Consider the following 144,179-nt stretch of genomic DNA (forward strand, 5'->3'; position numbering starts at 1 on the left):
CGACCCTGGGATTCTCCAGGCAAGAACACTGGAGTGGGTTGCCATTTCCTTCTCTACTGCATGAAAGTGAAAAGTGAAAGTGAAGTCGCTCAGTCGTATCTGACTCTTAGCGACCCCATGGACTGCAGCCTACCAGGCTCCTCCGTCCATGGGATTTTCCAGGCAAGAGTACTGGAGTGGTTTGACATCTTACGAGCTCCCATTACTTCCTGCGGCAGAACTGGTCCTTTTCAGTCAAGTCTCCCGAGCAGGGCCGCGACTGGAGGAATGTTGGACTACATTTCCCAGAGTTCCAAGGGATCTCGCGCAGGCGCTCTTGGAAAACTACGGCGTCCCTCTCCTCAGAAGCTGGCAGGTCGCTACCAGCCTGCCCTCGCCACTCCCTCAGTCTTACCTGCCTCGCAGTCTAAACTCCACTCTGCACTACTTCTGCTAGTGTGTGTGTGTGCCGCTGCAGACTAGACTTATGGCCTCGACGTTGAGGTTCAACGGGAGGGTGGTACTGGTTACCGGCGCCGGGGGAGGTGAGTACGTGAAGGCTGGAGGGCGGGTGTCCAGCTCACTGTCCTTCTGGGAAACCCCCCCACCCCCGTCCCCACTTTTTTTTTTTTCTTTTACCCTCTTTGGTCTGGGTTACGCACGCAGCTGTAGCTGCGGTCCCAGCATCTGGGCTGCGGGCCGCGGTGACTAGGCGGCTTGGGGAGCCGGCGATTGGACTCGGGGGGTGGGGGCGGGGGGGCGGGGGGAGTGGGAGGATGGACAATGACTATTCTCGGGTCGCCAAATCTCCTGAGGGTGGAGAGGTGGGGCTGGCCAGCCTTGAGTGGGGACCCAGAAACTCCTGGTGCAGCTCTCCTCACCTCCTCCCACCCCCTCCCCGCGCCCCCTGGTCCCTCAGGGCTTTGGATCTGGGGAGGACAGAGGCCGGGCTGGGCTGCGGGTTGCAAAACTAGGTGAAAATTCATTCCAGCGCTCATCTGTGCATATAAATGGCAACCCTTCCTGTCAATAGACTCTCTAGGCCTCTGTCAAGTCTTTTAAACATGGCAGAAAAGCCATCTGGTGATTGGAATCACTCCCCACCCCTTGCCCCCAGTAGTAGAGATGTCAGCCCCTTGTCTTTGAAAAGTCAGTTGCCATTTCCTCTGACTTTTAAGCTCTTGAGAGGGCCTTCTTTTTAAAAAAGGCATCTGGTAAGAGTTCTCCTTTTGCTTATCAAGCCAAGCACAGTACTGTCAAGTCCACTGGAGTCTTGGCATGGAGTTGTAAACTCTAGCGGCTGCTGGACTCAGGCAGGCCATAGAGGAGTAAAGTGAGTGTGGGGTGGGGCATTAGGAACTGGAGAGCCGAGGTCTTTCTGAAGTGGGCCCAACCTCCCTGTATTTCAGAAGCAACGTGAAGATTTGTTATGTGAAATAACTCCTATTTTTAAAGGACAAAAATTAAAACAAACTACTCATACCTACATGGATGCTTTGCAGTGAGATTTTACACTATTCCAAGTGTAAAGGTCCGTCCAGTCAAAGCTATGGTTTTTCCAGTAGTCATGTATGGATGTGAGAATTGGACTATAAAAAAAGCTGAGTGCTGAAGGATTGATGCTTTTGAACTGTGGTGTTGGAGAAGACTCTTAAGAGTCCCTTGGACTGCATGGTGATCCAGCCAGTGAATCCTAAAGGAAATCAGTCCTGAATGTTCTTTGGAGACTGATGCTGAAGCTGAAACTCTAATACTTTGGCCACCTTATGCAAACTGATTAATTGGAAAAGACCCTGATACTGGGAAAGATTGAAAGTGGGAGGAGAAGGGGATGACAGAGGATGAGATGGTTGGATGGCATCACCGACTCAATGGACATGAGTTTGAGTAAACTCCAGGAGTTGGTGAGGGACAGGGAAGCCTGTCGTGCTGCAGTTCATGGGGTCTCAAAGAGTCTGACACAACTGAGTGACTGAATTGAAGTGAACTGAAGTGTAAGAGGCCCATACACTTTGATTATACCCACTGGTAGTGTTTTGGTACAAGACTTGTCTTGGTATAAGACTTGGTATAAGGGTTGGTATAAAGCCCAACTTGACGTTATGGGGCTTTGATTACCCACTGGTAGTGTCTTATACCAAGAATGGACCTAATGCAGAATTAATTTAAATTATATATCAAAAGTCACAATGGAGTTCTGACAGTTGAAGTGAAGTCAGTCGCTCAGACATGTCCAACTCTTTGGGACCCTATGAACCAGGGCTTGCCAGGCTACTCTGTCCATGGGATTTCCCAAGCAAGAATACTGGAGTGGGTTTCCATTTCCTTCTCCGGGATATCTTCCCCACTCAGGGATTAAAGCTGGGTCTCCTGCCTTGCAGGCAGACTCTTTACGCTCTGAGCCACTAGGGTTAAATCATACATATTTTCATATTTTCATTTATGAAATGGATTCTCATGCTTCCTTTTAGAAAATGTTTTTAGTATTAATTAGTGGCCAAATATTTTATATCCATAGCTATTTTCATTCTGAAATGATCATATGTTTTTGGGGAAAACATTTTATTTACAGTTAGTTTTTGTTGAAAATAAGTAATATACTCATGTTTTAAGCCATTTTTTGACAGTGAGTGATTCACAGTATGAAATAACCATTGTATGCCAATACCCAGTATACACACACAAACACATACACACACACACAATCTGTATTTGAAACATAGTATATGCAGTGCACTTTGAACTTTTCTATTCTATTTCATTAAGTAAATGCAGATTACAACTCACTAAATTGATTTCATGAAGTATTAATGAGTTGTTCACATGGACCACAGCCTTGTCTAATTCAGTGAAACTGTGAGCCATACCATGTAGGGCCACCCAAGACGAACGGGTCATGGTGGAGAATTTTGATGAAACGTGGTCCACTGGAGAAGGCAATGGCAAACCACTTCAGTATTCTTGCCTTGAGAACCCTATGAACAGTATGAAAAGGCAAAAAGATATGACACTGAAAGATGAATTCCCCAGGTTGGTAGGTGTCCAGTATGTTACTGGAGAAGAGTGGAGAAATCACCGACTCGGTGGACATGAGTCTGAGCAAGCTCCTGGAGTTGGTGATGGACAGGGAAGCCTGGTGTGCTGAGTCCATGGGTCGCAGAGTCAGACACAACTGAGAGACCGAACTGAACTGAGTTGTTATTAGACAATGGTGGATTTAGCGCCTCTCGTTAATAAACTGATACATATTTTAAAGAACCTGGATTATGTTACAGTTATTAGCCGTTAAATTTGAATACTGATCTGGAGCAAATACATGTGGGAAAGTTGAGAGTTACATTTGGGTGTCATTAGAAAAGGAAGACTGAGATCTGATTGCAGTCCCGTAACACAGACTGTTGCCCTTGAGGCCTTGGCGTTCTCCTTTAAGGATATGTATCTGTAGAACGGTGTCACTGCTGAACATCCCAGGAGGGTGGCTGTGAATGCTTGCCAGGCCTGTGTCTGGGAATTTGTCTGACTCCAACTCACTCGTATTCTGAAATGAAAAGAAATATCTTAGCACTATTCAGGTGTTGTTGTTTAGCTTGGAATATTGAAGAGTTTATTGAGTGACTTGGAAGAAGTTTCAGAATTATCTGCTGCTGCTGCTGCTAGTTGCTTCAGTCATGTCCAACTCTGTGTGACCCCATAGACGGCAGCCCACCAGGCTCCCCCGTCCCTGGGATTCTCCAGGCAAGAACACTGGGATGGGTTGCTATTTCCTTCTCCGATGCATGAAAGTGAAAAGTGCAAGTGAAGTCGCTCAGTCGTGTCCGACTCTTAGCAACCCCATGGACTGTGGCCTACCAGGCGTCTCTGTCCATAGGATTTTCCAGGCAAGGGTACTAGAGTGGGATGCCATTGCCTTCTCTGTCAGAATTGTCTAGCCAGTAAACAATTTTGCCACGATGGGTGGTGTAATAAGAAGTTGTATTTGTTAGCAGATGGTAGTAGCGGTTGCTGGGGATGGAAATGTGAGAGTGGTGGAACTGGGCAGTGGGAGAGGGAGTCTGGCCATTGTGAATTTGAGATGGTTATAAAATAGCAAACTGTAGGCCTGGAGATAGTAAGAAGTGTGTGAGTAGTTGGAAATTCTGAAGTCAGGAGGGACTTTGAAGTTGTTTGACTTCCTTTGGGTAAACCTAGAAAGTGAAATAGTCCAGGAAGCTAGTCTCAGAGACTGTTAACTTGAAGGACAGGGCAGTCAAACCCATTGGGAAGAGCACTGAGCAAGCACTGTGCAAAAAGATCAACTGATTTTTGACAGTGTGGAAGAAGTTAAGGTCAGAAGAGATGGGGAAGAGAGGATGGTTGACAGTGAATTTAGGTGCAGGAGAAAGTTAAGACAGGCTTTGAAAGAGGATTAAGAGAAAAATAGAGGCTCTTGAATTTAATTTTTTTGTGCATTTTGACTCTACAGTTGTGCTGGCCATTGCGGGAAATGCAAAAGAATGACATAAATCTCATCCTTTAAGAACCTTCTAGTTTATTTGTGGAGACAGACTAACACATAAAGTATCTAAATGATGTTTATATAAGCATAGACACACAGACATGGGAGGACACAGTGAATCTGTGAATGGACTAGCGGTGGTGTTAGAAACAAGAGAGAGAATTTCACTTTTAACTTGATGTACAGATTTGTGTACAGTTTGCTTGGGCCATTATGATAAAAGTAGATTATTCACATACCTTTTCAGAGAACTGTATAGCTTGGTTTTGAGATAATACTCTGATTAACTGAGATCAATCGCTACTAGAGATGTGTCCCGTTCCTTTCATCTGATGATTTTCTACTTTGTTACCATTTTTTGCATTCTGGTCATGAGTATTGATTTCGTTGAAAACCTCATGTTTAAATCTAGTGCTTCAACCTTGATCTGATAAAATATGAAGCGGCTTGATTTACTGTATTGGCTGGGTTCTTGCTCATCCATTTAGAGTAGATTAAATTTTAAAGTAAATTATTTGCTGATCTTTTAGTTTTGGAAAAAATTTATAATTTGGGTTCTTTATAGAAGAGCTTGATAATTTAGCTGTCTCCTCTTGTTATCTATTTACTTATTTATGAATTAATTTAAATTCAGCTCAGTTCAGTTGCTCAGTCGTGTCTGACTCTTTGCAACCCCATGAACTGCAGCACGCCAAGCCTCCCTGTCCATCACCAACTCCCGGAGTTTATCCAAACTCATGTTCACTGAGTCAGTGATGCCATCCACCCATCTCATGCTCTGTTGTCCCCTTCTCCTCCTGCTCTCAATCTTTCCCAGCATCAGGATCTTTTCAAATGAGTCAGTTCTTTACATCAGGTGGCCAAAATACTGGAGTTTCAGCTTCAATATCAGTCCTTCCAATGAACACCCAGGACTGATCTCCTTTAGGATGGACTGGTTGAATCTCCATGCAGTTCAAGGGACTCTCAAGAGTCTTCTCTAAACCACAGTTTAAAAGCATCAATTCTTTAGCGCTTAGCTTTCTTTATAGTGCAACTCTCACATCCATACATGACTACTGGAAAAACCATAGCCTTGACTAAGCGGGCTTTTGTTGACAAAAGTAATGTCTCTGCTTTTTAATATGCTGTCTGGATCGGTCATAACTTTCCTTCCAAGGAGTAAGCGTCTTTTAATTTCATGGCTGCAGTCACCATCTGCAGTGATTTTAGAGCCCCCCAAAATAAACTCTGACACTGTTTCCCATCTATTTGCCTTGAAGTGATGGTACTGGATGCCATGATCTTCGTTTTCTGAATGTTGAGGTTTAAGCTAGCTTTTCTACTCTCCTCTTTCAATTTCATCAAGAGGCTCTTTAGTTCTTCACTTTCTGCCATAAGGGTGGTGTCATCTGCATATCTGAGGTTATTGATTATTTCTCACAGCAATCTTGATTCCAGCTTGTGCTTCTTCCAGCCCAGTGATTCTCATGATGTACTCTGCAAATAAGTTAAATAAGCAGGGTGACAATATACAGCCTTGACGTATTCTTTTTCTTATTTGGAACCAGTCTGTTGCTCCATGTCCAGTTCTAACTGTTGCTTCCTGACTTGCATACAAATTTTTCAAGAGGCAGGTCAGGTGGTCTGGTATTCCCATCTCTTTCAGAATTTTCCACAGTTTATTGTTATCCACACAGTCAAAGGCTTTGACATGGTCAATAAAGCAGAAATAGATGTTTTTCTGGAACTGTTTTGTTTTTCCATGATCCAGCGGATGTTGGCAATTTGATCTCTGGTTCCTCTGCCTTTTCTAAAACCAGCTTGAACATCTGGAAATTCATGGTTCACATATTGCTGAAGCCTGGCTTGGAAAATTTTGAGCATTACTTTACTAGTCTGTGAGATGAGTGCAGTTGTGCCATAGTTTGAGCATTCTTTGGCATTGCCTTTCTTTGGGATTGGAAAGAACTGACCTTTTCCAGTCCTGTGGCCACTGTTGAATTTTCCAAATTTGTTGGCATATTGAGTGCAGTACTTTCACAGCATCATCCTTCAGGATTTGAAATAGCTCACCTGGAATTCCATCACTCTACTAGCTTTGTAGTGATGCTTCCTAAGGCCCACTTGACTTCACATTCCAGGATATCTGGCTCTAGATGAGTGATCACACCATCATGATTATCTGGGTCATGAAGACCTTTTTTGTACAGTTCTTCTGTGTATTCTTGCCACATCTTAATATCTTCTGCTTCTGTTAGGTCCATACCATTTCTGTCCTTTATCGAGCCCATCTTTGCATGAAATGTTCCCTTGGTATCTCTAATTTTCTTGAAAAGACCTCTAGTCTTTCCCATTCTGTTGTTTTCCTCTATTTCTTAGCATTGATCACTGAAGAAGGCTTTCTTACCTCTTGTTGCTATTCTTTGGAACTCTGCATTCAGATGCTTATATCTTTCCTTTTCTCCTTTGCTTTTTGCCTCTCTTCTTTTCACAGCTATTTGTAAGGCCTCCCCAGACAGCCATTTTGCCCTTTTGCATTTCTTTTCCATGGGGATGGTCTTGATCCATGTTTCCTGTACAATGTCCTGAACCTTTGTCCATAGTTCATCAGGCACTCTGTCTATCAGATCTAGGCCCTTAAATCTATTTCTCACTTCCACTGTATAATCATAAAGGATTTGATTTAGGTCATACCTGAATGTTCTAGTGGTTTTCCCCACTTTTCTTTAATATAAGGCTGAATTTGGCAATGAGGAATTCATGATCTTAACTGCAGTCAGTTCCCGGTCTTGTTTTTGCTGACTGTATAGAGCTTCTTCATCTTTGGCTGCAAAGAATATAATCAATCTGATTTCAGTGTTGACCATCTGGTGATGTCCATGTGTAGAGTCTTCTCTGGTGTTGTTGGAAGAGGGTGTTTGCTATGATAAGTGTGTTCTCTTGGCAAAACTCTATTAGACTTTGCCCTGCTTCATTCTGTACTCCAAGGCCAAATTTGCCTGTTACTCCAGGTGTTTCTTGACTTCCTACTTTTGCATTCCAGTCCCCTATAATGAAAAGGACATCTTTTTTGGGTGTTAGTTCTAAAAAATCTTATAGGTCTTCACAGAACTGTTCAACTTCAGCTTCTTCAGTGTTACTGGTTGGGGCATAGACTTGGATTGCTGTGATATTGAATAGTTTGTCTTGGAAACAAACAGAGATCATTCTTCGTTTTTGAGATTGCATCCAAGTACTGCGTTTTGGACTCTTTTGTTGACCATAATGGCTACTGCATTTCTTCTAACAGATTCCTGCCCACAGTAGTAGATATAATGGTCATCTGAGTTAAATTCACCCATTCCAGTCCATTTTAGTTCGCTGATTCCTAGAATGTCGACGTTCACTTTTGCCATCTCCTGTTTGACCACTTCCAATTTGCCTTGATTCATGGACCTAACATTCCAGGTTCCTATGCAATATTGCTCTTTACAGCATTGGACCTTGCTTCTGTCACCAGTCACATCCACAACTGGGTGTTGCTTTTGCTTTGGCTCCATCTCTTCATCCTTTCTGGAGTTATTTCTCCACTGATCTCCAGTAGCATATTGGGCACCTACCGACCTGGAGAGTTCATCTTTCAGTGTCCTGTCTTTTTGCCTTTTCATACTGTTCATGGGGTTCTCAAGGCAAGATAAACTACCAGTAAGTTTATCAGTTCAGTTTTTAAAAATGTGTACATGTTTAAATGATTTAAAAAATACATAAGTAAGCTTTCCACTCCTTGTTGCTAATCACACAATTCTGGTTCTCAGAGGTGAACCACTAATTCCCAGTTTCTTATAGTCTTCCAAAGATATTCTCTGCCTATAAAGGTTACATAGGTATGTATCCATTTTTGGATGTATAAATTTATACCCCATAGCTTTGAATCTGAATTAAGTATTTTGTGTGTGTATGTGGTGATTATATAGTCAAGGATCAAAGCAAAATGTAGAAACTGTTAGATTTTTGAAACAGGAAAGGACTCAGTAGAAGCAGTTGGCTTTTGTAAAACTGCTCCATTAGTGGAGCCACTATCTCTGAGGCTGCCCTTGGAATTGCCACCACCCAAATAGTCACTGGTCTAGGAACCTAGAGAATGGAAGTTGCCATCCAGAGGTTAGGGAGCTTGATCTAGAAGCTGCCAGTATATCCAGTTAATACCTAGGAAGCTTCAAGAAATTGGCTTCCTAACCAGCAGCACTGGCCAACTGTCACAGTACAGTGACTTCTGCCTAATTTCCTCCTTCCAAATTTCATTTCACATGTGTTTTCGTGCACATGCATTTAATGGTGGAACACAGATTGCATCTAGCATCCTAGAAGCTAGGTAGAATGTAGGAAATGGTAGGTAGAATGTAGGAAATGGTAGGTAAAATGAGTATAAAGTATAGTTTTAAGTTTTCTCACTCCTAAAATTAGAAATAGGTACAGTAGAGGCTGATAGTACCAGTGAAGCCTACTCTTGTAATTAATTGCACATCAGTTACTTTTATAGGGTTTGGATTGAGTAGACCAAAAAAATTATTCTAACATTTGCTCAACTTTATGATTTTTTTTTCTTTTTCTTCAATAGGATTGGGCCGAGCCTATGCCCTGGCTTTTGCAGAAAGAGGTGCATCAGTTGTTGGTAAGTTGATAGATTTTTCTTTTCATTAATACCTAGGAACTAAAATACAGTCTTCACAAGACAGACACCTTTGTATTTACATCAAATAATTTGTCAAGGTCAAAGTTTATCACCAATTTTTTTTCTTCTGCCAGCAAAATCTTTTCCCCATTGAGGCTGATTTTGTAACTTACTTTTTATTTATTTTTTTGTAACTTACTTTTTAAAGTAAACTAAAATTTGCAACTCAGTAGAATTGAGAAAGATAAGCAGGCGTTCACTATTAAATTCTTGAATTTGGTATATTGTGGGCTGTAATTTTTTCTTGCAGCAGACTGGTAGAAGATGAATCCCTATAAGTGTAAATATATTGGTAAGGAAAGAAATAGTGCATTTTCATAACTGGAAGTTTGAAATCAGGAAATCCAAAATATGTTTTTTTTTGTTTGTTTTTTAATTTCTTTCATCAAAATTTTTCAAATGGGAGCTTTTATAACAGTTTAAAAAATTTTAATTGAAGGGGTATTTACATGAGTTTTACTGTGGGGATTCAGCTGGAGGATGGGGTATTTGAGAACACACTAAATGTGGGGGGTTTTAGTAATCTCAGTGGTTTGCCTGGTGTGCTTGGCAGTTGGTGTGGACGTAGGAGTGGGTTTGTCTACAGCCATGTCTTTGTGGGGAGTAACTAAATGGATCTTCGCTGCCAGGTAGGTATGTAGGGCAGTTGTATGCCCCAATATTTATTAATATCTTTCCTGGGCTTTGGCCTCCCAATCACAGTTTTCCTACATCTTACTAGGGAATACAGAGAGAGAAATTTCTCCCAATTTGTTTATGGAGACGTGTAACAGACTTAACAAGCAGCCAGGTTTTCTAAACCAAGAAGACCTAAGTGGGATATTGAATATACTTTTCTCCCTCAGTGTGTATGTGTAGTTTATCTTTATGGAAGGTACACAGAGATCTTGGATGTTGTTTAAGGTCATAACCACAGTGTGTTAATCCAGTCTGCTTCTTGTGGCAAGAAGAACACAATGTCAACACATTTTGACATTGTGATATTTTGTCAGGGGTGTATCGTTCAGACCTTTTTTTTTTTTTTTTTTGCCAGATTGTCCCAAGAATGTGTCATGTCAGGGCCTGTTTTTCTTTACTTTCTTTAGAAAGATATTGCTATTAATTTATTAATATTTTTACTCATAACTTTTTATTTACATCTTTGCACTCAGTTCCATAAATGCTAGGGTCTCTTTTTATCTTTTGTATCTCCTAAAGGACCTAGAATATTGCCTTTTATAAAGAAAGGACTTTATTCATTGGTTCTTTTACTGTTGTAGCCGTTTTTGGGGGATGGGGTGGGGTGAGGAGTGGTTGGTGTGACTTTGAGATTGGTTGAGTAAATTTCCACTTTTTTGTTTGTGGCTGAGTTATAATCTTAGTTTATAAATTTGTTTTGTAAAACCTTTTGCAGCAATGTGTGTGTGTGTGTGTGTGTGGATCAGAATTCCTATATTTATTACTTTTGAATTTGTTGAACTCAGGTTGGACTTTTTCAGTTCTAAGGAAATGATAAACAGGGATGGTGTGTCTCTTGTCATTGACCCAGGGATGGTATTGCAGCAGGTGCTTGTTAAAGTCCAAAAAGGTAGAAAGTTCGTGTTTTTGGAAAATTATTTACCAAACTTGGCTGGAGAACCAGATATAGTTTAGTTTGTGTGAAAGTGCAGAACTTTTCTACCACTTGTTGGCCTGTGAGCTGGCTGTGGATTCTCTAGGCTACCAATGGTTTTCGTTCTTCTAAGCACCACTACCCTGTGCTTTAACTTTTTAAAACATAGATGCCCTGCTTCCAGATTGTTTTATGTGCACTGCCATTTCTCCTGAGTTAATTTTGTTCTGCTCAGCACAAAATTCCTCTGTGTACCTTACCCGAGGAAGCAAAAAAAAGGAAACAGGAGTAAGCACATTTAGGATTTATGACAGAGTAGCTTGTTTGTGGTAAGATTACTGATCAGTTAATCTTATGACTAGCTCAGAGGCCAGTAAAAAGTAAAACCATAGGACATGGAGTAGCTTATTTCTCATGTGAGAGAGCTTTTGCTTGGTTATGCTGAGTTAACAAACAAATCTCATTGATTTATCATAATAAAGCATAGTTTCACACTTACCTGATGGTTCACCTCTGGTCAGTTGTCTCTCTGCTCTGTGTGTCTTACTAATTTCAGGATCTCAGCTGAAGAAGTGACTCTCATCATGGCTGTTCCCCATGGTGGTGCTTAAAGCTTCTGTTTAGAAGTGGCATGGCACTTCTACTCACATTTCACTGGCCAAAGGAAATCACCTGGCCAAGCCCAAAGTTAAGGTTAAATTCTGAATATATTTGGAAGGTAGGTATGGCAGGATTTGGTTATTTGCTGATGTGGGTTGAAAAGGAGAGAGAATAGAGTGAGACAGAAAAGACTGGAGGAGGGCCAGATTCCCAGAGAGGGGACATTCCTGTAGACTTTCAGATGAGGCTAGTAAGTAGGCAGTGGGACATAGGACTCTATAGCTGGGGGAACATTGAAGCTATATAAATCTATTTTCAGTTCCCAGGTGGTATTTAAAGCCAGGAGACTAGATCAGATGACCCAGGTGGTGAGTGCAGATAGACAGGAGATGGAGTCCCAGGAGGACTCAGTCGTTCACTTTCAATTTCTTCTTCCTTTAAAGAGACCCTTGGTGCCATCTGGTTGAGACAGATTCAGTCCCTTAAATTAAGGGGACCTCATTTAAGATACTGCTTTCTAAACTGTTACCACATTTTGGAGGCCTTCAAATTTTTAGATACATTTATGGCCATGGGAACTGAACTGATGTAGCTCAGTCAGTAAAGGAGACCCGGGTTCGATCCCTGGATTGGGAAAATCCCCTGGAGAAGGAAATGGCAGCCCACTCGAGTATCCTTGGCTGGAAATCTCATGGACAGAGAAGCCTGGTGGGCTGCAGTCCATGGGTCGCAGAGTCGGACACGACTGAGCGACTAATGCTTAATGCTAATGGCCATGGGAAATAGATGGGGAAACAGTGGAAACAGTGTCAGACTTTATATTTTGGGGCTCCAAAATCACTGCAGATGGTGACTGCAGCCATGAAATTAAAAGATGTTTATTCCTTGGAAGAAAAGTTATGACCAACCTAGATAGCATATTTAAAAGCAGAGACGTTACTTTGCCAACAAAGGTCTGTCTAGTCAAGCCTATGGTTTTTCCAGTAGTCATGTATGAGAGTTGGACTGTGAAGAAAGCTGAGTGCTGAAGAATTGATGCTTTTGAATTGTGGTGTTGGAGAGGACTCTTGAGAGTCCCTTGGACTGCAAGGAGATCCAACCAGTCCATTCTGAAGGAGGTCAGCCCTGGGATTTCTTTGGAAGTAATGATGCTAAAGCTGAAACTCCAGGGCTTTGGCCACCTCATGCAGAGTTGACTCATTGGAAAAGACTCTGATGCTGGGAGGGATTGGGGGCAGGAGAAGAAGGGGATGACAGAGAATGAGATGTCTGGATGGCATCACGGACTCGATGGACTTGAGTCTGAGTGAACTCCTGGAGTTGGTGATGGACAGGGAGTCCTAGCATGCTGCAATTCATGGGGTTGCAAAGAGTAGGACACGACTGAGCAACTGAACTGAACTGAGCTGATGGCCATTCTGGAAAAGACTCCTGATAAACTAGGGTGATGGTATCTTTCTGCCAAACGATGAAAATATAATGGCAACTCTGTGTTTTGCACTTTTTCTTTGACTGTCCGGAAGCTTAAGGGTAAACCTGACACTGTCCTCAGCTAGGTAACCACCATTAGCCCATGCTTTGAGTAGGCTTCTCTTTCTCTGATGTGACATCTTCTTAATTTTTCCATTTTTTAATAGTCCTTGCATGTGCCTTTTATATTTAGGCACTTTAAATACTTTCTGGTAGCAATCAAGACATAAACAGAATACAGGAGGAAATCCCCATTGGGCCCACTGTATCAATGAAATGATTCTTAATGCTGTTGTTTACTATCAGAAACTTTTCAGAACGGGAGGAAAGGCATCAACATAGAAAACAGAAATGCCTGGAAGGACATCTGAAAAATGGTTAATAGCAGTTACCTCTGGAATAGGACACAGGTTAGAAGGGGCTTTTTGAATTTGTAGGGTTTGAATTTCTTAAAAGCATTAAAATAAATAACCTCTCCAAAAAATAAGTACACTTGTAGTATAATATTGCCCTTGTCATCTTTTTATACATTTCTCAGATTACTCATTGTAAAGCATGTCATGTGCAAAATCAATGCATATAAAAATTATTTCGATTTTGTAGATTTGGAAGCACCATTTTACTTTGGAAATAAAAGTAGTTTATAGATACGTCACTGGTCATAGATATGACTTAGCTGGTGTCAAATCCTTGGATTGAATAAATATATGAACAGGAATATGTGTAAGCACGGTTATGGAGCACTCTTCAGATACAAAGCATTGTAACATTATTACTCTTGATAATTCAGTGGGAACTTAGAAATTGCTATATAAGCAATTTCCCAGAGAGGAGGAACTGCTTATAGTAAAGTGAAACAGTAAAGTGTGGTCAGACTTTAAGGGATCTTGAAAGTTAGGCAGTGAATGATAGGATTCTACTGCAGATTTTCAGTGGGGGAATGACTTAGTTTAAGGCTGTTATAGGGCCATTACCCAGCAACTGGCTGCTAGCAGCCTGGAGTGATTAAGATTGGAGGGAAAAGGCCACTGGGGAGGCACTTATAGTAGTCTGGGCATGAAATGATAGAACAGGAAAGACATGGCAATAATTGGTTCCTCAGAAGAACTGGAAACTCCTCAGCACACAGCTGGCTGCAGAGTGTGAACAGAGTGACTATTTGAAGAATCCTAATGAAATGGATGTCAAGCCTTGATAGCTTTGTGGAGTGTACTGTTCAGAAATGGGAGAAAAGAGAGAATACCTGGGAAATGACTTAGCCAGCAAAGTGCTGCTGAGGGGGTGGGACAGTTTGCCGAAGATGATGATAAGTTTGATTTGCATTTTTTTTTTTCCCCAACACACTAAAAGTGATATATATTGCCTCAGCTGGTTTAGCAGTCCTGATATCAGGAGACCCAAAACATGTTTCTTGCTCTAGTCTTTGAGGCCAGTAGTCACGGCTGAAGTACAGCATAAGAGAACGGGAAAACCAACTTCTGAGAGCCAAGCCCTGTACACAGATAGGATTGCTAAAGACAAATCCAGATTTCTCAATCTGGTTTATGTAACAATATGTCAAAAAACAATGTACGTAATGCTATCAAATAATATTAATGCTCTGCTGTTTCTCTTTCAACATTTCAATAAAAGAATTTATAATTTGTAACATATATGATAAAAAATTAAAATCTTTTATAAATAAGTGACATGTACATGGGGCTTCCCCGGTGGCTCAGAATTTACCTGCTATGCAGAAGACACAGGAGACCAGGGTTTGATGCCTGGGTTGGGAAGATCCCCTGCAGGAGGGCATGGCAACCCACTCCAGTATTCTTGCCTGGAGACTCCCATGGACAGAGGAGCCTGGTGGGCTGCAGTCCATTGGGTTCAGTAGAGTCGGACGTGACTGAAGTGACGAGCATGCATGCATGCAACAGGTACACATCTGCACGAAAAATAGGCACCTCAAATGAAATGCTGTTTAAGCAGACAAAACGGTAAACAGAAATATAAATGACAAGCCTATGAAAATAGTGTGACTTTACTAGTGCTAAAATAGTGGGCTACAATTTATAATCATTTAATTGTTATACGGAAGAGAATGATAATGTCTGGTGTTGGGAGGATATGGGAAAACAGCCATTCTCACAAACCTGGTTCTGTTTTCAGGCTTTGTTAGCTGATAACTCAGTACTTTGTGTTTAGGTATCCATTTTCCTATTTATAGGGTACTTTTATAGGCTCCAAGTGTGTTTATAATTTTCTGGATCCTTATGTCCCTACTCTAGTTGTTAGTGTATAGTAAGTAGGTGTTTAATAAAAACTCAGAGTGGATTTTTAATTAAAAAAAACTTACATAGTCTTTAATAGACTATCCAAGTCATTGATTTATTTAAAATGATGGAAATAGGCAAAAGATTTTACATCTTAAAAAAACAAAACAAAAAACTCTTCAGAGCTATAAGCTGGATTTTATATGGAGGATTTACAAATATACCACTTTGGGGGGTATTTTGATGGTTTTAGCTGAAAAGACTAACTATCATAATCTTACCAATAGGTAGTAAAAATACTGTGTATTTTGAAGCTGTTTGAGTGTGGCTGATTTATTGTTTCTTCTGTATTCTCTCCAAGCAAACATGACTTATTTTTTAAAGTGGAAATAATTAGGATAAAAGAAACTTGTTCACAGCTTTAGAGGAGGAGAGTGGTATTGTGGTGGGTCCAGGTTCTTGTATGAATTTTGCTATTTCATACAGCCTTGGAGCCTGAACAAGTTACCTAACTTTTCCTAAACTCTTTCTTCTTCTGTAAAAATAGGAGCAACTGTTCCTGCCAAATTCCTAGAAAACTGTATGGAGCTCAAATGCAGCAATGTACAAAGTTGTGTCTGTGGTGGTAGGGATATTTTAAATTTTTGTTATAATTGGAATATTCAGTCAGTTCAGTTCAGTCGCTCAGTTGTGTCCAACTCTTTGCGACCCCATGAATTGCAGCACGCCAGGCCTCCTTGTCCATCACCAACTCCCAGAGTTTACTCAAACTCATGTCTATTGAGTCAGTGATGTCATCCACCATCTCATCCTCTGTCGTCCCCTTCTCCTCCAGATGTATCTTTAACAGTAAGTGGTAGGGATATTTTCAAATATTGTTATAATTGGAATATTCAGTTCAGTTCAGTTCAGTATCTCAGTCGTGTCTGACTCTTTGCGACCCCATGAATCGCAGCACGCCAGGCCTCCCTGTCCATCACCGACTCCCAGAGTTTACTCAAACTCAAGTCCATTGAGTCAGTGATGCTATCCAGCCATCTCATCCTCTGTCATCCCCTTCTCCTCCTATCCCAATCCCTTCCAGCATCAGAGTCTTTTCCAATGAGTCAACTCTTTGCATGAGGTGGCCAAAGGATTGGAGTTTCAGCTTTAGCATCAGTCCTTCCAATGAACACCCAGGACTGATCTCCTTTAGGATGAACTGGTTGGATCTCCATGCAGTTCAAGGGACTCTCAAGAGTCTTCTCCAACACCACAGTTCAAAAGCAGCAATTCTTCGGCGCTCAGCTTTCTTCACAGTCCAACTCTCACATCCATACATGACCACTGGAAAAACCATAGGCTTGACTAGACGGACCTTTGTTGGCAAGGTAATGTCTCTGCTTTTTAATATGCTATCTAGGTTGGCCATAACTTTTCTTCCAAGGAGTAAGCGTCTTTTAATTTCATGGCTGCAGTCACCATCTGCAGGGATTTTGGAGCACATAAAAATAAAGTCTGACACTGTTTCCACTGTTTCCCCACCTATTTCCCATGAAGTGATGGGACCAGATGCCATGATCTTAGTTTTCTGATTGTTGAGCTTTAAGCCAACTTTTTCACTGGAATATTAGTCATATATATATAAGTGATGACAGGGTCACATAGTATAAGTACATTTCTCTTTGTTTACAAACAATCTTTTAATGTTGCTGCTGACTAAGCCCTTCAGTGTGTAATCAGTGCTTTCCTAGTTAAGGCTGTAATCCCTGTGAATTAGCTTTGGTAGGGTAACTGAGTAGGGTCAGTGTTAAATTTGTCCTCTCTGAAGTGCATACTTGTCTTCATAAATCTATTTTGATACTGTTTCACTGCATTGATCATTGATCTCAGTAATTATTTATTCAGGCTTTAATGTTTACCTTTGATTGCACTTGGAATAGTTTGCACTTGGGGATAGTGTTTCATTTCACAATTGAACATTTCTTTCTTTACTTCAATATTGTTTTCGTCAATTTGCTTTTGAACTTTTCCTTGCTTGGGTAAAAAGGGTCTTAGAAGACTTTTAGTTATATATTTCAAAATCTTGATTTTTTTAAATTGTTTATTTCCTGTTATTTAAGTAACTGTACTCAAATAATGAATAGTTAATAGGAATTTAGTCTTGAGAATCTTAAAATTTTAATAAAATTCTCTGAGGGATAATGTAAGCCTTTCCCCCATTATTTTTTGTCTTTGTAGCTTTTTAAATTTGCAATAAGACTGATAAGACTATATGGTTAGAAAAAATATACCTCAGTCCACATTTTGAAAAACTAATTTCCTTTAAGCACAAAAACACATTTGAATAGTTTTTCTCTGAGTCATCCCTTTATCTCCTTTTACTGCACTACTCCAGTTGCAACCCTCACCCAATTCCCCCCCTAAGAGAGTTATACTTCAAAAGAAGTAAAGATTTTGTGCACTTTTTTCCAGGTATGATAATCATCAATTTGATCATATTACGAGAGTTTAAATTTTAGCCTATATCTCTATGCCATTATTAATTAGTAATTTTTAAATTATTATATTCCTCATGGTTTATGCAATAACCCTACAAAAATGATCACTTTGCAATGCAAGTTAATTCTTTGTCCCCAGTATTTGTCTTAAGATGTTTGGCATTGACCTATTGTGGCTCAGATGGTACGGAATCTGCCTGCAGTGCAGGAGACCCAGGTTCTATCCCTGGGTCAGGAAGAAGCCCTGGAGAAGGGAATGGGAACCCACTCCAGTATTCTTGGCTGGAGAATTCCATGGACAGAGGAGCCTGGTGGGCTACAGTCCATGGAGTCGCAAAGAGTTGGACGTGACTGAGTGACTGACACATTATTCGTCTTTTCATTTGTTTTTGCATGTTATTTTGTAAATTCAACTTTGAATGATTGTGTAAATTACTTTTGTTATCATATTATTTAGTTATGTTGCCTTTATATACTTATGATACAATTAATGCATTAGTATAGTTACCACATACTTAACTTTCAGTACATTATAAACTCTTTGAGGATAGGCACCATTCTTATACATCTGTAGATTTCCTTGCAAATAGTAAATGTTCAGTTAATGTTTGTGTCTGTATATACAGGAATATGTAAAAATGTAATGAAAGTCACTCAATTGTATCCAACTCTTCGTGACTCCATGGACTGTAGCTGGCTAGGTTCCTCTGTCCAAGAAATTTTCCAGGCAAGAATACTGGAGTGGGTAGCCCTTCCCTTCTCCAGGGGATCTTTCCAACCCAGGGATCAAAACTATTCTCCTGCATTGTAGGCAGATTCTGTACCTTCTGAGCTACTAGGGAAACATATAAATTACATATATGGTATAAATTAGTGACTGAACACATGTTAGTTGTGTGTGTAGTTTTTGACCTTTTTCAATCAATAGTTTTATTTCTTTTTTGGTAGACCGTGACACATTGTGTTTTATAAAAATTCACCAGTGTGAATTTAATATGCTTGTTCTTTATCACCATTGCTGTAAATGGCTTTCTTGACATGGAGAATATATGTCACATTATGTATTTAACCTTTCTTTTCTTTTTTTCAGTCGTGATAAGAACTCTTAATATGAGATCTACCCTTTTAAGAAAATTTTAAGTGTACAATAGAGTATTATTAACTACAGGCATTATGTTGTACAGCAGATAAGATCTTTAGAACATTTTCATTTTGCATTATCGAAATTTTATGCCCGCTGATTAGCAACTCCCCATTTTCTCCTCCTGCTAATCTCTGCAACCACTATTCTACTGTCTGATTCTGTGAGTTTGACCATTTTAGATACAATCATGCAGTATTGGCCTTCTGTGACTGGGTTGCCTTGTTATCTTCAAAGTTTATCCATGTTGTTACATACTGAAAAATTTCCTTCTCTTTTTTTAGAGGCTAAATAATAGTACATTGTATGTATGTGCCACTTCTTCTTTATCCATTTTGTCTGTCAATTGATATTTAGATTGCTTGCACATCTTGGCTATTGTGAATAATGCTGCGTTGAACACTGGAGTTCTGTTATCTCTTCAGTTCCTGATTTCAATTCTTTTGAATAAATACCTGGAAGTGGGATTGCTGGATCATATGGCAGTTCTATTTTTAGTTTTTTTTTTTAAAGGATGTCCATACTGTTTTCCTCTGTGTTTACTCTTAAAAGCGATCTTTTTTTCTTTTCCTAAAAATAGGTTGAATCAGTCTTTTGCTTTCCAAAAGAGAAGCATTGAACAGTTAAAGATTTCATGGCGTGAACCTGTGTTTAAATATTTTCACTGCCTCATATCTATATTTAAAAACAAAGAGACATGTTTTGAAAGTACATATATCATGGTGTCTTCAGTAGGATGAAAATACAGTAGGAGGGAATTAGGAAGATGACTGAAAACATTTGCTAATAATATAATTTCATTCCACCTCGTATTATTTAATGTCTAGAACTGAATTCTTATTTGTTTATTTTTGCATTGCAGTGAATGACCTAGGAGGGGACTTCACAGGAGTTGGCAAAGGCTCCCTAGCTGCTGATAAGGTTGTTGAAGAAATAAGAAGGAAAGGTGGAAAAGCAGTGGCTAACTATGGTACGGTATTTAAGAGAATTATACTGTTTCTTTTATTTTTCCTCAACTGATGCTATTTCTCATGTTAACAAATCACTGAGCAAATATCTCAGCATTCCAGTGTAATTATGAAATTAGATTTTATCTAAGTTCTGCCAAAGATGTTTAGCAACAGATTTTATATGTGAAATTTTTTTGATGTAGATTATTTCATAAGTCTAAATTTTATTCAGTTGTTTACTTAGTGTTTTTAGTAGTGAGCATGTGATATAACCAGTACATTATTGTAAATGTGGATATGAATATGCTCTGTGACTGCAGTGGGTCTTAGTTGCAGCTTGTGGGATCTCGTTTCCTGACTAGGGATTGAACCTGGGCCTTCTGCATTGGGAGCTCAGAGTCTTAGCCACTGGAAGTCCTTACTCTTGTTCTTAAAAGCTAAAATATCTCTTATATTTCTGTAGAATTACATTAAATTCTTAAAGAAATTTCTTTTATATTTCTTAAAGTAATATAGTGTAAGAAGTGAAATGCCCCAATTCTGTACCCAGCTTTCATATTCCATTCTGCATAGGAAATCATTGCTATATGTAACTTTCTTATCTTTATAAAAACTTAAGAGTCAAAAGTAGGCATTAAGAATAAATAAAAAATCATGAAAAACAGCAAATACAGCTTTTATGTTTGATACATTGATTCTAATAGTATTTATTTTGTTTTGTTTTAAATTAATTAATTTATTTTAATTGCAGGCTAATTTCTTTAAAATATTGTAGTGGTTTTTGCCATACATTGACATGAATCAACCATGGGTGTACATGTGTTCCCCATCCTGAACCCCTCTCCCACCTCACTCCCCTTCCCATCCCTCAGGGTCATCCCAGTGCACCATGCATCGAACCTGAACTGGCAATCTGTTTCACATATGATAATATACATGTTTCAATGCTATTCTCTCAAATCCTCCCACTCTCGCCTTTTCCCACAGAGTCCAAAAGACTTTATTATACATCTGTGTCTCTTTTGCTGGCTCGCATATAGGGTCATTGTTACCATCTTTCTAAATTCCATATATATGTGTTAGTATACTGTATTGGTGTTTTTCTTTCTGACTTAGTTCACTCTGTATAATAGGCTCCAGTTCCATCCACCTCACTAGAACTGATTCAAATGCATTCTTTTTAATAGTTGAGTAATACTCCATTGTGTATATGTACAATATACATTGTATATACATTTCTTATCCATTCATCTGCTGATGGACATCTAGGTTGCTTCCATGTCCTCGCTATTGTAAACAGTGCTGCGATGAACATTGGGGTACACGTGTCTCTTTCAGTTCTGGTCTCCTCGGTGTGAATGCCCATCAGTGGGATTGCTGGGTCATATGGCAGTTCTATTTCCAGTTTTGTAAAGAATTTCCACACTGTTCTCCATAGTGGCTGTACTAGTTTGCATTCCCACCAACAGTGTAAGAGGGTTCCCTTTTCTCCACACTCTCTCCAGCATTTATTGTCTGTAGACTTTTTGACAGTAGCCATTTTGACTGGTGTGAGATGGTACCTCATTGTGGTTTTGATTTGCATTTCTCTGATAATGAGTGATGTTGAGCATTTTTTCATGTGTTTGTTAGCCATCTATATGTCTTCTTTGGAGAAATATCTGTTTAGTTCTTTGGCCCATTTTTTGATTGGGTTGTTTGTTTTTCTGGTATTGAGCTGCATGAGCTGCTTGTATATTTTTTAGATTAATTCTTTGTCCGTTGGTTTGTTTGCTATTATTTTCTCCCATTGCTTATAGTTTCCTGCATTGTGCAAAGCTTTTAAGTTTAATTAGTTCCCATTTGTTTATTTTTGCTTTTATTTCCAGTATTCTGGGAGGTGGGTCATAGAGGACCCTGCTGTGATTTATGGCAGAGAGTGTTTTGCCTATGTTTTCATCTAGGAGTTTTATAGTTTCTGGTCTTGCATTTAAATCTTTAATCCATTTTGAGTTTATTTTTGTGTATGGTGTTAGGAAGTGTTCTAGTTTCATTCTTTTACAAGTGGTTGACTAGTTTTCCCAGCACCACTTGTTAAAGAGATTGTCTTTTCTCCATTGTATATTTTTGCCTCCTTTGACAAAGATAAAGTGTCCATAGGTGTGTGGATTTATCCCTGGGCTTTCTATTTTGTTCCACTGAGATATATTTCTGTCTTTGTGGCAGTACCATACTGTCTTGATGACTGTAGCTTTGTAGTATAGTCTGAAGTTAGGCAGGTTGATTCCACCAATTCCATTCTTCTTTCTCAAGATTGCTTTGGCTATTCAAGGATTTTTGTATTTCCATACAAATTGTGAAATTGTTTGTTCTAGTTCTCTGAAAAATACCATTGGTAGTTTGATAGGGATTGCATTGAATCTATAGATTGCTTTGGGTAGTATACTCATTTTCACTATATTGATTCTTCAGATCCATGAACTTGGTGTATTTCTCCATCTATTAGTGTCCTCTTTGATTTCTTTCACCAGTGTTTTATGGTTTTCTATATATAGGTCTTTTGTTTCTTTAGGTAGATATATTCCTAAGTATTTTATTCTTTTCGTTGCAATGGTGAATGAAATTGTTTCCTTAATTTCTCTTTCTGTTTTCTCATTGTTAGTGTATAGGAATGCAAGGGATTTCTGTGTATTAATTTTATATCCTGAAACCTTACTATATTCACTGATTAGCTCTAGTAATTTTCTGGTGGAGTCTTTAAAGTTTTCTATGTAGAGGATCATGTCATCTGCAAACAGTGAGAGTTTTACTTCTTTTCCAATTTGGATTCCTTTTATTTCTTTTTCTTCTCGGATTGCTGTGGCTAAAACTTCCAAAACTATGTTGAATAGTAGTGGTGAGAGTGGGCACCCTTGTCTTGTTCCTGACTTTAGGGGAAATGCTTTCAATTTTTCAACATTGAGGATAATGTTTGCTCTGGGTTTATCATATATGGCTCTTATTATGTTGAGGCATGTTTCTTCTAATCCTGCTTTATCATAAATGGATGTTGAATTTTGTGAAAAGCTTTCTCTGCATCTATTGAGATAATCATATGGTTTTTATCTTTCAGTTTTTTAATGTGGTGTATCACATTGATTGATTTGCAGATATTAGAGAATCCTTGCATCCCTGGGATAAAGCCCACTTGGTCATGGTGTATGATCTTTTTAATATGTTGTTGGATTCCATTTGCTAGAATTTTGTTAAGGATTTTTGCATCTATCTTCATCAGTGATATTGGCCTGTAGTTTTCTTTGTTTGTGGCATCTTTGTCTGGTTTTGGTATTAGGGTGATGGTGGCCTCATAGAATGAGTTTGGAAGTTTACCTTCCTCTGCAGTTTTCTGGAAGACTTTGAGTAGGATAGGTGTTAGCTCTTCTCTAAATTTTTGTTAGAAATCAGCTGTGAAGCCGTCTAGTCCTGAGCTTTTGTTTGCTGGAAGATTTCTGATTACAGTTTTGATTTCCATGCTTGTGATGTATCTGTTAAGATTTTCTATTTCTTCCTGGTTCAGTTTTAGAAAGTTATAGTTTTCTAAGAATTTGTCCATTTCTTCCAAGTTGTCCATTTTATTGGCATATAATTGCTGATAGTAGTCTCTTATGATCCTTTGTATTTCTGTGTTGTCCGTTGTGATTTCTCCATTTTCATTTCTAATTTTGTTGATTTTAATTCTTCTTCCTTTTTTTCTTGATGAGTCTGGCTAATGGTTTGTCTATTTTATTTATCTTCTCAAAGAACCAGCTGTTAGCTTTGTTGATTTTTGCTATGGTTATGTTTCTTTTTCATTTATATCTTCCCTAAGTTTTATGATTTCTTTCCTTCTACTAGCCCTGGGGTTCTTCATTTTTTCCTTTTCTAGTTGCTTTAGGTGTAGAGTTAGGTTATTTATTTGATTTTTCTCTTGTTTCTTGAGATAAGCTTGTATTGTTATGAACCTTCCCCTTAGCACTGCTTTTACTGAGTCCCATAGGTTTTGGGTTGTTGTGTTTTCATTTTCATGCATTTCTATGCATATTTTGATTTCTTCTATGATTTGTTGGTTATTCAGAATTGTGTTGTTTAGCCTCCATATGTTGGTATTTTTAATAGTTTTTTTCCTGTAGTTGACAGCTAATCTTAATGCATTGCGATCAGAAAAGATGCTTGGAATGATTTCAATTTTTTTGAATTTACCAGTGCTCAATTTATGTGATCTATCCTGGAGAATGTTCTGTGTGCACTTGAGAAAAAGGTGAAATTCATTGTTTTGGGGTGAAATGTCCTATAGATGTCAATTAGGTCTAACTGGTCCATTGTATCATTTAAAGTTTGTGTTTCCTTTCTAATTTTCTGTTTAGTTGATCTATCCATAGGAGTGAGTGGGGTATTAAAGTCTCCCACTATTATTGTGTTACTGTTAATTTCCCCTTTCATACTTGTTAGCATTTGCCTTACATATTGCGGTGCTCCTATGTTGGGTGCATATATATCTATAATTGTTATATCTTCTTCTTGGATTGGTGCTTTGATCATTATGTAGTGTCCTTCTTTGTCTCTTTTCACAGCTTTTATTTCAAAGTCTATTTTATCTGATATGAGTATTGCTACTCCTGCTTTCTTTTGGTCTCCATTTGAGTGAAATATCTTTTTTCAGCCCTTCCCTTTCAGTCTGTATGTGTCCCTTGTTTTGAGGTGGGTCTCTTGTAGGCAGCATATATAGGAGTCTTGTTTTTGTGTCCATTCAGCCAGTGTTTGTCTTTTGGTTGGGGCATTCAACCCATTTACATTTAAGGTAATTATTGATAAGTATGATCCCGTTGCCATTTACTTTGTTGTTTTGGGTTTGAGTTTATACATTTTTTCTGTGTTTCCTGTCTAGAGAAGATCCTTTAGCATTTGTTGGAGAGCTGGTTTGGTGTTGCTGAATTCTCTGAGCTTTCGCTTGTCTGTAATGCTTTTGATTTCTCCTTCATATTTGAATGAGATCCTTGCTGGGTACAGTAATCTGGGTTGTAGGTTTTTCTCTTTCATCACTTTAAGTATGTCCTGCCATTCCCTTCTTGCCTGAAGAGTTTCTGTGGAAAGATCAGCTGTTATTCTTATGGGAATCCCCTTGTGTGTTATTTGTTGTTTTTCCCTTGCTGCTTTTAATATTTGTTCTTTGTGTTTGATCTTTGTTAATTTGATTAACAAATTGTCTTGTTTTTTTTTTTTTGCCTTGGGTTTATCCTGTTTGAGACTCTCCAAGTTTCTTGGACTTGGATGGTTATTTCATTCCCCATTTTCGGGAAGTTTTCAACTATTATCTCCTCAAGTATTTTCTCATGGCTTTTCTTTTTGTCTTCTTCTGGGACTCCTGTGATTCAAATGTTGGGGCATTTGACATTGTCCTAGAGGTCTCTGAGCTTGTCCTCGTTTCTTTTAATGCTTTTTTCTTTTTTCCCTCTCTGCTTCATTTATTTCCACCATTCTATCTTCCACCTCACTTATCCTATCCTCTGCCTCAGTTATTCTACTGTTGGTTCCCTCTAGAGTGTTTTTGATCTGTTATTGCATTATACACTATTGATTGACTCTTTTTTTATTTCTCCTAGGTCCTTGTTAAACATTTTTTGCATCTTCTCGATCCTTGTCTCCAGACTATTTATCTGTAACTCCATTTTGTTTTCAAGATTTTGGATCATTTTTACTATCATTATTCTGAATTCTTTTTCAGGTAGACTCCCTGTCTCCTCCTCTTTTGTTTGGTTTGGTGGACATTTATCATGTTCCTTTACCTGCTGAGTGTTTCTGTGCCTTTTCATCTTGTTTAGATTGCTGTGTTTGGGGTGGCCTTTCTGTATGCTGGAAGTTTGTGATTCCTCTTTATTGTGAAGGTTCCTCCCTGTGGGTGGGGTTGGACGAGTAGGTTGTCTAGGTTTCCTGGTTAGGGAAGCTTCTTTTGGTGTTCTGGTGGGTGGAGCTGGATATCCTCTCTGGAGTGCAGTGAAGTGTCCAGTAGTGAGTTTTGAGGTGTCTGTGGGTTTGGTGTGACTTTGGGCAGCCTGTATATTAAAGCTCAGGGCTATGTTCCTGTTTTGCTGGAGAATTAGTGTTGTGTCTTGGTCTGGAACTTGGTTCTTGGGTGGGGCTTGGTTTCAGTGCAGATGTGGAGGCTTTTGGATGAGCTCTTATTGATTAATGTTCCCTGGAGTCAGGAGTTTTCTGGTGTTCTCAGGTTTTGGACTTATGCCTCCTGCCTCTGGTTTTCAGTCTTATTCTTACAGTAGTCTCAAGACTTCTCCATCCATACAGTTCCGATGATAAAACATCTAAGTTAATGGAGAAAAGATTCTCCACAGCGAGGGACACCCAGAGAGGTTCTCAGAGTTACATGGAGAAGAGAAGAGGGAGGAGGGTGATAAAGGTGACCAGGAGAAGAGGGGGAATCAAAAAGGGAGAGAGCAGTCTAGGCAGTAATCAAATCCCTGTGTGCTCTCCACAGCTTGGAACACCCAGAAAGGTTCATGGAGTTCCATAGAGAAGAGAAGAGGGAGGAAGGAGATAGAGGTGACTAGGAGAAGAGGAGGGGGAGTCAAAAGGAGAGAGACAGATCTAGCCAGTAATCAGTTCCCTAAGTGTTCTCCACAGCCCAGAATACCCAAAGAGATTCACAGAGTTGGGTAGAGAAGAGAAGGGGGGTGAGGAGACAGAGGTGACCTGGGGGAGAAAAAGGAGAGTCAAAGGGGGAGAGGGCAATCAAGCCAGTAATCACACTCCTAAGTGAAAATGCAGAGAAAGCAATGGCAACCCACTCCAGTACTCTTGCCTGGAAAACCCCATGGGCAGAGGAGCCTGGTAGGCTGCAGTCCATGGGGTCGCTAAGAGTCGGACATGACTAAGTGACTTCAGTTTCACTTTTCACTTTCATGCATTGGAGAAGGAAATGGCACCCCACTCCAGTGTTCTTGCCTGGAGAATTCTAGGGACGGAGGAGCCTGGTGGGCTGCCATCTGTGGGGTCGCACAGAGTCGGACATGATTGAAGCGACTTAGCAGCAGCAGCAGCAGCAGCAGCAGCATTTTCATAAGACAAAGTTCTATTAGACAGTGCTGTCTTTGATATTGTCAAATGCTTGTTATTTACCCAGCTCCTTTTTTTTTTTGGTAGGTTAAAGAATTGTCTTAGGGACTAAATTTCTTTTGTAATGTAAATCATCTATATTGTAGTTTGTTACGTGCCTGCAATATAAATGTATTTTTCCTGGAAATGAATTCTATTGAATGAATTGTATCTGTCATGTACTCTGATCCACAGAATTTAGAAGCCATTTGTGAAGATTATTACTGAAGTTTTGTCCTAATTTCCCTTTCCTTCAGATTCAGTGGAAGAAGGAGAGAAGATTGTGAAGACAGCACTGGATGCTTTTGGAAGAATAGGTGATGTTTCTTTACATTTATGGTACTCACAGAGCAGCTTCTACCTTTCTAATGAATTATTTTTATTTTACTTTTGTTTGCTAAAAACTCTTTCTTGGTAATCAAATTTTTAGATTTGTTTTAAAATTTAATTTTTTAACATACCCTAATCTTATTCCACAAAGGGCTTGAGGTGACAGTTTGTATGCATGTATGTGTTGAATTGGTTGTTTGTTTTTTGTATTTTAAGGGCCTTTAGAAAAACTTAAAAGCATTCTCTAAGTTTCTTTTTATAGTAATTTTATCATATCCCTGATATATAAAAATACATATATAATATACAATAATTTACATGATTATATAATTAATAACTATTAAAGATATTATAATAATTTAATCATACCTCCAATATTGGGGGTATGATTATATATGTATATCAGAAAGAAAGAAAGAAAGAACAAAAGAGAAGTCGCTCAGTTGTGTCCAACTCTTTGTGACCCCATGGACTGTAGCCTACCAGGCTCCTCCATCCATGGGATTTTCCAGGCATGTATATCAGCTGCTAAGTCACTTCAGTCGTGTCCGACTCTGTGCGACTCCATAGACGGCAGCCCACCAGGCTCCTCTGTCCCTGGGATTCTCCAGGCGAGAACAATGGAGTGGGTTGCCATTTCCTTCTCCAGTTCATGAAAGTGAAAAGTGAAAGTGAAGTCGCTTAGTCGTGTCTGACTCTTAGCGACCCCATGGATTGCAGCCCACCAGGCTCCTCCGTCCATGGGATTTTCCAGGCAAGAGTACTGGAGTGGGTTGCCCTTTCCTTCTCCATGTATATCAGAGGTATGATTAAATTATTATAATGCTTATTTAATAGTTACTAAGTAATTATAGGGGCTTCCCTGGTGGCTCAGATGGTAAAGCATCTGCCTGCAATATGGGAGACCTGGAATCGATCCCTAGGTTGGGAAGATCCCCTGGAGAAGGAAATGGCAACCCACTCCAGTACTCTTGCCTGGAGTGATTCTGTATCTTGCAAATTAAGATGAATTATATAAAAGTTCATTTTTAAGAAGTATTTCAATGTATTGTTTAATCTTTCTAATTTAATCCCATACATTGTAAAAGGTTATTGAATTACTGGAGGAACCACCCAACATGTTTCTAGTCTGAAAAATGTTGATTTTTATAGTTTGAATGTGTTCACCTTCCCTTTTTTTTGGTCTACCATGTATATTTTTTCTAGCTATGTTTGGTTGAGTTTGTGCGAGACATGTTCATGTATTGTCTGACACAGGGATAGAAGCCCTAAGGGTTTGAAGTCATAAAATGAAGATAGCCACAAGATGGTGGTTGAACCTTAAAAAACAATCCCTTTCTTTTTATAGTGAGGATGCAATTGTGTATCCATATAGGCTGTCAGTTTCTAATTCTAATAGTTTCACTTTTGACTTCATTGGCAAAGAAAATTTTTTTAAACTTTTAACTTTCCCTGTGAATTTTGAAGTTGCTTGAGGGATGGCTTATGATTACTGCTGAGTTCTATGAACTTAAGTTATGTGGCTGCTAATTCTGTAAATAAGTTCATAGAATTTTGGCAGAAAGTAGAGATGGAAAAATCTAAAAAATGTTTAGATATGTAGGTTTGAAAGGAAAGCACTAATGTAATGTGATTCTTATGCTTTTGTGAATCAGATTTTTTTTGCTATAGGTATAAAATTTTGTTTTGCTAACACTTGTTGCTTATTATATCTACTTAACCCATGGGGAGAAAAACACTTTTGAAAGAAATGTGAGTTTTAAGCAAATGCAAATTAATATGCTTGCTTTTATATATGTGACTTGGACATTTTTATATTGTAGATATTGTGATCAACAATGCTGGGTGAGTATTTCTTTTTTCATTTCCAATAAAGTAATGTATTTGCAAAGTTTTTTTTTTTTTTAGTGTTTACTTTCTAATCTCAACAAACATAATATCAATTTTTAGGATTCTGAGGGACCGTTCATTTAGTAGAATAAGTGATGAAGACTGGGGTAAGATGTTTTAATATTCTCTATGGAATATACTTATCCATTTAGCTGTTTAATACTTGATGCACTTACACACTTAAGGAAAATCTTGCTTCTTCCAATTCTTCCTTCTACTAATGTAAGTGATTATTTCAGCTTTATGATGAAAAATGATGAACATTTGGGAGTAACCTATTTTTAAACATTTGAAAAATTTTAAAAAATTAAAATCTGTTGGCAAAAGTTATCTAAAAGGTTTTGTGCTTTTCATCTTTTTTTTTTAATCTCTGAGAGATTGTCAGCATTTTCTTGCAGTATTGTTGTTTTTAACAGCTTTTTATGTTTTTGTCTGGCTGTATAATTGTTATTTCAAGCAAGAGAAGGCTGTGGAAGAGTGAGGCACTAAAAATGATGGAAATCTGAGAACTGGGTGGGAAAAGTCTAGATATAATTTTGAAACTTCTAATAAGTAGGAAATTTTTTCACTAGGAATGTCATGTTGGAAAAATTGAGTTTAGATAGTGAACAGTCACTGTTATGAAAATGTTTTTCCATATTTTCTCTTTTTTGTCCTTACTTTCATTAGCTGCCAGGACTAAAACAATCTGAGACAGTGGCAGACGTAGTAACTGAGGTGAATTATGTCTTTGTTTATAGAGCGTGTTTCTGGGAAAGATTGCCAGAAGTCCTTTTGGAAGAAGCAAGCCATCTCTGTGATGTAGAATTAAACAAAGACGGGCTTTTAGTTTTCCTTTCCCTTGTAATAACTGAGTAAAAGAGAAGCTGAGAAAGATAAGTTTTGTTGGCAAAGGAGACTTACCTTGGTGCTTTGCTTTGAGCTCTGATGGGGCTGCAGTGGTTTCATCAGGATAAAATTAAATCTAGAGTTGTCTAACTGAGTCATCCTCCAAGTTTTCTGTTCATTAGATTGCCATTTCTAAAAGCAGGCGTCTCTTTCTCTCTTTTTCCCTCTTTGCCTCCCCCTATTTCCTCCATCTCTTCCACTCCTCCCCCCAACTCGTAACTCATTTAGTAAACCCTGGTAAAAATAGGGATTAAGGGATATTATGAATATTTTATAAACATTTCTTGATGATAAAGTAGATGATTTTTGATTATGCTTTAATTGATGTTTGTGTTGAGTCCTAATTTACATATGTAGATTTCTTGGGTATTTGTATTAATTAATTTTTATATAAAATAGGCATATATTAAAGATGACATTGTATTTAGATGGGTGTACAGGCATCATATTTAGATGGCATTGTATTTGTGATAAAGTTGCAATAATCTAATCATAATTTATAAGCAAAATAGATATGAATTATTGATTAGATATATAATTGAGACTAAAGCAAAAATGATTACTCAGAGTACAATGTGATAGTAGCTGATTTTGAATGCTAGGTATAAAAAAGAATATCTTTGTATAAGTAAATCATTGCTAATGTTGATTCTGAAATAGGTCTATCTAATTTTTGACAACATTCATGATAAAAATTTCTCGTTTTAGACATCATCCAGAGAGTTCATTTGCGGGGCTCATTCTTGGTGACCCGGGCAGCATGGGATCACATGAAGAAACAGAACTTTGGAAGGTAGAGTTGTATGTGGGTGTCAAGGGAGATTGGAGATGTTGTATGGGTTCTTGTGTATAGAGGAAAAGAATTGTTTTGATATTGAAAAATGTACCTCCAGATATGCACAGGCTTTTTAAGTATAGTTTTGGCACATACTTCCCCATTAAATTGGCATCAGTCACGGATCAGCTGAGCTGGACAACTTTTGTATTTCTTTTTACCTCCTACTTTTCATTATTAATGATTTTCCTGCCATTTTCTGATGTTTTAGCAGTACAAACATGGAGGATTCAGCTGTGATTTATTCTCTAACCAAAATATCATTTTGTGTGTCCAGTGACGAACTGGGGAGAGATGAGTAGTTGTTTTCTACCAACTGGCACTGCTCAGACATGAGTTAGCCTTTATTGACCAGGAATGGTAGGACTCTTACAGTTGCATCTGTGTGACTCAGATGGGACAGACCTAGTAAGTGGCTCCATACTCTCTAATGTAAAGGCTATTCTTATTTTCTTTAAGGCTGTTCTTATTAACTTAGAGTTCACATACATCTACTAGAAGTAAATTGCTTGTGATGTATTTTCTTATTGGAAACTTCTGGTGTATCCTGATATTAGCAGTTTCTGAAAGTAGATGATATGATTTACTTCGCTTGTTCTACTAAGTAGTATAAGTAAGATTAGGTCAGATTTTCAGATGATATTGTTTTAATATGAGGCATTTAATATTATCCAGACAGGGAAAGGAGCAAAGTGATGAGGACTAAAGAATTAGGATTTCATGATCTAATATTTCTTACTAAGATTTTGACTTATCAATTGGCAGTTTATTTTTTGTTTGTAAATAATTGTTGTTGTTTTCAGTAGATAATGAATATATATTCTTACACTTGAATTCATTTGTTCCTGACCAGGGATCCCTTTTTTTTTTTTCTTTTTCAGAGGTTCTTTTAAAACAATAAAATCTTATAGTTGAATTTTGAGAGATTACTTTTGTTATTAATTTAGGTGTATTAATCGTGACTTTAAGAACCCAATGCCAGTATACAGAGTTTCTTTTGACAGGTATAATAGTAATGAAAAAGAAAAAAAAGTGCTTAGACTTGCAACATTATTAAAACATAGAAAAGATGATGTTGAGAGATTGATTTTTCTTTTTAGAATTATCATGACTTCATCAGCTTCAGGAATATATGGCAACTTTGGCCAAGCAAATTATTGTGCTGCGAAACTGGGTCTTCTGGGTCTTTCAAACTGTCTTGCAGTGGAAGGCAAGAAAAACAACATTCATTGTAACACTATTGCCCCTACTGCTGGATCACGGATGACCCAAACCGTTTTGCCTGAAGGTAAGTTTAAATTTTTCAGTGCTGTTCTCCATATATCTGTGTGGAGTGAACTTTGCCAAAGTATTTAATTTTTTGAGTAACTAAAAAATTTCCTTACAATTTAAAAAAGCATGATGTGTAATTTACATTCATTATATAAAATTTAGGAAAGCACAAACAGGAAAAATAAAAAAATGACCCATAATTTTAACACACTGAGGTAAGCTTTCTCTTTGTCTAGGTAGACATACATATTTTTTTAACAGAATGAAGTAATAGCATTCTTACTGTTTCGTAATAATTATTTTTAAAAATTTATGTGAAAATTAATAGATTGTTTTTTAAAATGATTTATAGAAGAATTGATCAGATAGTAAAGAAAGTGCTCATGTACTCCTTCTCCCACACAATTACCCATATTTTTATCATCCTATGTCTGTGCGCTACATTTGTTAAAACTGGTGAACCAGTACTGATCCCTTCTTACTGGGTTGGCCAAAAAGTTTGTTTTGGTTTTTCCATACCATCTGATGGAGAAACCAGAGTGAACTTCTTGGCCAACTCAATATTACCTACAGTTTACTTTAGGGCTCATTCTTTAGGTTGTCCAGTCACATAGGTTTTCACAAATGTGTAATGTTCTGTACCCACCATCACAGATCATACAGAATGGTTTCACTTTCTGGAAAATCTCCTGTGTTCTGTCTCTTCATGCCTCTCCTCTTTCTCCCAAATGTCTGAGAGGATTGAAGCTAGTTTCTTTTTATACTGAATAATATTACATGTTATGGAGGTGCCCCAGTTTGTTTATTCATTCACCTACCAAGGAATATTTTGATTATTTCCAGTTTTTGACAGTTATGAATAAAGCTTCTGTGAACATTTGTGTGCAGGTTTTTGTGTGGGTGAAGTTTTCATCTCATTTTGTTGAATATTAGGAGGATAATTGCTGGATTGTATGGTAACACTAGCTTAGTAAGAAATTTCCAACTGTCTTCCAAAATGACTGTATCATGCTTCATTGCCACTGGCTGTCTGTGAGAGTTCTTATTGCTCCACATCTTGGCCAGCATTTATTATTGTTAAGTCTTTTGCATTTTAGTTCTTCTAATAGGTATGTATGGTATTTCACTGTTTTAATTTTCAGTTCCTTAATGACACATGATGTATATTTTTTCCTGTGCTTCTTTGCCATTTATTTGTCTTTTATGGTGATGTATCTGTTCATATCTTTTGATCATTTTTAAATTGGACTCTTTGTTTTCTTATTGTTGAGTGGTAAGAGTTCCCTGCAGATTTTAGAAACAAGTTCTTAATCAGATAAGTGTTTTGCAAAATATTTTTTCCCCATGTATAACAAGTTTTTAAAATTCTCTTAATCTCTTTCACTTTTGAAGCATAATTTCACTGCTACAGAATTCTGGGTTTATAATTTTTTTCTTTCAGCCCTTGAAATATTTCACTCCACTCTTCTATTGCTAACATGGTTTTTGAAGGAGAGTTTGACATAATTCTTTGCTTGTTTCTTTATGCATAAGGTATGTTTTTTTCCCTCTGTATTCCTCCAACATTTTCTCCTTGTTTTTATGCAGTTTGAATATAGTATGCATAATAATAGATGTAGATTTTTGCTATATGCTACTTGATATCCTCTGAGCTTCCTGGATCTATGGTTGGTATTTGTCATTAACTTTGGAAAATTCTCAGCCATCAGTGCTTCAACTATTTCTTGTTCCTTTTTCTTTTTTCCTTCTGTTTCTGGTATCCCATTATTTGCCTATTTATCTTTTATAGTTACACAATACCACAGTTCTTTTTTTCCTTCTTTTTTCTCTTTGTATTTCATTTCAGTTTGGGAAGTTCCTGGTAACATATATTCAGGCTTACTGATTCTTTTTTTCATTTCAGAATGTTACGTTGTTTTTTAGCAGTTCCTTTTGATTTTTTTTTCCAAAGCATTTCCTTCTGTCTGCTTATAGTAGTCATCTGTTCTTATAAATTGTCCACTTTTTCCCCTTAGAGCCCTCAGCATGTTAATTACAGTTATTTTAAATTCCAGATTTGATAATTCCAAAATCTCTGCTATATTTGAGGCTATATCTCTGGTTTGAGGTTCTGTTTTGTTTTTTGGCTGCACTGTGTGGCATGTGGGATCTTGGTTCCCTAATCAGGGACTGAACTCATGCCTTCTGTAGTGAAAGTGCAGAATCTTAACCACTGAACTGCCAGGGAAGTCTGTTGAGGCTGGTTCTCATGCTTGCTTTGTCTCTTCAGCCTGTACTTTTCTTGTCTTTTAGCAGGCTTTGAAATTGTTGAAAATGGAACATGATGTTTGAGGGAGTAGATAGAAAGTGTGGTACATTGAACTTTATTGTGAGGTTTTATGTTTGTCTGGCCAGGAGTTAGATTGTGTTTATTGGTTGCTGTAGCTGTTGGTGTCAGAAACTACATTTTCCTCTTTGTCCTTGTTTTTGTGTACCCTGTTGTCTTTGGGTTTCCTTAGATACCCTTTATTAAAGAGTGTGTATGTTTGCAGTTCTCTCAGTTGTAGTCTGCTGCTGTTATACTGGAGCCCTGTTGAAGTGACTGTAAGTTAATGGGAGGGGGTGTGTTCTCTAATCTTATAATTACATGTCCATTTTTTTAGAAGATCAAAGTCCCTTTACACTGACTTTTAGAAGAGTTTCTTAGCCTTCCCCCCTCACCTCCTTTATTTGAGACAGGAGACTAGAGGGGCTTCACTAGTCTAATTGAAGCTCTGATAGTTTCCCTTAAGGATAGGCCTTTGTTAAGGAGAACAGAATGCTCTGGGCATATTTCAAAATGATTTTATTTTATTGACTTATTTTGTTACCCTCTCCCGTTTTCTCTGTGATATTTCAAAGCAAATCTCAGGCATTACTTGTCACCTAATATATACTTGGAAATGTGTCTCTCTATCAGATACGGACATTATAACCACAATGCCAGTATCACACTAAAATAATAATTCATTAACATTGTCTAATACTAAGTTTATATTAAAGCTTCTTGGTTACCTAAAAAGTATCTTTTTAGAGTTAGTTCATTCTACAAGGGTCTAAACAAAACCACAGGCATTTTGTTACTGTGCGTGTGTATGTGTGTGTGTGTGTGCGTGTGCGCTCAATCACTCAGTCATGTCTGACCCTTTGCGACCCCATGGACTGTAGCCCACCAGGCTTCTCTGTCCATGGAATTTTCTAGGCAAGAGTTCTGGAGTGGGTTGCTATTTCCTACTCCAGGGAATCTTTCTGACCCAGGGATAGAGCCCACATCTCTTGTGTCTCTAGCATTGGCAGGTAGATCTTTCTAGAGTTGGTTTATTCCCCAAGGATCTAAACAGAGCTCATAGGCATTTTGTTATTGTTTCTCTTCAGTTTCATTAACATGTAATAGTTCATTCTCCTTTTAAAAAAAGTGCCAATTATTTGCTGAAGGAACTACCAGTTCACCTATTCTATAGACTGTTCCTCATTCTTGATTTGAATTGCCCTTGCTCTTCTCTCGAAAATCAGCTGATCACACATGTGTAAGTCTATTTCTGAATTCTCTGTTCTGCTGTATTGATCTATGGGCCTGTCCTTTTACTAATACCATGATGTTTTGATTACTATAGAGTAAGTCTTGAAATCAGGTAGTGGGAGTCTGCCAACTTTATTTTTTGAAAACATGAAACTTAAATTTTTAAATTAAAAAATTTAAATGTATGATTGAAAGCCAATGCTGATTTCAGTCAGTTCTGTTCAGTCACTCAGTCGTGTCCAACTCTTTGCGACTCCATGAACTGCAGCACACCAGATATCCCTGTCCATCATCAACTCCTGGAGTTTACTTAGGCTCATGTCCATTGAGTCAGTGATGCCATCCACCTTCAATCTTTCCCACCTTTAATCTTCCCACTTCCCGCCTTCAATCTTCAATAAATGCTGATTTATTTGGTTATATAATAAATAGAATACTTGACTGGTGTAAAACTGTGTATAGTTTCTGATACTTCTGGCTTTAACATATGATTTAAAAAGAAAGTATCTATAATACTTTAAAAGTAGCTTTTGTGAAACAGTAAAAAACAATTGATGAGTGAAATTATTTTAAAATTAGCTGCTTCATGGAATGAAAGTGAAAGTGGCTCAGTCATGTCTGACTCTTTGAGACCCCATGGGCTATACAGTCCATGGAATTCTCCAGGCCAGAATACTGAAGTGGGTAGCCTTTCCCTTCTCCAGGGCATCTTCCCAACCCAGGGTTCGAACCCAGGTCTCCTGCATTGCAGGTGGATACTTTACCAGCTGAGCCATAAGGGAAGCCCAAGAATACTGGAGTGGGTAGCCTATCCTTTCATGGAATACAAGTGCTTATTCACAGTACCATTTTACCTTCTGCATTTGAGCTACCATTCATTTTAGAACTCGCTGGCTTTTTCTAAGAGCTGTGCCTAACCAGTTTGTTTTAGTGTTGAATAGTTATTTGTACCTGAGATCTAATTTTTTTCCTTTTCCTTGTCAACATGGCCATTTAAAAAAGCCTTATTTAAAAACTCTCTATATTCTCATATCTTACTGAAGGAATTCTTGTTACAGAACTAGATTATATGATGAAGAGATACAATTCACTTTTTTCTCCCTTTTAAGCATATATATATACACACACACACACACACACACAACAGCTACATACATATATATGCACAACAGCTTAGGTTACTGGTAAGAAATAAAGCATCAAAATGTAATCACAGTCATGAACTTGCTGCTCAACCCAAGAACTGAAACATTACTTGCATCTAACTTTATACCTTCTATTCCTCTGCTTCATGCCAAGAGATAACCACTGTTGAGATTTTTATGCTTATCATTTCTTTGCTAGATTTCTACCTTAGTCACTTTTTGCCATCAACTGTAGACTTTCTTGGGAAAGCAGCAAGTCTTCAAGAAAATATTGAAAACTATAGCTTTTAAATTCGCTTTCCTTAGAGAATGTAATTTCCATTAGTTTGGACATGTCTGTACCTCTAGAGAGGAGAAGGCAATGGCAACCCACTCCAGTACTCTTGCTTGGAAAATCCCATGGATGGAGGAGCCTGGTGGACTGCAGTCCATGGGGTCGCAAAGAGTCGGACACGACTGAGCAACTTCACTTTCACTTTTCACTTTCATGCATTGGAGAAGGAAATGGCAACCCACTCCAGTGTCCTTGCCTGGAGAATCTCAGGGACAAGGGAGCCTGGTGGGCTGCCATCAATGGGGTCGCACAGAGTTGGACACGACTGAAGTGACTTAGCAGTACCTCTAGAGAAGTTAAGTCAGTGTTTAATGTAGTGTCTTTATGTCCACCAAACTCTACTGAAAGATATTGGGAGAATAAGATCTATTTTAGACAAGTAGCTTAATCTTTCTAGACCTGTTTTCTCTTCTGTAAAAGAAGAGAATTATTGTAGGTCAGTTTATTTTTTCATTTATTTATTTATATATCTTTTTGAGATTTTATTTTTATTTATTTATTTATTTATTTACTTTACAATATTGTATTGGTTTTGCCATACATCAGCATGAATCCGCCACAGGTATACATGTGTTCCCCATCCTGAACCCCCCTCCCATATCCCTTCCCATGCCATCCCTCTGGGTCACCCCAGTGCACCAGCCCCAAGCATCCTGTATCCTGCACCGAACCTAGACTGGTGATTTGTTTCTTATATGATATTATACATGTTTCAATGCCATTCTCCCAAATCATCCCACCCTCTCCCTCTCCCACAGAGTCCAAAAGACTGTTCTATACTTCTGTGTCTCTTTTGCTGTCTCACATACAGGGTTATCGTTACCATCTGTCTAAATTCCATATATATGTGTTAATATACTGTATTGGTGTTTTTCTTTCTGGCTTACTTCACTCTGTATAGTCGGCTCCAGTTTCATCCACCTCATTAGAACTGATTCAAATGTATTCTTTTTAATGGCTGAATAATACTCCATTGTGTATATGTACCACAGCTTTCTTTTCTTTTTTTTTTTTTGTACCACAGCTTTCTTATCCATTAGTCTGCTGATGGACATCTAGGTTGCTTCCATGTCCTGGCTATTATAAACAGTGCTGCGATGAACACTGGGGTACAAGTCTCTTTCAGTTCTGGTTTCCTTGGTGTGTATGCCCAGCAGTGGGATTGCTGCATCATAAAGCAGTTCTATTTCCAGTTTTCTAAGGAATCTCCACACTGTTCTCCATAGTGGCTGTACTAGTTTGCATTACCACCAACAGTGTAAGAGGGTTCCTTTTTCTCCACACCCTCTCCAGCATTTATTGCTTGTAGACTTTTGGATCACAGCCATTCTGACTGGCATGAAATGGTATCTCATTGTGGTTTTGATTTGCATTTCTCTGACAATGAGTGATGTTGAGCATCTTTTCATGTGTTTGTTAGCCATCTGTATGTCTTCTTTGGAGAAATGTCTATTTAGTTCTTTGGCCCAATTTTGATTGGGTCATTTATTTTTCTGGAATTGAGCTGCAGAAATTGCTTGTATATTTTTGAGATTAGTTGTTTGTCAGTTGCTTCATTTGCTATTATTTTCTCCCATTCCAAAGGTTGTCTTTTCACCTTGCTTATAGTTTCCTTTGTTGTGCAGAAGCTTTTAATTTTAATTAGGTCCCATTTGTTTATTTTTGCTTTATTTCCATTATTCTGGGAGGTGGGTCATAGAGGATCCTGCTGTGATTTATGTTGGAGAGTGTTTTGCCTGTGTTCTCCTCTAGGAGTTTTATAGTTTCTGGTCTTACATTTAGATCTTTAATCCATTTTGAGTTTATTTTTGTGTATGGTGTTAGAAAGTGTTCTAGTTTCATTCTTTTACAAGTGGTTGATCAGTTTTCTCAGCACCACTTGTTAAAGAGATTGTCTTTAATCCATTATATATTCTTGCCTCCTTTGTTGAAGATAAGGGAAGTTTTGGCCACGGCAGTCAGAGTAGAAAAAGAAATAAAAGGAATTCAGATTGGAAAAGAAGAAGAAAAACTCTCACTGTTTGCAGATGACATGATCCTCTACATAGAAAACCCTAAAGACTCCACCAGAAAATTACTAGAGCTAATCAATGAATATAGTAAAGTTGCAGGATATAAAATCAACACACAGAAATCCCTTGCATTCCTATACACTAATAATGAGAAAATAGAAAAAGAAATTAAGGAAACAATTCCATTCACCATTGCAATGAAAAGAGTAAAGTACTTTGGAATATAGCTACCTAAAGAAACTAAAGACTTATATATAGAAAACTATAAAACACTGGTGAAAGAAATCAAAGAGGACACTAATAGATGGAGAAATATACCATGTTCATGGATCTGAAGAATCAATATGGTGAAAATGAGTATACTACCCAAAGCAATCTATAGATTCAATGCAATCCCTATCAAGCTACCAGCGGTATTTTTCACAGAGCTAGAACAAATAATTTCACAATTTGTATGGAAATACAAAAAGCCTTGAATAGCCAAAGCAATCTTGAGAAAGAAGAATGGAACTGGAGGAATCAACCTGCCTAACTTAAGGCTCTACTACAGAGCCACAGTTATCAAGACAGTATGATACTGGCACAAAGACAGAAATATAGATCAGTGGAACAAAATAGAAAGCCCAGAGATAAATCCACACACATGTAGGTCATTTTAAAAATATGCTTTAGATTCTAACTTTTTCTTATTTTAAAGTTTGATATTATTACTTTTTTATAGTTTAGAGAAAGCCAAAAATTTATTTTGCCTCAGTGTTTTTCTTCTCTTCTTCTGAAATATTCACTTACAGTCTGTCAAAGGAATTATTTGTTAAAGAAACAGATGTTCTGAGTAATGTGTGGAAACATCTGTAATTTCATTTTCCCCTTTGAAATATATTTGATCAATGGAAAGTCATATATGTAGCTTACATGTTTGTTACATGAAATGAGATATAATCTTAGGATGAATACCAATGAACTTCCCAAGTTGTATTAGTTATTTACTGCTTTGTAATACATTGCTTCAAATTTTGTGGATTAAAACAAGTATATAGTATCTCACAGTTTCTGGGGTCAGGAATACCATAAAGTAAAAGGTTTTTAGAGCTGCTCTTTCATTTACAGGGACTGTAAATGTCATCTTTGTCACTTCAAAATGTAAAAATGTATTTTGTCATTTCACAATTAAATTTACATTTATTTGATTCTTTAAAGTTTATAAGCTGTGTTAACAAATTACCTCTCTTTTGAACCTTGGAACAACTTGGTAGAATGGGCAGGTAAAGCATTTTGACCACCATCTTACAGATGCAGACACATGCCCTTGAGAGTTAAGTGATGTTCTCAGTGCCCTAAGTTGCCTATGTGGCAGGGCCGGCAGTAAAATACAGGTGTTCATGCTCTTTGTATAGCACCTTTCTGCCTGTTAAGTTGCTCACAGCAGCTATGCAACAGGAAGAAATTTCCTACCCTTTGTGACTCATCAGTAATGGCTGCATGGTCCATTTTACATCATTATCTTACTGTCATTACACTTGTCAGGGCTCTTTTATAGTTTTCTAGCTCCTGGGAGAGCAAAATAGTTTTGTGAATAGCTGGTATCTAAGTTCCTTATGCTGTGTATGCCCTTGCTCACCAGTCTTCGCTGAGACAGCTTTAACTTGTCTACTAAACAGAACGTTACTGACCTTGGAAGGGTATGTCTGATGCTTTCTGTGTTAAAAACCTGAAAGTCTCCATTAGGATGAAAAGATTCTTCTAAAAGCCTTGGATGTTAATACTAATTCGTTTTGTATATTTGATTTTTTTTCTTATTTAAAAAGTCTCTGAATCTATAATTTATAAGTAAGGAATTTTTAGAAAGTAAAGTGATTGATGGAATATGTATATATTCTTGTTTGTAAGGATTTTTTTGCTATTTATTTCAGATCTTCTGGAAGCCCTAAAGCCGGATTACGTGGCACCCCTGGTCCTTTGGCTTTGCCATGAGAGTTGTGAAGAAAATGGTGGCTTGTTTGAGGTATTCTGCACCTTTCTACTTTTTCCCAAAGCAATATTTGTATAATAAAATATAAAAAAAAGATTCAAAAATTCATATTTTTCAATTGTTTATGCCTGTAAAAGTCTATATCAGTTGATATCACTTAGGTGTTTTTTAAATATTATGTCTATGTTATAATTAAGGAACAAATATGACTGATATCCTTTTTTGAGAAAGTAACAGCAACTTGTAAATTCTGTTTTTCCCTAGTTATTTTTTTCTGATGTTATTGTCAGATGAAAGATTGTGATTGGTATGATGCATTTAGTCATACAGAAAATCTTATTTTTTTGATATTGAGATATTGAATAATTTTGATATTAAGATATTGAGTAATAAAGTGAAAGGGTAGAACTGATGGTTTAAAGTCAGCCAGGTTGTATTTTGATTTCTTGCTCTGGTAATTGCTGAGTCTCTGGAGTAATATACAGATTAATCTCCCTGAGTTCAGTTTTCTTGGGGTTTTGCTATGAGAACTGGAAATCATATTTTTAAACTCTTAGTTTACATAGCAGTCACCCTTTAATTTTAACTATTATATCAGTATAGCAAGAATTCAGTCTGGGTATGATAGATCAGTAAACATAAATTATTCAGTTGTATTGCCTTTAAAAAGAAACTTTTTTATTTTTCCCTGTTGCAAAGCTTTATAAATGTTATAAAAATAAAAATCACACATAATCACACCATCCAGTGAGATACACACACACACACACACGCACGCACGCACGCACGCACGCACGCACGCACGCACTTTGTCTGTGCCTGCAGCGTATAAGATCTTAGTTCCCTGACCAGCCACAGGCCTGCCATAAAAGTCCCTGTATTTCTGAGTCCTCATTTGAGTTTGATCTTTTTTTCTTTTCTAGCATGAGCTGTTATGTTTTAGATCATCCTCCTTTGTTCGATTCTCTGTGGTAATATAATAATAAACCTATTGTATGTGGAAATACATGACTCCAAAACTATTTCTTGGTAGCAAAATAACCTGGCTCAGTTTGAAATTAATGATATATTAGTCTGATTTATTTGAATAAAAAGCTGTTTAGTAAGTGAAAAGCAGTCTATACAGGTCTAAGCAGAGGTAGATACCTCCACTGTCTTAATCACAGTCACAATTGATTGTGAATTGTGAAAATTAAAGGTGGAAAGAACTTTATGATCTAGGTTTATAGAAGATAAGATTTAATAATATGAAGCCATGTGGAGCTCTAAATTTGGCCTGCATGTCTTGTCATCTTATTAAGGGAGTTTTAAAAATCTATTTGTCTTTTATGTTTATATTTGTTAGTAATTCTGTGAACAAAAATAACATATGCCTTTTTTTAGAAAACTTCAGATATGCAGGGGAATATGTAGAAGAAAATAAAATCATCCACATTACCACTATCCAGAGATTATTCCTATTCATATTTTTATGTATATTCTCTCCCAGTCTTTTATTAGATGTGCATTTTACATGGGTAGTCTCTTTTTTTAGATATGCATTTTACACACACACTCATCCATACACAGATAATTAGGATAATGCTGAGTGAAGTTTTTTGTGTTATTGCTTTATTTTACTACATCGTGGACATTTTTAGCAAGGGACACTGGGTATGCAAAATTGAGTACAAAATACGTAAGAGAGGTGTGTAATATCCTGACTTAAACCTCGAATGTAAGTTGCCACTTTGCAAAGTTTTGATGCATATCTAGAATGGCAGAGATGTTTTGGGTTAATTGGAGGTATTGTTTCTTAGCACCTGAGGCGAGTTTGCAGCTTGTGGCTTCACTCCCCAAATATGTTAAAAGATGATGTTTTTCTTGCCTCTTATCAGTGCCATGCCACCGACAGCATCAAGGCTGATTGGCCTATTAATATGTATAAAGGAAAGGGTGATTAGAAGCCACACTCTTGAACCTAGAGCCACTGAGAAGTGTGTTGTTTGCTGATAATATCTTCTCTTATACGTATTGGAACACTGTGGTTGTGGTGTTTGAAGATAGCACAAAAAGGTTTTCTTCCATCAGATATTTTCTTCTGAGGATTTCCTTGAATGACTTTTGGAAAAAAATATCATCTTTCTGCATGGTGATTAATGTATTTGGTCATTTGCCTTATCTATATATAAAGGTGTTTCATTAAAATGACTATGTAGTTTATAAGTCAAATGCTGCTTTTGTTTTTGTTAACTTTTTATTTCTTTATTTTTATTCATTAAGTCTTTGTAGAGGGACATGTATTTCAAGTGATGCGCTGGGCACATTTGGTATTTATATTGTTTAGCCTTCATGGTTACCTCATGGAGAGTGTATTATTATCCTGATTTTACATAAGTGGAATCTTGGGTAGAGGGAAGTCAAATAGTTTGACCAGGATCGCACAGCTAGTCAATAGAACTGGTATCACACCTTGCAGAGTCATGCTTACTACCTATGTTTCTACTGTAGCTGCTGCTTAAGTTTTCTACTTTGATAGCATAAATAGTGCAGTCATGTGGGCCAGTGGGCTTTAGTAGATTTGTAGGTTCAGTAGATTTAGCTTTTTTAGTAGATTTAGCATGTTTTTTCATCCATTGTCATCTGGCATTCTGATACTCTTAAATAGCTGTCTGTTTTTTTTTAAGTTTGAAAATTCTATTAGTAGTTCCACATTAGATGGTATAACTTTGTCCCCCTCTTTTTGTAGGTTGGAGCAGGATGGATTGGAAAATGTAAGTGTCTTTTGATTTTTGGTTTGCTGTACATTATTTCCATATTTTTAAACCTGTGTATACAGTTAGAGCTGTCAAGTGTCTGACCATAGGATCTAGTGCACGCATAATCAAACTCAAACATTGTTATAGCAAACCCGTCTTCTAAATGAAGGAAGTTGTCCTGCATGCCTGTACCATTTTCAGGGATCTTTTCAGTTTTTTTCCTGTTGGCAGTCCTTATTCAGTATGTCTTCTTCAGAGCTGGCTGTTTCTTCAGACAGCACAGTTTCTGTATTGATGTTTGTCTTTCCATGTCTCTGACACACCCCACATGATTGTTCAGCAGAGGAGTGAGTGGGAGGGAGAGCATTTTTTGAAAAGATGGGAGAAGCTGTGTCCTAGATGGCTCAGCTGGCAGGTTCTCTACTTCTCTCATTGACTCTTTCCTTCCTTGGAGCTAGTCTTCTTCAGCCCAGTAGTAAATTCATCTGGTTTCAATCCTTTCTTCCCCCAGTTTTTAAATGCTGTGAGCTCCAAACTGGGTAATTACTTTATGGCATTAAAAAAAAAGTTGTGAATATCCCAGTATCCCAATTCAAGTTTTCAGTTGGATGTTGGTATTGGAATTAATTGAATTATTTAATAGTCTGCCATTAGTGGATGACATGGTTACAGTAGAGTATTATTAATGATCTATCCAGTTATGAAATAACTTATATTATTCAAACATTTTTAAGTATCTTGTGATATCTTAAAGAAAGAAAGGTTAGGTATTGCAATAAAAGCCATATGTGGAACTTTATCAGTAGGAAATCTCTAGAGGCTTCTGTCATTCCCCAAGACAAATCTTCAATTTAGTCATCATCAAAATCTGACCATTATGTTTAAATAAGGTTACTAGTGATTATTTATTTCTGAGGCCTTTTAAAAAAGAAACAATGTTAAAAATCGTAGAACTTATGCAGCAATGATGATTTTTGTGAATCTGGACAATCAAGTTGACTTCCCCTGGATAGAGAGGAAGAGCAAAAGGAGGAAAAGATAATTATTTGGGGCTGTCTGATACATTAATTTGATTATATGGAGTCTCTGACCTGTTATCATTTGAGTTTGCTATCCAGCAATGCTCTATTCTGTTCTGTTACCTTGAAGTGTAGTATCTAAGTGATCTGTGGTGATGAAGTCAGTCTTTTTGTGTGATTATATGTAATTTAACTTTTCTGATTCAGTAATTCATCCTACCTTTAGTAGTGTCTGGCATAGTCAGAAGAAAAAGAGGTTTTTTGCTTTAGCTTTAAATATTAAAAAAAAGAAATTTAATGCTGTCTTAGTGGGTTTGTTATTTTAAGAATAAAATGCCATTTAAGGCTTGTAGTAAAAGTCTTTAGAAGTTAGAATCTTCTTTCCAAATTCCATCTTTCTTGAAGTTAAAAAAAAAAAATTCATCAGACTCATGAATTCTGCTTTCTGTCTATGTGTTCAGCATCTCAGTTTTGTTTCTATAACCAGTACGATGGGAGCGAAGCCTTGGAGCCCTTGTGAGACAGAGGACTCAGCCAATGACTCCTGAGGCAGTGAAGGCTAACTGGACGAAGATCTGTGATTTCGATAATGCCACCAAGCCTCAGAGTATTAAAGGTAAAGAAGTGAGTTCAGTCCTGCCTGGGGAATTAGAGGCAATAAAGCATTCTCTTCCCTTATGGAACTATCTTCTTAACTGTGCTAACTTAGGTGCTCGAATCATCCATAGGACATTTTCTGCTCCAGTAACTAGAACTCTCCAACTTCAGATGTGTATGTTACTCCCACTGTCAGTTTATCAATTTTCTTTTTTTTTTGTCCTGTTACATTTTTTTCAAGCCTCTTTTTATTTTTATTAATTTTAAAAATATGAGCATCCAGTGGTCTTTTTATTTATTTATTTTTTGTTTTGTTTTGTTTTTTTAATTTTTAATTTTTACTTTATTTTACTTTACAATACTGTATTGGTTTTGCCATACATTGACATGAATCCACCACAGGTGTACATGTGTTCCCAAACATGAACCCCTCTCCCACCTCCCTCCCCATAACATCTCTCTGGGTCATCCCCGTGTACCAGCCCCAAGCGTGCTGTATCCTGCATTGGACATAGACTGGCGATTCGATTCTTACATGATAGTATACATGTTTCAATGCCATTCTCCCAAATCATCCCACCCTCTCCCTCTCCCTGATGACCCTGTATGCAAGACAGCAAAAAAGACACAGATGTGTATAGCGGACTTTTATTTATTTATAATTGTGCTGGATCTTCATTGCTTTTGCATGGGCTTTCTCTAGCTGCAGAGAGTAGGGACTGGCTACTCTTTGTTGCAGTGCCGGGGCTTCTCATTGCAGTGGCTTCTTTTGTTTCAGAACACAGGTTCTAGAGCAGGTGGGGTTCAGTAGTTGCAGCACACAGGCTCAGTAGTTGTGGCTTGTGGACCCTAGAGCACAAGGGCTTCAGTAGTAGTGGCATGCGAGCTTAGTTGCCCCTTTGTATGTGGAATCTTCCTGGATCAAGTATCAAACCTGTGTCACCTGCATTAGCTGGCAGATTCTTATCAGCTGTGCCACTAGGGAAGTCTAGTTTTTCCAGTTTTCTTATGATCCTAGTTTTTCAGTACATGTGTGATTGAGGGATGGTAGAAAGTGTTTACCCATTTGTGCTCAATGCGTCTGTTCCCCATCTGATGGTTGATTTCAGTCTTGCCATATCTAATCACATGCTCCTTATCTGACTTGATTTTTTTTTTAATTTCCTCAAAAGTTTAAGTCTAGTTTGTTTAGGCTTAGGGCTTTTCTATCTAGTGAATAGATTTTGCTTTGTTTTAGCACTTTGTCCTTGTTACTGTTTCTCTGCCTTTCTAAGATGTTCCTTACTCCTTTTATCACCTCTGCTAATCTCAGTGCTTCTTCAGAAAAACTGAAGCCCTAGATGTTCAACAAAATTTTCCCAGATATTCTGGCTTTCATGGATCTCTCTCTTAGTTGAGCTGTTCCAATTGAGCATCTAATCACAACTGCTTTCCACTGTTTTTTTTTTTTTTTTTTCATAAGTATGTGGTTTCTTAACTGGAGAGTTCCTTTGGAGGCAGAGACTATATCTTGTGTGTCCTTCTTTTGTATTTGGTGCTAGGGTAGTGCTGAACTCATAGAAAGCATTTAGTAAATGCTTGTTATCTTGAGTTACTGAATCGTCTATGGTATGCCACAGGAAATGACCAATAAAAATTATATTGTTTTTGCTAGTATAACTCATGTATGTATATAGTATATGAAGTTTAAAGGGCCCAACTAGGAAAGATCATGAATTGGAATTCTTTACAGGAAAATTATTTTTCCCCCAGCATTATATTTAATATTCAACAGAAGAATATATCTGAAAAATGACTAGCCTGTTATTTTTCTTTTTATCCTAATGATGCTTCCCTGTCTGCTGGTACACTTGCTGAAATTTTCGTTACGCTTTTCTCAATCAGAGTATGATTGTTATGTCATTAGCAGTATCATTTTCTGTATTCTTTTTTTTAGTATTTGAGGTAAATTTAGTCTATGAATAGCAATCACCTATCAATGAAAATGAGGAAAAGGAAAAAAGGAAGAAATATCTTAAAAACTTTTCTCTGATGTCAGAATTCCACTTTATTGCCTTAAAAATATTAGACTAATTCTTTGTCAGTTGTTTTGTTTGCTATTATTTTCTCCCACTCTGAAGGCTGTCTTTTCACCTTGCTTATAGTTTTCTTCATTGTCAAATGTTTTTTAAGTTTAATTAGGTCCCATTTGTTTATTTTTGCTTTTATTTCCATTACTCTGGGAGGTGGGTCATAGAGGATCTTGCTGTGACTTATGTCAGAGAGTGTTTTGCCTATGTTTTCCTCTATGAGTTTTATAGTTAATCTCAAAAATATACAAACAACTCCTGCAGCTCAATACCAGAAAAATAAACAACCCAATCAAAAATGGGCGAAAGAACTAAACAGACATTTCTCCAAAGAAGACATACAGATGGCTAACAAACACATGAAAAAATGCTCAACATCGCTCATTATCAGAGAAATGCAAATCAAAACCACAATGAGGTACCATCTCACGCCAGTCAGAATGGCTGCTATCCAAAAGTCTACAAGCAATAAATTCTGGAGAGGGTGTGGAGAAAAGGGAACCCTCTTACAGTATTGGTGGGAATGCAAACTAGTACAGCCACTATGGAGAACAGTGTAGAGATTCCTTAAAAAACTGGAAATAGAACTGCCTTATGACGCAGCAATCCCACTGCTGGGCATTCACACTGAGTAGACCAGAATTGAAAGAGACACGTGTACCCCAGTGTTCATTGCAGCACTGTTTATAATAGCCAGGACATGGAAGCAACCTGGATGTCCATCAGCAGATGAATGGATAAGAAAGCTGTGGTACATATACACAATGGAGTATTATTCAGCTATTAAAAAGAACACGTTTGAATCAGTTCTAATGAGGTAGATGAAACTGGATCTTATTATACAGAGTGAAGTAAGCCAGAAAGAAAAACACCAATACAGTATATTAACACATATATATGGAGTTTAGGAAGATGGTAATGACAACTCTATATGTGAGACAACAAAAGAGACAAAGATATAAAGAACAGACTTTTGGACTCGGTGGGAGAAGGTGAGGGTGGGATCATTTGACAGAATAGCAATGAAACAGTATATTACCATGTGTGAAATAGATGACCAGTCTAAGTTTGATGCATGAAACAGGGCACTCAAAGCCAGTGCACTGGGACAACCCAGAGGGATGGGATGGGGAGGGAGGTGAGGGGGGGGTTCGGGAGGGGGGACACATGTACACCTGTGGCTGATTCATGTCAATGTATGGCAAAAACCACTATGGTATTGTAAAGTAATTAGCCTCCAATTAAAATAGATAAATTAATTTTAAAAAGTATTAGACTAATATAAAGAAAAAGCTAACTAATGAATTATATACTTATAAATGAAAAGATACCCCTAGTATTTGAAGTACAGTGAGAAAAACCTTACGTTGTTTATAAAATCGAGACTTTCCAAGCACCCATATCAGTGTTCTCATTTTACAGATGATGGAACTAAATTTCAGAAAAGTTGAATAAGGTGGGCCTCACTTTCTCAGTGTTTGAGCCAAGAGTTAATTCAGGTGGTCTGTTTGTGAGTTCAGTACTGTCAGTCTGTACCAAGGTTGTTGTTTAGTCATGGAGTTGTGTCCGGCTCCAGGAGAGGCTCCTCTGTCCATGGGATTTCCCAGGCAAGAATACTGAAGTGTGTTGCCATTTCCTTCTCCAGGGGAATCTTCCTGACTCAGGGACTATACCTGCGTCTCCTGCCTTGGCAGGCGGGTTCTTTACTACTGTGCCACCAGGGAAGCTGTGACGCTTCCTGGCCTCCTATCTAGGCAGCAACCTAAATGGGGTGGTAAGAGAAGCATTAGTAGGCAAGAAACTTCTCCACTAGCTTCACCAGGAATGGCAGAAACCCTTGGTCATCTCTGTAGTCTAGGTACCATTCTTGTCTGAGTTTAGGAGGAGGCCCATGTTTCTAAGGTTTGTTGGGAAGGTCCCTGAGCGTTTGGAATCTTAATGCACGTGTGGATGCTCCATGAGTCTCTTTAGTTAACCTTTTACATCTCGGCCTAGCAGCTTCTGATCTCTCTCTGGAGTCACTGGTCATAATGGGTGGTTTTCTGTGGAAGAATTTTCAGTAATATTTTCTGAGATTACCTGTATAGAGACCTGGGGGGTAATCTTGACATTGTTGCATCCTGGAGGAGGGGTGATGGTGGGGAAAGAAGGGAAATTAGTTTTCCCTCCACCAGCTTGGAATTATATGCCTGTGGACAAGGGTCCCACTTTACAGAATTGTAAAATTGCTCAAGAGACTTTGCAAAACTCTGAGCCTCCTTAGAATCATAACCTGAAGAGAGTATGGAAACACCCAGTTATCTTGTCTGCTCAGTCTTTCACATTTTTTTCCTGTAATAAGAGCCTGACATCATATAGTCAGTTCATGAACACAAGTGAAGTTTCTGTAGTAGGTTTGCTGGATATTACAGGCGTGATTGTCTAAAGCATTGTAGTTTTTCTTAGTCACATCTGTAACAAAAGCTTTTTTTTTTTTTTTTTTTTTTTGTAGAAAACATTTATTTGGATTTCACCAGGGGAACATTAGCTCTTTATGACTCTTGAAAGGTGATGCTTTTGTGATCTTTAGGTAATAGGTTTACCAAAGCACTCTGTCTTATTTAAATTCCAGTATCCTAAAGAGAAAATTCAGTTTGTGCATCTTTAGTTATCCTACAGTTGAGGGACTTGAATTTCATGACTGAATGAAATATAGTTCTATATAAGAAAAATCTGGAAGTTTGTTATGTATGTCACTTTTTTTTTTTTTGGTATACCACTATTTAAATGGTGGTGTGCAATAATTGGCTAGATGTTTCACATATGCAAATATTTTTCCCATACCTTAGTGGGAGGGATATTTTTAAATTTATTTTTAATTGGAGGACAATTGCTTTATAATGTTGTACTGGTTTCTGCTATACAACAACATGAATCAGCTCTAAGTATACATATATCCCCTCCCTCTTGAGCCTCTCTTCCACCTTCCCTCTCCCCTGGACCCCATCCCTCCCTGTCATCACAGAGAAGCAAGCTGAGTTCCTTGTGCTATATAGAAGCTTCCCACTAACTATCTGTTTTACACATGGCTAATTGGGCTTCTGTCTATGGGGTCGCACAGAGTTGGACGTGACTGACGCGACTTAGCAGCAGCAGCAGCAGCAGCAGCAGTGTATATATCGGAGAAGGCAATGGCAACCCACTCCAGTACTCTTGCCTGGAAAATCCCATGGGCGGAGGAGCCTGGTAGGCTGCAGTCCATGGGGTTGCAAAGAGTCAGACACAACTGAGCGACTTCACTTTCACTTTTCACTTTCATGGGTTGGAGAAGGAAATGGCAACCCACTCCATTGTTCTTGCCTGGAGAATCCCGGGGACGGCAGATTCTGATGGGCTGCCATCTCTGGGGTCGCACAGAGTCTGACACGACTTAAGCGACTCAGCAGCAGCAGCGTATAGATGTCGATGCTACTGTCTCATTTTGTCACCTGCCCTTCCCCTGCTGTGTCCACAAGTCCATTTTATATGTCTACATCTCTATTCTGTCCTGCAAATTGGTTCATCAGTACTGTTTTCCTAGATTCCATATATATGCATTAATATATGATATTTGGGCTTCCCAGGTGGCACTAGTGGTAAAGAACCTGTCTGCCAGTGCAGGAGATGTAAGAGATGTGGGTTTGATCCCTGAGTTGGGAAGATCCCCTGGAGGAGGCCATGGCAAACCTCTTCAGTACTCTTGCTTGGAGAATCCCATGGATTGAAAAGCCTGGTGGGCTACAGTTCATAGGGTCGCAAAGAGTCAGACATAATTGAAGCAACGTAGCACATCGCATATGATATTTACTTTTCTCTTTCTGACTGACTTCACTCTGTATAACAGGCTCTGGGTTCATCGACCTTGGAGTGATTTTTTAAAATTAATTTTTATTGGAGTATAGTTGATTTACAGTGTTGTGTTAGTTTCTGTTGTACAGCAAAGTGAATCGGTTATACATGTATCCACTCTTTTTTGGATTCGTTTCCCATTTAGTCATTATGGAGTACTGAGTAGAATTCCCTGTGCTATACAGTAGGTACTTATTAGATACATGTTTTATGTGTAGTCGTGTATATACATCAATTACAATTTCCCAGTTTATCCCTTCCCCTCTCCTCTTCTCCCTTGGTAACCACTGGTTTGTTTTATACACCTGTAACTCTGTTTAATAAGTAAGTTCGTTTGTATTATTTTTTTTTAGATTCTATATATAAGTGATATCACAGGTATTTGTCTTTCTCTTTCTGACTTACTTCACTCAGTATGACAATCTCTGGGTCCACTGATGTCTTTATTTAACATTATTTCAGTTCTTTTTATGGCTGAGTAATATTCCATTATATATATATACGACATTGTTACCCATTCATCCATTGATGGATAAAAAGCATTATTATTATTATTTATTATCCTTTTTGTTTTCTTTTTAGAGTCCATTGGCAGTATAGTTGAAGCTCTAAATAAAATAAATTCAGGTGGAGAAGTTTCAGCAAATCCTACCAGTCGTGCAACATCAGCAGCCGCATCTGAATTTGTAAGTGGAGGAGAAAACCCAAAACTGTACCTTCTCTAAAGATTTCTTCTTTTCTTTCCTTTTTTTCTTTCTCTTTTCTTTCATGCAAAAAGTGGTTTTCCAAGCTATTAATTTATTGTTAAATAGGAAATATAAGTGACCATAAAACTTTATAAAACATGTACTAAATATGTATGAAATTTGAATGGAATTAAGGTTAAAATATTAAATGTAACTTTTACTTACTCTTCTTCAGTGTGTCTTTTGTTATTTTGGAGCATTTTGATAATCATACTTTCATCACTTTCTAACTTTTTAGAAAAGGATATTTAGTTTAGTGCTTCTTTAGAGTCATGTCTTTTAAGAGAAAGCATTGACAGATTGTATTTTGGAAATATGTCAACATGGCTGCAAGTAAAAAGTCTCCACTGTGTCAGAAAGTCTAATAGAAGTCTGGTTATAGCTCTTGGGAAGTTTACTGATTAACTATCTCTGGTGCATCTTCTTTTTTTTTTTAATCGTAGTGCATAAGAAATAAATAATTTGACACATTCAGTTGTGGTATTCTGTGACTCATGGCAGACATAGTGATAAAATAAACAATCTAATTTTAACTCTGAGAATATGATCAGTTTATAAATATGACTTTACTCTGTTGGCCCACTTTTTGGTTAAAGGCCAGATAGTAAATATTTTAGGCTAGATGGACCATACACGGTTTCTGACACATAATCTTATTTTTCTTTTCTTAGACCACTCTTAAAAGATGTAAAAAATCATTCTTAAGTCTTGGCTGTTGTTTGTTGACTCCTGCTTAGAATGAAAGTGATCAAAAATTGGACATCATTCTTTTATAACCTAATATGCTTCACAAATTAGCTAGGCAGGTCATCACTAAGTAGAAAAATACAATATCCAGTTAGATAAAGAACAGTCCTGGGTAACAACTTAAGGTAAAAATCTAATTTTAAATCCACCCATTATGAAGGAGTCTAATTTATAATAAGCACTAAGCAGTGTTTTGCTCTACTGTTTATACTGACTTTCATATAATAGAGTTTACAGAGCTGTTCACTATTCCCATTTAAAATAAAATTATTTTTTATAATTTTGAGTAGCTAACAATCACTGAATTAATAGGGTTTTTCATTGTCAGAGACAGGAAGTTGGAATGAGATATCCTATCTGTTAGCAAGAAGCAGGCAATAAAAAAGTCAATCAGTCAGTTCAGTTCAGTTGCTTAGTCGTGTCCAACTCTTTGCGACCCCATGAATTGCAGCATGCCTCCCTGTCCATCACCAATATCCGGAGTTCACTCAGATTCACATCCATCGAGTCGGTGATGCCATCCAGCCATCTCATCCTCTGTCATCCCCTTCTCCTCCTGCCCTCAGTCCCTCCCAGCATCAGAGTCTTTTCCAATGAGTCAACTCTTCGCATGAGGCGGCCAAAGTATTGGAGTTTCAGCTTTAGCATCATTCCTTCCAAAGAAATTCCAAGGTTGATCTCCTTCAGAATGGACTGGTTGGATTTCCTTGCAGTCCAAGGGACTCTCAAGAGTCTTCTCCAACACCACAGTTCAAAAGCATCAATTCTTCGGCGCTCAGCTTTCTTCACAGTCCAACTCTCACATCCATACATGACCACAGGAAAAACCATAGCGTTGACTAGATGGACCTTTGTTGGCAAAGTAATGTCTCTGCTTTTAAACATGCTGTCTAGGTTGGTCATAACTTTTCTTCCAAGGAGTAAGTGTCTCTTAATTTCATGGCTGCAGTCGCCATCTGCAGTGATTTAGGAGCCCCCCAAATCTAAAGTCTGACACTGTTTCCACTGTTTCCCCATCTATTTGCCATGAAGTGATGGGACCGGATGCCATGATCTTCGTTTTCTGAGTGTTGAGCTTTAAGCCAACTTTTTCACTCTCCTCTTTCACTTTCATCAAGAGGCTTTTTAGTTCCTCTTCACTTTCTGCCATATAAGGGTGGTGTCATCTGCATATCTGAGGTTGTTATTTCTCCTGGCAATCTTGATTCCAGCTTGTGCTTCTTCCAGCCCAGTGTTTCTCATGATGTACTCTGCATAGAAATTAAATAAGCAGGGTGACAATATACAGCCTTGATGTACTCCTTTGCCTATTTGGAACCAGTCTGTTGTTCCATGTCCAGCTCTAACTGTTGCTTCTTGACCTGCATACAGATTTCTCAAGAAGCAGGTCAGGTGGTCTGATATTCCCATCTCTCTCAGAATTTTCCACAGTTAATAGTGAACCACACAGTCAAAGTCTTTGGCATAGTCAATAAAGCAGAAATAGATGTTTTTCTAGAACTCTCTTTCTTTTTCGATGATCCAGCGGATTTTGGCAATTTGATCTCTGGTTCCTCTGCCTTTTCTAAAACCAGCTTGAACATCTGGAAGTTCATGGTTCATGTATTGCTGAAGCCTGGCTTGGAAAATTTTGAGCATTACTTTACTAGCATGTGAAATGAGTGTAATTGTGCAGTAGTTTGAGCATTCTTTGGCATTGCCTTTCTTTGAGATTGGAATGAAAACTGACGTTTTCCAGTCCTGTGGCCACTGCTGAGTTTTCCAAATTTACTGACATATTGAGTGCAGCACTTTGACAGCATCATCTATCAGGATTTGAAATAGCTCCACTGGAATTCCATCACCTCTACTAGCTTTGTTCCTAGTGATGCTTTCTAAGGCCCACTTGACTTCACATTCCAAGATGTCTGGCTCTAGGTGAGTGATCACACCATCGCGATTATCTGTGTCATGAAGATCTTTTTTGTACAGTTCTTCTGTGTATTCTTGCCACCTCTTCTTATTGTCTTCTGCTTCTGTTAGGTCTATACCATTTCTGTCCTTTATTGAGCCCATCTTTGCATGAAATGTTCCCTTGGTATCTCTCATTTTCTTGAAGAGATCTCTAGTCTTTCCCATTCTGTTGTTTTCCTCTATTTCTTTGCATTGATCACTGAGGAAGGCTTTCTTATCTCTCCTTTTGTATTCTTTGGAACTCTGCATTCAGATGCTTATATCTTTCCTTTTTTCCTTTGCTTTTCGCCTCTCTTCTTTTCACAGCTATTTGTAAGGCCTCCTCAGACAGCCATTTTGCCTTTTTGCATTTCTTTTCCATGGGGATGGTCTTGATCCCTGTCTCCTGTACAGTGTCATGAACCTCAGTCCATAATTCATCAGGCACTCTATCTATCAGATCTAGTCCCTTAAATCTATTTCTCACTTCCATTGTGTAATCATAAGGGATTTGATTTAGGTCATACCTGAATGGTCTAGTGGTTTTCCATACTTTCTTCAATTTCAGTCTGAATTTGGCGCTAAGGGGTTCATGATCTGAGCCACAGTCAGCTCCTGGTCTTGTTTTTGTTGACTGTATAGACCTTCTCCATCTTTGGCTGCAAAGAATATAATCAATCTGATTTCGATGTTGACCATCTGGTGATGTCCATGTGTAGAGTCTTTTCTTGTGTTGTTGGAAAAGGGTGTTTGCTAAGACCAGTGCATTTTCTTGGCAAAACTCTATTAGCCTTTGCCCTGCTTCATTCTGTATTCCAAGGCCAAATTTGCCTGTTATTCCAGGTGTTTCTTGACTTCCTACTTTTGCATTCCAGTCCCCTATAATGAAAAGAATATCATTTTGGGGTGTTAGTTCTAAAAGGTCTTGTAGGTCTTCATATAACCGTTCAACTTCAGCTTCTTCAGCGTTACTGCTTGAGGCATAGACTTGGATTACTGTGATATTAAATGGTTTGCCTTGGAAACGAACAGAGATCATTCTGTCATTTTTGAGATTGCATCCAAGTACTGCGTTTCAGACTCTTTCGTTGACCATGATGGCTACTCCATTTCTTCTAAGGGATTCCTGCCCACAGTAGTAGATATACTGGTCATCTGAGTTAAATTCACCCATTCCAGTCCATTTTAGTTCACTGATTCCTAGAATGTCGACATTCACTCTCGCCATCTCCTGTGTGACCAGTTCCAGTTTGCCTTGATTCATGGACCTGACATTCCAGGTTCCTATGCAATATTGCTCTTTACAGCATTGGACCTTGCTTCTATCACCAGTCACATCCACAACTGGGTATTGTTTTTGCTTTGGTTCCGTCTCTTCATTCTTTCTGGAGTTATTTCTCCACTGATCTCCAGTAGCATATTGGGCACCTACTGATCTGGGAGTTCCTCTTTCAGTATCCTATCATTTTGCCTTTTCATACTGTTCATTGGGTTCTCAAGGCAAGAATACTGAAGTGGCTTGCCATTCCCTTCTCCAGTGGACGACATTCTGTCAGACCTCTTCACCATGACCCGCCCATCTTGGGTGGCCCCATGGGCATGGGTTAGTTTCATTGAGTTAGACAAGGCTGTGGTCCTAGTGTGATTAGATTGGCTAGTTTTCTGTGAGTATGGTTTCAGTGTGTCTGCCCTCTGATGCCCTCTTGCAACACCTACTGTCTTACTTGGGTTTCTTTACCTTGGACGTGGGTTATAAAAAAGTACTTATTTGTAAATGAAGTCTTTTTCCACATGTTTTTAATTGTTTTTATTAAAAAATGAAATGCAATGAAACATATTCCATCACATTAACTAATATACCATTCTATTTACAAAACTATGTAACAGTTAATAGTTTTGAGAAGTTAAAATTTGATAAGAATATCAGTGAAAAATGATTTTCTACAATTGATCCACAGGCTGGAGCTATTGGTCATAAACTTCCTCCATTTTATTCTTCTTATGCGGAGCTGGACACTATTATGTATGCCCTTGGAGTGGGAGCATCAATCAAGGAGCCAAAAGACATGAAATTTATTTATGAAGGGAGTTCTGATTTCTCCTGTTTGCCAACCTTTGGAGTTATTCTTGCTCAGAAATCTATAATGAATGGAGGATTAGCAGCGATTCCTGGGCTTTCAATCAACTTAGCAAAGGTATGCATAATAAGAAATCTTTATTTTGTTTTTCTGTTTCTTGTAATATGATTGATAAATGTCACATTTATCAATGTGTGTGTGTGTGTGTGTGATGCATTAATGCAATAGTATGTAGTGGTTGATTCAAGAATAAAGATTTAACATGTCTTTTGATTTTTCTTTTTAAGAACAGAAGGGTAGGCAGTTGAAAAGGCAAGCAAAAAGAAGAAAACAACAATTATGTACAGTCCTGCAACCTTGGCATAATGTTATTAATTCTCTCTCTGTCATTAGTTGCTATTTGACCAAGAGTAAATAGGTTCTCTAAGCTTCAGTTTCCTTATGTATAAGTTCTGTATGATAATTATTACCTGATCATAGTGATGAAGGAGCAAGAGGAAAGAGTATATGAAACAGAGAGAAGAGGTGAAAAAGGCCCAAGGCAGGCACATACTTAGCTTATTTTTGGAACAGCAAGGAGGTCAGTACAGCTGTAAATGAGCAAGGGGGCAGTGATAGGAGAAGAGGGCCTTGTAGTCACTTGAGAATTTCAGCTCATACTCTGGTTAATATGAGAGGCCATTTGTAGTGCTTTGAACAGAGGAGTGATATGATCCAGCTATGTTCACTCACAGGCTCATTTTTGCTCCTCTGTAGAGAATAGATTATATGGGGGCCAAGTATGGAAGCAGAGAAACCAGTTTGGAGTTTATTATAGTAATTCTAGCACAAGGCTTGATGTGCATGGAAAGAAAGAGGAGTCAAGGATGAAGGTTTTTGGTCTGGTTAACTGGGATGATGTATATGCATATATATCTATGTATGCTGCTGCTGCTGCTGCTAAGTCACTTTAGTTGTGTTCGACTCTTAGTGACCCCATGGACTACAGCCCACCAGGCTCCTCTGTTCATGAGATTTTCCAGGCAAGAGTACTGGAGTGGGTTGCCATTGCCTTCTCCTATCTATGTATGATTTATAATTAATTATATACAATATATTTAATATGTATGGTAGTTACATATGACATATTACTATGCATAATAAAATAGATGTGTACAGTTACTTAAAGGTGGGGATGATCAGGAGTTGGTTTTAGTGGAGATCAAAAGTGGGCAGTTGAATATATGAGTTTAGAGGTTGGGGGATGGTCCTCCTGGGATTCTTAGCATTTAAGTAAGATTTAAAGACATGAAACTAGGTGAAATCACTAGTGTATGAATATAGGTAGCGAAAATCCTGAGTTTGGGGATCCTATGATGAATTCAGGTTGACAAGATGAGGAGGAGTTAACAAGAGAGACTGGGAAGGAATGAGATGGAAGGAATGAATGAAAAGGAAGGAATGGGAGGAATGAGACTGGGAAGAAGGAGACTGAGTGAGGTATGAGGAATGTCAGGAGAATGTGGTATTTGAGAAGCAGATACCTTCCTTCTTGCTCCTTTCAAGAAGGAAGGAGCAAACAATTGTGAGAAGGTTTCTGAGGTAGCATATATTTTATTTCTTGAAGTAAGGTTCAGGTCATAAACCCAGTTGATAACTGTTGAATCGTAGACCCTTAAACTGATTTCTGTGAGTTTGATTGATTGGAGAACCCATTTAACTAGAGAATCATTAGTTCATTGCTTCTCTGAGTCCATGAGAATCTACACTTATTTTATTAATTGATGAAGTTGGGAGGGAGGCAAGAAATATATGCCAAGCAGTTTGTTGTTTCTGTCACTCTCCCATGGCATTTGTTGCATACAGTTCTCCTGTTTGGATAATGTCCTTGTGAACAATTAAAGCCGATATTTCAGAATTCTTCCTTGGAGTTGAAAGGAATTGGACATCACGAATGGTATTCAAAGTCTGTGACTGGAAATGATAGCCATCTTGGGATTTGAATCCCAGTCTTCCCAGCCTTGAGCTTCCAGACATGATATTGAGGCTATCCTTCATTTGTCCTCTCATCACTATCCTCCTCCCCATTCTGTTTCCTTTCTGGGTTCTGAGGAAGACTGGGAATTAAACTGTCCCATAGCAGTGGAGTGTGGTCATTTGAATATGTGGTCGGGTTTTTTTTTTTTTTTTTCTTCTTTTTTTGTTCACTTGTTTTCCTGTATTACATTCTTATATTCTTGTTTTGGTAAATTGAGGTTAATGTGGCTGTTAAATTACACAGGGTCTTTAGTATTTACTCTTAGTAGGTAATTTGTAAGACATAACACTAAGGAAATGTTGACATTGATAGTGCTTTTACTGTAACCATGGCTTTAATATTTATCTTTGTCTTTTGGTCGAGTCTTTTGTATTTGCCAGGTATCACCTGAAATTGCTAGTATTGACCAGTTTGTTTATTTTTATTCAGTAGATATGTAGTGGATAACCAGTATGTTCCAAACACAGTGATGAGCCCTGGGAATATACTGAGTTTAGTGTCTCCGTGGCAAATAATCCACGATTATCACTCAGCAAGGATTAAGAATGTCAGGAAAGAAGACAGTATATCTTCTCTGTTCCAGAGAGCCAGTAGTCTTTAAATTGGGGGACTGATGATTTCTGAATAATATAGTTAAGGAATAAGAGCCAAACTGAGATAGATAGTTTGAGGGAAGTAGTCATGTGAACAAGTGGGCAGTAAAATGCCTTAGGATTAGCAGTATTCATAGAAGAGCCTATGGAGTAAGGAAGTCTACTGACAAAATTTTGCTTACCTTAATGTAGATTCTTCATGGGGAACAGTACTTGGAGTTATATAAACCAATTCCCAGAACAGGTGAGTTCTTGATCATACCATAATTTTATGTTCTGACTACCCTTCCAAACTGTGTCAATGTGTTAAACTGGCAGAGAAGTGACTAAATAAATTCCATTGTAAGTTATTTGTGCGCATGTCAACCATTAGTGTATATTGATGTTGTTTTTTGTTTAGTCACTAAAATCATGTCTAATTCTTTGCAACCACAAGGACTTTAGCCCGCCAGGCTCCTGGGTCCATGGGATTTCCCAGGCAAGCATACTGCAGTGGGTTGCCATTTCCTTCTCCAGGGGACCTTCCTGACCCAGGGACTGAACCTGCGTCTCCTGCATTAGCAGGTGGATTCTCTCCTGCTGAGCCACCAGGAATCCCCATATCAATGTTAACTAGTACTTATTTTGGTTACTTAAATATCCTATTTGAATAGTTTTATTTAATAAATTACTTCAAAAAACTGCTTAAAATCTGATCAGCAACTGAAAGGACCATTTTCTTTTTATATCTTAAACTTAGTGTTTGTGTATAATCAGTCATGGATGTGTATAATCAGTCCCATGGATTCTTTGTTCTTTTCTCAGGTATTTGTGTTGGTACTGATTTTCGTAAAGTAAAGAATGTTAAAAGATACAGGATGTTTTGTAATTAACTTTTTCATATTTCCTTTTAGAGTAAGTAAAATCAAGTCTATCTTAATAATCAGTTTATTTTTCTCAGTTATATCTTACTTGTTCAGTAGAGCTTCTCATTTTTTCACCTTAATTTGATGTATTTGTTTTGTGTTGCTACTCTGATGTCAGAATATTCATATGCTGACTGTATAAGGTGGTGAAACACAAAAAGTCTATCATTTCGTATTATGTAATGTAGAGGTTAGCAAATAGCTAGAATTGTACTTTAATTTTTTTCTAAATCTTTTTATTTTATTTTGGAGAAGGAAATGGCAACCCACTCCAATATTCTTGCCTGTAGAATCCCATGGACAGAAGAGCCTGGTAGACTATAGTTCACGGGTTCACACAGAGTTGAACGTGACTTAGCTACTAAACAACTTTATTTTATTAAAAATTATAAGATTCTAATTGCTTAAGGCTGAATAGTTCTATTTCAGTGTTAGTGTTACTTGTTTCTGGTTGTCCTTGTAGTCTTCCCTGTTTTTTTTTTTTTTCCTTTTAAGTTTCTTCCTTTGTGGTTTTATGCTTTTCTTTTGCTTGTGTTCCTTTTTCTTTTGTTTTCGGGTATCTGTTGTAGGTTTTTGATTTGCAGTTACCATGGAATTCATATACATTGATCTATAGCTATATTTGTTTTAAACCAATCCTTTAAGTTCAGACACATTCTAAAAGAGCTGCAGTTTTTACTCCCTTCCCCCACACTTCGTGTTTTTGATGTCATAGTTTACATCTTCATGTTTATCTCTTTACTTATTGTTGTAGTCATACTTGATTTTACAGGTTTTTGTTTCTTAGACTTTGTACTAGCTTATGTAAGTATTTGAGCCTCTGTCTTTCCTATATATTTGCCTTTACTAGTGGGATTTTTTCCTTTTCTATACTTAATTCTTGTTATATCCTTTCCTTTTCTATTTAGAGAAGACCCTTTAACATTTATTTTAGGGTTGGTTTAGTATTGATGAACTCTTGATTTTTGCTTATCCAAAAAGTTTTTTATATCTCCTTCAATTCTGAAGGATAATCATGCTGAGAAGAGTAGCCCAGGTTGTAGGTTTCCCTTTTGGCACTGTAAATATATCACTCCTTTCTGGCCTGCAAAGTTTCTGCAGAAAAATCAGCTGATAGCCTTATGGGGATTCTTTTGTATATGACCCTCTCTTTTTCTTTTTGCTACCTTTATAATTCTCCCTTTAGCTTTTTCCATTTTAATTATGGCATGTCTTGGTGTGGGTCTGTCTGGATTTATCTTCTTTAGGGTCTTCTGTACTTCCTGTACCTAGACATCTATTTCCTTCTTCAGGCTTAAGAAGTTTTCAGCCAAATTTCATCAAATAAATTTTTACTCTTCTTCTGGGACCCCTATAATGTAATGTTGGTATGCATGATATTACCCAAAGATCCCTTAAAATGTTCTCTGCTTTTTACTTTTCACTGTTCTGATTGAGTGAGTTCCAATATTCTATCTTCTAGATCACATATGTGTTCTTCTGTATCACCTCAGTTCAGTTCCCTTCAGTCGCTCAGTCATGTCTGACTCTTTGCGACCCCAGGGACTGTAGCACGCCAGGCCTCCCTGTCCATCACCAACTCCCAGAGCTTGCCTGGACTCATGTCCATCAAGTTGGTGATGCCATCCAGCCATCTCATCCTCTGTCCCTTTCTCCTCCTGCTCTCAATCTTTCCCAGCATCAGGGTCTCTTCCAGTGAGTCAGTTCTTCACATCAGGTGGCCAAAGTATTGGAGTTTCAGCTTCAGCATCAGTCCTTCCAATGAATATTCAGGACTAATTTCCTTTAAGATGGACTGGTTGGATCTCCTTGCAGTCCAACGGTCTTTCAAGAGTCTTCTCCAACACCACAGCTCAAAAGCATCAATTCTTTGGTGCTCAGCTTTCTTTATAGTCCAACTCTCACATCCATACATGACTACTGGAAGAATCATAGCTTTGACTAGGTGGACCTTTTGTTGGCAAAGTGATGTCTCTGCTTTTTAGTATGCTGTCTAGGTTTGTTATAGCTTTTCTTCCAAGGAGTAAGCATCTTTTAATTTCATGGCTGTACTTACCATTTGTAGTGATTTTGGAGACCAGAAAAATAAAGTCTGTCACTGTTTCCGTTGTTTCCCCATTTATTTGCCATGAAGTGATGTGACCAGATGCCATGATGTTAGTTTTCTACATGTTGAATTTTAAGCCAACTTTTTCACTGTCTTCTTTCACTTTCATCAAGAGGCTCTTTACTTCTTCACTTTCTGCCATAAGGGTGGTATGCTGTTAGTTCCTTTTAGTGCATTTTTGTTTTCAGTTAGTCTATTCTTCAGCTCTGATTGGTTCTTTTAAAAAATTTCTAGTTCCTTGTTAAAACTCTCATTGTATTTGTCTATTCTCTTTCCTAATTCAGTTAGCATTCTTATTACAAATGCTTTGAATTCTTTGTCTAGTAAATTATTTATTTCTGTTTTGTTTGTTGTTTTTTTCAGGAATTTTCTCTTGCTCTTTCAATTGAAACAGACTCCTCTGTATTTTCATTTTGCTTATCTATTTCTTTATCTATTGAAATTAGGTGAAACAATTACTTACAATTTTTCTTTTGTGGGTGTGCCCCTATACAGTCTGCAGGTGCCCAGTGGCTGTGATGGGAGAGCTGGATTTGATGTGAGCACAATTTAGGTCTTTCCTCAGGGTGTGCTGACAGTTATCACCTTTGTAGGGGGTGGGGCTGGAGATGGAAGAGTAGAGTCAGATGTTAGGTGGGGCTTCACCTTAACTTAGTTGCTGTCCCCCCACTCCCGTTAGTGGCAGGGGCAGATCTCTAATTGCTGGAGCAGAAGCCCTGAGGGTTGGGTCTGAGCTGGTTCAGTTCTCTATAAGTGTGTGCTCCTCCCACTTCAAGCACTGACACCCTTGCCCCAGAGAGGTTCAGTAGAGGAGCAGGAGTGGCTGGTATGGGTATTTCAGTGAGTGCTGGAGCATGAGCTTTGTTGGCCTGGCCACTATTAGAGATCTGGGCCCCCTGTGCATTCACCAGTAGTGGCTGCCCCCTCCCTGTTCAGGGTTTGGATGTCCTTGGCATCTTATAGCTGAGCCTTTTCCTTGATCATGGCAGCCTAGACTGTGGAGCTGTGATGTGATGTGAGTGGTGCTGGAGTGTTCCCTTGGCTCAGGCTGGGAACCAGAGCAGTTGTAGAAAACCAGTCAGCCACCCAGGTGGTTTCAGTATGCCCTCTCTGCCCTGCCTTGAGAATAAGTAAGTGTTCACTCACTCCTGGAGTCCAGGCTTCCCATAACTCTCTTGTCCCAGTGGCCTTCCAGCCAGCCATGGGGGCTTGTCTTCCTCTTGTTGGACACCCAATATATGGCTTAAATTTCTCAGTCCCCCAGGAAGGTCTCTCCCTATACCATCTCCCTTTTCCTTTGAGTCCTCTCCCACAGTCCTTACCTGATTGTTTTTCTTCACTTCCTACCTGATTACCTGTGGGTCTTTCTTATAGTCTTGGTTATATAGGAGTCTTTCTGTTAGTCTCCACTTAATTTTCAGTGAAGGTGTATTTTTGATGAGTTTATGTGGGAGGTGAATTCTGTGTCTTCCTACTCTACCGTCTCAGTTCGAGTCTTCAGTTTGGTATTACACCCTGTTTTTACACAGTTCCTTTTATCTGAGGCATTGTGCAGTGTGTGGTTATGTGAGGAAGTTTGGCGTTTATTTTAAAGACAATAGATAACCACTGAAGGACTGTAAGGAGAGATATGATCAAATGTGGATTTTAGAAAGCATCAACTCTGGCTCCTGTTTGTAGTGCTTGGATTGCTAAGGGAATGAGATAGAGGAAAGGAGGTTTTGTAAGAGACCTTTGTAATAATCTAGGTTGGAGAATGTGGTTGATTGAAAAGGATTGTAGGCATCAATAGGGATATAAGTGGAGAAACTGTAGGGATATGAAAGGAGTAGGCTTGGTATTGTTTAAATGTGGAATTGATTATCTCGGGATATCATCTGCAGTTTGACAGTTATTTATCAGTTGCTTCCTAACATCTAGGCTTTCTGTTAGGGTTATGAATAAATGGAAAATGAAACAAATCTAGACTGTGCCCGTTTGGAGCATATAACCTAGTTGTTGGGGAGGGCAGCCTATAATAATAATAAAAAAAAAGCACACAAATAAATGTATAATTACAACTGTATGTGATAAACAGTACAGATGAAACATACTTGATACCATTAGAACTTAAAATAGAAGGGTTTGGCATAATCAGGTTGACTCTGGGAAAAAAATAGCTTCAGACATAATATGGAGCATGTGTTAAAGTTGGTCAGAGTGAATGTGCAGGTAACTAGTTAGAAGTCTGTTGTGGTAGTTGAAATAAAATGATGGTAGCTTAGGCGAAGGTGGTGGAGAGATAGAAGTGGAAGAATCAGAAGCAACTTAGGAGATGAAAGCGACAGGAACCTAGTTAACCTCAGCATTATTTTATTTTTTTTTTAAATCATCTTTCATACCCAGGCAGGTACCAAGATCTTTGATTTTCTCCCTTCAGTGCATTTAGGATCCTATTTCTGTCTACCTCATTTCAATCACCATTATCTTTCATTTTCCAAGTGTTCTCTCTGCCTCCATTCTTGCTCCCCTCAGATCTGTTCATCTCACTGTAGCCAGAATATTATTTCTGAAATGTAAGTATATTTGTCACTTCCCTAGTAAAAAGCCCAGATGGCTATTCGTAGACTTCAGGATGAAGTAAAAAACTTTTTATATCTTCTGACTTCTCTCGATGTCTGCCTACTCAAGTCTTGTCACATATTTAGACACTAATTTATGAGGCAGGTGTCATGCTTAAGTTTCTGCCATGGCAGTTGGGTGGATAGTACCATTCTTTCATGTAGGGAACAAAAGAGAGAAACAGGTTGGAAAAAAAGATTATGGTTTCACTCTCAAACAAGGATAATACATCAAGAGGTCACCAATTAAATGATGGAAAGAAGAGTCCATGAAAGAACAAAGTGGTTAGCAGGAAACGTCTCATTGAAGCCAATAGAGGTTCAATAAGGAATGGAGTAAATGGTGTTGACTGTTTGCTTAACAAATGTTCATTGAATGATTGAAAACTGTTACTTTTTACCACCTAATTTGTCAGAATTACTAATATTTCAAATTGCTCACTCAGGCATTATGATTGCTTTTAATGTTTATGACTCAGAATCATATTGAAAATTGTTGTAAACCATGCATTTTTTTAGTTTTACTGAACTTCCAGTGGAAGTTATGTTTAAATTCTCTTGTCTTCATATAATATATTATTTATGGCTTTTAAAACAGTCTCATTTATTTATTATACATTTATTATTTTTACTTTCCATTTTAGGAAAATTTAGATGTGAAACAATTGTTGCTGATATCCTGGATAAAGGATCCGGTTTAGTAATTCTTGTGGATGGTAACTAATTTCCAGTTCTTATAATAATAATGTTAAATTGATAGCCTTTGTGTGCAGTATACTTTACCATAGAAGTTGACAAATAAGTTTCTATTTATCTTCCAATTTGTGAGAAAGCAAAATTAACATTCTAAAAATTTATAAACTCTTTTAGAAAATAAGAGGTTAGGAGAGTGGGACATTTCAGGGGATTTGTGACAACATAACCAAAGCAGAGATGAGAAATGTGGCTGGTCTAGTGAACACAGTGGGGAATTCTGCTTTTGGAGTATGTTTTAGCAGGAATGAATACAGAGACAACCCTCAATTGATAATTAGGCTGTGTTATAAATATTCTTTCGCATGTTAGCTCTTTGGAACTGGGAACCTATTTGACCCCTGAATCATTCTTATAAATGGTAGTTAGGTTTTTAACCTTGCACATTCAGACGTATTGAATGTGGTTCAAACACCATAGCCACATTTTATTTGCGGTGGAAGAAAAGATTATAGTAGTTTAATAAATATTGAAATACTAGTAATTAAACATAAGCCAAAGACACCTCGCTTAAAATTTATCTTTTAAAGTTTAAGAACAAAAACAAGAAAGATTATCAAAAATTTTGGTAATGGCAGTGGAAAGTTTAATATTAATCTGGTATTTGGAATATAGGTTTTATCATTTTGTTCTAATACATACCTAAGAGGTTTTACTGAATATGTTGTGAAGAGGAACAGCTATCTTTCATTTCTTACTTATTCACTAACGTGCTCACTCGTGTCATTTGTTCATTGATTCATTAATTAATACATATTTATTAGGGGCTTTTCCTGTCCCTGGTACTATTCTAATTGCTGGGAGTAGATATGAGCAGAAGAGTCATGATCCTGCCTTCCAGAAGCTTATACCTTCATTCTTGCTACTTCCTCTTTTATATTTCAGGCTCTATTGAGGGCTTCAGCAGAATGTTTGAAAATTTTAGAGTATGGTTATCTGCATTTTATTTTTTAATCTTACTGAATTTTAGTGGATTTACAATGTTGTGTTAATTTCTCTTGTACAGCAAAGTGATTCAGTTATACATATATACATTCTTTTTTGTATTTTCCATTATGGTTTATCACAGGATATTGAATATGGTTCCCTGTGCTATACAGTATGACCTTGTTTATCCATCCTGTATATAGGATGCATCTGCTAATCCAAACTCCCAATCCATCCCTTCACCACCTCCTCTCTCCCTAGGCAACCACAAAGTCTGTTCTCTGTATCTCTGAATCTGTTTCTGTTTTGTAGATACATTCATTTGTTTTGTATTTCACATTCCACATATAAGTGATATCATATGACAGTTGTCTCTCTCTCTCTGACTTAACTTTGCTTGGTATGATAATCTCTAGGTGCATCTGTGTTGCTCAAAAGGCATTATTTCATTCTTTGTTATGGCTATGTAGCATTCCATTTTGTGTGTACACACACATTTTGTATGTGTGTGTGTGTGTGTGTATCTCACATCTTCTAAATCCGTTTATCTGTTGGTGGACATTTAGGTTGTTTCCATATCTTGGCTGTTGTAAATAGTGCTGCTATGAACATTAGGGGTGCATGTATGTTTTTGAATTATAGTTTTGTCTGGATATATGCCCGGGAGTGGGATTGCTGGATAATACGGCAATTCTATTTTTAGTTTTTTGAGGAACCTCTATACTGTTTTCCATAGTGGCTGTACCAGTTTACATTCCCACCAGCAGTGTAGGAGGGTTCCCCTTTCTCCGCTCTCAGTCTAGCATTTATTTGTAGACTTTTTAGTGATGGCCGTTTTGACCAGTATAAGGTACTTCCTCATAGTTTTGATTTGCATTTCTTTAATAATTAGTAGTGATAAAAAATCTTTTCAGGTGTGTTAGTCTGCTTTTTATAGTGGAATTGTCTGAAAAGTTTGAGAAGGAGAGAACTGAAGTATGAAGGGCAGTTGGGGAGTTTTAGAAGAAGGTAGAGGAACTGCTGTTTCATAGATAAGAAAGGATTTGTCAAGATCTTCCTTTCTTTGCCTTCTAGAGACTGGTAGTGTGTACGGTTAAAATGAGTGTTCTGTAACCCAAACTTGGGTGTCTTTAAGTTGCGAAACCTTTTAGTAATTGAATTTCGTTTCTGAAACATTTACAGGGATTGCTGATCATGTATTGGTTAACTGGTTATACCTTTTGATAGTAACTTCTTTTCTTTCTTCTTTCATTTACTTTTCAGTCTACACTTACTCTGGGGAGGAACTTATATGTTATAATCAGTTCTCCATCTTTGTTGTTGGTTCTGGAGGCTTCAGTGGAAAACGGACATCAGACAAAGCCAAGGTAGGCTACAACTTCATAAATGACATACGTGTTGTCATTAAGGATGCTTATCTGTATTTTGAACTTACTGTATGTATAATTTCATAGAGTAGGGCTTTAGTAATCTATACTTCCTTGAATCAGAATATGTTCTTGGATTTGAAGTGCTGACATGAGATAATTACTGGAGTATCTTTACTTGTGCAAACTTTGCCTGTACCCAGAGCTCTTTAGAAAAACCTAACATGTACAAGAGATCCTGGTATAAATGAAAATCTTCACTCATTAAATGTCTAGAATATTTCTTACGAGTAAAACAATTCAAATTATTGTTGAGTTCTCAAAATCTGCCCCAAACCATATTTTTCCCAAAAATATTTCGTAATTTGGATTTTACTCCAGTTTAACCTGGCCTTCACCTCTGCCCTCAGCTCTCAGAATAGGGCCACACTATCTTCCTAGGTAGAGCAGGCCACTCATTTTTCTTATTCCCCACTCCTGCCTTCCCTAACTTATGAAGCAGAAGCTCTATTACAGGTAAAAGTGGTCGAGAGTTATGGGGTTCTCTTCCTCCACCCAGCCCCCACTTGTACTGTAGAGAGTTGTTCTACGATGGCATGTTAAGAATACTAGGGCTCTGATAACTCTTGCCCCAGCCTGCTCATGGGATGAGGGTTCCCTGCTGCTAGAGGCAAGCTGAGAAGACCAGAAGCTCCTACTCCTGCTCAGTCCCCTTCTTGTAAAGTGAGGATGTCACTTGGAGAGAAGTGGGCCACTGTCCTTGCCCTCATCTCTGTTGCAGTGGCACAGATGTTTTGCCTGGGGGCCAAGGCAGGCTCTAAAAATAGAGCTCTGAAGCTCTTCCCAAGGAAACTGACTCATTTTGGAACCAAATAATTGGAACCAAAAGTAAGGATGGTTTCAAAAACAAAGTTACTTTAGTGATAATCAAGAGGAGTCTGGTAGCTCCATGGAAGCAGTAAGTAAACTAGTCCAACTAGAAGTTTGCTAGAGAACCATGCCAGGAGACAGCTAAGAAGAGTTGTCATGGCATCATTTTTGTTGTTCATTTGTTAAGTCATGTCTGACTCTTGGCAGTTCCATGAACTGCAGGATGCCAGGCTCCTCTGTCCTACACTATCTCTTGGAGCTCAAATTCACGTTCACTGAGTTGGTCAAACCTCAAAGACTGATCTAAAAGACCTCCCCTGGAAAGAAGTATTCTTTTCCATTGGGAAGAGTCCCTATGTTTGTTGCCTAGAGAATGGACCTGGTTATATAATTCCTTTCATTATACAGAGTCATTTCAGGGAAATCACAATGTAGACGAAGCTCACAGTTACAGAATTTTAAAAGTCATTATGTGCTGAATGTATTAAAAAAATCTGCTTTTTATCCAGCTTACAGATTTCATTACAATCAGCCCTCCATATCCACAGGTTCCACATCCGCAGGTTTTGCATCTGCAGATTAAACCAACCGTGGATCAAAAATATCCAGAAAAAAAATTTCTAGAAAATTCTCAGACTATTTACACAGTATTTACATTATAGTAGGTATTACAAGTAATCTTGAGATGATTTAAAGTGTATGGGAGGATGTGCATAGGTTATATGCAAATACTGCCCCATTTTGTATAAGGGACTTGAGCATCTGCAAATTTTGGTGTCCTGGAAACCGAGAAACAATTGTACATTGAAACATGGTTGTTTGTCAAATACCAGTTTCGGTAAAGAGACTAACAATTATTTTGTTAACTGTTTAACATGTCATTTTTTAAAAAATTAATTTCAGGCAGCTGTAGCCATACCTGATAGACCTCCTGATGCTGTACTTACAGATACCACCTCACTTAATCAGGTAACATGGTGTTTTTGAAAAATGGTAAAGCCACCTGGCTCCTGGCACTTAACTTGTAACTCTTGATACCCTGTAAATCCTATGAATTCAAAAGTAGTCCTAAGAACTCAAAAGAATTCTACATAATAGAGATAATGGCATATTTCTGTAGTTGAAATTCATTCTTTGTGAATTTTTACTTAGCGGTTGTTTTTCTCCATTAGCTATCAAAAGAAAATAAAAAGTGGTTTTCACAAGTCAGTTGAGAAAGCATCATGTTTTGTTGGTATGGATTGCTTGCCTTAAAGAGATTGCCTCGCTTTGCGAAGAATTTCGTTAAAACTTTAGAGAACAGGATAAAATAAAGGGCAGATTTCAGTTATCCTCTCTTCTGTTGGAAAAGAAAGCTGAGCTGCACTGTGTAGAGACAGATTATTTTATGCCAACTTTAGTGGACAGATACAATAAAGCATCTTAGAAGGATTAGGTGATTTAATCTGTTCTGTTTGGCATGAATAGTATGTTTTCTGATGAAGGAGATAAAATACCCTGTCAGTTAACAGATACTGTAAGCATGCAAAGATTTATTTAATAAACAAAAGGTGACCTTGAAGATGAAAACAGCAACTTTGTTTTTGAGAGTTATGAAGGTTCTTCTTTAAGATGGCCAGAATATTAATCATGCAGATATAGAACAGAATACATAAAGCTCTGAAGTAGTGCAGGTAATGACAGCAGATTATTTATAAAATTCACTTACTTTTGGATACTAATTTTGACATGTTGATATGAGAACTTCTGTAGGATTTATGTTTGCTAACAAATAGAAATATAATTTCATGAGCTAGAAAGAATTAAGTTTGAAATGTAGTAATTGTGTTTTTTTTAAACACTATATAATTGGGTGATAGAATAATACTTTTTATCTCAGATTAGTTTTTGCCTTTAAATATTCTTCCCATCCCTATTTCTTATCAATTTCTTAAGAAAACATTCATATTTATATTTAATTAAAGCTTCATAGTGAAATTAATTTTGATTGTGGCACTGAAGAACAGAAAAGACTTTGCGGTTTCATGGTTCACAAAGCCCAGAAATGCTCCATTATTATTCTTGGGTTTCTGAAATAATAAAATGTATCTGCTGTAGATAAGAAAAGCTGAATAGTTTCCATGACTTGAGTTTCTTTATACAGTAAGCAGAAAGATTTTCTTTTTCTGGTTTTTCAGATGAATAGAACTTTTCATTAGCTTTTAGCCAACTTTAGTATTTTGCTGTGTGACAAAGAGCAGTTTATAAGTTAACACGTATTTTTTGTGTGAATAATGGGCACCCATCATTTCACAGAGGTTCCTGGCCATTTGTATCACATGGTCATTTGAGAATGTGATTAAAAACTATATACAATTTGTTTAAAAACATTTTGCATAAAATTTTACGTAAAGTTCAGGGGATTTATGAGCTGTTTTAAATTAGATCTGTACTATAGGAGACACAAATCAAGAAGTGTGATCTATTGACAAGGAACTGAAAGTATACTTAGAAATAATGTGTATATGTCTTAATAACTAGGGCATCTATTCTTAGCAATGAATGATTAAAGACAAGGCTTTGAATTGTAGAGTAAATGCTATAGACATTCAGAGAAGTGTTACTTATTAGAGAATGATACTCAAAAGAGTTTGGTAGGAAAATGAGACTTCTGAACTAAATTGGTGTATAGATATTCTCTTACCAGAGATGTAAAACTTGCCTGAATGGGGATAAGAACTTAATAATGAGAGCAGATAAGAGCGTGATGTATGTACAAGGAGTAAGAATTAGAGAATTCGCATTGGAGAGTGGCGGGAGGTGATTATGGATGAACAGGCCTTTAAGGAGAAGTGGGGATGGAATGGATTATGCCACTATAGCATAAACTGTTTGCCAGGTACTTAAATTAAATGAGTCATTTTTTAGTCAGTAAGAAAACTGGCAATCATAGTTTTAGCTCTACCAGTGTCACTTCTGGAATATTTTGTTTTTCATTTCTTTAGGAGAATTTCTTGATCTGCAAATTCATATGCTATTACAAGTATGGTTCATGGTTTGTCATAATTAATAAAGAGAAAATTCATCCCCAATAACCTAGAAAGACCAAAGAATAGGAAGGTAACAGATGTCAGACTTTGTATTTGGAAAGAAAGAAAACAAATATCCTCAGTTTCCCCAGTTACATATCTTATACTACTTATTCTAACAATTAGAATTTTAGCTATCATCTTTGTTAAATAAAGTTAATCTTTGGAATATTGCTTATGCTAGCCATTAAAACTGTAATTCTTTATTAAATTACCAAAGGACAAGGTGTCAGACACTGAATAGATTATTGGTTTTGGCATCAGACAGCCTGAAGTTCAAATCCAGCTCTGGATATGGGGTTTGAAGTTCGTCATTTTTTCTATTTATATGTAACATGATGATGCATATTTGCCTAGTGTTTTATTTTTTTTTAAATTTAACCCTCTACAACTTATCAGAATCTTGTAAATCACATCTATTTGATAATTGTTGATTTGATTTAATTATTTTCAGTGCCATGTAAAGGGAAAAAACACTGGTTCACTGAAAAAGTGAATAATTTAGAAAACTATCATATGGAGTGATGGGAAAGAGAAAGAGTTTTTTAAAATTATATAAAACATATTAAAAAGTAAATGATATTTTCCTGTGAATTGTAGGAAATGTTATTTTCTGTAGATAAAATTTATTAAAAAAGAATAATCAATAATTAAAAATAAAAAACACAAGGAAAATCAGGTATGCTGACATGGCTAGCCTTTGCACAACATTTTAATAGTCTTGGAAAGCTTAACATAGCAATTGATAAAGTTCTTGAGGCAGACTCAAAGTTAATACACAGATACATTAAAATACTTACTCTAAGCTTTTTTTGAATTGTCTTTCCTTCAGTACTGGAAAGTACTTTTTTTTTCATTTGATCAGTACACAATTTAAATGCTGACAAGTATAGTGAATTTTTGATGCTGCTGTTACCTTTGTGTGTGTCTGCTCAGTCACTTAAGTCATCTATGACTCTTTGCTCCTCTGTGGACTGTAGCCCTCCAGGTTCCTCCATCTATGGGATTATCCAGGCAAGAATACTGGAATGGGTTGCCATGCCCTCCTGCAGGAGAATCCTCCTGATCCAGGGATGGAACCCTCATCTTCTGTATTGCCAGTGGGTTCTTTTCTGCTGAGCCACCTGGGTTATCTCTTTTTGCTAACCCTGCCTTGCCTAAGTACAGAAGTGATGTGAAGATCTGGACTAAGCAGAAATGTAATCTTAATGGCAGGCTACTAGTCTTTTTTTTTTTTTTTTTGCAGGATGAGCTGATCTCAGGATTTAGTGCATCCAGTCGATTGAAAGTTTATTAGAAGTGTTTGATGTTTATGTGTCTAGTATTGGGTTATAGGCTTCAATTTAAAACACCCCGCAAGAAAGTTGGCATAAATTTTGCTTGTTTAGAAGAGGCTATACTCAGATGGTAAAGCATCTGTCTACAATGCGGGAGACCTGGGTTCGATCCCTGGGTTGGGAAGATCCGCTGGAGAAGGAAATGGCAATCCACTCCAGGACTGTTGCCTGGAAAATCCCACGGACAGAGGAGCCTGATAGGCTACAGTCCATGGGGTCGCAAAGAGTGGGACACAACTGAGCAACTTCACTTCACTTCACTATAAACATTTACACCTTGTCTTCATTGTGTTTTAATGAGAGTAGATTGATGGATTCCTTTTTATGAATTTCTCCTTAGGCAGTGGTAACCAGTGTTATTCCCAGATGTAGTTCTTGGTTCCCATTGCTATTTTTGCACAGTCCTCATCCCTTCCCAACTGATTTCAGTGGCAGGTGTTACAAAAAGCATTTGATTTACACTTAACCTTTTTTTGTTAGAAATAGTTATTTTTTAATCAAAGCTAGAGTTAGTTATATTATGATGCATTTCTCATGCAATAACCAGTCATATTTCTGTTTTTATTTTAATGTATTATAAGAAAGCACTGATATGCTAGTTACTTTTATAATTCTCTCTCTACAGGCTGCTTTGTACCGCCTCAGTGGAGATTGGAATCCCTTACACATTGATCCTAACTTTGCTAGCTTAGCAGGTGAGTTGCTAATAATATGTGCCAATGAAAATATTAGCTCAATTATCTAAATAATAAAGACATTGATACTTCTGACTGGCAGTTTAACTGGTGACATTTAAAAAATAGCCCTTTCCTAATATGTTTATGCAAAGGATATGGAAAGGTAGGAAGTAGTATTCAGAAAATGGTGTCCTTGAAATTCAGATTATGGTGGAAGGTAGCTCCTGCTAGGGCAAGGTCTGTGATAGGACCATGGGGATGAATATCTGAGTTATGAAGGACGAGGTCATTGGAGGACAGAGCATGAAGGGCAAGGTCATTGGAGGGGAGAGCAGAAAACTGAAAGATTGGGGGAGAGCAGAAAACTGAAAGATTGAGGAAGGATCGTCTGCATACATGGATATTGAAATCACCATGGAAGATTTCATGGTTACAGCCAAATCTAACAAAATAATTCTCTGTGTCCCCAGATCTCTGACCCTCCTTTCTTGTTTCTTTTTTTTTCTTTCTTTGTTTATTTCATAATTTTTCCCCCAGGAAGTATTATTTATAAAATATTTTTCATGTTTCTTAAAATACATGGTATGAAATCAGGTGAATGCAGTTTAAAAATTATTTTTGAAGTTCTGAATTAACCGTTGTTGGTTTTTAAACATGAAATGTGTCTTTATGTAACTAAATTATCTCTCTTATTTTTAGGTTTCGATAAGCCTATATTACATGGATTATGTACCTTTGGATTTTCTGCCAGGCATGTTTTACAGCAGTTTGCAGATAATGATGTGTCGAGATTCAAGGCAGTTAAGGTATATGTAAATTATTAATTTAAATATTTGTTCCTTTTTAGTGTTAGAGAAGAGAAGGAGTCTTCAGTTCAGTTCAGTTCAGTTCAGTCGCTCAGTCATGTACAACTCTTTGCGACCCCATGAACCGCAGCATACCAGGCCTCCCTGTCCATCACCATCTCCCGGAGTCCACTCAAACCCATGTCCATTGTGTCGGTGATGCCATCCAACCATCTCATCCTCTGTCATCCCCTTCTCCTCCTGCCCTCAATCCCTCCCAGCATCAGGGTCTTTTCAAATGAGTCAGCTCTTTGCATCAGGGGGCCAAAATATTAAAGTTTCAGCTTCAACATCAGTTCTTCCAATGAACACTCAGGACTGATCTCCTTTAGGATGGACTGGTTGGACCTCCTTGCAGTCTAAGGGACTTTCAAGAGTCTTCTCCCAACACCACAGTTGAAAAGCATCAATTCTTCAGCGCTCAGCTTTCTTCACAGTCCAACTCTCACATCCATACATGACCACTGGAAAAACCATAGCCTTGACTAGGTGGACCTTTGTTGACAAAGTAATGACAAAGCTTTTTAATATGCTTAGTCTATATTAAATTTATAAATATATATAAATATGTATTATATGTAACTAAGAAGGAGTCTTAGTGACTTCATTTAAAGTAGGTACTTCCATTACGATTATACAGAGGTTTTCACTGGTTCTATTTTTCTACTGTTATTGACAAGCGTGTAACACTGACTTTATCCTACATATAGTTGGCGTTTCAAATAAATGGCTTGGATAGAAAAAATAAATAAATAAAGTAGGTACTGTACTGAAATTATTATTTTTATTATTTCATTGACTTGGTATTCAGCAAGTTTTCTTTTCATGGCTATAAATACCTCTAATACACATGTAACATGAAGAATATTTTTAGCAGAGTGAATTATATTGAATTAATGAATTTAGCAGATTGAATTATTATTGAATTATATTTTTAGCTGATTATTATATAAATTATCAAGTAGTTAGGAGTATACATATATCAATATATATGCCTTAAAAATTTGTGGTTTACCTTTAAAAAATATTGTTATTATTTTGTTTTAATATTTTTTTAATATAAATTTATTTATTTTAATTGGAGGTTAATTACTTTATAATATTGGTTTTGCTATACATCAACATGAATCCGCCACAGGTATACACGCATTCCCCATCCTGAACCCCTCTCCCTCCTCCCTCCCTGTACCATTCCTCTGGGTTGTCTCAGTGCACCAGCCCCAAGCATCTAGTATCCTGTATTAAACCTGGACTGGCAGTTCATTTCATATATGATATTATACATGTTTCAATGCCCTTCTCCCAAATCATCCCACCCTCGCCCTCTCCCACAGAGTCCAAAAGACTGTTCTATACATCTGTGTAGGAGAAGGCAATGGCACCCCACTCCAGTACTCTTGCCTGGAAAATCCCATGGATGAAGGAGCCTGGTAGCCTGCAGTCCATGGGGTCACTAGGAGTCGGACACGACTGAGTGACTTCCCTTTGACTCTTCACTTTCATGCATTGGAGAAGGAAATGGCAACCCACTCCAGTGTTCTTGCCTGGAGAATCCCAGGGACGGGGGAGCCTGGTGGGCTTCTGTCTATGGGGTTGCACAGAGTCGGACACGACTGAAGTGACTTAGCAGCAGCATACATCTGTGTCTCTTTTGCTGTCTCGCATACAGGGTTATCATTACCATCTTTCTAAATTCCATATATATACGTCAATATACTGTATTGGTATTTTTCTTTCTGGCTAACTTCACTCTGTATAATAGGCTCCAGTTTCATCCACCTCATTAGAACTGATTCAAATGTATTGTTTTAATATTTTATGATTTCCCTTAATTCAATTAAAAATGTTAACTGGCTGCATTTCAACGTTAATAAACATAAACCTATATCAGTATGTTAGCTTCAAGTTTTCATCCATTATAAATTACAAAGAAAACTGTCTCTGCACAGTATCTTTGCATAAATCAAGACATATACTTAAAAAAAAATCATTAAGACAGTGTCAAATAACTCCAAAAAGCTTTATCAGTTTGTGTTCCATGCAGCAGTGGAAATTTATTTTATGATGTTTTGTCTTTGGTAACACTGATTATTCTCGTTATTAAAATCATTTCATAGTGATTATTATCAAGTTTTTATTATTGTCCAATAATATGTACACAGAACAAATAAAATCATGTAGAAAATTATGAAATAGAAAGTAGAATTATTCTTTCCTATATGCCAACCCCAGATCTTATTCCCCAGACTTAATTAGTACCACTTCTAATTGCCTCCTTTCAGTCGTACTAATGGTTGCCTGTATAACTTTGCTTAATATAGTTATTCTTCTGTGTCTTGATTTGTCAAGAGTGAACTATTTATTGATTCTATACTTAGAAAGACAATTAACTTATACTAACTATAACCTTTTTTTACTAATTTTATCATATTACTGTTTTTGTGAATTTTAGTATTGTCAAACCTATTTCTTCCTTTTATGCTCTCCAACCTCCACCCGAAACTACCTCCCTCCCCAAATGGAAAAACTTTATATTAAAACATTTTTAACCCTTAAACACATTTTCTTTTAAAGGTTCGTTTTGCAAAACCAGTATACCCGGGACAGACTCTGCAGACTGAGATGTGGAAGGAAGGAAATAGAATCCATTTCCAAACCAAGGTATGAGTGAGGTGGTTAGAGGTACGTTGTTTCATTACCTGCTTCACTGTATCCTGTAATTATGTTCTATCCTAGCATTCTTTTGGTTAATAACTATGGATATCAAGTAAAACTTAGGAATTAAAAAAAATCAGTGGTAATTTTCAATTGAAAATAAGATGACTCTGTACCTTGTTTTTTATTTTCTGTTTTATTCTCAACTAAATTGGTGCCCTGTTAACATAACATTTCTGAAAATCCAACCAACCATATCTTTTTGGCTCAACTTATCATTCAGGTTGTCAGAATATAATCTTCAGAATATTTTAGGCATGATTCATAGACAGATATAAAATGAAAACGTGATGAAATTTTAATTCCTTAATGGGAGTGTTAGCAAGATGATAAATCTGGTTCAAAGGAGAAGTAGTAAAAACAGGGTTTATATAGTCCAATGGGGAAGGCATTCTAAAATAATTTTATTGAGTTGAGATAAAACAAGTTAATTGTTCTATAGAACAATAAAACCGTATCCTTTATGGTTATATTTTCTACTAGACAGAAATCATATGCATCTTGATCATACAAAAACCCACAAATTAACATCTTATGTCACAGAATCTGAGCTTAATCAATAGTAAGTAATGACAAATTAAAGTATATCTCCCTATAGAGTTAAGTGCTTTTGGGGGTGAGGCTGTTAGCAGTGCTCCAGTAAAATACTAAAAGGACATACAGTCCTCCTTTTATAACTTTTTTACAGATAATTTTTGTTAACACAGTTGACCAGGCTGATACCTTTTGGCCTGATCATTTGTACTACATAAATGTCATGTGTTGAGCAGTTTAAGTAACACCACCAACAGTAATAGCAGCTTATAGTTACTGAGTACCTATGAGCAGCCTATCCCATTATCTCTACTATGCATAACAACTCTACCTTTAATTTGGGAAAATATAGGGTCAGCTCTTTTAAATAATTTGCTCATGGTCACATGGAAAGTGGTAGAGCTGGGATATACACCCCGGTCTGCCTGGCTCAGCACTCAGTTCCTAGGTCCTCACTTTTTTTTTTTAACTGTACCGTAATTTCTTTCATATATAAATATCTTTCCAGAACTGTTCTTTGTATGGCTGCCTTACTCCTTATTACTTCCTGCTGCTCTCAGTATCATTTTCCTGATTCATTTATGCACACTGTTTATTTCACTTTTCAAATTTCCTTTGTCTTTTCAGCATCAGTTGAAGCTCTGCCTTGTCCTCAGAGGCATTCCCTTACCACTCCCCTTTCCCCCATTCATATAAACACACATCCTGGCTTTCCTCTGAAATCCTCTTAGAATAAATGTTTGTACCACATATTTCGGAACCCTCTTATTTTCTAACTATTTCATGTAAGTTTATTTTTTGAATAAAATTATGAACTCTAAAAGAATTAAGGACCATGAAAACAATTATGGGCTCTATTTTCTCATAATGAACAATATAGAAATAATTCATATAGATAAAAACTTAAAGAGTTGAGTAATAGTTTAATGTCTAAATATAATACATTCTTGTCTTTTTAATAAATTCTAAGTACATCTTCTTATCTAAACAGTATATTTGCTATTTTTTCCCCCAGTGATTAGAGGTATTCTTTTTCTATTAGCTATTTGTGGAAATCCTTTCCCTTCCTTAGTTACAAGAGAGTAATTTTCTAACATGTATTTTGTTCATAAATTGTTTCCTTTCATGCTTTCCACTGTATATAATTTGAAACAAAATGAAGAAATTGTTTGAAAGATCTATTTTTCTGAAGTATAATGGAAAATATGGGAGAATGATCTTCCTGATTATTAAAAATCAGTTTTAATAAGTGCTACCTTAAGTTTTAGACATTATCCTTTACATTTTAGCAATACCATAATTTTATAAAAGAATACTATTGGAATAATTTTAGGTGCCATATTAGGAATTAGAATTTGAGTTCTTTTAATGAATATTCTGAAAAAAGGCTATTCAGGTGTTTACTTTGTGTTGTGTATAGTTCCTGTTTGAAATAGAAGGTCTGTTTCTACCCAGTTTTGTTGTGTATTAACCAAACAAATACACTTTGAGTACCCTGCCTCATGTGAATTTTGTGCCATGCCTTTTACTATTTATAAGAATTAAGTAATTCTCATCCTGGCTCCCCACTAGACATACTTATATTGCAAAATAAATCCTCCAAATACCAATGCTCAGACTCTACCTCAGACCATTTAAATTGGAATCTTTGGAGATGGGACCTGGTCATAAGTATTTTTGAGAAAGGCTTCAGTAGATTCTATGGTTAGGGTTAATTACAATTTTAGTAAGTCAGTAAGCTTTCATGTTTATTCCTTTTGACATTTAATTTATGAACTATTTATTTAATTTGGATAATTTTCTCTTTCATATGAAGAAAAATGTGAATTTCTTACTTCATAGTGTTTCACAATAAAATTTCATTTTCATTGGCCTCATCAGAGTGAGCTGTTTTCCGCCCCACCCCCCCCATACCCTTTATAAGGTCCAAGGAACTGGAGACATCGTCATTTCAAATGCATATGTGGATCTTGTGCCAGCGTCTGCTATTTCAGCTAAGACACCATCTGAGGTAGGTTATAACCACTGATATCCAAGTCATGGCCTTCTCTGGTAGCTCAGCTGATAAAGAATCCACCTGCAATGCAGGAGGCCCTGGTTTGATTCCAGGGTTAGGAAGATCCCCTGGAGAAGGGATAGTTACCCACTCCAGTATTCTTGGGCTTCCCTGGTGGCTCAGACAGAAAGAATCTGCCTCCAGTGCAGGACACTTGGGTTTGATCCCTTGGCTTGGGAAGATCCATTGGAGGAGGGCATGGCAACCCACTCCAGTATTCTTGCCTGGAGAATTCCCATGGACAGAGGAGCCTGGCGGGCTATAGTCCATGGGGTCACAAAGAGCCTGACAGGACTGAGCGACTGAGCACAGCACAGCATCCAAGTTATAGCCTGATTTATGAATTTCAGTTGAGATCACTTTAAGAGTGTTCAGTCTACTTTAGAAAATTCAGAGCTATGAAAGATTCTTAATTCTTGAACTGCTGCTGCTGCTGCTGCTAAGTCACTTCAGTCGTGTCCGACTCTGTGCGACCCCATAGACGGCAGCCCACCAGGCTCCCCCGTCCCTGGGATTCTCTAGGCAAGAACAGTTCTTGAATTAGAGACCATTAATTCAGAACTGCTTGGAAGAAAAGGAATATTTTGAAAATTACAAATTTCTAAAAAACATTTTTTGTGGTGATGCTAGAGTATCTTTTAAGAGAATATAATTGGTTTTCTAGTTTTAGAGTAAATAAATCACTTGTTTAATAAGAAATCTTAAGTAAATAGTATTTTGGAGAAAGGTTAAAAAGTTAAATATCTTGTACCTTTTTTTCAATTTAAAAATTTGTATAAAGTATTCAGTGCATATATAAAAGCAGTAGCATATATATATTATTAAAACATTTGTATTACTGTCTATTAACATGCTGAAATTAATAAAAATATTTATATTCTGTCTCCAGAATATTAACTTTGTAATGTTGAAGTTTTCAAATCCATGATATTTGTGTTTCATTAGCCATATTATCACATAACTGAATGAAAATTAAAATCTCTTTAAAAAGAATCTAAGATCAAAAACGTAAGAAATTTTAGAGCTAGAAAGAAATTCAAGTTTCATGTAATTTAGTCTCATTTTACAAATGAAGAAATGAGATCACAGAAGTTGATTAATTTGTCCAGTATCTTCCTGCTGAAGTCTATTAGGATAAAAGTTGTTAAGTTAGTTCCTAGTCTACTTGTAAAATATTACTTCTGAATTCTGATAAAAGTAAAATTCTTTTATTAAGGTGATCGAGGTTCTGGATGACATAAATAAATAGAAAGGTGTGAAAGAAGAGTAGGGTAACAAAAACCAGTTTGCCTTATTTATGTGCAGGTTTTTAAAAAAATTACCTTATTGCCCATTGATTTTGTGATAGTTTTTCCCCTTGAGTCATTTTTTACGTATCTTTTAAAATGAATTGATTATCTTTTCTGTTTTTGCTAGGGTGCGGGGCTTCAGAGTACCTTTGTGTTTGAAGAAATAGGTCGCCGCCTTCAGGGTATTGGGCAAGAGGTGGTAAAGAAAGTTGGTGCTGTGTTTGAGTGGCATATCACTAAGGGTGAAAATACTGCAGCCAAGTGGAGTAAGTCCTGTCCCTATAATATTCTAAGATAACTCTAGTCAATAGGAATAAAGTATCCTTGTTATAACTAAAGCCTGTCTCTTTGAAGGTAGGTACCTTCTTCAGTAAGGTGTTTTGTGGTTTTTTTAAATGGGAAATAACGAGTTTCATGGGCTTCTCTTGTGGCTCAGCTGGTAAAGAATCCGCCTGCAATGCAGGAAACCTGGGTTTGATCCCTGGGTTGGGAAGATCCCCTGGAAAAGGGAAAGGCTACCCACTCCAGTATTCTGTCCTGGAGAATTCCACGGACTGTATAGTCCATGGGGTTGCAAAGAGTCAGACATGAATGAGCAACTTTCATGTTCAATGGGTTTCATGGCCCTCAGACATGTATGTTTTTTAGAGATGAAAAAAATTAATTAAAATGAAAATAATCTGTTTTGAAGATTTCATTGTAACACCCAAAATTAGTACTTTAAACAGTTGCCTTAGCTGTATGCTTCTTTAATCTTCAAATTCCTCTTAAACATAAAGAAAGTACATCAAGTTAAATGAAATATTTTAAAATTTTGAGTAATTATCATTATATTTTAACAGCTTTAAAATAATTTTTCTTCCTCCCTCCTCCAAATTAACATTTTGGATTACCACCCTTAATTATCAGTATAAAATCATAACTATTTTCTTAGTATATAAAACTGGCAATCAAAGGTACTATCAGAGTGCCATTAGCAACCTGGCAAGGTATCCAGTATAAGCCAAGTTGCTGCAGAGAGAAAGCAGTCATGCTTCCATTCACTTACATGGAGCTCCAAAAGATGGAGCTCCTTATGAAGAAAGAAGAGTTAGGTGTTAAAGAGAGAAAGGGAGAAGAAATATTTTTTGCCATATCTTTTGTATCTGTTGTGTAACTACATTCTTAATCATGGCACAAACTTTTCTGTTCTGTGGCCTATTAAGAGACTGCAGGGTCCAATTTTAATTTAATTCTTAAAGTAAAGTTGGGGAAGGTAAGGTGAAATTACTAAAGATGAGTAAAAATATTTTTCTAGATTAGAAAATTTTCTCTTTTTTTATGTCCACATAATAAAAGCACTAACACTTTTGTGGACTCGCTTTGCTAGTCAGCCAGATCTGTCAGCATGTTTTTAAGTATCCAGTGTCTATGTCGTGACAGAAAAATGTGTAGCTTTTTCAGGTTTCACTGTGTTTCTCTATAGGTGAAAGGACAGTGAAGTGAGTATACATCCATTCTCTTTCTCATCGTCAATCATACAGACTGAGAAGCCATTGCTTCTAACAATGAGGGTATCTTAGTTCAGGATGCTGTAACAAATATACTATCTACTGGGTAGGTTAAAGAGCAGAAACTTACTTTCTTATAGTGAGGAGGCTGGTAGGTCCAGTGTGAGGGTTCCAGCAGGGTTGGGTTCTGGAGAGACCCCTCTTCCTGGGTTGCAGATAGCTTCCTTCCTACTGTTTCCCCACAAGGCAGAGAGAAAGATCATCTCTCTCATGTCTCTTCTTAGAGAGAGACACTAATCCCATTATGGAGGCTCTACTCTTATGACCTCATCTAAACCTAATCGCCTCCAAAAAGCTGTTTCTAAATACCATCATTGTTTGGAGATTAGGGTTTCAACATATGAATTTTGGAGGGATACTAACATTCATTCCATAGCTGACAGCCATTCATATTTTGAATCATGAAACATGCCATTAATAAACTTTCACCATCGTTTCTTTACCTTTATTTTATAGACTATTCTAGCCTTACTTTGATCTGTAGAGCATTCTTTCTTTATATTCTAACTATATGTTTATTTTATAAAATATTCTAATCTCTAGAGATGCTGGAGAAATATGGTATCCCAGTGAATGTTCGCTGAAAATTTTTGGATTTTCATGTGTTTTGTCTCTAAGTCCCAAGTGATAGGATCCTTTTATTTGTAGTCAAGCATCTATCTACCAATGTGGTATAGGGAGCATTCAGAATAGTTTTTAGCTCAAGGATTTTCCCCTTCCTTCATAATCATGAACTATTACAGTGAGATCTCATGTAGTTAAGATGGGCTAAGGAGCCCCTGGAATGCTGAGGGGCTCCATGAAGTGGCCTGTGACTGGCTTATTTATACTCTAGGACCATAGAAACTTTTAGGCCCATCTCAAGCCTGGTTGTAATCCTTCTCATAGTATACTACTATGAGTATAGCAGTATACTATGGTGGTACCTGAAAGCGAGGATTGTAGGCTGTGCTTCTGCAAGTCCCACAGCTGATGGTATGAACTATCTTCATTCATTATTTGTTCACTACATAGCATGCAGATAATGTGTCTATACAGACTTTTTTTTTTAAGAAAAAAAATCTTTAGGTTTAGGATTTTACTTGCACAGTAGAAACTACTATTTTATAGATTTTTATTGTTTTTATTCTAAGATTACTGTTTTAGAGTGCCTGTTTAAGTACCATGTAAATCAGACTGTTTTATTCCTTATTACAACCAAAGATCACTGTAAATGTTTGTTAATACCAAAGTATTAAAGATGTATCTCTAAATCAACTGAAACTTTTTGAGACCGTCTTCTATTATATATTCCTAGAAAACATTTTGAAGTTTTGCTCAAGTGATTTTGGTTTCATACAGGTTTCTTTTTAATATGACAATTCCTATTGCTTTTAGGGACTGTATTTTCATTATGTAAATTTTGGTATATATAAGTATAAAGTGGGAAATACTGATGTATAATCCCACTACTCACAGTTAACATTTTTGGTGTTTGTCCTTCCGGAAGACATTTGTGCTTATAGGAAGTTAATTCAGAAGGGGATAAAGGAAGCCAAACATGTAATATGTATTTCAGTTCAGTTCAGTAGCTCAGTCGTGATCGACTCTTTGTGACCCCATGATTCCCAGCACGCCAGGCTTCCCTGTCCATCACCAACTCCCGGAGTTCACTCAGATTCACGTCCATTGAGTCAGTGATGCCATCCAGTCATCTCATCCTCTGTCGTCCCCTTCCCCTCCTGCCCCCAATCCCTCCTAGCATCAGAGTCTTTTCCAGTGAGTCAACTCTTCTCATGAGGTGGCCAGTACTGGAGTTTCAGCTTCAGCATCATTCCTTCCAAAGAAATCCCAGGGCTAATCTCCTTCAGAACGGACTGGATGGATCTCCTTGCAGTCCAAGGGACTCTCAAAAGTCTTCTCCAACACCACAGTTCAAAAGCATCAATTCTTCAGCGCTCAGCTTTCTTCACAGTTCAACTCTCACATCCATACATGACCACAGGAAAAACCATAGCCTTGACTAGACGGACCTTAGTCGGCAAAGTAATGTCTCTGCTTTTGAATATGCTATCTAGGTTGGTCATAACTTTTCTTCCAAGGAGTAAGTGTCTTTTAATTTCATGGCTGCAGTCACAATCTTCAGTGATTTTGGAGCCCCCCAAAATAAAGTCTGACACTGTTTCCACTGTTTCCTTATCTGTTTCCCATGAAGTGATGGGACCAGATGCCATGATCTTCGTTTTCTGAATGTTGAGCTTTAAGCCAACTTTTTCACTCTCTTTCACTTTCATCAAGAGGCTTTTTAGTTCCTCTTCACTTTCTGCCATAAGGATGGTGTCATCTGCATATCTGAGGTTATTAATGTTTCTCCTGTCAATCTTGATTCCAGATTGTGCTTCTTCCAGCCCAGCGTTTCTCATGATGTACTCTGCATAGAAGTTAAAAAAGCAGGATGACAATATATAGCCTTGACGTACTCCCTTTCCTATTTGGAACCAGTCTGTTGTTCCATGTCCAGCTCTAACTGTTGCTTCTTGACCTGCATATAGGTTTCTCAAGAGGCAGGTCAGGTGGTCTGGTATTTCTATCTCTTTTAGAATTTTCCACAGTTTATTGTGATCCACACAGTCAAAGGCTTTGGCATAGTCAATAAAGCAGAAATAGATGTTTTTCTGGAACTCTCTTGATTTTTCCATGATCCAGTGGATGTGGCAATTTGATCTCTGGTTCCTCTGCCTTTTCTAAATCCAGCTTGAACATCTGGAAGTTCACGGTTCATGTATTGCTGAAGCCTGGCTTGCAGAATTTTGAGCATTACCTTACTAGCATGTGAGATGAGTGCAATTGTGTGGTAGTTTGAGCATTCTTTGGCATTGCCTTTCTTTGGGATTGGAATGAAAACTGACCTTTTCCAGTCCTGAAGCCACTGCTGAGTTTTCCAAATTTGCTGGCATATTGAGTGCAGCACTTTGACAGCATCATCTTTCAGGATTTGAAACAGCTCAACTGGAATTCCATCACCTCCACTAGCTTTGTTCCTAGTGATTCTTTCTAAGGCCCTCTTGACTTCACATTCCAGGATGTCTGGCTCAAGGTGAGTCATCACACTATCGTGATTATCTTGGTCGTGAAGATGTTTTTTGTATAGTTCTTCCGTGTATTCTTGCCACCTCTTCTTAATATCTTCTGTTTCTGTTAGGTCCTTACCATTTCTGTCCTTTATTGTGCCCATCTTTGCATGAAATGTTCCCTTGGTATCTCTCATTTTCTTGAAGAGATCTCTAGTCCTTCCTATTCTGTTGTTTTCCTCTATTTCTTTGAATTGATCGCTGAGGAAGGCTTTCTTACCTCTTCTTGCTATTCTTTGGAACTCTGCATTCAGATGCTTATATCTTTCCTTTTCTCCTTTGCTTTTCACTTCTCTTCTTTTCACAGCTATTTGTAAGGCCTCCTCAGACAGCCATTTTGCCTTTTTTGCATTTCTTTTCCATGGGGATGGTCTTGATCCCTGTCTCCTGTACAATGTCACGAACCTCCATCCATAGTTCATCCGGTACTCTATCTATCAGATCTAGTCCCTTAAATCTATTTCTCACTTCCACTGTATAATCATAAAGGATTTGATTTAGGTCATACCTGAATGGTCTAACGGTTTTCCCTACTTTCTTCAATTTCAGTCTGAATTTGGCAATAAAAAGTTCATGATTTGAGCCACAGTCAGCTCCTGGTCTTGTTTTTGTTGACTGTATAGAGCTTCTCCATCTTTGGCTGCAAAGAATATAATCAATCTGTTTTGGTGTTGACCATCTGGTGATGTCCATGTGTAGAGTCTTCTCTGGTGTTGTTGGAAGAGGGTGTTTGCTATGACCAGTGCATTTTCTTGGCAAAACTCTATTAGCCTTTGCCCTACTTCATTCCGTATCCCAAGGCCAAATTTGCCTGTTACTCCAGGTGTTTCTTGACTTCCTACTTTTGCATTCCAGTCCCCTATAATGAAAAGGACATCTTTTTTGGGTGTTCATTCTAAAAAGTCTTGTAGGTCTTCATATAACCGTTCAGCTTCAGCTTCTTCAGCATTACTGGTTGGGGCATAGACTTGGATTACCGTGATATTGAATGGTTTGCCTTGGAGATGAACAGAGATCATTCCGTCATTTTTGAGATTGCATCCAAGTACTGCATTTTGGACTCTTTCGTTGACCATGATGGCTACTCCATTTCTTCTAAGGGATTCCTGCCTGCAGTAGTAGATATACTGGTCATCTGAGTTAAATTCACCCATTCCAGTCCATTTTAGTTAGCTGATTCCTAGAATGTCGACATTCATTCTTGCCATCTCCTGTTTGACCACTTCCAATTTGCCTTGATTCATGGACCTGACATTCCAGGTTCCTATGCAATATTGCTCTTTACAGCATCGCACCTTGCTTCTATCACCAGTCACATCCACAACTGGGTGTTGTTTTTGCTTTGGCTCCATCCCTTCATTCTTTCTGGAGTTATTTCTCCACCGATCTCAGTAGCATATTGGGCACCTACTGACCTGGGGAGTTCCTCTTTTAGTATCCTATCATTTTTCCTTTTCATACTGTTCATTGGGTTCTCAAGGCAAGAATACTAAAGTGGTCTTCAGACACCAAATTTCAGTGTCTTTTTTTTTTTTTCTAAAAATCTGTATCAATTAACAGCGATATGTAGGTATCAGCACTGGCCTTTCTTTCTTCGTTCTGTCCTTCCTTCTGTCTATCTATGACGGAATTCTACCTTTTCCCTATAGATGAAACTATATTACATGTTGAGTTATAAATATAAAGCACAGAATTTTTGAAGATACTGGTCATGGAAAGGAATGAGACAAGAGTGAGAAAAGTTGCTGGAATTGTGTGTCTCACAGTTGGCAGAATAGAACTCTGTAGAGATTTATAAAATATACAAGTGATTCATTCTGACAAATATGATAATTTTCTTAAATATAGTTCAATGACCAATTAATATTTTCACCTTATCTTAATGTCGCTTGCCTTGTAGACAGTATTAGAAAATGTGCTTACATTTAGTAATTGCCTTTTATTAACCTAGGCAAAGGGTTTTTTCTTATATTCCACCTCAAAATGGGAATATTTGAATCCTATTAATACTTACTTATAATTGATGCCTGTGGCTTTTGTTTATTTGTTATTTTATTTATCTTCTTCAGGTCCTAATTTATTCAAAGCTAACAATCAAATTGGATCTTGAAGCTTTCTCTGAAAGTGTTCATTATTCTCTTTAGTTATCTGTCTTTGATTTGATTCTAAACTGTGTGTATCTTTTTTTCAATTCTAATGGTTTTCTTGTAGTCTGTGTCACTGAACTAAATCAGAGCTGGCAGCAGTAGAAAGTACCTAAGATTTTTGGCTTACCATGTTTTTTATGGGACTTCCCTGCTGGCTCAGAAGATAATTCCACGTTGGCATCTCTTTTTTGCATCTTGGTGCTTAATGACATAAAATAGGTGACTAAATACCTTGACTTAGGGAATACCTTTTTCTTTTTTTTTTTTTTGCGAGCTGTTTTTAAACTGTTTTTATAAACATTTTAGTTGCCCCAGCCTTGTTCATATTATGGCAAACCTGTTTAGAGAGATCAGGCTCAGCTACTTTGTTCACCTGTGGAACTGGAGTTACATAGAGTGACTACCCTTAAGCAAGTCTAGAAGCCAAGAGGTTTGCGCTCAGTGGCCTGAAAGATGCATCCCAATCTAGAGATCCTGGACTGTGCCCATCTTCCCAGCTCCTTCCTGTATCTCGCCATCCAGACAACACGAATAGTGAATCGCTGGGCAGAGGTGTGTCTGTGTCGGGATTTTTAACAACCAAGTTAGTGTGTGTCTAAAGAGAATGAGGAGAGTTCTGGTACAAGGCTTGGTTTTGGCTGTGGAGAAGGAGGCATCTTCATTGTGTCTTTTAAGGTTAGGCCCCTCTGAGGCCTGTTGTGCTTGGTCATGTAGGAGCTGGGGGTTTGCCTGAGCGAGGACCAGTGTGGTCTCTGCCTTGCTGGGCTGAGGTGGTCTGACAGAGGCTAGTCTTCTTGCTAAGAACTTTCCCCTTTTTAGCCCTCTTTTTGTTTATCAGCACTAGTTATTAGCTTTCCACAGAAAAAAGTTTTATTGCTTTATGAGAATCTGGCTGTGAAGCAGCAAGTAAAACCAAGTGAGTGAGCGGGCAGGTAGATAGCACTTCATTGGAAGGGCCTTCATTAGCTAAGAGATTTACTCCACACTGAAGTATTAAGATTGTGTGAGTCTGGTTTTATTCCTGAGCAAGACTAGTGCATGCAGTGGGCCTTAGACTCACTTGTGAAGAATTAAAACAGTATCTGTTGAATGTCAGAGGTTTGCTTTTCTTTAGTCTTTCCTTTCTACCCTCTGACCCCCTATTATTCTCTCCCTGCTCCTTCCTTGCCTGCCTTCCTCCTTCTGTTATTCTACTTTTGTTTTTAACTACACAAATAACATGGAAAAACATGTTTGTAATATGTATGTGCCAGTAAGAACAGAGCCTTTGTTCTTCACGCCTTATTCCTAGTATCTTGCATATTGTCTGAGAACCATAGAAGAAACTAAACAATGAAGTGAGTGAAACAAAGCAAAAAGTTCCCCTTCTTACCCTTTCTCCTCCCCAAGGTAACCGTTAGTAGTCATGTTATTTTTTTTTAGTTTAGTTTAGTTGGCAAAATTATCTTCTGTGGACAGTGGGAGTAATTTAATTCTGTCTTTGCAGCAGAACTTGGCTAACAAGTCTCTATAATTTTTCTTACATGTGTGTATCTTTTCTTGATCCTAAGTTGGGAGTTCCCTACACACTCTTAGGGAGAGTGATGTGATCATAGCTTCTTTGCAATAGTAGAGAAAGCACATTCAAGAGGCTAAAGCTGGATGAGTGGAATTGGCCTTTCTGGATGAGTGGTCTTGGTCACATGTATGACAATGAAAACTTTGTAAAATGTAACTTTAACGTAAAGCTCTGTGCTATACAGAGAGCAATGAAGGAGGTAAATTTTTAAGATCTTTTCCAGTTACCCAGCCTGTTTCTGGGACACTTAATCCTGCTATCCAAAATAGTTAAGGGAAAAGATTTTAATTTTAACATTTATTCACAACAGTTAGGACAATAAGCATTTTATAAATACATGACTAATTGAAATACTTTAAAATTTTTAATTTTACTATCATTTAATTCATATGGAAGAACCTTTGATGAATTCAAGTTATTGGAAAGTGATGAGTGTGCATTCCCTTCCCCAACCCCAACCAATATGCAGTTGTTTTAAAATTCCAGTTTCTTCTTTTATTGACTATAGAGTCTTTATTTGAATCTAAAGACCTTAATCATATAACTTCCAACCTCTTAACTTCATTATATTATTCTACATTGATTCACTTTTCAAATCTCTGTATTGTGTAAACTTCTTCAATGAAGGAAAACTATTATTGATTTGATTCTTTTGAAAATCATATTCTTTATAAAAAGGACATCTCAAAAAATAAATGATTTAAAAAATTTTTCTAAGTGATATGTAATATATAATGTAGAATAAACACCACAGTAACTCTGAAACTATTAAAGATGTCTGCATTTATCTGGTTCATTTTAGTCTCAAGTTGTAAAGATAAAATGACTGATATTGGTTTCTTCCTATTTTCCCCAGCTATTGACCTGAAAACTGGTTCTGGAAAAGTGTATCAAGGCCCTGCAAAAGGCTCTGCTGATGTAACCATCACACTTTCAGATGAAGATTTCATGGAAGTAGTCTTGGGCAAGCTTGATCCTCAGAAGGTAAAGTTCTTACAATGTTTATTTATTAGTCATTATTTTTTCCTATTTGACAGTTGCAGTTTTTGGCTGACTCCAAAATTCTAATTTATAAGACAGATTTTTTACAACTCTGAAGAAAGAGTTGATAGCAGTATTCAAGTTGACAGATCATATATTTTTCTAATGGAGTTTTTCAGTCAATAACTTGTTAAAAATAAAGTTTTGAGTGAAATTCTTCTTCAGCAGATAAACAACATAAAACTCATATCTAGACCTTTTAATTTATTGTGATTAGTTCAGAGGTGAAAAACCATATGATATTTCATAAAATTAGACATTCTTCCCTGATATATAAGATTAAGAACTTGTCTTAATCATCATGGTAAACTGAAAATAGAAAGATGGAACATAATAGCCAGTATCTTCCTGAGGGTAAAACATTTAGAGACATTTCGGTAGAAAATCATGATTAAAACAAGAGTACCTTCACTGACCATTATGAGTTAATATTGTTCTAAAACCTCTGGGTAATCCACAGACACACAAAATTAAAGTAACTGATGTAGCAACTAGAAGGGAGGAGGAAATTTTGTGATTTTTGAATCATGATTATGTAGCTAGAAATCCCAAGAAGATCATATTATTCTTATATCAGAGGAGTTCAAACAAATGGTTGATTGCACAGTAATTATTTTAAAATAGCTTTCACATAGCAGCAACACCAACCAGAAGATATAATTTAAAAAATTTGTTTATAATAACTGCCCAAACTTCCAAGTACCAGTGAGTACCAAAACAATAAAAGCACAGTGCTTATTTGCAGAAAACAATACAACTTTACAAGTTACAGGACAATTTGAATAAAGGATAAAATGTTCAATTTCCTTGATTGAAAGACTAGTTTAAAAAGAATTATAACGTTGTATCGTGGTTAAAAATACATTCTTTTGGGATCAGATAAACCTGAGTTTCAATCTTAGCTCTTACATCTACTCTCTAAACCTTAATTTTCTCATTGTAAAATGAATAATGATAATCCCAAATAACTAAATGGATGATAACTAAATCCACTAATATTCATGAAGAGCTTACTATAATGCCAGGTACTGGGTGAGCTCTCAGTTAATTCTTTCCCAGGAATTTATTTAGTACCTCCTTTTATTTGGGTGCTTGATGTGGCTAAACAAGACAGTGCCCCTTCTGGGCAGAGCTTAGTTCTAGAGGGAAATGGAAAAGAAATATAATTTCAAATACGGAGAAAAATAAGTCAGAGTTGTGGGTTACAGTAGTGGTTGGCAAACTTTTTCTGTAAAGGGTCCCATTGTAAATATTCTAAGCTTTGCAGGTCAGATGGTCTCTGTTGCACCTATTTGGTTCTGCCATTTATAGAGTTAAAGTAGCATGGATTATATATATGTATATATATAACCAATGGATGTAGCTGAGTTCCAATCAAATTTGTTTATGACCGAAAACAGGCAACAGACTGGTTTTGGCCTTTGGGCTGTAGTTTGCCAACTCTTGGATTAGAATGTGACAGGATGGAGGCACTATTTTAGATAGGGTTGTCCAAAAAGACTTGATAGAGACCTGAACAAAGTGAAGATGAGGAAATGAACCATAAGGCTAAAGAAACAACCAGTGCAAAGGCTGGAGGCACCAGTGGCTCTGCTTATTGGATATAATAACTGTGAGGAGGCCAACAAAATGAGCAGTGGGGAGAGAGACATGAGGGGAAGAGGGAAAAGTAGGTATGGGTTAATCATACTGGACCTTGTAGATGTTGGTGAGGAGTTTAGATCTTATATGTGATAGGAAGCTGTTGAGCTCTGGATTGTGAAACATGTATACTATCATGTAAGAAATGAATCGCCAGTCTATGTCCGATGCAGGATACAGGATGCTTGGGGCTGGTGCACAGGGATGACTCAGAGAGATGTTATGGAGAGGTAGGTGGGAGGGGGGTTCATGTTTGGGAACGCATGTACTCCCGTGGTGGATTCATGTCAATGTATGGCAAAACCAATACAGTATTGTAAAGTAAAATAAAGTAAAAATAAAATTAAAAAATAAATAAAATAAATAAATGTTTCAATGACAAAAAGAAATAAAGGTCATTATGGCTACTCGGTGAATAATTAAGTGTTCTTTTGTAAGATATACTTGATATGCCTTTAAAGGATTAAATGTAGGATTTAGGGAAACCTTTTGTAACATTTATATAATCATTAGGAATATCAGGTCTTTGGGGGTGAATGATACTGGGAAGTTGCATAGTAAACGATAGTGCTTTGTGTCATTCTGTGTACCATTCTGTCAATACCAGACAGAATGGAATTAAATGTGAAATAATTAAAGCAGAGGCAAAACTTGACAAAAACATAGCTGTTTATTATTCTCAAAGATCTAGTCTTTATAGAAGTTCTAATTAATACTAGAGGTTTTCTAAACTCACTTGGCTCAGTTATGTTCTGCCCCAGCTTGGTGCCATCACCCCTGTTCTTCAGCTGTCAAACAGATCCTAGTGTACAGTCTCTCTCTGCACCAACTCTTGTCAACCTTGGTGGCTTCCTTCAGCATTCATAAAAATGACTTCTCTAACCAGATGACTCTTAGTTTATTGATACTATTTCAAATTATCTTTCAGTCCATTCTGTATCAGCTTTTGTCTTTATTGGAAGCATAAAATGTACAAATTCCAATATCTATTTCAAAACATCACCATTTTCCAATACCATCCCTTGCTTGTTTTTGTTTTGTGAGTCTTACTATTGCTGTTGAACTTCAGACGCCTCCAGTTTGTTGACACCACCACTTTGTGTCTGTCAACACCATTCTGTCTTTTCGTCTCTTCTTGTTCAGCTTAGATTTTGTGGTCCATCATAATATCTCCCTTGAAAATATCCTCATCTCCCTGTATATCTGTCATCTTACTTGGGTGGAAAATTCCACCCTATTTTAATTCTACTCTCTGCCATCTTTCTATCTGTACCAGAATAGAGGAAGGAGTTAGGAGGAAAACCGTACAACTAGACAAGTTGGATTCCCTTTAAAATTTTGATTTTTGTTGTTTATTTGCTAAGCCACGTCCAACTCTTTTGCGACTCCATGGACTGTAACCCACCAGGTTCCTTTGTCCATGGGATTGTCCAGGTAAGAATCCTGGAGTGGGTTGCCATTTCCTTCTCCAAGGGAATCTTTATGACCCAGGAATTGGACCTGCATCTCCTGCATTGGCCAGCGGGTTCTTTATCACTAAGCCACCAGGGAAGCCCCAAATTTTGATTACAAATTTCAAATAGTCTTTAAGCACTGTCTAGCAATCTTACCGTGATTTTCCACTAAGCTTCCATTCCTATTGTCTGAGATGTGTTTTTCATATTTGTCTTTAGCTGCTGACCTTTCTTCATGCTTCTTTGGGGAAAAAAAAGAAAGACCTCAGATGAAAATATTTACTTTCCTATCACCAGATCTATTCTATTGGCATTTACATGTGTGTGTATTAGTTGCTTATCGTATCTGACTCTTTGTGATCCCATGAACTATAGCCTGCCAGGCTCTTCTGTCCATGGAATTCTTCAGGCAAGAATACTGGAGTGGGTAGCCATCCCTTCTCCAGGGGATCTTCCCGACCCAGGGATCAAACCTGGGTCTCCCACATCGCAGGTGGATTCTTTAGCATCTGAGCTATCAGAGAATCCCATCAGCATCTGCATTGATCTTCTTTTTTTCCTGTATATTACATTGAAGGAAGTCTCCCTCTTTCTGTCAAAGACGTCTTCATTTCTCATCCAAGTATCTACTTAAAAGTCATTGTTGCTCTCCTTCTGCTTTTTTCTACATCATTCTCTTTCATTTCATGATGTAAGTGTCCTACAGCACAGAGGCAAGCTAACACGGATCTTAAAGCAATCCCCATCCAGCATGCCATATCAAATCTTTTTCCTTTTTACAAAAGAATTGTCTATACCAGTGCTGTCCTGGTTTTAATATTAGACACGTTAGACATACAATGTGAGCTACATACATAATTGAAATCATGGGATTCTCCAGGCAAGAATACTGGAGTAGGTAGCCATTCCCTTCTTCAGGAAATCTTCCCGACTTAGGGATTGAACCTGGGTCTCCTGTGTTGCAGGCAGATTCCTTACCATCTGAGCTAAGAGGTGAAGCCCCATATAAAAATGTGAGCCACATATGTAATCAAAAATTACATAGTGGCTACATTTAAAAAAAAGGTTAAAAATAAACTCAAAAGGACTTGAAGACTTAAACATAAGGCATGACACCATCAGTTCAGTCAGTTCAGTCACTTGGTCGTGTCTGACTCTTTGTGACCCCATGAATCGCAGCACGCGAGGCCTCCCTGTCCATCACCATCTCCTGGAGTTCGCTCAGACTCACATCCATCGAGTCGGTGATGCCATCCAGCCATCTCATCCTCTGTCGTCCCCTTCTCCTCCTGCCCCCAATCCCTCCCAGCATCAGAGTCTTTACCAATGAGTCAACTCTTCGCATGAGGTGGCCAAAGTACTGGAGTTTCAGCTTCAGCATCAGTCCTTCCAAAGAAATCCCAGGACTGATCTCCTTCAGAATGGACTGGTTGGATTTCCTTGCAGTCCAAGGGACTCTCAAGAGTTGTCTCCAACACCACAGGTCAAAAGCATCAATTCTTCTGCGCTCAGCTTTCTTCACAGTCCAACTCTCACATCCATTCATGACCATTGGAAAAACCATAGCCTTGACTAGACGGACCTTAGTTGGCAAAGTAATGTCTCTGCTTTTGAATATGCTATCTAGGTTGGTCATAACTTTCCTTCCAAGGAGTAAGCGTCTTTTAATTTCATGGCTGCAGTCACCATCTGCAGTGATTTTGGAGCCCCCAAAAATAAAGTCTGACACTGTTTCCACTGTTTCCCCATCTCTTTCCCATGAAGTGATGGGACCAGATGCCATGATCTTTGTTTTCTGAATGTTGAGCTTTAAGCCAACTTTTTCACTCTCCTCTTTCACTCTTATCAAGAGGCTTTTTAGTTCCTCTTCACTTTCTGCCATAAGGGTGGTGTCATCTGCATATCTGAGATTATTGATATTTCTCCTGGCAATCTTGATTCCAGCTTGTGCTTCTTCCAGCTCAGCTTTTCTCATGATGTACCCTGCATATAAATTAAATAAGCAAGGTGACAATATAAAGCCTTGACATACTACACCGTAAAACTCCTAAGTCCAGTGAATATTTCTCTGTCTAGGTCTGTCTCAGCCTTTTAGTAGCATTTAACTCAGTTAACCACCAACTTTTTGAAATAATTTCATCCATGCCTTTTATGACACCTTATTTTCCCATTTTGCTTTTTCCACCTTTGGCTATTCTTAATATCCTGTGGTGTCTTCTTCTTTTACCCCCAAGCCATTGGGTTTTGGTATTTCTGAGAGCTCATTTCAGGACTCTTCTCTAAATAATACTCCTAAATGAGTCCATCTATCCTAAATGAGTCCATCTATCCTATGGTATTTAGAGCCATCTATATGTTGTCATCTTGCAGATTTAATTGTCTCACTCAGTCATCTTCTCTGAGTTCCATAATGATATAACCCACTCTCTACTTGCATCTCTGATGGGACACTTTATTATGCCCCATTTAGAACTTGTGATTTAATTTTCTCCCCCGAGTCTGTTTTCAGGAAATGGCACAATTATCTGTCTACTGAAATTAGTATGCTCAATAATACAAGAATTGTCTTGGCTTTTTTCTTTACCTTTGTATCCTTTCTATCCTTAATCCTGTTTGTTATTTCTCCAAAATATATCTTTAGTATTCATTTTCTTCTCTTCATCACTAGGGATATCATCATGACCCTAGTTTCCATCATCTCTCACCTGGCTTTCTGACTGGTCTTAACTACACTTAGTCTTGCCTTTCCACCAATCTGTTCACACGGGAGCCAGAATAATCTCTTGAGAATAAAATCAGATTATCAGTTATTCCACCTGATAAAAACCTCCAGGATTTTCTTTTGCACTTAGATAAAATCTAAACTACCTGTTATCATATTGTTTGTGACGCTTCCCTTGCTCATCTCCCAGCCTCATCCTACATTGCTTGCCATATCAATTATACTAAATCAGTTTACATTGCCTTTCTCTTAGTTTCTTCCCATCAATTTTTATTCCTTCAATGTCTATATATTTGCCTTTTCTGGAATTTCAATCCCTGTCTTTTTGTAGGACTGGCTTTGTTTTATCCAGAGTAGTTCCCTCCTGTTATAGTTTTTCATAACCTCCTTAATAGCATTTATAAGTCTTTAATTACTTGTTCACATTTTGTTGTTTTGACTTCCCTATTGTAATGTTAGCACTGTGAGAACAGGGAGAGATGTCTCTTTTCTAGCATAAAATATTGTCTAGGGTACTTTAGATTCTCAGTTAATACTTGAATAGATTAAAGCAAGGGTAGAAATAAGGAACATAAGCTCAATAATAGTAGTTTAGGCTGTGTAGAAATGTAAAACTTCTGCTTGTCAGACTCCCTCTATAAGACATTCCATAAACCTCGGGAAAAAAATGATGGTACCTAGTATATTGGTGTCAATAACCTATAAAAACTATGAGCAACACCAAGACCTCAGTGTAAAAAAATGAGCAAAAGACATGAACCAATAATTAATGAGAGAGAGAGAAATGAGTAACATACACGAGAACAATGACTAATTTTTCCCAGCATCTAAAACATGCAAATTAAAGCATGTCATTTTTGCCTCAGATTTTCAAAGATTGGAAAAATAGTATTATTAATGTTGGGATAAGAGAATTTACACATAGCTAGAAGGAATATTAATTTGATGCCATCTTTCTGGAAAGCACTGTGAGAGTTTCCCTGACTTCTTTTATGGCAACTTACAGTTCAGTAAAAAAGTTTTATGGCATTTCTAGGCTAAAAGAAATACCTAATGGTTCAGTTTATTAAATAGATCTAAACAAGAGTAGTTTTTTGTGTTGTCTTTGACCAATGTCACTGTATTTCCTTCAAAAAATTTAAATACTCCAAAGTGTGTTTGAGTTCACTGCAGTGCCCTAGTGCACTGAGGAACAAAGTTTGAAAACCATGATAATGGCAGTATGGTCAAGAAAATCTAAATGCCATGATTCAGTAATTCTTCTTCTAGGAACCTGTTCTAAGAGTCAACTAGGAACAGAGATTTATGTACAAAATTCTTCTCGATAGCAACCACCAAATATTGGTGTACTTACTTCAAGGAAATAGGTGTTCTTACTGGTTGGTAAGTCCCTCTCAGATTGTAGCACCTGGCAAGCAGGTCTCAGTAGTGACTCTCTGCAGGAGTTGCAGACCATCATTTCTGTAGCTTCACAGTGAAAGCAGTCTTAGTTTTAAAATTCCAGTCTCCAGTTTGGAAGCTTGGCACTTGATCTTGATTGAATGAAATTATCCTGTATTAATTTTGGGATTGAAAGTTTAAGTAGTTTTTGCTTTTCCTCCAGGTGGTGAGGATTTGGTATGCAGATTAAGTTGCTGCTAGTTAATGATCAGGAGACACTGTTAAGCAGAGAGCACCCAAATTCAAGTCCTGGCCTATTTGTTGCTGGTGCTATGGTCTTGAGCATGTTTTTAAGCTTTCTGAACATCTCTTTTGCTGGTATGCCCAGTTCAGGTTGATGGCTCTGCTTCTCAAGTGACATTTTATTTGTGGGGCTGCTTTGTAATGTTAAGTATGCATGGATATTATTATTTTTTTCAATCTAGCTAAAAATCTAGAGACTTCTTTTCACTTCATATTCCATATCTTATTTTCTCATTAAGCTATATGTGTTTTATTGTTTTTATTTTACTGTTAGTGAACAGTAGAAATTGAACAGAGTAGAACAGGAGAAATTGCACAGATTTCTTTTGTCAGGTCAGAAAAGAACTGGAGCTCTTAGTGTTTTAACATGATGGCCTTTTACTTGTAATAATGAGTTTAGTACCTACTCCATGTCAGGCGCTAAGCAAAGAACTTTACACACTGTTTCATTCAACTCATACAACAAAGCTGCTGTTTAGGTGCTGTTGTCATACTCTTAATAGACAAGGAGGCCAGAGCTCAGAGAGGTTAAGTCGTTTGTCCAAGCTCACCTTCCACTTAGTGTCAGAGCCTAGATTTTAACCCAGGCATTCTGATGCTACAGCCCAGGATCTATGTACTACTTTGTTAGACTATCTTATTTTGCCACTATATGGCCTTCTGTTTAATGAATATATAGTAAATATTTTAAATCTGTTTTTAAAATTTCTGAATTGAATGTTTTTATTGTTAGTAATACAGCAAAGCCTTTTATTCATATGGTCTCAAATTCACATTTAAGAACATAGATTAAAGCCAATAGCATAGGTTGAAGCAGAACCACCAGATCTTTCCATTCTATGGTTTTCTAAAATATACAAGACATTGTTATTTTTTCTTAGATATCTAAAAATTGGGTGCTATCTATAATCATTAAACTATCATTGCTAGATAAAAGTTACCTTTGTTGTCTGGAGTTATTAACTCAATTGTATTCAGTCTTAACAATGATCTTTTTTAAAAAGATAGAAACTGTGATATAACAAAGGTTGGTACTCTGTTTTCCCTTTCTCCTTTCCAGGCGTTCTTTAGTGGCAGACTGAAGGCCAGAGGGAATATCTTGCTGAGCCAGAAGCTCCAGATGATTCTTAAAGACTATGCCAAGCTCTGAAGGATGTACTATGTTCTCAATTACAACAGAAAAATTAAATACTCTCTTTGCCTAAATATGCAGAAATAATCCAGCAAAAATGATCAAAATTAAGGTACAGGGAGAATTGCTTAACATTTTCAGAATCCAGATAACTTCCAGATTTTTATTTTCTACTAATTTTTCATGTTATTACTTTTACAAGGAATTGTAAGCTGGCACATGATTATCCTTCTGTCCTTAGACCAATGTCTTCATAATAAAAATTTTTCACCCAAGTCTAGTCTCTTTAGAATTGGGATAGCATTTATAAGTTGTAAGGAAAATTAAATGAGTAGAGGCTACTTTGATGTCTTTTACACTTCATTATTTTCTCTTTGATTTATTGATACCCCAATTTTAACATGAATTTTCGTATTGTACTCATTTACATACGTTGCTATAATAGAATTCCATTTTAAGGCAAGATAAAGGTCTTTGTGTGTTTTCAGATTTTCTTTAAAAATTTAGCAGTCGTTGATTTATAGTATCAACTACTTACAAAACAGTAAGACAGTAGGCTCTGAGAGAGGATATCAGTGGGCAGACAGACTGAAACCCCAATCACAGAAAACTAGCCAATCTTATCACATGGCCCACAGCCTTGTCTAACTAAATGAAACTAAGCCATGCCATGAGGGCCACCCAAGATGGACATGTCATGATGGAGAGTTCTGACAAGATGTGGTCCACTGGAGAAGGGAATTGCAAACCACTTCAGTATTCTTGCCTTGAGAACTTCATGAACAGTATGAAAAGGCAAAAAGATAGGACACTGAAAGATGAACTCCCCAGGTCTGTAGGTGCCCAATATGCTACTGGAGATCAGTGGAGAAATAACTCCAGAAAGAATGAAGGGATAGAGCCAAAGCAAAAACAGCAGCCAGTTGTGGATGTGACTGGTGTTAGAAGCAATGTCTGATATTGTAAAGAGCAATATTGCATAGGAACCTGAAATGTTAGGTCCATGAATCAAGGCAAATTGGAAGTGGTCAAACAGGAGATGGCAAGAGTGAACGTAGATATTCTATGAATGAGTGAACTAAAATGGACTGGAATGGGTGAATTTAACTCACATGACCATTATATCTACCACTGTGGGCAGGAATCCCTTAGAAGAAATGGAGTAGCCATCATAGTCAACAAGAGTCCAAAATGCAGTACTTGGATGCAGTCTCAAAAACGAAGAATGATCTCTGTTTGTTTCAATATCTCGGTAAACCAAGTCTATACCCTAACCAGTAATGCTGAAGAAGCTGAAGTCGAACGTTTCTGTGAATACCTAAAGACCTTTTAGAACTAACAGTCAAAAAAGATATCCCTTTCATTATAGGGGACTGGAATGCAAAAGTAGGTAGTCAAGAAACACCTGGAATAACAGGCAAATTTGGCCTTGGAGTACAGAATGGAGCAGGGCAAAGGCTAATAGAGTTTTGCCAAGAGAACACACTGGTCTTAGCAAACACCCTTTTCCAACAACACCAGAGAAGACTCTACACATGGACATCACCAGATGGCCAACACTGAAATCAGATTGATTATATTCTTTGCAGCCAAAGATGGAGAAGCTCTATATAGTCAGCAAAAACAAGACTGGGAGCTGAGTGTGGCTCAGATCATGAACTGCTTATTGCCAAATTCAGACTTAAATTTAAGAAAGTGGGGAAAACCACTAGACCATTCAGGTATGACCTAAATCAAATCCCTTACAATTGATTATACAGTGGAAGTGAGAAATAGATTTAAGGGACTAGGTCTGATAGAGAGAGTGCCTGATGAACTATGGACGGAGGTTCATGACGTTGTACAGGAGACATGGATCAAGACCATCCCCAAGAAAAATGTTGCAAGCGAAATGACACAAAGACAAGACACACACACAAGAAACAGACAAAGACACAACTCTGGCCAGAGGAAAAGAACCGCGCAAACAAGCTGCGGTTTATTTTTATAAAAAGCCCCCTTGGCAGAATTCCAGACTGCATGACTAAGCCTTCTCAGTACAGCACATGTGCATACATGTTATCGTACAGCAAAAGGGAGTGAAATTCCTGTTTTCTGCAGAGTCTGTCCAGAGCCCTTTCTTCCTCCTCATCACAGGAAGGGAATGTTCCCTCGTTTGCAAGGGACCATTAAACTCAAGGCTGTGTCCAGACTCCTTGGCAGAACATCTTGTTTGCAAGCACGTTCTGCCCGAGCAGAGAGTCCCATTTGCAGGCACATCTCCGCTTCCCTATTGTGGCCGTATTAGCTTCCTTCATCTCCCCCTTTTTTATTTGCCTTAATAAATTGTAGCATGGTCTGGATCTTCTCTGCTTTGTGCTTTAGTTGTTTCCCTTTCTGCCATCGCTGGAAGACTAGAAAAGCAATACAACATAAAAGTAATATAAACACAATGTTCCCAAATGTCCCAATTAGTGTGGATACATGCCCTAATGGATTTAAGTTATTCATTCCCTCTTGAAGGTTTTTCAGCGAATCAGACCCTGTAATATCAGGTAAAGTCCTGCTAAAAGCAGACAAAATTTGTCGTTCCAGGTCCATAATCTCCGTAGTGAGATTTTGATGCCCAGTCCAAGATCGTTTTACTCTTTCCCATCCCTCACTCATGTTAAATGGTACAGGTGTTATACAAAACAGAAGAATTTCAATCACATTTCAATATACTTTGTGTAGATAAAACAGTTAATTGATCCCCAAGCCAGGAAATGGTGTGTTGAAGATTGAGCACGTTGGTAGCAAGTTATGCATCCAAATCTCGCTGTTGTTACCATAACAAATGAGAGTCTTTATGTCAGTCCCAAACAAAATCAGCTGTTTGAATTCCTTGGTGTAATGCACGGCCTACCACTGCTGCTGTTGCAGTTATTGATGCAACTGCTAGAATTGAAGCAATGACCACACCAAGCATACATCGAGATCGATGTAGCAAAGTCTGTACAGCGGTTACTAGATGAGAAACAGCAAAAGAATCTGACTACGGCCGAGTCAGATTTACAGGTAACCATACTTCTGTCCGAGTTTTAACAATTACTAATGAAAAATTGGAGTTATTATCTTGTCTTTCAAATTCTTCCCACCAAGACTGATTTACACATTGAGTTAAATTGCAGTAGTCACATGACACAGACCCCGCAGTATCATTCCAAGTCCAATTCCCATATAACAGTGTAAAAGGATATTTTACACATGCCATTGTGGAATAAGATTTATTAACATGTAAATTAACATGAAATGGACCCAAGGAGTCGCCACTATCCAAAGTATAGTTTCCTGACCATATAGTGAGATTACCAGAAACTGTCCATAGATTCCAAATATCCCCTTGAATGTACGGATATCCTTGCAATTGTGATTGAGGAGGGACAAGTGCAAGTTGCTGCCATTTAATTGTTTCATTACCATTGCCCATCAAAGTACTATTTGCATGATGCCACCTAAGAGATTTATTTGACCATTTTTCTAAGAATTGCCCATGATCTGGACTCCAATCTACAATGATAGACCCAGAATAATTCATGACTTTAAAGGGTCAATGACCTCGGCAACTTTCCCCTTCCAAAGATTCTAAAGAAGGAGCAAAAAAGTTAACAGGACATAGTGACATATGTATTCCATTATGAATGTCTATCGGTTCTGTTGAGGTGTTAAATCCCCTGGTGGAAACAAGCACAGTAAAAGTAGCAAAATGATAATTATTATACTTTACCCCCCATGTATTATAGGAATGATGAGAATGTTCCCTGGTGGACAGACAAAAAGGATGTTCTCCTATGCACAAAGGAATACCTTCCACTGCAATGGTCAAATTACTAATATTGTTGTTTATGATGAGATAGTTGTTCTATTCCCCCGCAAGCTGGCGGGGGAAAGAAGGCAGTCTCATTAGTGCATACCTGCACTTCTGGTTCCCCCCAGGAAACTGCTCTTACTAATGGGGGATTAGGTACATATGCCCAATATGTATAATTACTTGCTGATACACCGATTACCTGAGATGTTACCACCGCCATCATGGCAAGCAAAAGGTTGGTAGGATTCAGAGGTTGCCCCGCCTTCATTAACGTCTTCTCTGCTTCCTGGGTCAACTTTTTCATTTGACCCCACGTAGGAGGTGTTGCTTCCCTTGTAAGGAAAGTAAAGCTTTTTTGCATAGTAAGCTCTTCAAATTTTTGAACAAAGGGATCAGCCATTGTTGATTTTGATCAATCTCGCTGGGGTCCAAAACTTGTAATTATTAACAAATGAAAGCATACCCTCGTCCCAGATATATTAATGATGCTGGGATCCAACCTTTCTCTTTATCTTTATACCAAATAGGCATATTCAAGATCTTCCTATCCTCTTCTTTCCCTTGAAAATGCAACTCTGCTGCTGATAGATTTCCCTTGCTCCAAATATTCAAAAAATTTAGGGTAAGTAAGGTTTTATTCAGAATGCCTTTTGGTTTCATAAATCTCTCCTGTTCCCCCTTTTTTATTTTTTTGAGATATTCATGCAAGGTACGATTGGCCCTTTCAATGACAGTTTGCCCTTGACTATTGTAAGGAATACCAAAAGTATGAGTTATATGGTATTGGGATAAAAAGTGAGCTAATTTCGCGGATTGGTAGGCAGGTGCATTATCAGTTTTCAGTTCATTTGGTAGTCCCATAACTGCAAAACAAGATAACAAATGAGTAATAACAGCGTCAGCCATTTTAGAATGTAATGCAGTGGCCCATTGAAAATGTGTGCAAGTATCTATAGTATGATGCACACATTTTTGTTGTCCAAAAGAAGAAATGTAAATTACATCCATTTGCCATATCTGATTTGCTTGTTGTCCTCTCACATTGACACCTGGTGGGGTAAACGGCAAAGCAAAGGGTGCACATATGGAACAAGAATGAACAATATTTTGAGCTTGTCGTCAAGTAATAGCATGAGATTTTTGTAACCCTTTGGAATTGTTATGCTGTAAGAGATGTTCTTGTTTTGCTGCTTCTATAGGATAAAGTAAGGCATCAATTGTAGCATTTCCGAATGATAAGGGTCCAGGAAGGGTGGAATGTGCACGGATGTGAGTAAAGAAAATTAACTCTGAACAGCTGCAAGAGCAATTGTTGTACTTGGTAAAACAATTTATCAATAGCTGTTTTAAGAGTCAGCAGAAGGGAGACATGGGGAAGCTGTAGGCAAGAGAGAAGAGCATATGGAGAATCTGAAACAATGTTAATAGGAAGTCGGGGAAAATCTTGCAAGACTAAATAGATAGCCCACAACTCAGCGGGCTGTACAGAAGAAAATGAATGGGGGAGAACCTTAGAACTTTCCGGGGTCAAATATCCAGCAGTATTTTTATTTGCATCAGTAAAAATAGTGGGTCCCTTAACGGGAACATCTGAAATTGGGGATTGAGATATCATAGAGTTAGTTCGAAGAAAATCAATCAATTTAGATGAGGGATAGTGATTAGAAAACTAACCAGGAAATGAGGCAAGAGAAAGCTGCCAGTTTTCGTTAAATTGTAAACATCGAGATATTTGAGCAGTTGTTAATTGAGTAACAATCTGGTGTGGTTCACATCCTGACAACTGTAGAATATGATGGCGACCTTTCTGTATAAGGAATGCTAATTTACCATATATGTAGTCAGTTTTTTGGAAAAGCTGTTAGGTAAGAAAACCCATTTTATTAATCCTTTTTTTTTTTTTTGAGCGATTACACCAGATGGAGAATAAGGGGTATGAAATATTAAACAAACGAAATAGGTTGAGACACATGTAAGTAAGTCAGAAAGCCTTCATTTAGTCGTTGCTCAACAAATTGAAGTTCCTGTAAAGCCAATGGGGTTAGTGTCTGGGGGCTATCCAGAGCTGTATCTCCCTCTAAAGTAGAAAACAAATGTCGTAATTGATAAGTAGGAATCCCAAGTACCGGGCGTAGCCAATTGATATCTCTCAATAACTTTTGAAAATCATTTAAGGTTTTGAGGTGGTCTCTTTGAATTTGCAACTTTTGGGGCCTTATTTTATGTCGTTCTAGTACCGTCCCTAAATACAAAATAGGAAAGTCTTTTTGAATTTTTTCCGGAGCTATTTGCAAATTGTATTGTCTTAAAGCCTCCTGTACTTTTAGAAAGAATTCATCACGTTTAGCAATGCTAGGAGCTGCTAATAGGAGATCATCCATATAGTGATATAAAATATAATTGGGATATTTTTGACGGACGGGTCGTAAAGAACGAGCTACGAATTTTTGGCATAAGGTAGGACTATTTATCATTTCCTGTGGTAAGACTGTCCATTGATAACGCTTAACAGGCTGAGCATGATTAAGAACAGGAACTGAAGAAGCAAATTTATCTCTATCTTGCAATTGTAGAGGAATGGTAAAAAAAAAACAAAACAAAAAAACAGTCTTTAAGATCTATCACCATTAAGCACCAATTTTGAGGAAAAAGAGCTGGAGAGGGGAGTCCCAATTGTAATGCTCTCATAGGTTTAATACATTTATTAACCTCTCTTAAATCGGTTAACATTTTTTATTTTTTAGATTTTTTTTTTAATAACAAAAACAGGAGAATTTTAAGGGGAGGTAGAGGGTTTTATATGACCAAGTTGGAGTTGTTTTTGTACTAATTGTTTTAACACCTCGAGCTTCATATGTGGTAATGGCCACTGTTCAACCCATTTTGGAGTATTGGTTAACAATTTTAATGGGAGTGTTTGAGGAATTTGAGCAGGGGCTACTAGTTTTCAAATGGGATGGTTACAGAATCCCCCAAAGGAGACAGAAGATCTCTTCCCCATATATTGATAGGTATGTTTACAATATAAAAGGTAACAAACACTGATCTTCCATTATGGAATCGGCATTGCAAGGGATGGGTACTCTTCCAGACATCTGCAATTGAGCCCAGCCCTGTCAGCATTAGAGGGCTTTTTTTTTTTTTTTTTTAAATCTTGGGGCCATTGTTAAGAAGAAATGACTGAAATGTCCGCCCCTGTGTCTACTAGTCCCTCAAAGTTTTTTTTTGTATAATCAGGGAGAGAACAGGGCGAGAATCTTTGATAAGCATTTTCTAAAATATATGTCGCCCAGTACTTTTAAAGCCTCCTGTTTGTTTACTAGGAAGAGCCAAAAAAGGATGATAAGGTAGGAGAAGTATTTGAGCAATATGCTCCCCAGCCAACAATGAAAGCGTGGTAGAAGTAGAAACCATAATTAAAATTTTTCCAACATAGTCAGAGTCTATTACCCCAGGAATTATGGTTAGACCTCTCAAAGCCACACTGCTACGGCCTAATATCAAGCCAAAAGTGCCCTTAGGCAGTGGTCCAAATACATTTGTTTTTAACTTGTAAATGTTTCCTCCTGGTGACAAAAGAACATTTTCAGGTAGTGGCAAATCAGCAGCAGCACTCCCTGAAGTAGCAGACCGCAAATCTGAAATCATCATTTGAGGTCCTTTTAATGGGGCATTGACTCGTAATGGTTGTTGGAGGGGAACAGGGTTGGGGTAGGTGGGATGGCAGGAGGGCAGGGAGGAGAAGTCCCCGGTATTGTTTTTGGGCCCCAAGGACTTAGGCCCGCAGGATAGTTTTCCGGTATCGGGTTGCCCATTTTGTCTGTTTTAGATTTGCACTCATTAGTTCAATGAAGCCCCTTCCCGCACCGACGGCAAGGTCTAGGAGGAGTCTTATTTTTTCCAGCAAGAGATCTGTCTTTAGGAATTCCATCTTGATCAGCTTTTAATTTTTGACATTCTCTTTTCATATGACCAAGTTTTCCACAATGGAAGCAGTTACCTCCCTTTTGTGGTCTCATAGCTTTGGACAAAGCTGTAGCAAAGACATTAGCCTGATGCTCAGTTCCTCCTATTCCCGAGCAGGCTCTGATATGTTTAGCCACAGATGCACCCTGTCCCTTTAATGGCCCCAGTATACGCTTACATTTAGGATTTGTATTTTCAAATGCTAAGGTTTGTAATAATATCTCTGAAATTTCATCCCTCCCTACAGCTCGTTTCATAGCTACCCTCAATCTTGCTAGAAAATCAGTATATGGCTCACTGGGGCCCTGCATGGTTTTGACAAAGGAAGGCTGGGCGTGGCCAGTAGGCACCACATGGTGCCATGCTCGTAGAAAGACCTGGTGAACTTGTTGTAAGTCCTGGTCAGAGTATTGAGCCTGTTCTCTTAAAGCTCGATAATGGCCCTCTCCCATTAGCTTGTCCTCGAGAGGAACAGGGGGATTTTGTGTTTTATTAATCTGAGCTTGCTTTTTAGCTTTTTCTTCTCACGAAGTTGCAACCATTGAGAACCCTCCAAGACAGCTTGGGCAATGGATTCTCAATCTAACAGAATAATTAATTTGCCTTTTTCCAATGATTTTAACATAGCCAAAACAAAGGGGGATTGAGGACCATATTGCACTACTGCAGCTTTAAGATCTTTAAAAAATTTATGTTTTAAAGGAGTATATTGAACATTTATCACATTGGCATTTTGATGTCTCTGAATAGGAAATAATTGTGGAGGATTGATAAATCCACCAGGGGGAGCAGGCAAGTCATCGTCATGAAGCATAGACAAAGGAAAGGAGAACTGACAATGTTCCCTGCCCACATCGGTCCGATTAACCGCAGTGGGGAAAAGAGAAGCACAAGGAGGAGCAGAAGGTGTAAATTTCTTCTCCTCTTTATGGGATCTCTACCACTCCTGGAATAGATGGGTCATTTTTTTAATCTCTTTGCCCTCCTCTGACGAAACCGAAGAAGCCTCCAAATCTGATTTTGAACTATCAGATGTCTCGCCATTTACAGGAGGAGGCTCACCTGTATCCTTACCTTCAGGCGGTGCAGAAGCCCCACCAACGTCTGGCACATCCTCATAAATTGCCTCTCCCTTCATTGAAACATTAGATTTAGTTTCACTATCAGTAGATAGCAAGGTCAAAGCCTGTGTTATAGCACTACATAAAGTCCATAACTTTAAAGGGATCACATTACCCTTCTGATGTTGCTTTCTCAATCTTTTTTTGAATTATTTTCCACTCCTTCAAATTTAACTGTAACTTAGTTTGATATTGAAACCAATAACAATATTGCTCCACCAAGCGAAAGAGCTCACTCAATTGGCGAGTTGAGGCCTTGACGCCTATGGAGTGGAGAAGTCCTTTGACTAACTCCATGTATTGTGTCCGTAATGATGAGGAATTCCCCATGATTTTCCCGAAAGTTCCCCTGCTATGGATATAAAATCCTCCCGGGGTTACTCACCCTTTGGGTTTCACTTGAGCCCCACGTTGGGTGCCAGATGTTGCGAGCGAAATGACACAAAGACAAGACACAGACAAAGACACAACTCCAGCCGGAGGAAGAGAACTGCGCAAACAAGCTGCAGTTTTATAAAAAGCCCCCTTGGCAGAATTCCAGACTGCATGACTAAGCCTTCTCAGTACAGCGCATGTGCATACATGTTATCGTACAGCAAAAGGGAGTGAAATTCCTGTTTTCTTCAGAGTCTGTCCAGAGCCCTTTCTTCCTCCTTATCACAGGAAGGAAATGTTCCCTCGTTTGCAAGGGACCATTAAACTCAAGGCTGTGTCCAGACTCCTTGGCAGAACATCTTGTTTGCAAGCACGTTCTGCCCGAGCAGAGAGTCCTGTTTGCAGGCACATCTCCGCTTCCCTATTGTAGCCGTATTAACTTCCTTCAAAAAAGAAATGCAAAAAAGCAATATGGTTGTCTGAGGAGGCCTTACAAATTGCTGTGAAAAGAAGAGAAGTGAAAAGCAAAGGAGGAAAGGAAAGAGATACCCATTTGAATCAGAATTCCAAAAATAGCAAAGAGGTAAGAAAGCCTTCCTCAGTGATCAATGCAAAGAAATAGAGGAAAACAATAGAATGGAAAGACTAGAGATCTCTTCAAGAAAATTAAAGATACCAAGAGACCATTTCATGCAAAGATAGGCTCAATAAAGGACAGAAATGGTATGGACCTAACAGAAACAGAAGATATTAAGAAGAGGTGGCAAGAATACACAGAAGAACTGTACAAAAAAGATCTTCATGACACAGATAATCACGATGGTGTGATCACTCACCTAGAGCCAGACATCCTGGAATGTGAAATCAAGTGGGCCTTAGGAAGCATCACTACAAACAAAGCTAGTGGAGGTGATGGAATTCCACTTGAGCTATTTCAAATCCTGATAGATGATGCTGTGAAAGTGCTGCACTCAGTATGCCAGCAAATTTGGAAAACTCAGCAGTGGCTTCAGGACTGGAAAAGGTCAGTTTTCATTCCAATCCCAAAGAAAGGCAATGCCAGAGAATGATCACACTACCACACAATTGCACTCATCTCACATGCTAGTAAGATAATGCTCAAAATTCTGCAAGCGAGGCTTCAGCAATACATGAACCATGAACTTCCACATGTTCAAGCTGGTTTTAGAAAAGGCAGAGGAACCAGAGATCAAATTGCCAACATGCGCTGGATCATGGAAAAAGCAAGAGAGTTCCAGAAAAACATCTATTTCTGCTTTATTGACTATGCCAAAGCCTTTGACAGTGTGGATCACAATAAACTGTGGAAAATTCTGAAAGAGATGGAAATACTAGACCACCTGTCCTGCCTCTTGAGAAATTTGTATGCAAGGCAGAAAGCAACAGTTAGAACTGGACATGGAACAACAGACTGGTTGCAAATAGGAAAAGGAGTACATCGAGGCTGTATATTGTCATCCTGCTTATTTATTTTATATGCAGAGTACATCATGAGAAACGCTGAGCTGGAGGAACCACACGCTGGAACCAAGATTGCTGGGAGAAATATCAATCACCTCAAATATGCAGATGACACCACCCTTATGGCAGAAAGTGAATAAGAATTAAAGTGGCTCTTGATGAAATGAAAGAGGAGAGTGAAAAAGTTGGCTTAAAGCTCAACATTCAGAAAACGAAGATCATGGCATCTGGTCCCATCACTTCATGGCAAATAGATGGTTAAACAGTGGAAACAGTGGCTGACTTTGTTTTCTGGGGCTCCAAAATCACTGCTGATGGTGACTGCAGCAGTGAAAAAAGATGCTTACTCCTTGGAAGAAAAGTCATGACCAAACTAGACAGCATATTAAAAAGCAGAAATATTACTTTGCCATCAAATGTCCGTCTAGTCAAGGCTATGGCTTTTCCAGTAGTCATGTATGGATGTGAGAGTTGGACTATAAAGAAAGCTGAGCACTGAAGAATTGATGCTTTTGAACTGTGGTGCTGGAGAAGACTCTTGAGAGTCCCTGGACAGCAAGGAGACCCAACCAGTCCATCCTAAAGACCAGTCCTGGGTATTCATTGGAAGGACTGATGTTGAAGCCAAAACTCCAATACTTTGGCCACCTGATGGAAAAAGCTGAGTCCTTTGAGAAGACCCTGATGCTGGGAAATATTGGGGGCAGGAGGAGAAGGGGACAACAGAGGATGAGATGATTGGATGGCATTACCGACTCAATGGACATGAGTTTGAGTAAATTCCGGGAGTTCACGATGGACAGGGAGGTCTGGCGTGCTGCTGTCCTTGGGGTCACAAAGAGTCGGACACGACTGAGCGACTGAACTGAACTGATTTACAATATTGAGTTAGTTAGGTGTACAACTTCAGATTTTTTTCTTTATAGGTTTTTACAAGATATTGATTATAGTTTCTGTGTGTGTACTCAGTTGCTCAGTTGCGTCTGACTCTGACCCCATGGACAGAGCCCACCAGGCTCTTCTTTCCATGGGATTTTGCAGGTAAGAATACTGGTGTGGATTGCCATTTCCTCCTCCAGGAGATCTTCCTGATCCAGGGATCAAACCTGTATCTCCTGCATTGGCAGGTGGGTTCCTTACCACTGAGCCACTTGGGGACCCAACCCCATCCCTATTCTATATGGTAAATCCTTGTTTGTCTATTCCATATATAGTAGTGTATGTCTGTTATTCCCATACTCCTAATTTCTCTCTCCCTCCCCTTCCCCCTTTGGTAACCGTAAGTTTATTTTCAGTGTCTATGAGTCTATTTCTACTTCATAAATAAGCTGATTTGTAGTGTTTTTTAGATTCTACATGTATATGATATTATATAATGTTTGTCTTTCTTTGTCTTACTTCACTTAGTATGATAATCTCTGAGTCCATCCATGATGTTGCAAATGACAATATTTCATTCTTTTCTATGACTGTGTAGTATTCCATTGTGTGTGTGTGTGTGCTCCACAGCTTCTTTATCCATTTATCTATTGATTGACATTTAGGTTGCTGCCTTGTCTTGGCTGTTGTAAATAGTGCTGCTATGAATGTTGGGGTGTATGTGTCTTTTCCAATTAGAGTTTTCATTTTTCCTATCAATCATATGGCAACTCTATTTTTAGTTTTTAAAGGAAACTCCATACTGTTTTTCATAATGGCCGCACCGGTTTACCTTCCAATAGTTTATGAGAGTTCTCTTTTCTCCACACCCTCTCCAGGATTTATTATTTGTAGACTTTTTGATGTTGGCCATGCTGACTGGTATGAAGTGATACCTCATTGTCATTTTGATTTTCATTTCTCTAGTATTTAGTGATATTGAGCATTGTTTCATGTGCTTATTGACTGTTTATATTTCTTCTCTGGAGAGATGTCTATTTAGGTCTTCTCTCCATTTTTGGATTGGATTGTCTGTTTTTGTTTTTTTGATATTGAGTTATATGAGCTATTTATATATTTTGGAAATTAAACCTTGTTGTTTGCATTGTTTGCAAATATTTTCTCCCAGCCCATAGGTTGTCTTGTTGTTTTGTTTATGGTTTCCTTTGCTGTGCATAGGCTTATAAATTTGATTAGGTTCCACTTGTTTATTTTTGCTTTTATTTCTATTGCCCTGGGAGTTTGAGGCAAGAAAATATCATTGTGATTTATGTCTGAGAATGTTTGCCTGTGTTCTCTTCTAGGAGTTCCATGGTCCCTTTTGTGTCTTATATTTAAACGTTTGAGCTATTTTGAGTTGATTTTTGTGTATGGTGTGAGGGAGTTTCTAACTTCATTGATTTACATGCATCTGTCTAGCTTTTGTAACACCACTTGCTGAAGAGACTGTCTTTTTCTCCATTGTATATTCTTACCTCTTTTGTTGAAGGTTTATTTCTGGGCTCTCTGTTCTGTTCCATTGATCTGTGTATCTGTTTTTGTGCTAATACCAGCCATTTGGCTACTATCGCTTTGTAGTATTATCTGAAGTCTGGGAGGGTTATTCCTCAAGCATTGTTCTTTTTCCTCAGGGTTGCTTTGGCAATTCTTGGTCTTTTGTAATTCCATGTATTTTTGCATTATATGTTATAACTGTAAAAAAAATGTCAGGGACAATTTGCAAGAGATCGCAGTGAATCTGCAGATTGCTTTGTGTTGTATATTCATTTTAACAATATTAATTTTTCAACTCCAAGAGCATGGATTATCTTGCCATTTCTTTGTATCATCTTCAATTTCCTTTATCAGTGGTTTTAAAGTTCTCAGTATATAGGTCTTTCCACCACCTTGGTTAGGTTTATTCATAGATTTTTTTTTTAATGTGATTTTTAAAAGTGATTTTTTTTCTGATATTTCATTGTTACTGTGAAGACATGCACAGATTTCTGTATATTAATCTTGTATTCTGTTATCTTGCTGAATTCATTTATTAGTTCTAATGTTCTTGTATAGAGTCTTCAGAGCTTTTCTAAATATAATATCATGTCCTTGGCATTGAAAGCAAAAGGAGAAGGGGGCAGAAGAGGATGAGGTAGTTAGCTAGCATCCCTGACTCAATGGGCATAAATATGAGCCTAACTCCAGGAGATAGTTGGAGAAGGAAATGGTAACCCACTCCAGTATTCTTGCCTGGAGAATCCCAGGGACAGGAGCCTGGTGGGCTGCCATCTATGGGGTCGCACAGAGTCACACAGAGTCGGACACAACTGACGTGACTTAGCAGTAGCAGCCAGGAGACAGTGGATTACAGCGGAGCTGGGCATGCTGCAGTCCATGGGGTTGCAAAGAGTCAGACATGACTTAGCAACTGGACAACAACAATAGCCTCTTCAAATAGTAACAGTTTTACTTCTTCCTTTCTAATTTGGATGACTTTTACTTATTTTCTTGCCTAATTACTGTGGTTGGTAATTTTGACACTGTGCTGATTAAAAGTGGAAAGAGTGGGCGTCCTTGTCCCTAGTCTTATAGGAAAAGCTTTCAGCTTTCTACCATTGTGTATGATGTTAGCTCTGTACTTGTCATATATGGCCTTTATTACATTGAGGTATGATCCCTCTGTATCCACTTTGTTGAGAGTTATTATTATAAGTGGATGTTGAATTTTGTCAAATGCTTTTCTGCATCTATTGAGATGACCATCCAATTTTTATCCATACATTTTGTTGATGTATGGTGTATCACATGGACTAATTTGTAGATATTGAACCATCTTTGAATGCCTGGGATAAATCCCACTCAGTCATGGTATGTAATCCTTTTAATGTATTGTTGCATTTGTTTTGCTAATATTTTGTTGAGGATTTTTACATCTATGTTAATCAGTGATATAGATCTGTAATTTTATAGTGCCATTCTTGTCTGGTCTTATTATCAGGGTTATGCTGGCTTTGTAAAATGAGTCTGGAAGAGTTTCTTCCTCTTCTAATTATGGAGACGTTTTAGAAGGATTGATATAAATTCTCCTTGGAGTGTTTGGTAGAACTCACTGTGAAGCTGTCTGGTCCTGGACAGTTTTGTTGGGAGGTTTTTGAATACTAATTCAACCTCCTTACTAATAATTGGTCTGTTCAGATTTCCTATTTCTTCATTATTCAGTCTTGGGGCATTGTACATTTCTAGGAATTTATTTATTTCTTCTAGATTATCCAGTTGGTGTTGTTCATGGTAGTCTCTTGTGATCCTTTTTTATTTCTGTGATATCAATTGTAACATTTCCTATTTCATTTCTGATTTTGTTTTTTAAAAGACATTTATTCAGCATCATGATCAGACTATTACATTTAGCAATCAACAGCATGGGTGCAAAAAAAAAAAAAATCTACATTAAAACCCTTTGTTGGAATGCTTTACACTTTCCACAGAACAGAAACTAAAATAACCTGTTATACAATTAGTCACAAGTACAGTCCTCGAGTTTTTTGCCCATACACATGAGTATTGTCTAAAACATGTCTTCTTTGTAGCAGCTAGGCCCTGCCACCACTGTGCTTGGCTGAGTTCACAAATCTGTTGTAACCTGTAGCTTCCCTGTCACTTCTCTGGCTCTTCTCTCCTGCTAAGCTTTGTTTCCTGGCAGTAATTAAAACCTTCTGCCACTGCCATAGCTACTGCTGCTGCTGGAGCCACCATAGCCACCTTGGTTTCGTGGTTTGGCAAAGTATTGGCCTCCACCACCATAGGGGCCAGAACTTCTCCCTCCAAAGTTTCCTCCTTTCATGGGTCCAAAATTTGAAGATTGATTGTTGTAATTGCCAAAATCATTGTAGCTTCTGCCACCTCCAAAATTGCTTCCATCATTACCAAATCCATTATATCCATCCCCACTGCCACCATATCCGCCACCACCGCAGCTGCCACCAAAGCCACCTCGACCACTGAAGTTTCCTCCATGACCAAAGTTGTCATTCCCACCAAAACCACCTCCACGACCGCCACCAAAGTTTCCAGAACCACTTCGACCTCTCTGGCTGGATGAAGCACTAGCCATCTCTTGCTTAGACAGGGCTTTTCTCACTTCACAGTTGTGGCCATTCACAGTGTGGTATTTCTGAATGACAATCTTGTCTACGGAGTCATGGTCATCAAAGGTTACAAAAGCAAAGCCTCTCTTTTTGCCACTGCCTCGGTCAGTCATGATTTCAATTACTTCAATTTTCCCATACTGTTCAAAATAATCTCTCAGGTGATGTTCTTCAGTGTCTTCTTTAATGCCACCAACAAAAATCTTTTTCACAGTTAAGTGGGCACCAGGTCTTTGAGAATCTTCTCTTGAGATGGCCCTCTTTGGTTCCACAACTCTTCCGTCCACCTTGTGTGGCCTTGCATTCATGGCCGCATCCACCTCCTCCACCGTGGTGTATGTGACAAACCCGAAGCCTCTGGAGCGCTTGGTGTTTGGATCCCTCATTACCACACAGTCTGTGAGCGTTCCCCATTGCTCAAAATGGCTCCTCAGACTCTCATCGGTTGTTTCAAAGCTCAATCCTCCGATGAAGAGCTTCCGCAGCTCTTCGGGCTCTTTGGGAGACTCTGATTTAGACATGATGGCAGTGGAGGCGGGGAAGACTTCAACGATGCTTTCTCGGCGGCGTCCACGGGCAGAAAAAAGCTCATTTCTGATTTTATTTGTGTTTTCTCTGTCTCTTTTTTGGGAGGGTGAGTCTAGGTAAAGGTTTGACCCATTGTTCAAGGGTCAAGTATAGTTTCTGCAAACACATGCCCAAAATAAACATGTGATCTTCCTCTCCACTCCTAAGTCTGTCTTTTCTTATTTTGTTTTAGTTAAGAACATCACCTTTTGCTGAGTTAAAATCAGAGTGATCCTTGACTTTTCTCTTCCTTACACCCCACATTCAATCTTAGCGACTCTTGTCACTTCTACCTCCTGAATATTCAAGGATTTTTCTCCATATCACTGCTACCCACGTACTGGCAGTATCGTACCTCATACTTGGTAGTTCATTTTAGTGGCTTTCCAACTGGTCTCTAGTCTTTCACCACCACCCTCCTACCCCTCACTTCCCTGCAGCCTCTGGAGGTTAACACATCTGAACTTCCCAGGTTAACACTCCCCAGCTTAGAAACCTGTGATGATTCCTAGTCAGTTGTATTAACTGTCAGACCCTTTAGCATGGTTCAAGTTTGCATCAGCTGGAATTCTTTCAGTGGTAAGTAATAAAGCCAATTTGAATTGGCATGAAACTTTTTCATCAAATTGAAAAAAATCTAGATGGGTAGGACTCACTTTGAAGTGAAATTGCTGAGTCAGTGTTGTACATGCCTGCCAAGTCACTTCAGTGGTGTCCAACTCTTTGCGACGTTATGGACTGTAGCCTGCCAGGCTCCTCTGGCCATGGGATTCTCCAGGCAAAAATACCAGAGTGAGTTGCCATACCCTTCCCCAGGGGAATTTCCTGACCCAGGGATTGAACACATGTCTCCTGAGGCTCCTGCATTGCAGGCGGGTTCTTTACCACTGAGCCACCAGGGAAGCCAGGCCCAATTCCTTGCCATCTCTCTGCCTGCTTTATCCACAAGCTCCATGTGGTATCACCCCAGTTCCAGGTTATTTTCCTTGTCATCACAAGACGTTAGCCAAGAGGTGCAGCCTCATAGTCCCATTTCTGATTAATTAGGAGAAGAGAGACCACTGGGTTCTCCCAGAAACCCCAGCGAAGGTCTCATCTGGTCACACTAGCTGTGGTTGTGTTATAAACCAATCCCTTAACTCATCACAGTACTTAGAAATGGTGGGTATGCTGATTGGCCTGCATCTATCAGGGCCCATGCATGTAAGCTAAGGATGGTGTGTTGGGGAACCCCAAGATTTCCTTCAGATTTGGTGATTTGTTGGCAGGACCTGCAGAACTCAGCATGTAATTTTATACTTATGACCATGATTTATTACATCAAAATAAAGCAAAATCAGAAAGGCCATGTGAATGAAGTCCAGAGGAAATCAGGTACAAGCATTCAAGTGATCCTGTTAGACATAATTTTATGTCTTCTTCCACGCTGTTCAAGGGTTCTTTCTCTATACAGTCATCCAGGACATGCTTCATTTTCCCAACATCGGATCATGGTGACATGTGAAATGTCTACCAAGACTCAGTGTCTAAGGTTTTCATCGGGATGCTGGTCACACAGGCATCTTCTGCCAGACTTCATACTAGAATTCCAGACTCCTAAAAGGAAAGCAGGTGTTTAGCATCAGCTGCATTGTTTGCACAGTTTGGGCACAGGGAGCCACTCTTCTCAGTGAGAGAATGTTGGGAACCTCCTCAAAACCTACATTCCCAGATCTCAGCCAAGGGCCAAACTTGCAGGCAAATCTTTCTAAGGATAGCAGTCTTACGCCTGACATGATGACTCTTCTGTTAGGATTAACCCCAACCAAACTCCAAGGCCTGAGAGTGAATCAGAGGAAATTTAGAGTGCAGGGAACCAAATCTCAGAAGTCTACCTCAAAGACGCTTTAGTTCTCCTAAATCACTTTCTCACCTCATCACCTGTAAACACCTCTGTATCCTTAAGCCTCCCCAGTGTATTCCCTGTGCCAAGCTATTCTTAATGCACAGTAGTAGGATGGTCTCTTGACTCCTCCCAGAACTCTCTGTGTTTGTTTTAAAGCAAATAATCTGAGAAAGCTGAATTTTATATTGGAGAGAAACAGATTTGAATAAGAACCAATTTAATAATACTACTACCCCAACATTAAAGTTATCCTTTTTAAGTAAAAAATATTGCTACAAAACTAAATGATTATCCCATGGAGAAATTCTGAAGTTGAGAGACCCCCCAAAGCTGAAAGTTACAGAAAGTGATTTTCTGAAGAGCAGCTTTTAGGACAATGTGGACTAAGCTATTTAAGGGGGGGGGGCGATGGGGAGGAAAGACAATAAGCCATTAAAAAACCCATAAATAGGCAAAGTAGAAAAATTGTGAGTGTTGGCAAAATCTAGATTTATATTGCATATGCCTGCAGTATATTGGGTGAAGTTTCCTGTGCTATGCTGAGAGACCTGCTCAGTCATGTCCAACTCTTTGTGACCCCATGGACTACAGCCCGCCAGGCTTCACTGTCCATGGGAATTCTCCAGGCAAGAATACTGGAGTAGGTTTCCATGCCCTCCTCCAGGGATCTTCCCAACCCAGGGATCAAACCCAGGTCTCCCACATTGGGGGTGGATTCCTTACCATCTGAGCTGTGACATCTAGCTAACAGAATTATTACAGCTTAAAAGATAAAAAGATACATGAGGAGATAAAATGTTGCACCAAAATTCACAATTTACTCATGGAAGAGCTATTGATAGCTCCATCCAGAAGCCATGTTTGAGAGAGTTTGGTTGCATAATTTTGAGTCCACAGCTGATAGAAAATAGAGAAGTAGAAAGCATTGTGAGTTGGGGGAGCATTGGCCCAGGCAAGTTTTTGAGGGCAGCATGGAAGAAGACATAAAATTATGTCTCAGCAGGATCACTTCAAGTGAATTTTATGTGATGGGAGATTGAACAGCTCCTATTCCCTAATCTATTTTGAAGTTATAAGCATGTCAGTAAAAACGATGATGGGTTAAATCAGCTGTCAGCAAGCATTTTCTGTAAAGACCTAGATCGTAGTATTCTAGGCTTTGTAGGCCACATATGGTCTCTGTAGCATATTCTCTTTTGAAATCAACTTTCTAAAAAATGTAAAACCCTGTGGAAAAACTTGGGAGGAGGAGAGGGAGTGGATATGGCCTGATGGCTTGGGTGCTGAGAGTGCCAGTTTGGAAAAAAAACTTTGAACTGTCACTTATTTGCTTTAAACATTTATGAAAGTATGAATTCATATGAATTATGAAAGTATGAAAGGCCTTCTCCCACTCTCATGCCCAGGCAGGTGAAACCACACAGCAGATGCACTGGCTGTGCTAGCAGCCACACGATGCATTCCTTAGGTCAGTGAGCGGCACTGACATCTTCTCAGTTTTCTTAACCAGCAACTCTATTTTCTGAGCGCCAAAGAACTGATCCTTTTGAAAAGTAGTGTTGCAGAAGACTCTTGAGAGTCCCCTGGACAGCAAGGAGGTCAAACCAATCAAGGAAATCAACCCTGAATATTCATTGGAATGAAGAACTGATGCTGAAGCTGAAGCTCCAATAATTTGGCCACCTGATGTGAAGAACTGACGCACTGGAAAAGACCCTGATGCTGGGAAGGATTGCAGGTGGGAGGAGAAGGGGGCAACAGATGATGAGATGATGGCTGGATGGCATCACCTCAATGGACATGAGTTTGAGCAAGCTCTGGGAGTTGGTGATGGACAGGAAAGCCTGCCGTGCTGCAGTCCATGGGATAACAGAGTTGGACATGACTGAGCAACTGAGTAACAACGAAACTCATTTTCATCTTGATCTTCCTTTTCATCTTCATCAACATTCATGACATACCCTCGTCCTCAAAATACCCTCTATTTAAACATTGCTGTTTTAGGTATTTTACTTCTGAACTTTTTTCTTAGACAAAGCTTTTAGGAGTAGGATTATTTGTTCAAGAGGTAAGAGAAGCATTGTGATAGTCCTTTATGGCAACAGTTTCATTTGTGCTTATCCCACTTTGAGAGGCAAGGAAAAGAGAGCAAACATATCAGCATGTTTATGAATAGCAAGTTCTATCACAAAACCCAAAAGTGACAGCCTTATGCAAGTCAGTACCTGCTGACTGCATCAGTCCCTTGGTTCCTAATGTGATTAAATCTTGTATCACCAACCAAGAGAAAGCAACTGAAGCAATGTCACTTAGATTCAAATAGGTGTCTTGTGGGAGTAACTTACTCAAGAAGCGAATACTGCTGTGTGCAGATGCTGGCTCAGGAGGAGTAGGCCCCTGCATCTGATTGAGAACAGGTCCATCATCAGAATACACAGTCCTGTTTACAGAATGTATGGTAAGAAGGTAGGTAGGACTATGCGTTTCAATGATCTGAATCTTTTGCCTTTTTGAATAATCAGCTGAAGTTGGGATTCATTGGCAAGCAAGCCAACACTTTGGCCCATGTCCCAAGGGAAGACACCTGGGCAGTAAGGTTATTTCACCTTAGACTGGGAGATTAGAGAAAGGAGTGTGCAAATATAAGGAAAAGAGCCAGGCCAGTGGGGAGGAGGGGGAATTGTCACATTAACGACAGACACACACAAAAGGGAAGAACCCCACCCACCCAAACCACCTCCCACCCCAGAATGTCTCTCTGTGAACTATCTACAGGAAGTGAGGTGGGGAGATCAAAACCACAAAAACCAAATTCCAAACAGAGACGTTGAGGGGAAAGCGGGGACAGGGCAACAAGTGGACCTCAAGTGTGGCTCCCCTGCTAGGCCGCACTTCTCCCGGACCCCGGTCCCCAGCACACAGCCCAAGACTACACAAACCATGCACACGTGGAGGCCGGGACTCGCTTGCCTTCACACACACACACCCGACATGCTTGCACACACGCCACGTACATCTGCATCCCAGATGCATAGGGATGCCTGCCCACAAGACACAGAGTCTGAGGCACGCACGTGAGTGCCCTAGCACCGACACGTTCACCGTAAGACAGCAGAATGTGGGGCCCAGAGAGAGAGAAGGAGTGAGATGGCCTGGGGCCTCCCTTCTCAGAGGCCCCTACCTCCGTACGTACCAGATGGCCACCCTTACCCTCTCTTCAACCAAAGTCCCCCGGGCCCAGTACTCTCTGGGTGCAAGCTGTGTAATAGCCGAGGATGGTGCCCCTGCACCCCAGGCTGAGCAAAGGGGGAGATCACGGCTCCCATTCTCAGACAGAGTCCAGCAGGAGTTAAGACCGGCTGGAAGGAAGCCCTGGGAAGGCTCGGGGCTAGTGGGTGGGAAAGCTAGCTCCAGAAAGTTCCTCCTGCCTCATCCACAGGGTCAGGAGAGCAGGCGAGGGGCTACGTAGACAGGGCCCAGAGGCGGCGCCAGAGGCTCTGAGCCAGCTCCTGGCTTCTCACGGGGCAACGCGAGCCCCGTCCACTAGGGGGAGGCCGAAACCCAATCCTGAGCGCGGCTTCCACGGGGCCGCGCCTCCTCCCCACCCAGGCCACGGACTTGACCTCTTTTCTGACAGGGAAGGGAGCTGGACTGCCCCAGGCCGCTCCGAACCTCACGACAGGGCAAGGAAGGAGGCACAGGGCGCTGTCTACGGGGCGGCCGCCAGAAGGCAACCTCTGGCAGGAGCAGCAACGCAGAGACAGGCTGCCGTGGGCGCCCCAGTCAGAAATTCAGGTAGGCCCCACGGCTCCACGCTTTGCCCTGCCAGGGGTTCTGTTGATTAAAGACCAGAATCTCTCCAACTGCCCAAAAGCCTGGTCCTGGGGCAGGCAGTGGAGAGTCTCCCAAATCCTGGTCTGGGCACAAGACAAGATTCCGGAGGCAGGGCCCCGGGGACCGCTGAGGTGAGTTTGGCAGAGGACTGAAAGAAAAAAGCAAAAAGCAAAATAAAACTGGAAGCGGGAGTAATGAGGATGGGGACACGAACAAAAAGGCAAAATAAGAAGTTAAAAAAAAAAAATAAAAGGAAAGCACCCCCTCCACCCCCACCCCAGGCAGTGATGGAAGCTGTGCACGTGCTCTGTGAGGCAGGCCCGCGGCGCTGCTCGCTCAGGGATGCTGGGAGACCTGGGGGAGGGGCGTCGGCTGGTCCGGTTCGAGTGAGCGCAGGCTGTCATAGCGGTCCAGGGGTGTGACTGTGATGGACTGGGCTGTGAACTTGTCAGGGTACCTTGTGTCGACCTGAGACGTGACCTGAGGTTGTATTTACCTTCTGGCCCACTGTCCCCTATACAAACTGACCTGTCTTCTTTTCTCTCTCCGTGGTTAAGAGTTGTTGTTCATTTGCTAAGTTGTGTCGGACTCTTGGCGACCCCATGGACTGCAGGATGCCAGGCTTCCCTGTCCTTCACTATCTCCTGGAGTTTGCTCAAACTCATATCCATTGAGTTGGTGATACCACATCCAACCATCCCATCCTCTGTCACCCCCTTCTCCTCTTGCCTTCAATCTTTCCCAGCATCAGGGTCTTTTTCCAGTGAATTGGCTCTTCGCATCAGGTGGCCAGAGAATTGGAGCTTCAGCTTCGGCATCAGTCCTTCCAATGAATATTCAGGGTTCATTTCCTTTAGGATTGACTGGTTTGATCTCCTTGCTGTCCAAGGGGCTTTCAGGAGTCTTCTCCAGCACCACAACTCAAAAGCACCAATTCTTGGGTGCTCAGCCTTCTTTATGGTTCAACTCTCATATCTACTGGAAAAACCATAGCTTTGACTATATGGATCTTTGTTGACAAAGTTAAGAGTACTCAGTTTTATTAGCCTGTGGATTGAGTTAGGACAGATTGGAACAAATCGTTCACCCCATCCTTCATCTTTCAGCATAATGTGTGAGCTCTTCCAGAATATGGTTTTTTGCTACATGTAACCATGTTGATTCCCAAATAACAATTTTCAAGACCACCAATGGATAGTCAGTTAATGAGTATTTATTGAACTCCTAGTGTGTGAATGAGTGAATTTTATCATTACTTTTACATTATCATTACAATTTTATCATTACTTCTTAAGGATTATTATCATTAAAAGGAATTCTTGGGACTTCCCTGGTGGCCCAGTGGCTAAGACTCCGAGCTCCCAATGCAGGGGGCCCGGGGTTCGATCTGGGAACTAGATCCCAGTTGTCACAGCTAAAGATGTAGCATGCCACAATGAAGAGCAAAGATCAGTGTGTCACAACTAAGACCTGACCCAGTGATAAAGAACCCACCTGTAATGCAGGAGTCTCAGGAGACTTGGATTTGATCCCTGGGTTGGGAAGATCCCCAGGAGGAGGGCATGGCAACCACTCCAGTATTCTTGCCTGGAGAATCCATGGACAGAGGAGCCTGGTGGGCTATGGTCCATAGGGTCCCAAAGAGTCGGACACGACTGAAGCGACTTTGCACAGCACAGCTGCTGCTGCTGCTAAGTCAACTTCAGTCATGTCCGACTCTTTGAGACGCCATGGACTGCAGCCTACCAGGCTCCTCCATCCATGGGATTTTCCAGGCAAGAGTACTTGAGTGGGTTGCCATTGCCTTCTCCCACAGCACAGCACAGCACAAATACTTATAAAAAGGAATTCTTATTCTTTAGCAGGTGTTTGGTGATTTCTCAGGTTTGATTTAAATTGCATTTTTAAAATTAGAGAATGAACATTTTCCCATGAGTTCAGTTCAGTTCAGTCGCTCAGTCATGTCCGACTCTTTGCGACCCCATGAATCGCAGCACGCCAGGCCTCCCTTTCCATCACCATCTCCCGGAGTTCACTCAGACTCACGTCCATCAAGTCCGTGATGCCATCCAGCCATCTCATCCTGGGTCATCCCCTTCTCCTCCTGCCCCCAATCCCTCCCAGCATCAGAGTCTTTTCCAATGAGTCAACTCTTCACATGAGGTGGCCAAAGTACTGGAGTTTCAGCTTTAGCATCATACCTTCCAAAGAAATCCCAGGGTTGATCTCCTTCAGAATGGACTGGTTGGATCTCCTTGCAGTCCAAGGGACCCTCAAGAGTCTTCTCCAACACCACAGTTCAAAAGCGTCAATTCTTTGGCACTCAGCCTTCTTCACAGTCCAACTCTTACATCCATACATGACCACAGGAAAAACCATAGCCTTGACTAGGCAGACCTTAGTCAGCAAAATAATGTCTCTGCTTTTGAATATGCTATCTAGGTTGGTCATAACTTTTCTTCTAAGGAGTAAGTGTCTTTTAATTTCATGGCTGCAGTCACCATCTGCAGTGATTTTGGAGCCCCCAAAAATAAAGTCTGACACTGTTTCTACTGTTTCCCCATCTATTTCCTTTGAAGTGATGGAACCAGATGCCATGATCTTCGTTTTCTGAATGTTGAGCTTTAAGCCAACTTTTCATTCTCCTCTTTCACTTTCATCAAGAGGCGTTTTAGCTCCTCTTCACTTTCTGCCATAAGGGTGATGTCATATCTGAGGTTATTGATATTTCTCCTGGCAATCTTGATTCCAGCTTGTGTTTCTTCCAGCCCAGCGTTTCTCATGATGTACTCTGCATAGAAGTTAAATAAGCAGGGTGACAGTATACAGCCTTGACGTACTCCTTTTCCTATTTGGAACCAGTCTGTTGTTCCATGTCCAGTTCTAACTGTTGTTCCCTGACCTGCATACAGATTTCTCAAGAGGCAGGTTAGGTGGTCTGGTATTCCCATCTCTTTCAGAATTTTCCAGTTTATTGTGATCCACACAGTCAAAGTTAAGGAATATGAATTTCTCCAAATGTAAATTATCAGTCTATTCTTCAGAGTTGACAATTGAAAAAAAATGAACAAAAAACCTTTAGCATATGGCCATGAAACTCCCAGAAGTTAATGAGTTGTCCTAGGTCATTCTGGGAGAGGTGTAAGGGTCAGACCAAGAAACAAAGTCACCAGCTCCTAGTTGTGTTTGCTCTACTATGTATTCCAAGCAGTATCTCTAAACATATCTTTCCATCCCTGTCTTTTAAGGTAATATGATTTGTCTTAAAAGGTACTCCACAATAAAGGAGAATGGGGCTCTGAGAAGCGCTGTTTCTATAAAGCTAGCAGCACTTTAGCTCTGTAACTTTAGAATTATAAGAAATTCTCTAACCAAAAGTTTAATAGGAGAAGGCTAGATATTGCATAATTACTTGGACCAGAGAGGCCAGTCTTTGACATTTTTATTTCTGATTCTCCTTGCAGAGTTGAAAAATGTGCTTCTGACTTGACATTATACCTCTTTTATGTATTAAAGTTCCATCCCCTAACTACCTTTTGACAACATCTTAAGGACATGTCTCTTCTGGACCTCCACCTCTCCTCCAATATCCAAACGAATTTTCTTTGTATTTTTCTGCTAAAATCTTGTAGTTGACAAAAATCCCATTCTCTTTGAGTTAATTATGTTTATAACCATAATTATTATAAAATAATACTTAGAGGCCTAAGACATGGTCTATTAAAATTTCTATACAGTAGTTCATCTTTATCTTCTTTGTATATCTTAAAAGTGAAATTATTCCTCTTGTAAACATAGTGAATTGCTGTAGAACTATGACTTTACCACTCTGCTATTTAAAAAAAAACATAGGATACAAATCTTCAAATTAAGTTAATTAAAATGTTTAGTTGATTTTCTTTTCATAAATTCAGTAAAAATTAGCTCAATTGCTTATTCAGTAATTAGATTACAAGAAAAAATGCTGTAAGTTTCATATTCTTTGTAAAGTCATTGCATTTTCTAAATTGTGTTCAATTTAACTCATCTGTAAATCAGTTCAACACATAGGTAAGCAGATGAAAACTTCAGGAGTTTGTTTTTTTTTTTATTTTCTTGAACTTATTTTTCTAATTTATTTTGTTGAAATGAAAACTTCAGAAGTTTGTTTTTAAATTTCCTTTTTTGAACAATTTACAGCTGATTTACAATGTTGTATTAATTTCTTCTGTACAGCAAAATGATTCAGTTATGTTAATATGTACATTCTTTTTCATTATGGTTTATCATGGGATATTGAATATAGTTCCCTGTGCTATACAGTAGGCCCTTGTTGTTCATCTGTTCTCTGTATAATGGTTTGCATCTGCCAGTCCCAAACTTCCAGTCCACCCCCCAATCCCCCTCCCCCTTGTCACCACAAGTCTGTTCTCTGTAAAAAACTTCAGAAATTCTCATAATCACCAGGGCCTGTTTTCATACTCAGTTTTACTTTTATGTGTCAAAGGGTGAGTTTCAGTATGATATTTTATTCTAAGGAGAATATTAGAAGGTTATCTCTTATAACAATGCATTGACATTATTGGTTGGTGAAGCTGAAATAAAGAGATTAACTGTTGATAAAATGGATTAACTCACATCTCAACTCAAGAACAAGTGTGGGCAACTAGTAATAGCTCCTTAGTTTTGTGAGCCCCCTTACATACTTAGGCTGAATTTTATTCCCTTTCTGACTTGAAACAGCCAGCCTAATGATAAGAAAGGGAATAGTTGCCCTTGGCTGAAAACACAAGTCCATCTGCTGCTGGTAACTTGTATGAGAACCAGGCAAGCTTTCTCTCGGCTGGTTTTTTTCCTGGTAAGAGCTTGAACTAGTTTATCAACAGAAGGTCTTCTGGTTTCAAGATTTACGAGTCCATAAGCATTAAAGTTGCATTAAAGTTCCCAAGTAGGAATAATCCTGTATATAGATGTCCAGTGAAAACCAATGATGAAGAAAAGAGAATTGGCATAATCAAGATGTCAGCAGTCTTGATGGGATGAAGGTGACAGGAGTCCAGGTTTTCCAGCCCCACTGGTCATCTTTCATGTAATATTTAATTCAAACCGTCTCCATCCTCCTTACAGTGAGAAATTCAATATCTCCACCACCACGTCCAAGTATTCTTGGGAGGGGTGCAGTGTTTGGTAGTTTTCCAAATCACCTTTTGATAATTTTCTGACTCTACTGAGTTAGCGGTCTCTCAGGTCTCCTTATTCATCTACTCCTTTCTTTTATCATTGCATTGAATCTCAGTGTGGAACAGCATTCATTTTTGTTCATATTTTACCCCAAACCATTTATACAAAGTAATTATGTGTACTAAGCCAGGACTGAAACTTTAGGATGAATATAGAGGGTTTACCTCATAGCTTAGCCCTGTGGGCCACTTGTGTAATATTTTACTAGATGCTCAAGTAGTGCCTTGGCCACTCCTATGTTGAAAAGTTACAAACAGGCTGTCTCCTCTCACATCTGCTCTCCTCACCTCCCAGGTCTCCAAAATCCACATATTTCTCATGCTTTATTATTCTTAACAGTTTAGCTCTATTTCTCAACCATTGGAGAGCCATTGGAGCTCTTTTCACAGCTAGGGAGGCTTTCAATATATATGCCTAAACAAAGATAATTCTCTCTCCGAAAGGAACTCTGCCTCTACCTTATGAGTATTTTTTTCCTCCTGGGCAAAGTCAGAGGGCAAGTTAGGTAGAGGTGAGTAGGGAGAGTTGCAGACAGCTTGGGAAGAGGATGCTGGAAAAGGAAACTAGCATCCTTGGGTTGTCCACCACATGCAGGCCCTTATGCCAGGGGTTTTACAAGTATTATCCCAGCTAATCATGACAAGCCTGTAAGGTAGATAATACCATCATCCCTATTTTGGGATGATGAGACAAGGAGGCAGATTTGGGGAGGTTCAGTAACTCACTCAACAGCATACAGCTAAGTGGCAGATCTGAGATTTGGATACAGTCAATCTTTTGTAAATCACCATAAAATGCTGCCACCTTAACCATTATGCTGGCACCCCACATACATGACTGCATTCTATTTCTGTGAGTTATGTGCAATTTTCATCATTTTTTCCAAAGAGTAAATTCCCCAAGTTGCAGAGTTAGGATGTAGTGGCGCCAGGAGTCTAACCCAGCTCACATCACTAATCTCCTGAGTCTATGTGGCAGGTTGCCTTGATGGGTTTTCCACTTAAAATATTGATGTACTTCTACTTTTACTTGAGTTTAACAAGCAGAATTTATAATGATTCCATTAAAAATTTGCCAGGTTTTATAATAAACATCACAGAGTTGATGCCTAAGGACATTTATTTTAAATTTTACAGTGTGAGCAATAGAAAGAATAGGAGAAATTGTGTCAAAGAAGGTTAAAGAAAAACACTTTCAGATAGTAAAAAAAAAAAGGTACCATTGGGCAAGAAATATACACACTTGAGATGGTTAGGTAAGGGTATTGTTCTAATTTTGGAATTCCAAGCCCATGGATTCTGGTAAAAAATATCTTACAGTGTACTTCAGCTTGTCAATAATAAATGGCAAGTATGCAAAAGCGCATTATTATTTGTGTTAAATGTTGTGATGGAAATACTGGGTTTTTGTTGTCTTTTGAAATTGCAGTGCCCACAGAAATATTTTGCACATAAAAATTATGGAAATGGTCATAGGGATATCGAGTCTGCTTTTAAAAAGTAGCTTAATAGAGAGATTAAGAGAAGTTAGTCAATAGAATGAATAGCATCAGTCAATACCCATCCCACCAGATATTTGAATTCCTTTTGTGATGTGCCTGGCAGGTGTTTGTGCAGCCTTTTCTTGCTTACGTCTTGTGATGGAGAACTCTGTTTTTCCTAAGGCAGGGAGGGACCTCCTTAGGAAAACAGGCTGTGCTAAGTGTTACATAATTGAGTGTAATGATGAAATATGTTTTCTGGTATCATGTGTTGATTTTTGTTTTTGCTTAAGAAGCAGGGGAGATTAAATTTCTCCTGTTCTATAGAGTTGGTTCAAATCCTTTTCAACAAACCTATGGTTCCTAATGGAGAAGGCAGTGGCACCTCACTCCAGTACTCTTGCCTGGAAAATCCCATGGGTGGAGGAGCCTGGTGGGCTGCAGTCTATGGGGTCGCTAAGAGTCAGACACGACTGAGTGACTTCACTTTCACTTTCATGCACTGGAGAAGGAAATGGCAACCCACTCCAGTGTTCTTGCCTGGAGAATCCCAGGGACGGGGGAGCCTGGTGGGCTGCCATCTATGGGGTTGCACAGAGTCAGACACGACTGAAGTGACTTAGCAGCATGGTTCCTAAAGTGGAAAGGTAGGTAGGTGGGGAGGGATAAATTAGGAGGTTGGGATTAGCATATACATACCACTATAGATATAGATAACCAGCAAGATAGAAAACCAACAAGACCCTATTGTATAGCATAGGGAACATTAATCAATATTTTGTAATATCCTATAAGGAAAAAGAATCTGAAAAAAAATATGTGTATAACAGAATCAATGTTCTGTACACCTGAAATGAACACAGCATTGTTAATCAACTATACTGCAAATTACAAAAAGGATACATTGTACAACACAGGTAATACAGCCAGTATTTTGTAGTAACTATAAACAGAAAACGGAGAAGGCAATGGCAACGCACTCCAGTACTCTTGCCTGGAAAATCCCATGGATGGAGGAGCCTAGTGGGCTGCAGTCCATGGGGTCTCAAAGAGTCGGACATGACTAAGAGACTTCCCTTTCACTTTTCACTTTCATGCATTGGAGAAGGAAATGGCAGCCCACTCCAGTGTTCTTGCCTGGAGAATCCCAGGCACGGGGGAGCCTGGTGGGCTGCCGTCTATGGGGTTGCACAGAGTTGGACACGACTGAAGTGACTTAGCAGCAGCAGCATAAATAGAAAATAACCTTTAAAAATTGTCTAAAAATATTTTTTTAATTTTCAAAAGAATGATAAAAATAAAATAAGTAAATAAATAAATTAAGCCCACCCCCCAAAACCCCCCCCCCCCACAAATCCTTTTTAAAAGGGAAGGACTATGAGCTAATGAGAACAATGTTAGCTTGGGATCAGGAGGCTAGTCTTGACTTCACGCAGTGGTGGGTCTGAGAGGCAGACCTATGATTCTTGCTTATCCTTTCTCTTGGCTGTTTTCTTGGCATATCTCTTGGAGTTGTTTTAAAAATTGAATGAAAATGAGTATTAAATATATTTTAATAGCACCACTTTATAGTTCTGTGCTTTCTGAATCATTAAATTGGGGCAGACAGTGCTCTAAATGTAGTCAGATGAGCGTGGAGTTCAGTGATGCAGATACTTTGCTCAGTTATACGCATCTTGTCAAGTCCTGGAGCACTTGTGGGCAAGAGTCTGTCTGTGTGGGCGTGTGGAGTGGGTTCTAGTTGCCAGAGGTCTGATGTGTGGAGAGGGAGCATATGTTCCAGTCTACCCATAGATGAGTCAGATCTTCCTTGTGGGTAGGAGTTGTCCTTGCTTCCCCTGAAGCTCCCTGTCCCATATTCATTGCATCAGCCCCGAGGGACCTCCCATAGCCTATTGGCTGGTTCCCTGGAGGGCTGAGGTCCTGCTCTGATTTCAGCAAGTGGATGATGGCTATGGAACCCCACCCAGCTCTGATCACTTTCCTAGTGAGGCTTCACTCCTCATTGGATGGTGAAGGGCCTGCCCTTAAGGAGCAGATTCCTGGGACTCACATAGTTCCCGCCTACTTTCTGTCTTTGGTAGCTTGGTTGTCTCAACCCTATCTTCTGTGTTTTGTATTGGATTCATCTAATACCAAACTATTTCCTAAATGTGCCTCTGTTTTCTAAACTTCTGAGACAGTATACCTAGACCAGTGGTTTTCAATATGATCTCTGGACCAGCAGTATTAGCATCTCCTGGGAATCTGTTAGAGAAGTGGGTTTTGGTCCCACTTCAGACCTTCTGTACCAGACACGCTAAGGACAGGGTCCAGCAGTCCCTCTCCAGGGGATTCTGATGCACATTAGTGTTTACACACCCTGTCCTGGACTGTCTGGTTGTCCTCCATGAAGGCAGTTTAGGCTACTTCATCCTCCGCTCTTTCCCCCTGTACTAGTTTGAGAGCAGAATTTTTGCCTGGTGTCAACTTTCACTCTGTCTCTACCATCTTGTTGCCCAAATGGTCCTCTAAAGGACCATGATTATTTTTACATATAAATAGTTCACGTTAAGTAAGATGAGCATGGGAGCATAACCAGTCCCATATTCTAGTGCTGTGATTCACAGACATCCATCCTACCCAGGTGTTTATTCTCCAATGGCATTAACACACAGTTCTTTTAAAAACAAAAGAAACCTGCTCAGTGTTATGTGGCAGCCTGGATACGAGGGGTGTTTTGGGGAAGAATGGATACATATATGTGTATAACTGAGTCCCTTTGCTGTCCACCTGAAACTATCACAACATTGTTAATTGGCTCTCTCTCTCTTTAGTCATTAAATTGTGTCCGACTCTTACGACCCCATGGACTGTAGCCTGTCAGGCTCCTCTGTCTATGGGATTCTCCAGGCAAGAATACTGGAGTGGGTTGCCATTTCCTTCTCCAAGTTAACTGGCTATATTCCCAATATATAATTAAAAGGTAAAAAAAGAAAAGAAGAAATACCAATGGAGGGAGGGTGGGGGTGGTGGAGGGCTCAAGGGATTGAAGTCAGGAATATTACCCTATATCCCACTCAGGAAAATGTCCCTGTGCTTGCCTCTTTTTTTTTTTTTTTTTTTTCCCCTTCTGTTCTAGTTCGGATTTTCTTTCTTTTTACAGGAACAGATGAGTAATTTGACAATGCTATTAGCTAATGAAAAGAAGAGAGCATCATCTTATTTATAGACTTTGGGCGTTATTATCTAGAGGCTTCCTTGTGAGAGCTGAGGTATGTCTTCATGATTGCTGTTTAATTTCCTCAGGAATAACGGAGTAGGAGCTATAATACATCGTTGTTTAGCAGCTATGGTTTTCATTAAATTTAATTAAGTCCCCCAGAAGCTTTAAATTTAGGGTAGGTTCAAAATGCAGGTGGTTTCTGTTAAGTATAATTATATTCCCTTTACAGCTGCCATGGCTTGGGAAAGCTGGCCTGTCAGACTTAAAAGTCTTTAACACGCTCACCAGAGCTTTGGTTTCACAGTGCATTTCCAAGCTCAACCCTTCCTTCCCTCTCTCCTTCCCTTCTTCTCTCACTCTTTTTTTCCTTCGTCCCCCTTTGCAGAAGGCTGCAGATAATGTGAACTTAACAAAAGCTGCCCTGTTATGCTTACAACCTCACTAATGGGTTGAGGTCCACATTTATAAGATCACTTTTGCGAGAGGATTCTAAAACAGTTCTGGTTGATCACTGGGGTTAGTTGAGGTCCCTGAGTTCACTAGCTTCTGTGTCCAAAGAATGAAGTGGACACAAGGCCTGGAGAGGATGAGAACAAGGGTCTGGGGCTGCCTTAATGGCAGACACTCACTGCTGGAGAAGAAGGAGACTTCGGTGCCTGAATCTCCCTCTTTGCTCCAGGTCAGTTTTCTGAACCCTCACCTATGCAGTCCTGCAAGCTGAAGCGTCATAGAGAAGAGGAAGAGGAGTTGTTAAACAGCTTCAGTGTGCAAAAGTGGTCCTTCAGGCTCTAAGATTTCCACATGAAGAGTTCTTCCTCAGAGGTCCCAGAACAATTGCAGTTTCTGTAATTGTGCTGTAGTTTCACATCAGCATTTTTCTCTCCTAGCTAAGACTATAATGTATCAAAGGTAATGAGAGAAGATTGTCAGGAGTTTGATGAAGTCCAAAATTTCTTTTTGTACTCTTGGGTCTGAATGCAGTGTATCTAGGTCAATTCAATTTCTTTGGAAGTAAACAATTTTTAAGTTGCAAACAGATTCCTGTAATACTTGTGTCTATTCTATTTTATTCCAGCTGTAGTCCAGAGCACATTTAATGACGTGCGTAATTGTTATGATCTGTTGTCATTGGGGATAAATATCAACCAGTTGAACAAATTGTCTTAATGAGTTAATATATTTTAATACAGTTGGACAAACCAAATGTTAAGCTTTATTTCTCTTTGTAGTTGTTCAGTGTCTATATTCATATTGCTATCATCAGTTTTTCAATATTAATCAGTTTTCTTGATATCCATACAAAATAAAAATATTTTTCTCCAATTCAGGATTGAATATGGACTGGATGTTAGATGATATCAAAAAATTTTATTAAGAGTGGCAATGATGTTCTGCTTATATAAGAAAATGTTCTTATAGCAATGCACACTGAATTATGTAGAGTTGAGTGATATGATAGTTGATTATGCTATTCTTTGTCCATATTTGAACATTTTCTTGATAAAAATCTCATGGATTGGAAGAATTAACATTGTTGAAATCACCATACAACAATTGCCTATCTAAGGCAATCTACAGATTCGACATGATCCAGATCAAAACATTACTACCAGTGGTGTTTTTCATGGAACTAAAATAAATAATTCTAAATTTTGTATGGAAACACAAAAGAATAGCCAAAACAATCTTAAGAAAAAAAGAACAAGAGCTATCATGCTCTCTGATTTCAAACTATACTAAAGTTTTAGTCTTCAAAAGAGTGGCGCAAAAACAGACACATGGATCAATGGAGCAGGATAGCAAGCTCAGAAATAACCTCACACTTCTATGGGCAATTAATCTTTGACAAAGGAGGCAAGGAGATATGTTGGGGGAAAAGACAGCCTCGTCAATAAACGGTGCTGGGAAAATGGCTACTTTCTCACAGCATATACAAAAATAAACTCAAAATGGAGTAAAAACTTAAATGTAAGACCTAAATCTATAAAACTCCTAGAAAGAAACATAGGTAGTATATTCTTTGATATTAGTTTTAGCAGTTTTTTTTTTTTTTTGATATGTCTCCTCAGGCAAGGGAAACAAAAGGAAAAATAGGCAAATGGGACTACATCAAACAAAAAAACTTTTGTACGGTGAACAAAACTATCAACAAAACAAAATATGAGAAGATATTTGCAACGTCTACTGAATGGGAGAAGAATTTTTGCAAATGTATAGCCAATAAGGGATTAATATCCAAAATATTCAAAGAATTCATGTACTTCAATATCAAAAAAACAAACCACCCAATGAAAACATAGGCAGAACTCTTGAATAGATACTTTTCTAAATAAACAGACAGCTAACAGACACATGAAAAGATGCTCAACATATCTGTCTGAATAGCTATCATCAAAAACAAACAAATAGACACGGTGTGGTGTCTGCTGGGCACGTGGATGCCAACTCCATCTTGACTCCAGGAGCCACTCGCCAATGCCATCTTGAACGGAGGATCCATTCTCAGAGCAAGTACACGGCCCACTCCCTGAGAAAATGCCAGAAGGGGAAAAGATGGTGGAGGAATAGGACGGGAAGACCACTTTCTCCCTCACAAATTCCTCAAAAGAACATTTCAACGCCGAGCAAACTCCACAAAACAACTTCTGTAGGCTGGCAGAGGACATCAGGCAACCAGAAAAGCAGACCATTGTCTTCAAAAACAGGTCACTCCACTGCACTCCAGAGAGAAGAAACCCAGCTCCACCCACCAAAACTCCAACACAAGCCTCCCTAACCAGGAAACCTTGACAAGCCACTGATAGAACCCCACCCAAAGTGAGGAAGCTCCATAATAAAGAGAACTCCACAAATTACCAGAATATAAAAAGGCCACCCCAAACGCAGCAATATAACCAAGATGAAGAGACAGAGGAATACTCAGCAGGTAAAGGAACAGGAGAGTTGCCCACCAAACCAAACAAAAGAGGAAGAAGTAGGGAATCTACCGGAGAAGGAATTCCGAATATTGATAGTGAAAATGATCCAAAATCTTGAAATCAAAATGGAATCACAGATAAATAGCCTAGAGACAAGGATTGAGAAGATGCAAGAAAGGTTTAACAAGGACCTAGAAGAAATAAAAAAGAGTCAAAATATAATAAATAATGCAATAAATGAGATCAGAAACACTGTGGAGACAACAAATAGTAGAATAATGGAGGCAGAAGATAGGACTAGTGAAATAGAAGATAGAATGGTAGAAATAAATGAATCAGAGAGGAAACAAGAAAAACGAATTAAAAGAAACGAGGACAATCTCAGAGACCTCCAGGACAATATGAAATGCTCCAACATTCGAATTATAGGAGTCCCAGAAGAAGAAGACAGAAAGAAAGATCATGAGAAAATCCTTGAGGAGATAATAGTTGAAAACTTCCCTAAAATGGGGAAGGAAATAATCACCCAAGTCCAAGAAACACAGAGAGTTCCAAATAGGATAAACCCAAGGCGAAACACCCCAAGACACATATTAATCAAATTAACAAAGATCAAACACAAAGAGCAAATATTAAAAGCAGCAAGGGAAAAACAACAAATAACACACAAGGGGATTCCCATAAGGATAACAGCTGATCTTTCAATAGAAACTCTTCAGGCCAGGAGGGAATGGCAAGACATACTTAAAGTGATGAAAGACAATAACCGACAGCCCAGATTACTGTACCCAGCAAGGATCTCATTCAAATACGAAGGAGAAATCAAAAGCTTTACAGACAAGCAAAAGCTGAGAGAATTCAGCACCACCAAACCAGCTCTCCAACAAATTCTAAAGGATATTCTCTAGACAGGAAACACGAAAAGGGTGTATAAACCCAAACCCAAAACGATAAAGTAAATGGTAATGGGATCATACTTATCAATAATTACCTTAAATGTAAATGGGTTGAACGCCCCAACCAAAAGACAAAGACTGGCTGAATGGATACAAAAACAAGACCCCTCTATATGCTGCTTACAAGAGACCCACCTCAAAACAAGGGACACATACAGACTGAAAGTGAAGGGCTGGAAAAAGATATACCACGCAAATAGAGACCAAAAGAAAGCAGGAGTGGCAATACTCATATCCGATAAAATAGACTTTAAAACAAAGGCTGTGAAAAGAGACAAAGAAGGCCACTACATAATGATCAAAGGAACAATCCAAGAAGAAGATATAACAATTATAAATATATATGCACCCAATATAGGAGCACCACAATATGTAAGACAAATGCTAACAAGTATGAAAGGGGAAATCAACAATAACACAATAATAGTGGGAGACTTTAATACCCCACTCACACCTATGGACAGATCAACTAAACAGAAAATTAACAAAGAAATGCAAACTTTAAATGATACATTAGATCAGTTAGACCTAATTGATATCTATAGGACATTTCACCCCAAAACAATGAATTTCACCTTTTTTTCAAGTGCTCATGGAACCTTCTCCAGGATAGATCACATCCTGGGCCATAAATCTAAACTTGATAAATTCAAAAAAATTGAAATCATTCCAAGCATCTTTTCTGACCATAATGCATTAAGATTAGATCTCAATTACAGGAGAAAAACTATTAAAAATTCCAACATATGGAGGATGAACAACACACTTCTGAATAACCAACAAATCACAGAAGAAATCAAAAAAGAAATCAAAATATGCATAGAAATGAATGAAAATGAAAACACAACAACCCAAAACCTTTGGGACACTATAAAAGCAGTGCTAAGAGGAAAGTTCATAGCAATACAGGCATACCTCAAGAAACAAGAAAAAAGTCAAATAAATAACCTAACTCTACAACTAAAGCAACTAGAAAAGGAAGAATTGGAGAACCCCAGAGTTAGTAGAAGGAAAGAAATCTTAAAAATTAGGGCAGAAATAAATGCAAAAGAAACAAAAGAGACCATAGCAAAAATCAACAAAGCCAAAAGCTGGTTCTTTAAAAGGATAAATAAAATTGACAAACCATTAGCCAGATTCATCAAGAAGCAAAGAGAGAAAAATCAAATCAATAAAATTAGAAATGAAAATGGAGAGATCACAACAGACAACACAGAAATACAAAGGATCATAAGAGACTACTATCAGCAGTTGTATGCCAATAAAATGGACAACGTGGAAGAAATGGACAAATTCTTAGAAAAGTACAATTTTCCAAAACTGAACCAGGAAGAAATAGAAAATCTTAACAGACCCATCACAAGCACGGAAATTGAAACTGTAATCAGAAATCTTCCAGCAAACAAAAGCCCAGGTCCAGATGGCTTCACAGCTGAATTCTACCAAAAATTTCGAGAAGAGCTAACACCTATCCTCCTCAAACTCTTCCAGAAAATTGCAGAGGAAGGTAGACTTCCAAACTCATTCTATGAGGCCACCATCACCCTAATACCAAAACCTGACAAAGATGTCACAAAAAAAGAAAACTACAGGCCAATATCACTGATGAACATAGATGAAAAAATCCTCAACAAAATTCTAGCAATCAGAATCCAACAACACATTAAAAAGATCATACACCATTACCAAGTGGGCTTTATCCCAGGGATGCAAGGATTCTTCAATATCTGCAAATCAATCAGTGTAATTCACCACATTAACAAATTGAAAAATAAAAACCATATGATTATCTCAATAGATGCAGAGAAGGCCTTTGACAAAATTCAACATCCATTTATGATAAAAACTCTCCAGAAAGCAGGAATAGAAGGAACATACCTCAACATAATAAAAGCTATGTATGACAAACCCACAGCAAACATTATCCTCAATGGTGAAACATTGAAAGCATTTCCCCTAAAATCAGGAACAAGACAAGGGTGTCCACTTTCACCGCTACTATTCAACATAGTTCTGGAAGTTTTGGCCACAGCAATCAGAGCAGAAAAAGAAATAAAAGGAATCCAAATTGGAAAAGAAGAAGTAAAACTCTCACTGTTTGCAGATGACATGATCCTCTACATGGAAAACCCTAAAGACTCCACCAGAAAATTACTAGAGCTCATCAATGAATATAGTAAAGTTGCAGGATATAAAATCAACACACAGAAATCCCTTGCATTCCTATACACTAATAATGAGAAAGTAGAAAAAGAAATTAAGGAAACAATTCCATTCACCATTGCAACGAAAAGAATAAAATACTTAGGAATATATCTACCTAAAGAAACTAAAGACCTATATATAGAAAACTATAAAACACTGATGAAAGAAATCAAAGAGGACACTAATAGATGGAGAAATATACCATGTTCATGGATTGGAAGAATCAATATAGTGAAAATGAGTATACTACCCAAAGCAATTTACAAATTCAATGCAATCCCTGTCAAGCTACCAGCCACATTTTTCACAGAACTAGAACAAATAATTTCAAGATTTGTATGGAAATACAAAAAACCTCGAATAGCCAATCCAATCTTGAGAAAGAAGAATGGAACCGGAGGAATCAACTTGCCTGACTTCAGGCTCTACTACAAAGCCACAGTCATCAAGACAGTATGGTACTGGCACAAAGACAGACATATAGATCAATGGAACAAAATAGAAAGCCCAGAGATAAATCCACACACATATGGACACCTTATCTTTGACAAAGGAGGCAAGAATATACAATGGAGTAAAGACAATCTCTTTAACAAGTGGTGCTGGGAAAACTGGTCAACCACTTGTAAAAGAATGAAACTAGATCACTTTCTAACACCGCACACAAAAATAAACTCAAAATGGATTAAAGATCTAAATGTAAGACCAGAAACTATAAAACTCCTAGAGGAGAACATAGGCAAAACACTCTCTGACATAAATCACAGCAGGATCCTCTATGATCCACCTCCCAGAACTCTGGAAATAAAAGCAAAAATAAACAAATGGGATCTAATTAAAATTAAAAGCTTCTGCACAACAAAGGAAAATATAAGCAAGGTGAAAAGACAGCCTTCTGAATGGGAGAAAATAATAGCAAATAAAGCAACTGACAAACAACTAACCTCAAAAATATACAAGCAACTTATGCAGCTCAATTCCAGAAAAATTAACGACCCAATCAAAAAATGGGCCAAAGAACTAAATAGACATTTCTCCAAAGAAGACATACGGATGGCTAACAAACACATGAAAAGATGCTCAACATCACTCATTATTAGAGAAATGCAAATCAAAACCGCAATGAGGTACCACTTCACACCAGTCAGAATGTCTGCGATCCAAAAATCTGCAAGCAATAAATGCTGGAGAGGGTGTGGAGAAAAGGGAACCCTCCTACACTGTTGGTGGGAATGCAAACTAGTACAGCCACTATGGAGAACAGTGTGGAGATTCCTTAAAAAATTGCAAATAGAACTACCTTATGACCCAGCAATCCCACTGCTGGGCATACACACCGAGGAAACCAGAATTGAAAGAGACACATGTACCCCAATGTTCATCGCAGCACTGTTTATAATAGCCAGGACATGGAAACAACCTAGATGTCCATCAGCAGATGAATGGATAAGAAAGCTGTGGTACATATACACAATGGAGTATTACTCAGCTGTAAAAAAGAATTCATTTGAATCAGTTCTGATGAGATGGATGAAACTGGAGCCGATTATACAGAGTGAAGTAAGCCAGAAAGAAAAACACCAATACAGTATACTAACACATATATATGGAATTTAGGAAGATGGCAATGACGACCCTGTATGCAAGACAGGAAAAAAGACACAGCTGTGTATAACGGACTTTTGGACTCAGAGGGAGAGGGAGAGGGTGGGATGATTTGGGAGAATGGCATTCTAACATGTATACTATCATGTAACAATTGAATCGCCAGTCCATGTCAGGATACAGCATGCTTGGGGCTGGTGCATGGGGATGACCCAGAGAGATGTTATGGGGAGGGAGGAGGGAGGGGGGTTCATGTTTGGGAACGCATGTAAGAATTAAAGATTTTAAAATTTAAAAAATAAAAAACTAAAAAAAAAAACAAAAAAACAACAAAAAAAACAAACAAATATTAATAAAAGCTGTTGATGAGGATGTGGAGAAAAGGAAACCCTTGTGCACTGTTGGTGGGAATGGAAATTGGACCACTCACTATGGAAATGTGGCTCTTAGTGTCTTCCCTGATGCCTCAGTCGATAAAGAGTCCACCCGCAATGCAGGAGACCTGGGTTCTAACCCTGGGTTGTGAAGATCCCCTGGAGAAGGAAATGGCAACCCACTCCAGTGTTCTTGCCTGGAGAATTCCATGGATGAGCCTGGTGAGCTACAGTCCATGGGGTAATTAAGAGTTAGACATGACTAAGTGCCTAACTTTCTAAGGAAAAGAGTATGGAGTTTCCTCAAAACATTAAAAATAAAGCTACCTTATGATCCAGCAATTCCACTTTGGAGTAGTTATCCAAAGAAAGTAAAAAATTAATTCAAATATACACATATACTTTATTGTTCATTGTAGCATTGTATACAGTAGCCAAAATATGGAAGAAACTTATGTGCCCATAGGAATGGAAAAGAATATGTGGTATGTATGTACCATGGAATATTAATTATAAAAAAAATGAATTCTTGCTATTTGTGACAACATGGATGGACCTAGGGGCTTCCAAGGTGACCCAGTGTTAAAGAACCTGCCTGCCAATGCCAGAGACACAAGTTTGACCCCTAGGTTGGGAAGATCTTCTAAAGCAGGATATGGCAACCCAGTCCAGTATTCTTGCCTGGGAAATCTCATGGACAGAGGAGCCTGGTGGGCTGCAATCCGTGGGATCACAAAGATTCAGACACGACTGAGCGACTGAGTATGCACGGATGGACCTAGAGGGTATTATGCTAAGTTAAAAAGTCAGACGGAGAAAGAAAAATACTGCGTGATTTCCCTTTATGTAGAATCTAAAAAGAACCAAAACAGGTGAACAAACAGAGCAAAACAGGAACAGAGTCACAGAGAACAAATGGGTGGTTACCAAAGGGTAGGGAGTAGGGGGATGAGAGAAATAGGTGAAGGAGATTAAGAGGGACCAACTTCTAGTTACCAAGTAAATGTCACAGGTATGAAATGTGCAGTGTGGGAATATGGCCAATAATAATGTAGTATCTTTACATGGTGACAGGCGGTAACTAGATTTATTGTGGTGGTCATTTTGAATGTATAGAAATATCTAATCACTATGTTGTATAAAGGGAAATAACAGTGTTGCAGGCCCATGCTACTTCAAAACCAAACAAACTCATAGAAAAAGAGACCAGATTTGTGCTTACCAGAGGCAGTGGCTAGGGGGAGAGGGAATTGAATGAAGATGGTAATGAGGAAGACACCTCAGTTATAGAATAAATACTAGGGATGTAATGTACAATGAGATAAATATAAATAACACTGCTATAGGTTATATATGACAGTTGTTAGAGTAAACCCTAGAAGTTCTCATAAGGAGGAAAAAAATGTTTTTCTGTTATTTTGCAGCTACATGAATTGATTATTTTATTTTGTATCTCTATTACCACTTAACCTGTTGTGGTTATCATGTCATGAGGTACACGAGGCAGCTCTTTATGCTGTATACCTTAAACTTACACAGTGCTGTAGGTCAATTACATCTTGGTAATGCTGGAAGGGAAAATATTAGCCCCCTCATAGATGTGCATGCTATAATGCGCAGCTGCTGCATTTGAGCCACAGACATAGAGTGACACCCACCTCTGCCCCATACACACTCTCTGCCATTTGGAGAGATGAGCAAGGAGGTCTGGGAAATGCTAGGGCTACCAGTCCTTGTGACAACCAGAAACACCCCCATATGTCCGAATGAGCCCAGGAGCCTGGCATCTGAGTAGCTGGAGCAGAGCTGGGTGGGACCAGGGGTTGGGAAAGGAGATGAAATGCTCTCTGCATTCAGGCTGCTACTGTGCGAGATACTCATGCCAGGAAAGAAAGGCTCCAGTCCCTAAGGCACCTCTGTCCTCTGGCTCATGCCTTCTACCCACCACATTCCCTCCATTTCCAGAAAGTGGTCTTAGGTGCTCCCTACAAATTCGCACTTGCGTGGAGTTGCTTCAGTCTTGTCGGATTCTCTGCAACCCTATGGACTGTGGCTGGCCAAGCTCCTCTGTCCATGGGATTCTCCAGGCAAGAATACTGGAGTGGGTTGCCATGCTCTCCTCCAGGGAATCTTCTTGACCCAGGGATCGAACCTGCTTCTCCTGCCTTGCAGGTGGATTCTTTACTGCTGAGCCACCAAGCCCCTGCACAGACTTGCTTATGGCTAGAATACATGTAAAGGGAGAAAACATTTCAGTCTCTAGTCAGTGATAAGATATATAAAAGTAGATACCTGGTATAGATGAAGTGTTGGCATGCATTTACACTGAGGTCTGGTCAACCAATGTTAGGTGTTGAAATGAGAGCTTCTAATGAAAGGGGAAGAAGGTGGTGGAGATGGAGCCTGGAAAGCAGTGGAGGCAGCTCCTGACTCTGGTCTGTGTGGACTAATGAAGGCATTTCTTGCTTCTGTGGCTTCTCTTGCCTACGGCAGGGAATACCCTAAGGGGAACCCTGAGGTGTGCTTTTGAAGCAAGAAGCCTTCCTGTTATATTTGTTACATATATTTTGGCCATTGGAAGCCAATTTCATTGCTCTATAGTATAAGATTTTTCTCTTTCTGAATGTGATGGGGAAGAGGCCTCAGAAGTTCAGAGAAGGCGAGTATAAATTAGGGAGCTAAAACCAGACAGTGGCAATATGACTGATAAATGTTCTCCCTCTCCTTAGCCGCTAGGATGGCCACCTAATTTTGGGTGTTATCACAACTGAGTTTTCCTCTCTGACTCTGAAATAGAGACTGCGGCTGTACAAGTGAAACAGGTGATCTCTGATACCTGCTACACTGTGTTTTACCTTGTATTAACAAGGTGCTTTTATTCTTAAAAAAATTTAGCTATACTGACAGCATGTGGGACCTTAATTCTCTAACCAGGGATCAAACCCATGCCCCGCTGCAGTGGAAAGCAAGAGTCGTAACCCCTGGGCCACCAGGGAACTCCTTTAACAAGGTGCTTTTAAATCCTTGCTCTTTACCATAAATTAATTGCAGTTATTAATGCTTTGGCATTGGCTTGAATTATTGTGTTAGCTGTGAGAAGATCATTCAGAAAGGGGGTTTTGCTTTTCATAAAGGTTACCCGTGACTGCTCCCTGAACTATCTCACATACAGTATTAGACACAGGTAATCGGACTTGGGCTTCCCTGCTGGTTTAGTGATAAAGAATCCTCCTGCCAGTGCAGGAGATGGGAGTTCGATCCCTGGGTCTATAAAATGCCCTGGGAAGGAACCCACTCTAGTATTCTTGCCTGGGAAATCCCATGGACAGAGGAGCCTAGTAGGCTAGAGTCCATGGCGTGGCAGAGTTGGATACAACTTAGCGACTAAACAACAACCAATCAGTACATGATTTTGCTCCATGACTGAAAAAACAGTGCCGTGTGCAAACCTGCTTTGTGCCAGGGGCTCTAACAAAGCCTAAGCTATGTTTTAAATGTACTGTAAGTGTCTTGGACTGCAGAGGAATAAATTAAGATGACTGTAAGGGGGATGTGAGTCCAGCCATATTCCCACCTCTCCTGCCCTTATACTGTGTCTGTTGCAAGTCGTTAGTCCACTGAGGATGTATTTTTACCTCTCAGAACTGTTCACAAGCTATTATGGTATTTGCAGTAATGAAGAACAATACAGGATATTTCCCCTCCCTCTGAGTATGGAAATGTGTTAAAATGTACAGAGAAACTTCCTTGGCAGTCCAGAGTTTGACTTCACCTTCCAATGTAGGGTCTGTGGGTTGGATACCTACTCAGGGAGCTAAGATTCCACGTGCAAAAAACTGAAACGTAAAACAGAAGCAGTATTGTAACAAATTCAATAAAACTTAAAAATGTACAGAGACTTACTGAATTTGTAATAAATGTTGAATTCTTAAAAGTGCTTTAGAGAAATCATGACCTGGTGAGCAGTTTCCATCTGCCTTCAGAAAAGGGGCTAAGCCTTTTCTTCACTGGGCTTTTTTTTTCGCGTCAGTAGATAAATAGCAGTAATACTGTAATGCTGTGATACTGAGACAAGAGCAACAGTAGTCTAGTAATGAAATAGAGGGAGTCTAGAAAATTCTAGAAATTTTGGTAAAAGAACAGGATTCAGGATCCTAGAATCCAGAAAGCCGCAGAATCAGTAGCAGTGACTTGAGCAAGTGATTATGGAACCCAGGATAACTGGAGTAGGTGCAGGCTGCAAAGGAGTTCTTAAAGATTTTACCCGTCTTAATCTTTTTAACCTTAAAGTTGGTGTGTGTTTTTAACCTTAAAGAAAAGGTGGTATCTCTCTAGAGTGGTGGTTAATGTATGGGGCTTTATGCTTCCCTGGTGGTGCAGAGGTTAAAGCGTCTGTCTGCATGGTGGGAGACCTGGGTTTGATCCCTGGGTTGGGAAGATCCCCTGCAGAAGGAAATGGCAACCCACTCCAGTATTCTTGCCTGGAGAATCCCATGGACAGAGGAGTTTGGTGGACTACAGTCCACGGGTCACAAAGAGTCGGACACAACTGAGCGACTTCACTTTCACTTTCAAATCACGATCATGGAACCAGCAGCATGAGTTTCCAGGTGATTCTGCTACTCGCTCAAGCAGAGAGCCACATGTGTATAC

General features: G+C 38.5%; 2 protein-coding genes across 2 annotated transcripts; one reads left to right on the top strand and one right to left on the bottom strand.

Annotated features, from left to right (window-relative positions):
• On the top strand, positions 321-99,925 carry HSD17B4 (hydroxysteroid 17-beta dehydrogenase 4). Its single transcript, XM_005682720.3, has 24 exons — positions 321-524; positions 9,054-9,107; positions 19,567-19,674; positions 27,016-27,075; positions 28,912-28,933; positions 29,039-29,085; positions 30,575-30,659; positions 31,802-31,989; positions 40,913-41,004; positions 43,700-43,724; positions 45,216-45,344; positions 51,844-51,947; positions 56,645-56,881; positions 59,567-59,618; positions 65,631-65,702; positions 67,930-68,033; positions 69,807-69,872; positions 73,934-74,003; positions 74,685-74,791; positions 77,405-77,491; positions 80,004-80,090; positions 81,552-81,690; positions 90,646-90,773; positions 99,391-99,925. The coding sequence occupies exons 1-24, from the start codon at positions 467-469 to the stop codon at positions 99,478-99,480; spliced, it is 2,211 nt and encodes a 736-aa protein (XP_005682777.2). The 5' UTR covers positions 321-466; the 3' UTR covers positions 99,481-99,925.
• LOC102177976 (heterogeneous nuclear ribonucleoprotein A1-like) lies at positions 114,501-115,859 on the bottom strand. Its single transcript, XM_018050669.1, has one exon. The coding sequence runs from the start codon at positions 115,796-115,798 to the stop codon at positions 114,836-114,838; it is 963 nt and encodes a 320-aa protein (XP_017906158.1). The 5' UTR covers positions 115,799-115,859; the 3' UTR covers positions 114,501-114,835.

Source organism: Capra hircus, chromosome 7 (assembly GCF_001704415.2).
Source record: "Capra hircus breed San Clemente chromosome 7, ASM170441v1, whole genome shotgun sequence".
Lineage (NCBI taxonomy): Eukaryota > Metazoa > Chordata > Mammalia > Artiodactyla > Bovidae > Capra > Capra hircus.

What these genes read in the sequence shown, in the direction of transcription:
- LOC102177976 (XM_018050669.1), bottom strand. Translation starts at nt 115,798, where the DNA reads ATGTCTAAATCAGAGTCTCCCAAAGAGCCCGAAGAGCTGCGGAAGCTC.
- HSD17B4 (XM_005682720.3), top strand. Translation starts at nt 467, where the DNA reads ATGGCCTCGACGTTGAGGTTCAACGGGAGGGTGGTACTGGTTACCGGC. An exon ending in AAGAAACAGAACTTTGGAAG is followed by an intron (nt 30,660 to 31,801) that starts GTAGAGTTGTAT and finishes TTTTCTTTTTAG; the next exon opens with AATTATCATGACTTCATCAG. An exon ending in CCAAACCGTTTTGCCTGAAG is followed by an intron (nt 31,990 to 40,912) that starts GTAAGTTTAAAT and finishes TATTTATTTCAG; the next exon opens with ATCTTCTGGAAGCCCTAAAG.